This window comes from Amblyomma maculatum, chromosome 5 (assembly GCF_055883805.1).
Source record: "Amblyomma maculatum isolate TAMU_Amacu chromosome 5, ASM5588380v1, whole genome shotgun sequence".
In the NCBI taxonomy this organism is placed as follows: domain Eukaryota; kingdom Metazoa; phylum Arthropoda; class Arachnida; order Ixodida; family Ixodidae; genus Amblyomma; species Amblyomma maculatum.
The window spans coordinates 133,777,780-133,921,958 of NC_139348.1; the positions used below are offsets into that span (position 1 = coordinate 133,777,780).

At 47.3% G+C, this 144,179-nt stretch overlaps 3 protein-coding genes and 1 non-coding gene across 7 annotated transcripts in view; 3 read left to right on the forward strand and 1 right to left on the reverse strand.

The window, feature by feature from the left end:
• Positions 1-30,110: 30,110 nt before the first annotated feature.
• Positions 30,111-60,260, reverse strand: LOC146189614 (putative sodium-coupled neutral amino acid transporter 12). Of its 3 annotated transcripts, XM_084604374.1 has the most exons (13): positions 60,046-60,260; positions 55,834-55,955; positions 54,084-54,222; positions 50,224-50,361; positions 49,326-49,398; positions 46,301-46,368; positions 46,190-46,220; positions 44,846-44,945; positions 42,267-42,396; positions 39,383-39,476; positions 35,810-36,102; positions 34,806-35,069; positions 30,112-33,755 (listed from the first exon to the last, which is right to left on the reverse strand). In XM_084604374.1, the coding sequence occupies exons 1-13, from the start codon at positions 60,088-60,090 to the stop codon at positions 33,447-33,449; spliced, it is 1,806 nt and encodes a 601-aa protein (XP_084460500.1). In that variant the 5' UTR covers positions 60,091-60,260; the 3' UTR covers positions 30,112-33,446. The 3 variants fall into 3 exon arrangements, with proteins under 3 accessions (XP_084460502.1, XP_084460500.1, XP_084460501.1); XM_084604375.1 differs by lacking the exon at positions 50,224-50,361 and having other exon boundaries at positions 30,114-33,755; positions 60,046-60,258; XM_084604376.1 differs by lacking the exons at positions 55,834-55,955; positions 60,046-60,260 and having other exon boundaries at positions 30,111-33,755; positions 50,222-50,361; positions 54,084-54,220.
• Positions 60,261-60,445: 185 nt separating this feature from the next.
• Positions 60,446-88,132, forward strand: Arpc1 (Actin-related protein 2/3 complex, subunit 1A). 2 transcript variants are annotated; one of them, XM_084604378.1, is made up of 10 exons: positions 60,482-60,605; positions 60,679-60,924; positions 62,665-62,749; positions 65,272-65,553; positions 68,625-68,802; positions 70,340-70,449; positions 71,353-71,531; positions 73,516-73,616; positions 78,466-78,646; positions 84,879-88,132. In XM_084604378.1, the coding sequence occupies exons 3-10, from the start codon at positions 62,686-62,688 to the stop codon at positions 84,915-84,917; spliced, it is 1,134 nt and encodes a 377-aa protein (XP_084460504.1). In that variant the 5' UTR covers positions 60,482-60,605; positions 60,679-60,924; positions 62,665-62,685; the 3' UTR covers positions 84,918-88,132. The 2 variants fall into 2 exon arrangements, with proteins under 2 accessions (XP_084460503.1, XP_084460504.1); XM_084604377.1 differs by lacking the exon at positions 60,679-60,924 and having other exon boundaries at positions 60,446-60,605.
• A 15,771-nt stretch (positions 88,133-103,903) lies between these two features.
• On the forward strand, positions 103,904-103,995 carry TRNAI-UAU (transfer RNA isoleucine (anticodon UAU)). Its single transcript is given in 2 exon segments — positions 103,904-103,941; positions 103,960-103,995. It is a non-coding gene; the product is annotated as a tRNA-Ile (tRNA).
• Positions 103,996-114,570: 10,575 nt separating this feature from the next.
• The window catches only part of LOC146189617 (RNA binding protein fox-1 homolog 2-like), a 384,063-nt gene continuing 354,454 nt past the window's right edge, over positions 114,571-144,179 (forward strand). The window contains exons 1-2 of the mRNA XM_084604382.1: positions 114,571-114,704; positions 115,580-116,016. Coding sequence (XP_084460508.1) covers positions 115,876-116,016 — 141 coding nt within the window. The 5' untranslated portion in view covers positions 114,571-114,704; positions 115,580-115,875. The remainder of the gene's footprint in view (positions 114,705-115,579; positions 116,017-144,179) is intronic.

Consider the following 144,179-nt stretch of genomic DNA (forward strand, 5'->3'; position numbering starts at 1 on the left):
TGGGGTGGGGGGTGGATTCTGATGTCGTTTGGATGTTTGGCGTGTCTGGCGTCGGGCTTTTTCTCCCACAGAAGCATGCGAGTTGTTATCCCGTTTCTTATGACGTGTGTCTCGTGGCTGCTAGAGTGGTGCCGTACCACAAAAGGCGTCTTTTTCTGCCCTTTTGGCCCTTGCCGCCTTTTCGGGCCTTGAAGGTCGAGGATTGTGCCGTGGAACGGAGGAGGCTGCGGGCGAAAGAAGAAATCTTTGTTCATCGGCGCGGCGTGTCGTCTGCTTGGCAGCCAGGGCAGACGACGAGCAGTGTCAGTGAATAAGCTGCACGCCAACAGCCAGCATATTGTTAATTTGCCTAGCCGCGATGTCAGTTGTTCACGAACGCCACGATATCGCGTAGCCGTGCAGTTGGGCTCCCCATGCTAGTTTCACAAACGGCTGCACAGCAGCATCACGTGCTCGGCAACTGTGAAGACGGGAGGGGCGTCTTCTCGCGCGACGCATGCGTCATCGCACAACGTCTTGTGCGCGGATTAATGCATATATGCAACTCGCCATGACTCACGCGGAAGTCTGAAGAAAGTGCGACTCCTGCGCGCGTTGCCACCGCGTTTGAAGTTTGGATCAAGGATGTCGGGGGTTCTTGTGGTGCTCTTTCAAATCGCAGCAGCATCCAATCGGAACGCACCGTGAGGGACAAACCCCTACTGTCCCGGCTTCGTGCCAATACGTTTGTTTTGGTGCCTCAGCGAAAGAGCGCCGGAAGTCGATTAACAATTCGTACTCGTGGGCGCCGAGCCGCGCCTATGACACACGCATAAAAAAAAAAAAAAAAAAAAAAAAAAAAGCGGGAACCGTGTTATACCGAGGCGCTGCGCCTATCAACCTGGAAGGGATCATTCAGGACGAGAAACGGCTGCCTTAAAGACATGCTACTCTAAGTTAACAGTAGTAGTAAGCGTTTATTTTATCAGATATTCAAAGGGAAGGAAAAGGTGTTTGCCAGCCCCGGTATCTGATATCTGAAGCACCTGAACTGGGGCGGCGGAAATAAAGGGATAGTGAGGAAGTGGTAGACGAAGTCAAAGAGTTGAGCGATAGGGAGAAAGGACAGGGTAGGTAAAAATAAAAATAAATATACACAGTATGGCACAATTGCATGCACTTTCGGTAAAATGGCGATATTACGGGTGAGAAACGATCTGTAACATTTTTAGCTGACGAGAGCACTTTAGCCGGTGCATCTTTGTCCTTGCTGCAGGTGGCAAAGCGTAAACTGTGACGAGTACGGTACGCTGTGTGAGATTGCCTCAATGTCGGGCGTGAGAGCAAACGCCACTCACTGCATGTATTTGCATCCCTTCTTCGTGCACGCGCGGAATAGATTGGTGAGTTAACGTGACAGTGGAGCTGACATTTGCCGCTGCTGCCATGAGATGACGAATGAGAAGAATTAGCGCCTGCTCTGGAGGATTCGGACTGCGAACGGCCGGGTACGGAAGAATGTAACGCTCCCGTCTCGCATGATTTGCATGGGAACTATTATAGGATCATGTGGCGGGACCCGCTCCGCCTAAGTGTTTACGATGTGAGTGAGCAGAGCTCTGCGATACACCTGGCTTCTCCGATATGAATTTTCCCGCGCAAAGCTACGCGAGGGATAGGTGTGCCCCTAATCGACTGGGGATTTATAGGGGCACCGTAGTGAAGGGCAAATTCAAATTGACCTGTATCGATATGGTTATCACGTTATAGAGAACAAGCTACTGCATCTGAAAACGATGCCCTTAGCTTAAGCTACAAAACGCAAAAAGAAAACGTAATGTAGTTAGTAGTGAAACACTTCATTCTAGAGTAGAAATCAACTGCTATAGCCGCTTTTGCAGGCGAATTAAACGCGACGTTGTTTTTTTCTGAGGGATCGCCAGGGCTAGGCTGCATTGGCATTCAATTTCAAACCGAGTACGTTTCGGTCGTCGACGTCACGAGTTTGGATCGCAGCTGTCGCTGCGGCTCAGTGACCTTGACATTCGGCTACAGATTCCCAAGGTCGCAAGTTCGATCCCGGTCGTAGAATGCTAAATTCAAGAACGCGTGTGTGCTATGCGATGTCAGCGCACAGTCAAGAACCCCGGGTAGTTTAAAATAATCTCGAGTGTCGCTGCGGGATGTTAAAACCCAGCAATCCATAAAGTTTGAATCGAGGGGCGAGGAGAAAAAGAAAGTGTTCCGTCTTTAATTTTTGTTTTTTCACCAACAGCGTTCGCTACCGAGCAAACATCAACAATGTTGTAATGGCCCATAGACTGGAACGATCTAGAATAGCTGCTTCTAATAACAACTTTACTTTTGTATACTGCCTGCGTCACCTTTGTCTATATATCTAGAGCACTCGATGTCACTTGGTGTCAATTTTCAGACAGCTCTGCACAAGCGTGACGCGGACTATGGCTGCATGACAGCACATGAACTTCAGAAGGGGGCATAGTCGAGCTGTTATTTCTTCAGCTTTCTCTCCTAGCACAGAGAAACAAATTAGAGATGTTCAGTGTAGCCTATGCTAATCTCTAGTATATATTTTTCGTTCACGTAAGGTTATTAATTAGCAAAACTTAAATAGCCATTTTAATTTTTGGCAATTGAGAAAAAAAGTGTCAGTGCAGAAGTTGCAGGTCTTCTCGAGAAACGGCTAGCTAAGTTGTTTCCGTCAAATTAACGTTTACGTAAAGTGATATTTTTACCAGCCGAAAACGACGCCTGGCGCTATGAAAAAAATTCCTCATGATTGCGGTGCCACATTAAACCCTGGAGACGCGTCCGAGATAACAAAATCCGCTTTTCTGGGTCGTGCTCTCTACGATGAAGCTATTTGTACACACTTGGCGAATTATTTAAAATAACAGCTGGTCACGTGACGATATTTTTCGAGGCCTATAAATAGGGTGGCGAAAGTTGCAGCGTGGTGAAAACAACGTAGCTACCCGCTTTTTCGAGGAGATCTACAACTTTTGTCTCGACACTTTTTCTCTCAAGGCAATAATTAAATAATACCTTATTAGTTCTTACTGACTAATTAACTTTCTTGAATGAAAAAATAAATACTGCAGATTACCATAGGCGACTCTGAACAGCTCTGAACTGGTTTCACTGGGTTGGGGCCCAGCGCATTTTTAAAAACCTTGGTCCAAGTTGGTTGGGACACCCGGTATATACATATTTGCACGGCGACCGATAGATGTCAGGAAGTGCAAATATGTACACCTTCCTCCGCATTTTCAATTTCTTTCCCAATCAGACGCTATGAATAGCTTGTTCTTGAGTCTCCCTCGGCAACAATATAGCATTTTCTGAAAGTTCTCCAGTGCGCCTTTCGGCTTCAGGGACATCGTTTGTCAACCGCTGTGCTGTGCTGGATTGGTTGTTCCTTCCAAAACAGTATATTCTGCGTTATTCCTTTTTTTTTTTTTTTTTCCCATTCGCTCGGATTGGCTGTGAGGATATATGTACTGATGACAGTGCAGAGTCGAACGAGCCAGCATATACTGCCTCGTAGGGTTTCGGCTTCAGGTCAATTAATAAAGGTCAGAGTTAAATAATCGCTCATTTTCACTTTGCAACATGTTGTTTGGTGACGCATATAAATACACACTAAATGATTGAGCCATTCGCGAGAAGCTTGTAGAAAACAAAAAATAAACGAGGCAGGAGGCTGCATTGCAAGAGACAAATCGAATGCAAATTAATGCTTTCCTTTGTTCATTTGTGGAAAAAAGTTAGCTGTCTGCTGTGTGGAAATGATAGCGATTTGTATTGGCTCCATCCTAAATTTGTTACTACGCACAATGAAGTGGGCTGTATAAGAGGAAAAAAAAAAAATATCTGAGCAAGTGGCTCTTGTCACTGAGACGGTTGTTTATGGAGGACTAGTAGTCCAGTCGGTTTGCATTCACTGGACTAGTGGTCGAGATTGTTGCGCTATTTGTGCGGTGCAAATGGGGCTACCAGAAAAAAAAATAAAAAAGGCGCACAAATAAGAGGCGTAAACGTGCTGCTTATATCTGTCGTTATTCTGTCTTGTCGGTTGCTCCTCTTGAATATGTACCCGCATTCCCACCAAAGTTCTCTCGTAATGGCGTTGGCGCAGTAGCGGCCGGGGTTGTTGAAAGGATGTGTCGCTGTCGATAAACCATGAGCATTAACGGGAAATAAAGAAGGGTATATCTACCTCGATCATCACTCGTTCTCCGCAGGGAGGAGGACGCGAGTGGAGACGGTTTGACTTTTGGCCGTGTTTTAATGAACCCACTCGTGGCCGATAAGAAAACGCATTGCCGGAAAACGAGAAGATGGCAGTGTCTTTCACGAACCCCTTATGCAGAACGTCAAGCTCAGACAACGTGTATTTAGAATCCACTTTCCTCTACGGCGTGTTACTCCTTGAACCTAACGAGCAATTGCACTATAGTTCGTTCACTTTTCCTTCTTCGGAGATATTTCGCATTCATCGAAGCGACGAGATTACTCGACGAAATGCCTCGCATTTGCTCTACAACCATTGCGCATACACACGAGGAAAAGGCTTCGTCCAGCGAGGTGGCGTTTAATGCCATAAATCCGCAAGGCCAGCACAGCCACGTACTTACCTCCACGGCCAAGGCGATGCCCGGACTTTGGCCGACCGCCTCGGGGCTGTTTTGAGCTGACGCAGGCGTAGCGTTTTCTTCACTTGATATTAGCGTGAACTTGTAAAAGGAGCTAAAACGCAGTAGCACCTTAATGAAAAACCAAAAGTTCTACGTGGCAATAACTTCATAAAATCTCATCAAATTGGATAGACTCTCATACGGTTCACATCGTTATCATAAAATATCGTACATAATTTATCATAATATACAAGAAGCTATGAGACCTTATGCAATTATATGCGACTTGTATGTAATTTCTTATGTGAATTGAGTGAGATTGTGTGAGAAATTGTGAGGTTATTGCCTCATACAATTTTTTCAGTAGGGAGTGTCGGCCATCGTCTGTCGCAGAGGCTGGAAAAGGTGCTCGAAGACTGGATAGATGTGAATGTCGTCCTTTGCCTTCATTTGCCCTGTCCCTGTCGCGCTGTTTTTGTGTATGAGCCGAACTTACGATCCCAGCAGCATGCTTTACTGCACCAAAGCAATAACGCCAGATTTGTAGAACCAGCGCCGCGCCAGACAGCACCGCACCAGGCACAACTGTTCGCACCAGTAAACCGTTCGTGCTGCATGTGAGCCCATTGGAGGCTGTGGGTGCCCTGCAGACACCGAAGCAGGGCAGGTTGGATGGAGTGTTGTGTGGACCGCCAAATTATAAAGTTAAAGCTCAGCTACTTTGGTCATCTGATGAGAAGAGAGGAGTTGCTGGAGAAAGATTTGATGTCTGGAAAGGTTGAGGGTCGCCGGAGAAGGGGTAGGCAGCGAGCGCGATGGTTAGATGGCATCCTCGAGGCGCTGCAGATGAAGTTATGTGATGTTAGGAAGATAGTGAGAGACCGGAAAGCGTGGCGTGATATGGTTCATAGGGTCACGAAGAGTCGAGCACGACTGAACGACTGAACTGAACTGAAGGGCTATAGCCAAGAATTAGAGAGAGAGAGAGAGAGAGAGAGAGAGAGAGAGAGAGAGAGAGAGAGAGAGACTGAATGAACTATATCATCGTCACTTTTGCATACGCGCTCTTCGTCTTGACGTATTTGTGCTTAGAAGCCAAAGATGTAGGTGGCGCGTCAAGCACTCAGCGTACATCTGCATGCAGATTGCGTGCACAACTAAGCTTGCACAACTAAGCTTGCGTGCACAACTAAGAGACAAGATGGAACAAATGCCTGTATCACGCCTTCTTCATTAATCCTCTATATGTTAAAACAGCCAAACCCGGAACGTTCGATCAGCTCAGTTATTGATTTTACCATTAAATGAAGAAACTCTACTGACATTGAAGTCACTAGAACTGGGTTTCAGTCACTTTAAGTGACATTAAAGCCTCTCAAACTTTGCTTTAGGTGACATCAGTGCGGATCGCGCTCTGGCTGCCACATTCGCTGTCGGTTACTTCAGCTGACCGACCACGTGAGCCGCGGTCGTCACGCGTTACGTTAACTATACCGACAACGCAGACAGCAAAGCCGCTCACGCCTGAAGTCAGCCGCTAACAGCTTGCGCTTTAAAAGCGTTGCTAATCGCTCACACGAACACCGGGTACAGTGATTTATATGGGTGCTTCGAGCCATAATTGCAAGGAAACAGTAACTGTGCAGCGCATTTTCACGCACGGTCGATCGACCTCGTACATTCTGCGGCGCCCTGTTACGCCCTGGCTCCCCAGCACTGCATGCAGGAAGCCACAGCTGTAAAATGTATGCGCCTTGTTGCTGGAAGTGATTCGTTTCAAACACCGCACTTGCTGAAGAAGAAAAAAAAAACATGGAAGGAAAACGGGGAATTCGGGATTCTTTGTCTCGCCGCGGCGGTGAAGATGCCCGACTATTGTGCCGGAGTACCCGGGTTCGATCCTGATCGCCGGCGGCTGCGCTTCAATGCAGGCGAAGCGTGTCCTCTGCGATTTCAGTGCATGTAAAAGATCCCCAGATGGTCGAAATTACTCCGTAGCCCTCCACTACGGCTCCCCTTTCTCTCTTTCCACTTTCACTCCCACCTTCCTCCCTTCCCTTACTTACAGCGCGGGTCAGTCGGACGTTCGTGTGAAATCCCTGTGAACCTATTATTATTATTATTATTATTATTACTATTATTATTATTATTATTATTATTATTATTATTATTATTATTATTCGGGATTATCGTTGTCCTCACTTCGTGTTCCTGTTTCTGCTTATTCTTTCAAAGATATTGTTTTACTATATCAATCTGGCCACGGCATTTATCCCCGCCCGTGTAAAGTCCTCTCAAAGGCGGAGGAGCGGCTTCTGCTCTGCCTTTATACAAATACTTTGCTGTGCCCGGCAGCTCTCCAACACTTCGACCATTCTTTCTCGGGCAGCTGTCCGCACTGTGCGAAGAAGTCTTCGGGCATTTACCACATGGTGTGGGCCTGCCCCTCCAACCCTGCTATCCCCCCTCATCCCAACCCCACCCGGGAGGGCTGGGAGGCGACCCTGCTCGGATGCTCTGACCTACAGGCCCAAAAGGCCTTGGTTGAGCGCGCCCTCGGGCAGCGGCCGACGCCACTGGAGTTCCCGTACTAGGGACCCCACCTAGTGCTTGTGAGGACTGGCCTCCCTGTGAGTGCTCTTTTGAGCCATTAAATGTTTTTCACCATCACCACCACTTATGCACGCGCACACGTGCACACTTTGTCGCAAAAAAAAAAAAAAAAAAAAAAAACAGCGATAAGCTATAGCTATAGGGGTTCAGCACAATCACGACTGTTCAAGTCGTCGTTTCTTCCGCAGGCTGAGAGAGAGAAAGAGAAGGGCGAAGGGCAGGAATGAAAAACAAAACAAACAAACAAACAAAAAAACAGCGAAGACCTGGAAGAACGTGATCGGAAGATGGTCGTTGCGAAAGGGCCGAGTAGGTGTGCGACCTGAAACGGAAAACATAAAATGTGTTCGCCCCGCTTCGCGAAGGGCGAGCGGAAATAACAAAAACTCGCTGAGATCGGTCGCGGAGGTCGCAAGGAAAACCATGCTGGTTGCTCAACCGACTCGCATATATCACTTACCTCTTTTTTTTTTAAGGGCTCGAAGTAACTTATGGGCTTGGCATATTCGCAGCAGCAGTGAAAAAGTGGAACGCGCAGACAGGAGAAAAATTTGCATACGTACGCGCGAAACGCTGTGTGCAAATGGTGCAAAAATGCGTGCATTCCAGCCGATTGCCCTAAGCGATGTGTATTCTGTCGACGCTATGAATTCCTTGTTCCTCTGCTTCATTCTCATAGATATATCTTCCTTACGCGGCCACGTGTCTACAACGCCAGAAAAAAATTTCGCCCGTGACGATCACCAGACCACTATTCAAAACTCCGGAAAAATTTGTCTAGCAACACCGCACTACATAAATCAAAATGGCTGTCCTATCTAGGGCTGTGGGGCTCAATGTGTAACGGTACTTTTGCTCGGTGCTGTACTTCGATCTCTGTAAGGTGTACTGTGGAACTCACGATGCTTTATCGAAGAACCATTTGGGCGCATTACACCGGCCTATTACATATAAGCAGTCGCCTCATTGTCCGAGCGATGAGCGCCTAAATATTTTTCCCGAAGGTCATAAACATCGATCGCTTTGCAAAGAAGAAAAGCAAGGGCGCAGCTAAGAGAGGGCTTACTGCAGCATGTACGCACAAGAAAAACCATTGTGAAAAGAAAAGAAAAAAAAAAAACGCAAGAACGACCGCAGACGAGTTGTTTGAGTGCCTATTCCGCTTTAGTGGTGTTGCGCAATTTGGAGTTCACACTCATCTGCACCACCGCGGTGGCTAAGTGGTTTAGTGCACTCGACTACTGAACCCAGGGATGTTGTATCGGCGTCTTTTAGTCAGAGTCTCTTTTAGACCCCGCAAACCAAACCAAACCAAACACTTTCATCTGCACGGTCCGCAATGTTTCGCGGTTGCATTCAGTCGTCTGTGTCGTCGTTAGCGGCCGCGAGTAATATAGAACAGTGAAACAAGGCAGATTAGATCACTACGTGTAACCTATGTGGTTAGTGCATCCGCGACATCTGCACTGTCTCCGAGCTCTGTTTATACAAGCGTGGGCCAGACGATATATCGATCTGCAGGCAGTTTGCGACGCAGACGATCTTTATTAAGACCTGGGCCTGCACGCTTCAGTCTTTCTTCTTTTTGTTGCTCTTGTTGTTGCTATTCGGACACATTTGCTTCACGGCTCCTAATAACGGCCGCTCTGAAAGAAAGGAAACGAGCGATCAAACATTTGCCCCTTTTGTAATGCGAATTTTAACGACAGGTGTAGCAGTGCCAAATCCAGTGGCAGTCATGTTTGGTAAGTATGGGTGCGCGCCGTAAGGGTACCTGCTGCAGATAGATGTTTATTGAACGAAAAGGTCGAGAGGCCGGCTAATAAGTTGAACATCTGGCCTGCTATTCTGCAGAAGTAAGGGGAAAATGAGAAGCAAGAGGGTCATGATGGGTGACGATATGATGAGAGGAGGTATGGCATAAATATGCAGGCACGGTATACTTTTCTCACAAGCGCGAGTCCAGTCCCGTGTCACTCAATAAATTAAATGCAAGTATTTGCGCGTCAAAGACACGTTTAAACACGGTCTATGGATCAAGCGTGCATGATGGCGCGGAGTTCCATGCGGAACAGAAATTGACTATGTCCGGTATAGTCTTCGAGACGGATGTTCCAGGTGTATGGGGCCAGTTACGATCGCGCTCTCGAAGTTCATACAGTTCAGAGTTCACAAAGTTCTTTCTAGCTAATCAGTGTGTTGTATTTCACCTGGTTTGCGATGCCCGAAATAGAAGCCTACGTGTGGCCTTAGCAGCTGTGTGTGCAGGGGCGAGCGAGCTCCGCACTTTTGGCCTCGCACCGCAAAAGCGCGTTGTAATCTGCAGTGATCCAACGTGCGTCACTGCGAAAATAAGAGCCAAGCAACTGCAAAGAATACTCAGGATCATCACCCGCACGGGAAGCTGCTGCAGGAAATGAGTGAGCGTGAAAAAAGCAAGTTCACGTCAGCTGATGTCTTTTAGTTTATAATTACTCACCTTAGTCTAAGCCGACGCTGCTTGAAGACAGAGAAAATTTACACATTGTCGGGACTTCGGACTTTTTTTTATGTGTTTATAAGAACGTGACGCCAGTGCGTTTATCTGCATGGCCGAGCAACGCAAAAATATAGTGACCTCAGATAAGTGCAAGTCTTGAGACCCTTCAAGCAGATTCATGTTTTCAGGCCTGCACTAAGGTAATGAAGCCACGGGCGTCAGCATTTGTGCAGAATTGTTAACTGCGGACACTTTACCTGCCGTATTTTGATGGTGACGTGGCCAGCTCTGAATGGTCGAAGTTGTGTGACGTCACGAGAGTCATGACGTCGCGATGGTCGAGTTAGCATGCAGGCGCTGCGAGTCGAACCCTCCGGGACTCTTGGGTCCAGAGTGAGACAAGTTGAAGACCTCTTTCCCCAGAAAATATGGCGTCGGCTTTGTGAGCGAAAAATCGAGACCATGGCTCTGGCAGGTTGTAATAGGCAGGTGCTAATAACTGATATAAGGTTGTATGACGTCACGCGACCCCATGATATGACCTATACTTGGAAGGAGCTGTCCAGTCGGGCCTCTCGTTTTAGACGGGAATTTGAGATCAGCCACCCTCAGGACCATTCTTCTTACATATGCTATACCTCTCGGCCATGCAGGCACGCTCGAACGGCTTGGTTGAGCGGGTAGTCTTTCTGCTAAAGAGTTGTGTATGGTATCTTAGAGGAATAAATTAAGGGATTAATTTAATTAGGCGGCTAGCAAAGTGCATGTATACACGAACAAGGACCTGCATGGAAAGATGGCAAACTGAAGCCACTAACCCTGTCGCATCACACCTTTAAGGCGAGGCTTAAGTGTTCCTCCTCCCCCGATTTATCGTTAGTCTATTATAGGTTAGGAACCGGTTTACTTGCAAGAATATTATCATAGCAAGCAGAAGCAGGTATAAGGAGCGTCATGAAAGACGTTCATTGCTGAATTCATCATCATCATCATCAGCCTGATTATACCCACTGCAGGGCGAAGGCCTCTCCCATATTTCTCCACTTAACCCGGCTCTGTGCTAGCTGCATCCACTTGACCCCTGCGAACTTCTTAATCTCATCCGGCCACCTAACTTTCTGCCGCCCCCTGCTACGCTTTCCTTCCCTTGGAATCCAGTTTGTTACCCTCAACGACCATCGGTTATCCTCTCTTCGCACTACATGTCCTGCCCATTGCTGAATTAGTTCACCGAATTTCACTTCTGATACATCCGCTGTCAAAATAACCTCGCGACCGCTGTAACGCCTTTTAAAGAGAAAATTACTGCGATAGTGCAACGCAAACTGGCTAGTATATATCGTCTGTCCGAAGTATACGCAGAGCAGTGATCCGCACAGCAGCTCAGGGGCATGTGCCAGCTGCTCTGAAAAAGAGGCGCCATCTTCAATGCTCGGCGAGTTCAAGCATAAGACGAAGACTAAAGGCTATATGTGGCACTTGGCCGTGGATTGAAAACAAGGTCGTTGAAAAGGTAGCAAGAAATATTCAGGTGGAAATAAAATCGGCCATCATAATTTCGCGGACAATATATCCGCGCGTCTCGGAGCCGAGCAGACGACTTGCCCGCACGGAGGTCGTCTGCGTTGGCGGCAAGGCGCGTGTGTACAGCAGACGACACACAAAGATCGGGGAGTACACAACACCCTCCAACGCAAAGCAAACGTTCGGATAATAACGGCAAATACAAAGCGTGAGTCGGATTCATCGCACCGCCGCCTTCTACACCTATATAATGCGGTCTGCCATGGCGGTCGCTTATGCGGAGCAACGGGCAGCGGCGCGTTCTAGAACAATGCTAGCTCCTGTGAGCCTTGGTCTGGAGCGGCCAGCAGCCCTTGAATGGAAATGGGTTACGACTATATTTAGTGCGCCTCCCCTCACCCCTCCCACATTCGCTCGCAGCGTCACACCGTGTTTAGCATCACGCGTCCGACGCAGTGCCAACATCGTCTGCAAGCATGCACGCCTTCTTGGGGAGCTGGTTAAGCGTGAGAGGAAACGGTATAATGTACGAATAAGAAAAAAACTGCCGAGATTTCGCTGGAGACAGCGTGGATGAATTTGTGCAACTTGCACGTGCACAAAGGCGATGTAAACAGCCGGTTCTTTCTTTCTTTTTTTTTTTTTTTAAGTGTTGGGGGAGTGTGTGGACCATTGTTTCGAAGTGTATGGTTTGGCTTTACCTCCATTAAGGTTTAACGACCCTTAATCTCGTAATCAGCCCTGTGCTGCCCGCAATTTCAAACCTGTCTGCCGCTCTCTTAAGGGTAGGTTAACCAGTAAATGAATAGGAGATTGCAGGGTGAGCTAGCCCCTATTCGTTTTCCTGAATAAAAGAAAAAAACAATGCTTGTGTATGTTTATACCGAACCAAGCGTAGATCTAGGTCAAGAGCTGGTTGGGGTGAATCAAATATTATAATAAATCATGGGAGGCGAAAAAAAAGTATGACCGCTTGTGGATGCTTTGAGATGGAATAGAAAACAAAGGGTTTGCAAGCCCTTTACGTGGTTAGCTCAGTTGCGGATAGTTAACATTGTCACAGAGCGTGATTATCTGTTTTCGAGCAGAACATACGGAGTCAGTACTCATGTTTAGTAGGCCCATAAATGACGTACAACTCTATAATAAATGTTCAATCGATCGTCATGTACTCTCGCATTTTTATTCTTAATTCCACAGCAGATAGGGTTTTTTTTTTTTTTTTCAGCTGGGACACCAATCTGGTGTCCACCCGTTACAAAGGGACTAGCTAACACTATCATCATCATCACCATCATCATCGCATAAGGAACAGTGTCAGTTTATAGCCTGAACAGTAAGCTCAGAATTTTGTACTGAAATACAGTGAAAAGTGACGACCGTTAAATATTTCGACAATTTTATAACTGCTATTAAGTTAGCCTTGTCATAGTCCTATTGAATGACTCTGTCTTTACGAAGCTGGCACTTTATGCTATAGTTGGTGTAACACAGGTAGGAGATTACCATCGCGGCAGAGACAATACGGACGAACGCTGATTTTCTGGACCTTTATTTGTTAGAGCAAGCGACGGAAACGGGAAGGGCTACAAAATATGTGACTACATGTGTTGCGAGAAAAAAGCAACAGCAAAAAGGCAACAAAACAAACATTAACTGCAGCGCAGTTGAAACCCCCACACGAGTGTATCCTCCTCATAAGGCCTGCCACTGTCTCTCTCTCCCTGTCCTGTAGGTACCGCGCTGTAAATCGACGCTAATGTCCATTGTGCACCTTTCAGGAATGAACAAATAAATGGAATACATGAATAAGTAAAGAACATACTTAGTTAAGGCTATACTGGCGCGCAGCTTTACCATCACTGTGACAGCATATGGCTGCTTCAACTCAAGGTATTCCCCCTCTCCTTCAATCGAATCCCCTAGACGCTTTCCCTTCCTTTGTTTGCTATGCTGTTTATTTGCCGGTGACCATGGTAGAGTGCATTATGCGGCACATATATATATATAAAAAAAAAAAGTGATGCCATCCACATCGGCATCCTTGAACGATGGCTGCAGCGCTTGAAAAGAGCTTTGTTTTACTCAATAATGATAGACTACAATCAGGGGCACCATTTTGCTTTTCTTTCTTCTGCTCTTTTGCGCGGCACATGTGTAGCTGGGCGCTTCAGATACACTGTCATCTCGTGCTCGGTAGCAAGGCATGCTTGCTGCCCATCGATGAATGTAGGTCATGCGTCAGGCTCCGGTGTGAAGAGGGGCAGGGACGTGCAAAGGTCGTGTCCTTTCGACCTTCGCGGGTATACGTTATGTAGAGTCTGGCCTGATGCGAATATGGGCGCGTACCAACACTTCCCACAACACAAACGCTACTGCCAGTGTGTGTGTGTGTGGGGGGGGGGGGGGGGATTGGAGTTGCGGAGGGGGTTGTCGGGAAATATCAGGCGGGTACCCTGCTAAATCCAGTCCCAGCTTCCTCATCATACTCCTTCCTCACACCGCCTCCCCTCTCCATTACACGAAGAAACAGATTCACTCCATCATACAAATAAAAAAAAAAAATCCCGCACATCCTTTTGGTACAGACGTACGTTCAATCTTCTGCTACGTCTGCTTCTGAACATGAGCAGGCAGACACTGCACACACAGTGCAACTGCTGCTGCTGCCTGAGAGAGAAGCGGGCTTCCTTTCCCCGGCGTGACACAAGGCGTCTCCCTTGTGACTCGATGCTGCTATGGAGGTCTGCGGAGACAACACCCTAGCTAGATACACGGTGGAAGGTATCATTAGCGGCACTGGATGCCTCGCTCTTGTGTTGACTCCGACTGGGCACAGACCACCTCTGCTTCGTTCCACTCTTGGCTTGCTCACTCAAAGCATCCCCCCTCCGCTCCCCCCTCTTTGCTCCTTGATTCATTTTCCTCTCTTTCAAACTTTATGACGCTTGGACTTTTTCCTTTTCCTGTATTTTACTTATCTCCTACGAACCCCTTCCTTCTTTATTTCTTGCTTCCGCCGTCTCCTTGCCACAACTGTTGACGGTGAGAGGTCGTTGAGGTCGTCACATGCAGACAGTGCCCACCATTATTCTCTGCACGTTACCTCACCTGCCGAGCCGCTTGCGTGCCCCATTTACTTTAGTTTTCTTCGTTTCGTGCTTAGCGTATACACTGCCTCCAAAGAAGCGCACTTAATTCTTCTTGCGGTGACGCGTACGTCACTGGGGATACCGCCAGTATGTCTTTGCGTCGTTTGCGGACCTCGTCACGGTTACCGCAAAGTCGCGCCTACATATAAGTAAATGATACGTAAACGGCGAGCCATTTGCGGGTGGCTATCAAAAAGACTTATTTGCGGACTTGGCTTATGGTTAGAGGCGGTTAAGAGTTGTGTTGTCAACATTTCTAGAACCAATGAAGTCGCGCATACTTTGCTTCAGGTACCCTCCATTTCCAGGTATGCGTTTCCCGTGTAATGCTGCAAAACTGAGATGTACCTGTTATTGCCCTGAGTCTGCTCGTAGTTCTTCACAGTAAAGTTAGTACAGATAACGTGCCGAAAACATTATGTAGAATTTTGCTGTGTCCCCAGTCATGTTGGGATTAGGGGTAATGAGAGAGCGGACACATGCGCTGCACAAACCAAATTCATGAATATAAAGCATGAGAGCATACCCCACAGGGATTGCATAAAGTTGGTACGCAATAAACTAAGAGCTAGGTGGCAAGCTGCTTGGGCAAATGAAGCAAACAAGCTGCATTCTGTAAAACCCTTTTTAGTGAAATGGAAATCGTGCCGACACCAAGAACGTTTTATTGAAGTTATTTTATGTCGACTACGCATACGACGCACGCACATCGTCCATAGCTTCTTGTTAACAAAAAAAGACAAACCTATGTGTGAAATGTGCGGCGATGAGCTCACAGTCAATCATTTTAATTTCATGCCCGCGACTCGAGGATCATGGGAAAATATTTTACTGTATTTTATAATGAACACATTCCATCTCACCCTGCACTGCTTTTAGGCGAACAAGCATTCGTCCACTTTTCTCCTGTTTGTGCATTTCTTAAGCATGTTCTAAATCAATTTTGAATGTCGTAACTCTATGCATTTCTCATAACAAATCATCCAGCCAATTGTCTTTGGCGCATCATAGCCGTAGTTGCCTTTGCGTCATAAAACCCCATATAACTAACTATGTTTCCAGCTTCTTCCTTTTCTTATTAGTTGTCTATTATATCAGTCTGCTGCACAGAAACTATATCAGTGCAAAGTCAGAAAACAGGCACAAAAACCAAGCAAACAAATTTACACGTACTTGTCTTGGAACACGTTCAGAGCACGCGGGATACACAATGCAGACTACTTCGATTACAGGAGTTACCAAGTCTGCGAGAGACGCGAAAAGCCATATCGTAACGGCCCTTATCACGTGTGCACGTTTTCACGCTGGAGTGCGTATTTATTCAGTAAATGCAAAAGCTTAGACAAACTTCTAATATTTTTAGCAGCTTCTATGTTCATTCATATAGCCTGTTTTAACTTCTTCATTTCTCTTATCAGTGGAGAATTTGAATTTAAAATTGCATGTCATTTGCTCGCATTCAGAAGCCACATCAGGTGAACACGTACCATCATAAAAGCGTACATAAGCCTGTAATGCGCAAGACAGTACGCAACCTCAAATCTGGAAGCATTATCCGAGTTGTTCCGAAAAGCAGGAGCGAGAATGCGTCATTGAGGGCCAAGAATGCGTTTTCTCACAGCTTGCTGCTGCGTTGAAGTAAAATGAAAAGAAACGGCTTGTGGCGATCGCAGAGTACGCAGGCTTCAAAGAGTCGAGCGCACGTACTACACAGCTCGGCGATATACTATAACGGCGACGCGTGATTAGCCGCACTCCCCGAGTCGGCCGCCATTTTTAGAAACCTCATATACGCTCCGGGAGCACGCATATACTGTGCTTGCTTGCGGCAGGAAATATCTCACGGCCAACTCGCTAACTCTGCAGGAAAAAAAAAAAAAAAATGTCTATGTCTTTCGTTATTTTGCCTTTTTGAGAGGGTGTGAAAGTCATGCGTGTTTTGTTTGCTCTCTTCTTTTTGTTGTTGCAGGAATCCGGAGAGAAGTGCCAGAAAAGTGCGGGCTCCCACACGGACGCCTCACATCGCCGCAGCACGCCTTCTGCACGCGTGCTGCAGCAGACGATATCTTATGCGGGCGCGCTTTTACGCGCGTCGTCTGCTGCTGCTGCTGCTGCTCTTTTTCTTGCAGGCTACGCGTCGTCTGCTCACGCTTCAAGGCAGCGCAGGAGCGTTCTGCCTGCTTGACCCGCTGGTCCACATAAAACCGACAAGGCACGCCGCCGCCGCCGCCCTGAACACGTGCTTATATAAGGCCGAAATTCGCGGGACTTGCGCTATTCTTTGCGTCTTTATTTTGTAGTATAGTCGTGACAAAAAAAGAGAAAGACGGCAATAATTTGGCGCTTTCTCTCTCTCTCTCTTTTTGCCACTATTTCGCGCTAGGGTACGTGCGATCTAAAAAGCAAAACAGCTCGGCGTTGCCGGCATGGCTAATGCATGGCAGATTTCGCGATAAACAGGGTGAAGTTGAGATAAAGAATAGCTCTTTCGAGATTAGTTCACATATGACGGACTGAGTTTTCTCTTACGTGCGCTAACACCGCTATTTCTACTACTTTCAAAGAGGTACGCGACTACCGTACGTACGGTATCAGTGCCGTTGCCTTCGGGACAGTTTACGCGAATAGCTGGAAAACTGCAAGGCTTGAAACAAACTAAATAAGTTATATACCGCATATACTCGACTAAGAGCAGCTGCGCCCATATATGGACCGCTCGCTCTCATCTTGAAAGTCAAGACTCTGGAATCAAAAATCTGGAAGACCAACTGCGTTTCGCGTGTGTACGAATTTCCTGGTGTGGCACGTTCAACGCGAAGCTGGCAGATCATGACAGTTGGCTGCTACTATAATCATTATCATCCAGCATGCACCTGCGTGTGTGTGTGCGTGTACTAGTGAAGCACACTTCAGAAGCCCGTACTCGGAAGTGGATGGCGGCAGCTGAACACGAGGCTAAAAACAGTATTGCTAAAGCTCGTCTGCTTGTGGATTTTAATCGTGACGTGCGCAGTTTCTCCGGTTATTGTATTCAAATTTAGAGGGATTTCGATGCAGTGGAAGGAACAGCTGACGAACCAACGTTTATTGGGCCCCGAAATAAATCGGTGGTGCACGCAGCCACCAGACGAAGTGGTTCTCTAGTTGCGGGACCCATATGTCCACAGTAGCTCCTGGCCCCTCCCTGTCCGTCAGTGCGAGTTGAATCGAAACGGCGGGGCTGGATAACAAGGTCTCCCATCGTTCAAGGGGTTGGGGATTGGGGGTATTGGCGGGAAGGGGAGGGGGGTCAAGTTCTGTACCCTGCGGAACTCGATATGCTCTGTCCTTTTTTGCAAAAGAGAAAAGGGCACCCTGCCGCAAGTTTTGGCAGAATGCACAAAACTCGCCCCCCCCCCCTCCTCCCCTTCCCGCCAATACCCCCAATCGCCAACCCCTTGAACGATGGATGGAACAGAAGATTACTTACGTGGGCAGCGAGGAGACAGGGCCGAGCCTGGCCGAGCAGCAGGGGTGACAGCGATAGCTACGGAGAAACCTAATGATAGAGAGTTTCAGCTTTCCGCGATCCGCTACCGTGATCCGCCACCGTGCGTTCCACTGCGCATGCCCAGATCCCTTAACGCCGATAGATGGCGCCAAATACTGGATGTCGGCACATAGACCTGCCGCGTCGGGACCAATCAGCTTGTGCGCTCCGCCCACGCACGGTAGCGGGTCACGGTGGCGGATCGCGGATCACGGTAAGCTAAATCTCTCTGATATCTGCAACTACAAGAGTTTGACATAACGTCAGACTGTATGATATCAAATACCGTCTCGGCGATGTAATTTAGGAAGTGACCTAAAAAGTGCCGCTTTCTTGTAGCGGCCGCGCTCTAACAAAAGTGCAAAAAAGAAAGTGCTGCCTTTAGGCGAGTATACGGCATATTTTCCGCAGGTGTCGCTTCGTACCAACGTATGAGCTGTCTTCAAAACTGCTCGCATTCTGAAATTCTCAGAATTTCTCAGGGCCTCAGGGCCTCGTTTTACGATTCTTTTCATGATTATCGTATGTTGCTTTGTCACATAGGAATTGTGCGAGCCTTGGTAACTGCCGACTTTCGCTCATATTTTAGCTGGCTACCTTGATCACGCCCATGAAACCCTTATCGAAAAGTCAGTGGTAAGTACTTTGCCATTTGCAGTTCTTCACATCGAGAAGTACCGGTGACCATGCATCTTCAAGAGCCAACGCCATTAGCTGTCATCTGCAGCGAAAGTTTTGAAAGTTCCAGGATGAGCTGAGCAGAACAGAGAATAAATGCGCACCCGAGCATTGAGCCCGACCTCGGTGTCTATCGTGTTCCTTCCTCACATTCTGACCCCGCCCCAGCGGTGCAGTCGTTATGACGCTAGGCTGCTGTACCCAAGGATGCGGGATCGAATCTCGGCGCCAGAAGTCGCTTTTCGATGGAGGCGAAAAGCAAGCAGCCCGTGTGCTGTGCGATGTCAGTGCACGTTAAAGAACCTCAGGTGGTCGAAATTTCCGGAATCCTCCACTACGGCGTCTCTCATAGCCTGAGTCGCTTTCGGACGTTAAACCCCATAAACCAAATCAAACCAAACCTTTTCTGACATTCTGCTTTCCCATCTTTCTTGCCGTCTCATAAACACAGTCATGACAATTCTAGTAGTTTTTGTGTCTCCAGAGATTTACAGATTCGGGAATACGTTATCTCAGAACGATTCAAATATATTACAGAAATCTTGCACTCGGCAAGAGCAAGGTCCATTTCTTTATGCGCGCGGTTTGCGCAAGTTTTTAGCTTCAAAAAGATTAGTGAGGAGTGTGCTTCCAGCCGTTAATATTTCAGGGATAGATATATACTCAGGATAAACGAAACTTATCCTGAACTGTTTTAATTAGCTGGCCATTTTCGCTGAAAAGGAAACCTTTGCAAATTTAAAGAGGTCCGAAAATTATATCGGGAACTTCAAGGACGTACCGGCAATAATTTTTCAGATGTAGGCTCATTTTGCGGCGTAGTCATTTTATAGTGCTAGTGAACGTCATAAAACAGGTGAGGTGGTTAAATACTCTTATTACAGGCGGACACTTGGTTGCAGTTAGATATGCGGCTGAACGTTAGCAATAGGTATACTATCAGTTTATTAGACTATCGGAAACGGTTATCAAATTTTGTCCGTTTCTCGCGCTGAGCACGAAGGACATCCACCGTGGACATCATTCAATGCATCACGTGACCTCGTCGTCGCTGCGTCGGGAAGTACAGCGCCGAGACTGTCACGAGGAATGCGTAGGTATGGCTATCTCTAGTGGTAAGCTACAATTATCTAATGGCAACGCAGCGCCTGTTTGTAGCAGTTAATAGTTTACCAGAATTTCGTTCACCAGCTCACTATGACGCACCTGTTTTCTAACTTCCACCAACACTCGCATTACTTTGATCAAAAAGCTATTTCACCTCAAAGGCATATTTTTAAACACTACCTTGAAATGAGTGATATGCTGACGTGGATTCCAGAGACTAGACCGCCATTCGCTTTCAAACGAATATTTTGTTCCTCTCTAAATACTACATTTTCATTGAAGTGCTATAGTAGGAGTGGGATAAAATACAAATAAGATATCCAGCGCCAAGTGCACGTGACAATGATAAAATACAAATACAAAAAATACACAATGCCTCGTCATGTATGCAACGACGCAACTGCATACACGAAATCTGAAAAGAGTAATTAATGAATGTTCCCATGCAATGAGTTCCAACTCTAGATAGTACGCATAAGTTCTATTTGAAAGCGTCCTACGGGCAAAAAAAAAAAAAAAATTATTTTGAAAATAGTGACTTTTTTTTTTTTTTTGTAGCTCCGAGCTGCAGATGTCGAAAACGAACGAGGACAAAATATTCATAGCAATTTACTTAGATCCAATATGATTCACTTGATCTTTTTACTCTTTTGACGTTATGAATGGCAATTTTTCTCACCAATCAGCTCATCATTTGCTTGCTGTTGTCAGACAGGAAGGAGGCTATGGCATTCGGAAGTACCTTGCTCTAAGGTCACAGATAACCTAACATCATCCATAATGCCGCCGGCGAGGTCCTCTCTCCCTCCAGCTTGAATATGCCAAGAGTTATTCGTTTCAGGCCAACTTTCTGCGGCTCTGCTGCCAAGGCTGGCCAGGAGAGGGGCGGCAGACGGGCCTTTGGCACCGTGTTGTGTCACTGCGCCAAATAGTTCGGCCAGCAAACGATGAGAGGGACCGATATTTTTTGGCCAGTTACTGTGTACAAAGAATTCTTAACGCTTACCTGCCGTGCCTTGACCATCTCTTTCTCTCCAACCGCCGTGTATGGGAGCGACTGGTGAGATCGTTTAAATGTTAAACGCGACGGAGGGGTTGGTTTCTCTATAGCAAATAGCTTTTTCTGCATCTTTGATGGGAAAAAGGTTTATATCCTAATCCTTTCCCGACCACCCTTGGCTGCGAAACCACAGATGCTTTATTAAAAACTTAAAAACTAAAACTGGCTAGGAGCGTCCACATGATGTCCCGATAAGAGTCGTTGTTTATCACCGCAGTCATTTGGCAATAGGTTAGAGCAGGGTACGGCCATTGTTCCTCAGTGCACGAAATGACTTGTGAATAGGGACTGCACAGCAAGGCCACGAGAGCGCCGGTGTTACACCTGCTATCCCGACAAGTTTCAGCGTCGCGGAGATCTCCACAACATTGCGTACATGCCTGTCGAGCGGTGCTCCTCTATCTTACCACTTTCCCTCCTCTTTGGCCCAATCAGCTTCTGCCTTTCTATTCTGCATTAGCCTTCATTGAAGTGGCCCAGGGGGATTTCCTCACGAATAATAATTTGTGAAGCTTGGGCAGGAGGGTGTTCAATTTTAAGAGGGGAGAGGATTCTTCAGGACAGAGGAGAAACAGTAGTCATTTTTGGCAGTCATCGGTGTAAAATAGGAATGTTACACTTTCAGGGGATGCCTTCAGAGGAGCAAGGGAGGAACTTTAAATCGGTCATCGAAAAGTTCGATAATTACCGCGCCGTTTCTTTCCTTCAAAGTCTTGACCGAGAGCCAGGACATCCGGTTTCGACCCCGGCCGCGGCGGTCGCGTTTTGGTGAGGGCGAAATACAATGCGTCCGTGTATACTGTGCGGTGTCAGTGCACGTTAAAAGAGCTTAGCTGGTCGAATTTATCCGAAGCCCTCCACTAAGGTGTCCCTTATAGCCTGAGTTACTTTAGAATGTTGACCCCCATTAACCAAAACCAAACCATCTCATCTTTTTAACGGGAGTGCTCCCACGTCGACAGAGACCGCCCGTCGGCGTAGGCGCCATTATTAAGCATGGTAGTCTAGAAAAATAACAAACATGCCTCTCGCAGTTGGTATGTAACATGGCCAGTCACTGATAGGTCGGAGGTGAAACAGCGCCCCGGCGCTTGTTTCTCTCTCGCTCATTGTTATAGCTGCCAGGCGTGTATTGGTCGGCGGGTTGTGCGACGTCAATTAGATGGCATGGCCTAGATGGAAGGAGCTTTCATCTAGGGTAGCTCCTTTCATATGAGAGCTGGGAATCGAACACACGAGACCCTTGCACACCCCTCCCCCCCTTTCCCACTCCATCTCTACATCCTTGCGAAGCATCGCCGCACGAGAAAATCACGGGTATGCAAATGTCCTAGGCAGGTGGCAAAAGTGTCCACACTCACTACAAGGGCATGATGACCCCATCGATATCGAAACCTTCCTTTGAAAGAAATGTCGCGACGGTTACAGAAGATCGCATGGAGTTACCTAAAACAAAATTTCCACCGCCGCACTATATAAGTGAATGACTCCAAAATATCTGTCATTTCTTTACGTATAGAGACAACATAATCATGTAACATGCTGTATACAAAAGCAACCTTCTCGTGTATATGCTGCACGCACCTCATCAGTCGCCTGTCTTTTTATTCTTTTTTTTGTTTAGTAGGGGATCGGTGGAAACGTCGATCTGTTCCTGCAGCAGTGCTTCGAAAAAGCTTTCTCGTTCAGCGCGCGATCGCGCGTGACGTAAGCGCCCCCTGCGGAGCCCGCGCGCGGGGCTAAGCGGGCTAAGTGGGACAGCGGCACAGCACAGCCGGTACACACGCGCGGCCCGTGCCAATGTTTGCCTGAGCCAGTTGGTTTATTTTTGCAACACGTCGAATAACTTGGTGCTATTTCGCGGTGCTCCCGCCGAGATGTGATCCTCGGATCGGTATGCGCGCGCTCGGAAGACCCTCGTGAGAAACGGCGCATTGTCGTGTATGAGGACTGTTTTTCATGCTTAACGCGAGCATGCCAGATGTTCTTCTCATTGGTGCTTCGGATACTCATTCCTCGGAACCTCGAGCGTCCTGAGTTTACCAGGGCAAGAAAGAAAAACGAACGAAATAATTAACTGCTAGTTAAAGTGGTGGTATGCGGGATTTAACATCACGGAGCTCCTTGAAGAGCGATGACGTCACAGGTCGTGACGTCATTCATCCAACGTCACGAAGTGCTTCCTAAGAAAGAAAACCACACTTGCTAAAAAAAAAAAAAAAGTGGCCGAGCAGGCCTTATGAGACCACCTCATACTTTACAGTGGACAGCAACCATATATGTTATATTGCGACAACACCTAGTTGAAATTAGGACATAAATTAGCATTACCAAGTAGTTCTACTATTTAGCATCATTGAGTAGCACTATACTTCTCAGCCTTGTACCGCACTGTACTAGTAATTAGCTGTAATAATTAGCCATTATAATTAAGACTATTAACAGTAACGCATAATATCCACAAGGCAGTGCTATATCGCACCAAACGATAGACATACTTTGCATGATCGGAATTTCATTTCGTGGCCTCGGGTCTTGCACTCGTACGGTGTAAACAATTCGGCCAGTGCGGTGCGGCAAGAAAAGTGCCAACAAAAGACTGCATGCGATTAGACAGTAGGAATAAAGAGGTCATGACGTCATCGGAAAAGAGCAAATGAAATTATACTTCGCCACAAAATAGATTAAACGGGAACGTATACGGCAAGTAATTATGCGCATATGGGACTCAGTTTCAAATAAAATCCAGACGCTGCTATCAAAACAGATTGCAAAACTTCAGCTTTCACAAAATAATGATTTCGATTTTTTTACGGCAGTCTCCAAAACAAGGTTGCAATAATCTGGCGGCTGTCAGCCTGGGTATGCGCAGACTCCGATAGAATGCAGCTGTGGGGCAACGAAGGCACGTCTCTAATCCTTTACGACGGCCGTCACGTGTTCCGAAGGCCAAGCTCATGACGCACAATACTAGGCCATAGTTTTACTCTAGTGAGCAGCACTTGCTTTTTCAGATCAATTGTCTTGTCACCGCTATACGTAGTCTGTTCACCGCTTGGTTTTCCTTCGATAAACGTCACGAAGCAGGGGGTTTCAAACGTGCGGCCGTCGGGCCATTGGCGTGCGCGGCACGGTTTTGGGAAATCGAAAAGCGCGCAGTTAAGACATATATACCTACACACAAACCATATACGTAGCCATCACAAGTCTTGTTGAGCCTCGTCGTGCAGTACGCCGCGTTTGATACTATAGTTTCCAAAACGATGTCGAGAGGATTTCAGCTCCTGTCACGACAGCTCGAGTCACCACCGCCAATCGAGTCCGGCCTTGCCGATTGGGTATACATTGCACTAGTTCGAACACCACTCATATCTGGAACAAATATGAGGTCCCGAGTTGGAGTCTTCGCGGGACATTACTGTTACAACAGTGACGGCATTAGCATGGAAACATGTATAGCAAAAACAGGTATAATAGGACACAACAGCAGTTGCTAACTATGGGCAGTGGTATGCGGCGTGTCTATTACTCCGCTGAACAGTAAACAGAATTTAATATTTGACAATAACAAACAAGCCATGGTGGCACCGAAATTCCCGCGTTGTTAATTCGGTCTGATGATTAACTTTTTTATGCATGCAGGTAACCAGAAAAATCCCCCAAAACAGACTACTTTCTGTCGCGGAGGAATTGTGTGTCGGTTACTGAAGACTTGAGTTGTATTGTACTAGTATGCCGGACGCCGACTGCAAACGCGCTTTAGCCAAACGATGATATGGATCTGCCCTTGCCACTGCATGTGCGAAGACTGCGTCCGGTAATCCGGCATTTGTTTACGGTACAGCACGACCCCCGCTACGCTAAACTTAAAACCGCGTGCGCACATCACAATATGCAGCGGCACAGTGTGGTAGCCGTATGCTCAATATAGCTCACGTGACCGGTCGTCATGAGTGCGTTCGCTACTGAGTCTCTGTGTTCGAATGCCACCTTCCAGAATTTAAATACGAGCGATTCTGGTGGGAAAACAGCCTCGATTCGAATTAGCCAAAAATACAAAGTAACAAATTTCCGCCGCAAGCAACGTGCGTATTCATAAACCAGTTACAATCACACTCGTTGTACAGTCATCTAAGATAATGAGTGAATTCGGCCCGTTCATTAAAGACAAACGCATATATTTATATTTGCCTGGTTATATTTCCACAATTTGGTTTATATTTGCACTATAATGGTTACATGCATCGCAAAGCACGCACGTCCTCCCCTCATACTTCCAGGCATTGCCTACAGGACTGCGCAAAATTTTGTTTTTCAACAAACCCGCATGCCGCATACTTCTTTCCATGATATATACGTATACATCGGTACGCTCTGTGACACATATTGTCTTTCCACCGGCCATTGCATGCCCCGCACACGCAGGCAGCATTCCCGGTTCCATAGCGATGTACTTCGCGTGCTCAAAAGCAGCTGTCACGGCTCGTCAGCGCGGTCCGTCGGCGACCCGCGTCATGACAAAAAGAATTTTGTCATGACGCGGGTCGCCGACTCCGGGTGAGGTGAAGCGGCGCACACTGTCATGTCTTTTTCCAGACAACTGCCTTCCAGAAGTACCGTTAAATGGAAGAACGAGGCGCAGTTCGAAAATAAATACGGCCGAATCAATGAAGAAAATGATAAAAAGTTGCGGTTATTGTGCCTGCGGTGTTACATTTCCGGGATCAATAACCAAACGCACTGATATGCATGCAGTCATACATGCAGGCAATGTCGTACTGTTCATTTTTGACTTTGTGCAAAGCGCCTAGTATAATGGGCTCGTGCAACGACACGTATAAAGAATCTGCCAAATGGCACAGAGACCGTGCGTGAACGAAGTATAGGTATAGTCAGGGTATACGGATGTATCATTTGCCAATATGTTTCCAGTCGAATTTTGCTCTACTCGTTATCAAGTGTTTCAATTGCAAGATCAATGTCTTTTGCATTATACTTTGTGAGGATGGCGCAATGACCATTATAATGGAACATCCTATTGGAATAGGAACGCGGGCGTCTACGACGAGCTGAAGTAACTTTACGACCAGCCACCGAGGACAGCCCTGGAAGAGGCAGCCCCGAGTCCGCGAAGGTGAACAGCGCCCTTGGGACGTGGTTGATTTCCGACAAGGGACGCGAATTCTGTGGCACTCCTCGAAGCTGGCCGCTAGGTCATTCGGTTCTTCTGCAGGATCACCATCCTAAGTTGGTACTTCCAGAGCAAGTGTTTGATAGCAGCATGCGGCCACTGTGTTGTAAGCAGCGCAGCTGCATTGTTTGTACGGGAGGTGAATCAGCCAGTTTTCTTCTCAAGCGGTAATCGTTGTTCCAATTGAGGGCTCGCCAGTGCAAGGTTACGTGATAAACACGTGCTCCGAAACTAAATGTGTTCCGCCTGACCTAGGTAAATTCGCCTTTGCCAGTTGTAAAGGCGCAGTGCACACAGGTATAGAACACAGATATAATTTATAGAGCCGGATACATGGGAAGCTCTAGAAGCTATAGGGGGCGCTCTTTGCGCAATGCCTTCCTTGAACATTTATTGTAAAAAAAAAAAAAAACAAAAAAAAAAAAACAAAAAAAAAAAACATACCATTACAGGCATTCATTGAAAAATCTAGCCAAGGGAAAGCGGTTCCCTGACTTGGATATTGAGTTCGCCTAAGCGACAACAAATAAATGCCATGCTTCGCAAGAGATGGGGGTGAAGCACCGAATGCGCCCATGTGCCATGCAATGTCGACACATGCACACTCCGGAGCTCTCGACTACGACACATCGTTCTTTCTCCGCACCATATGGCACAAGACGCTCAACCTCATCCGGGCAGGTACTGACTGGCGTTGCTCGGCAACTCACGACCGTCGATCCCTGCTGACTTCTCGATGCTGCACGGAGCGCGCTGTTACAACCTGTACGCGGGCCAGAGTAGACGGTTGGAATATTCGGGAGGCACTCCGCGTTACCATCGGCTGCTGAAACATACGCGAACCGAGGAGCTATGCCGCCGCGTGAAGTGGCCCTCGATCCGTCATACAAGAGAAGCCGCGCATGCCAGCCATGAAGCTCGCCCCCAACACCCCCAACAAGAAAGGCAACCACATGATCACAAGGGTAAGACATATCGCTGCGGCTACCGATATATATATCTCCCATGCAGCCTATATGCGGATGCGGTACCAGGACTACATCAAAGGCAGACTTGCGCGGGCGCCCTCCCGCCCGGACTGCAGTCTCGATGAGAGGCCCACTGCATCCCATGGACTTCCTCTGGTAGTGCCGCGCCCACGCAGGACCAAAGGACCCCCACCTTGACCGTGCTTAGGTGCCGACGTGTACGAGACCTGCCACCGTGTGGATCGCCGGAATGTACAAACTAGAGGCTGGTGCTAAAGGCTTCTGGTTTTCGGCAAGAAAACGGGCCTTTTGCGCCGCCTCTGACACATCTTTTCCCATCCTTTCTCTTCAGACTTTATTAGGGGCCACCCAATCTAGATAAACATAGTCACTCATCTTTTTTCTCTCTCTTGAATGAAGGGAAGCATGGTACCTTACTCCTATATTACTCAGAGCGTGGTTGAGGCGCCGGCCAATACTATATGAGAGAAGGTTACTATGCCTTTCATTTCCTCAAAGCCAACTCGACTCGAAGTCATGGAGAGAGCCCAAAGGGTTGCCGCCGGCATAGACTGACGGTCACCTAGCAAGGTCTACAAGCCCGCCATCCACTAAGCGCCGTTAATAGTTTTTTCCAGTCCAATCCAATTCATAAAGAGGCTGCAGAATTAAGTGGTCAAGGCGATCTCATTTTAGCAACCATAGGCATATATACTATACGCACTGCACACGGCATTTGTCCGCAGCCATGAGCGCCCTTTCCTCGCAACGGCGACGACAATGACACAGTTGCAATTAGCCTTCGGGTCAATGTCGTTCCCTGTCCGCGAGCGAGCCCAGCCAAGCAGCGTAAACACATATGGCCTCCTTCGTTAAAACGGCTGACAGAGCTACAGGCGAGTGAGATGTTTCACAGGTGCGTCACGAAGAGTACGCGGACACCGCATAAACCCAGTGAGCGCAGCTGCAAATATCGAAAATTGCGCTTTAAGTCCCAAAATTAGCAGTGCACCGCGAGTCGAAGATAGGAACGGTACGAAATCATGATATGATAATGCTGTTTTCGCGGACATCAAACGTGCTAGAAGACGCGGAGATAAACGCTATTAACAGCACAGGAAAAAGACAGGCCCCCTATACCATAACGTTAACAGTCTTGCTTTCTGTGCCGTACTGCACAGTGCACGGAACTGGTGATATCTGCTAGGCAGTCAGCGCGAGTGCCCTCTGACGTAGCGGCACGACGGTAGCGCCAAGCCGCTCCCCTAGCGGCGGAATTCTGTGCCATTTATCGGGTACGACACAGCCGTCGCTGAGCTTCGATTGTGGACGTGTGTGCACGTCCCTTCGCGGGTGTAAGCAAATGCCTAATATCTGCACCGCACAAACTGCACGCAGATTACATTAATCGGTGGGTGGTTTTCTTTAAAGCACAAGGGGCCTGTTGAAGCTTACTGTCGGCGTTGTTGGTGTGAACCCCACTCTGTGCTTAGCGTAGTGCGATAGCGTGTCATGACATGTGTGTTTACACTCAGGGGCACGGTAGTTAAATAGACCAAAAATTGATTTTCTGAATTCGTTAACATTGTCTTGTCCAATATTTAGGTTGTCTTTCTGCCGTCGTCTCCACGTGATAAAAGCATGGTATCATGTTCGAGATGAAACCAAGTACTTAATTGATTCAAACACAGGCTCCGATCCATTGAGCGCTAGGTGACTTGTAGTTGCGAGTATCGGCCATTTTGGCTGTGGCGGTTATGTCTGCATTTTCGTTCTTGCTCTTTTCTACCTTACTAGAGCTTTGCTTTGAGTGGTGTTTATGTGATCAGGGACTGATATTCTATCGATGCACGCCCACTTCATTTTTCTCTTGTGTCCCTTTAAAAATGGCACTGACGAGCGCCTGTTTACACGTTTTCCTTCTTTTTTCTTGCATATATATTTTATCACATAAAAAATGTCTGTGCGTCATATGTATTTAGTTCCCAACATGTTTTCTAGTACAAACCAATTTTTCCAGTTTTCCAATAGCATTGTACAGCATTGAAACCAAGTTGTTGCCATGTGGCTTCGATCTGTTCCCTGCGTGTTGTCAATTTGCCTATTAATGTGACTAATCTTTGCACGAATGGTTACGCTGTAGATGAGGAAAGTTCTTTGCCAAACACTTTACGAGTGAAGATATGAGCGAAAAACCAACTCAAGAACTGTCGCAGCCCCAGGGGAGCATCATCGTAATGTGGGTACAACTGTAGTCTCTATAAGGGCAATCATGAAACATATTTCTAAAACAGCTTCTAAACTGCTGTTCTAAAAGTAAAAACTTCGAAATTACTGCAGTAATCCGTATTAGAGAAATGCAAAAGCAACCTTATCACTTATTTTTTACCATTATTGTCTTTATCATTAACTTCTCTATAACTGATTTTCTTAATTTCACTAATTTTCTTATTATAGTTCCTTAGTACTATGTTCCTTATCACTAATCCATTACCACTATTCATATTGCCACTACTTGTGTTTCCATTTACATTATTTGCCTCGTCACAACCACTACCAGCAACAAATTTTGACTTCAGTTTTTGCGAACATAATTTGGCCTCAGGTTTTGGCGACAGCCTATTAATGCTTTCGCATTAATAAAGCAAGCGTTTCCAGATTCGTGGATGCAATGCAGTTCGGGGAAGCATTTCATTGATTAGACGTAGACAAACAATGAATCATACAACTGGAACGACACCATAAAAATTGTCTCCTGTGGTACTTACAAAAGGCAGACACTAAACGTTGTTTTGAAAATATTTCGCCTCACTCCAGGCGTATTTGGCAAAAACTGTAATAGCAGCAGGCTTACTGGGCAGTTACTCCTCTCTGCATAATACAATAACAAGAAAGTTGTACAGCTCTGTGGATCCATAACAGGTTCTCAGCTTGATTGTTTTCTATCTATACTGTCCACTTTGGAGGACTGTAGCACTTTTAACAAAACAAGGAAGCATGAAGCGGTAAGCCTTGCTAATTTTGAGGAAGGATATTTACTCAGGACCGTGACAGAATCATTTCAGCAGTCTCATGACATGTTCCTCCAACAACTGAACCCAAATTAGAAATGGTAAAAGTGGCGAACTAGTGCATGCAGTTGGAACCCCGGTCTCGTGCCATACTGAAGAAGAGACACAAAAGACAAGCTTTACTTCAAAAATACAACAATTTATTACCCACTCACCCTCAAAAATAAAAGAAACTCTGCAAATTGTATAATTAAAGACATAAATGAATGTAATCGCATTCACTCGGAACTGTCTGAATTCATGGGTAAGAAAGTAGTAAAGGTGTGTGTGGGGGGGGGGGGGGGGGTTGTGGCCTAGGAAATTCTGCACAGGCTTGTTCCCTTCAGTACGGTTCACGGTAGAGTGAAAAAGCGATTCATAAAAAACTTGTAAAAATTACGCCAACTGAACATAGCCCAATGCAATCAACAAGCCTAAGCGGGGAAAAAAACCGGCAAATGTGGTGCACGTCCAGTACTGTAAAAGTACCAACGCTCATCTCACGACTAGACTGGATTTCACCACTGTAAAAGAGTCCGTGCAATTAAAATTAACCTCAAAGTTTTCAGTGGTAAAGAAAACCACTAACGTCCTGTTTCACCAGAACTATGAGAATTCGTACATGTCAGCATTTCACCTGTAAAAAAATACAGTGAGCAAGTTATGAAGCATTATTCACAGACAACTGCTCACACGCACCTGCTCGGTAAGTAACAGTCCTTTGTACACTAGGGGCATGTTCCACACATTTCACTCAATGGTATTCTCATTATAAACACCATTCACATGCACAGGAAACTGACAACGCACACTGGTGGAGAACAAATCTGAAAATTCAGGCAGTTCATGTTGAACATTCAGAGCATTGGTAGGTGTGCACTGTTCAATCAGGCAGGTGCAGACCGCTGCCAAAGGCTGGCATACCTGTTGGACTTGCACAAACTATTAGGGAAGTGATTTCACATTATGTGCAAAAAGAAAAGGTTGCACAAGGATGTGATTTCTCAAAGATATCGAAAAAAGAAAAAGAACTGCGAGTGGTCCCCACATTACAGTCATGACGTGAACTGCTAACCATGCGTGCCTTGCTTACGTGCTATGACATAAAGGAGGTCTATTTTGTGGCATATCTTGTATGATGACAATGCAGAAAGGCAGTTTGATTCCCACTTTTCCAAGTCCTTACAAGTACAGTAAAATTCATGCTGCCTGTTTGTGCGACACTGTTGGCCTGACAAGGTAGAGAGAACTCAAGTTCACTAGAAAAAATATACAGCCAAAAAATAGCTTCCTAGTGGTAGACTGTTAGCTGCGGAATGCCAAATATTCGAAGAAAAGCTTAGCACACAAACATTGTTAAAAATGCCGACATTACCCGCAATTAAAAAATTTCCAACACATCTGGCAAGTGAAGAATAGAATAAATGTAAAAGAAAAAGAAGGATGGCCTAGACAAGCCACCCAGAAAAGCGATAAAATTCATCGCATATCCATTATATTGCTTAACTGTGCTGGAACCAGCAGCACCACAAATACAGGGTAGGAACAAGAATATTTTTCACATTCCATAGTAGATACTGAACAGGGAACAAAAGTTAAAGAACTAATCAGTTCAGAAAGCCTACACTTAACCACTTCAATTAACTCCAAGCCCCAACAATTCTTAAAACATGGCCGCACAATGTAGATGCATAATCGTCTTGCATATAAACCATAAAAGCGAGCAATTCAGTAGAATGCAAGACACTAAACCAGCATTAGGAGTATGCATAATGGTGCACGGAGCTTTGTACAGTCCTACAGTAATTTTGAAGGAACATTCTCTTTGTGCCCTGAAAAAGTATTGGTGTGCGCTGTTTGCCAAAGACTAGGTGCGCCAAATTCACGTACAGCGAAGTACAAGAGTGAATGCAGCTTTCGAGGTTTTAAGTAACCACTGCTCGTTTCCTCAGGTCACACATTATGCAGTTTGCAAAATTAAAGTTGTATTCTTCTCGTTCTTATTGAAGAAGCACTGAACAGATTTAATTTGAACATTTCTTGTGACAGCATTTGTCACTAGAGTTAACCCCCTTTCTAAGAATTTCACACAACTATCCTCGATACCACATCCATGTGCTATAGCAATTGTAATACTGTCGTAAATGTGTTCAACGAGAAATAAAGCTCAAGGAAGGAACAATGTAGCTCTTGTTTCAGTTTATGGAAGACTCAGTCGCCGGGCCACCTGTACAATGATTGCAGAAAGGAATGCTTTGGCCTACCACCTTAAGCAAGAATGTAGGTGCAACGAAAAATTTTGGGTGGTTCATATGCACATCCGCGTGGAACAAGCCACATCCCTAGAATATGTACCGACTGCTATACAAGCAGTGCAGGCATACTTTGACATGTTCCTTCAGATTTACCAGTTTGTTGCGACACCCTGTTGTGCCATGTTCTTTATATTATGCGAGAATGAGGCTTAGTGCAATCGCCAACACAACTCCAGTGTTAAGTGCAGAGACTGGCACAGCAAAAGCATGTGCATACACACTAAAGAACACTCCCCGCAACACCGCTTGTAAAATTTCCAAGCACCCTACTTTGAACTCTGCAGACATGCTCAGAGGCAGAAATGTTCACTATTATGTAGTGGGCAGTAGTGTCCGACTGGGCCATTGTTGGGTCAAGGGTGGGCCAAGGGTAGGCCACTGCAGCAGCCTTGAGGTATATAGTTGAGTTCAGCATGCATCATGCAGCAACGCAAGCACAATAAAGCCCCACCAGGAACTGGGTATGCAGGGACAGGCCAGAGGTAGCAAAGCTTGTTACGCAAGTTGACACTGCGCAACAGATTCAGAAAAACAAGGATCAACAGAGCCCGAGCCCAGAGACAGTACCTGGTGCAATGCAGAGAATGGAAGTGCTGGAGGCTTGCTGCGGAGTTGAGGATAACGCAGCACCACTTGAAACATGACAACTCGGGAGGAACAATGCTTAGCAGTACTGCACAAACAATGCAGGCTGCTTGGCTGAACTGGCTATACAAGCTGCCACTCGAACACCCTCTCGACATTTTGCCGTGCTGGCCACATCTTCAATAGATGTCACACTGTAGAAAGCAAAAGCCAGGGCATGGATTCAAAGAATGAGTGGATGTCTTGTCATTGCTGCTCCTCCACTGGCGGATGCTGTGCACCACTTGTGAAAGCTTGGCAGTGCTGCTGGTACATGGCAGGAAACTGTGGTACCACTGGTGCTTCTGTTGAAGTTGCACGGAGTACTGCTGAACCAGGCTTGAGGAATTGCAAGCACCAGTCGAAATGTTCCCATACTTTAGCAACCAGTGGCACAGTATGCTAAACACAGCCCCCCAAAGCCACCAAAGATGGTACTTCATTCGTCCATCTGGCTGCAGGTAAACCACCATCTTGTTGCGTCGAGGCACCGGTTACATTGGCCAAGTGCTTTCTGCACTACGCCCGCATAACAATGTGGTTCACAGTGACCAGCAGCACGCATGCCACTGCCCACACTAGCACAAAGATAAGCCAGGCACCATGGCGGAATGGAGAAGCGTGCTGGTTCCTGACGCCGAGTCCCAGTGCCTCCAGCACCTGCTTGCGAGCAAAGTGTACGAGTGCAACCGGTATGATGTACTGGATGAAGGCACCGGCATAGGAGCCAGTGATGCCCACCAGGAACTCCAAACTCTCTGTGGCCAGAGCGACCGCAATGGGCGGTAGCAGTGCCAGCAGAGGGAAGAAGAAGCGCTCGACCAGCAGCTGCGTGTAAATGGAAAGGAGCACCAGTGAAATGAAATGGCGACACATAGCAAAACCCTTTTCCTTGTGCCAAGCAGTTTGCAAGTTTACTCGTGAAGGTTATGTATACTAAGAAAACGGCGACCCATGCGAGGGCAAAGGTGCAATGTTGCTGCCGGTCGCCAGGTCAGGAATTTTCTGTTACAACAAAAGGTATGGCTGCTGGCCCCATAACAAAAGGAGTTCGTGGTTGGTGATAAAAGCGGGTAATTGCTGGGAAAAAGAAAAAATGGAGGAGGAGGAGAACAAAGAGAGAGAAAGAGAGAGATTAAGAGAGACAGATAAATAAGTATAGATAGAGAGAGGTGGCCAGAACTTTGCTCAGTTTGCTTGCAAGAGCGGCCAGTGGTGAAGATACTGGCAATATTAACCCATTGCTCACACCACACAAGGGTACCTCCATACAAATGCAACTAGGTCCAGAGCAGTTATGAAGGGTTCTCATGGAATCGAGCTGGGACAACGTCTGTTTCAATGCCGCATATCATGGCACAAAGAGATAGGGACCTCCTGTTCCATATTGGTCACTGACTTCCTTGCACTTGCAAAAAAAATAAAAATAAATAAATAGATAAATAAATAAATAAATAAATAAATGCTTGCCTTCATTATTTCGGTAGTCTTTCTTTTGCCTGACCATCCTTAGACCGTGGGGCCACAAAAATTCCAGAGGATGCGGTACAGAAGTTTTTCTGTGCTCTGTCGTATCATTTTATGCAGTCGCGAAGTTCGGGATGGTATTTTTTGCCAATAGCAAAAGTCACTGTTTATATTTTCTAGGAGCTGAGCAATGACTCTGGGATGGGCAATAACTTGGAACACTACGGTATGTCGGAACAAAGGTAAATGCAACCCCTTCCCACTTGAGAGATGCGATCATACGCTTTGTGCAATTGGTGCACAAGAGAAAAACAGTGATACTAGTGCGCTTATATGAAACGCAAAATGTGAGGAAAGATAACAGAAAAAAAGAACCAAATGTGTGTACCAGGACACTGACTGCGACCTCACCTGTTGGCAACTCTGAGGTGGTACGCCACCCTGCGTGGTGCTGCTGCTGCTGCCATTGGATGATGTGAGGCTGCGGGGTCGCGACCCATGCTGGCTTGAGGACGATGGAGAGTCCTCGCGGAGGAAGAGGGAGCGGAGGTTGTTGCGAAGCGTGATGGCGATGATGGGGAAGTTTGTGCTGAGCGTGAACACCGGAAAAAGTGACAGGAAGTACTGCAGCACTGGGATGTGCGGGATAATGGAGCTGCTTGTGCCACTGTTGGGCTGCAGGGAAGAAGACAGGGAAGTACAGCTAGCGACAGGACCACTGGGAATTACTTGGCCACAAAGTTAAGACACATGCAACCAGTAACATGGCAACAGTAATTATATAGCAAAAGATAACATGCAGAAGACTTTTTAGCCTCCACTGAGGCAAAGGGTCTAAAAGCAATAGCATGGTGGCAGCAGCACAAAAAGACAGACCTAGCTGACACGATTGATCAACAGTTCCAACATTTACATATTCGTTTGGGTGTAACACTGGTTTGTTTAGGTTTAAGGTTTAACGTCCCAAAGCATCATTGACCATGAGGAAAAACATAAAGGACTCTAGAAATGTCAACCACCTGGAGTTTTTTTAAAATGCGCCAACATCGCAGAGCACATGTGTGCCAGCAAAATGTGGCCGCCGAGGCCAGGATCAAACCCACACCATAGGGGGTTAGTAGTAGAGCATCCTAACCAGTAAGCCACCACAGTGGGGCAGGTGTGTGTAAAAACATGTAGTTAAGGAAACATTGGGTGTACAAGCTCACTGCTGTTCAGTCCTTTGGCTCCCATGATTTTCCATGCTGCTACCCCCACAGAATGTTTTACCAGCCACTCCGACTCACTGTTCTGATTTCTCAGAGAAACCTCCCCTTTTATCAATAACTCCCTTTATGCCTTGAGGCAAAAACAACGTCCGTCTGTGGAGTCTGTCCGTGAGCAAGTAGAAGGTGAGAACGCGAGCGACGACTGACCTGGAAGTTGAGGGTGTACATGTCGTTCAGCTCCGGGAAGGTGAAGATGCCCGTGAAACTGAGCAGGGTATAGAACCCCAGGATGATGAGGTAGTCAGCGCCCAGCAGGGGAAACAGGTGTCGCTTCTCCCGCCATGGGGTCACCAGCGAGGGCAGCGAGTGGTGGCACATGAAGGAGTAGACGCACACCCCGAACAGGCTGGGCAGCCCCATGGGCACGGCCATGGCCGGGTGACCCTGGCCCTTGCCCTGACCCAGGGCCAGCGCACACAGCGAGATCATCGACAGGAACGCTGCGGTTATTGCGCAACAAGCAGAGAGAGGCACACAATGGCATTCCTTGGCACTTTGAAACACTGCAGTAGAGTCCGGTAAAGGCGGCATATTCTGAACCAGTTTAAAACAGAGCACCTACAACAAAGGATGATCTACCTAAAAAAATGGCATTTTGACTATAAAGGCACACCAGTGAAATGGCGCAGCACTTCAAACAGATGGAAGTGTTGTGTTATGCCGAGGACAAATTTTACGTACAGCTAAAATACGCCCAACAACTTGACAAAACAGAAAATAAAATGAGACTGCTGAATTCATAGCTCAACACTGGTGCTTTTGCAGATTACAAGTGCCCCCCCCCCCCCCCCCGCAACATACATCACACAAGCATCATACAAGCATCATACAAGGTAGGGAGTAACAGAGGATTCAGTAGACAGTCAGGGAGCTGGAAAGTCACAGAGCTGGTAGTGTTAGCAGCTGGTAGACAGCATACTTTGGAGTAGAGCACTGTGTGTGCATACTTACAAAAATACAGCTGTGTCAAGATGGATAAGAAGGAAGAAAAAAAAAAAGCAAACATGCCGCAGTCAGCCACTCACTTCAGTAGCAAGCAGTCCTTGACACAAGGAACATAGATACAATTTATTCTGAATGCTGCTTCCTCTAGCAGCCCTCGAAAGCAGCTCCCACTATAAGAGACCCTTGCTTCTTATCTTATTCCTTCTGTTGGCTGAGCAAGGCAAATCGTCCAGGGCCTCCAAATTAGTGCCGTTTGCAAGCTGTCACATGAGGAAATAAGTGACATCTGCTGCAGAAAGATGTTGCTTCGAAAGAGAGCTCAATTCATTAGCTTCACCCTACTGGGATGCTTTACTCATTTAATGTGCACAGCCTCAGTTGTGTAGATCCAGAAATGAGAGCAAATTGAAGCAAGGACCCTGGCGAGTTAAAGGAATTTGATGTGCTGCTAAACTAACAGTCTTTATTAAGGGTGTGCGAATATTGAAATTTTACAACATGAATGGAATACGAATATGGGGGAAAAAAAAAAACGGAAATTCAAAAATAGCAAACACGCATTTACAAATATAATTGAACCAGAACAGAACAGAAGTGCATATCCTACGAAAATTCAATACAGATCTATACACAATTCTACATGTATATTATACAGGAAAGACACGCATGCAACCAGCTGGAGCTGTCGTATTGCTAATTAATGCAGTAAACTTGTTAAATCAAGGTCCAGAAAAAATGTCCCAATTAACTTAAAGGGACACTGAAGACAATTTTTATGTTAGCAGAACCTGATAGTATGATACTTTGTTACATTGCTGTCACTTGTCTGGCAGCAAAATATTATTTTATTGAAGAGATATTGCGATAAGAAGTTGAGCAGTTTTTTTCCCCGCCGGTTTAATTCAAACAGTTCAACCCAACAACGTAGTCGGATAAAATGAAGTTGTCCATGATGTAATACAATACAGACTGTGATTGCTGGCCCGCGGCGAGCAGTGGGGTCTAGCAGCAGCTGAAATGAAAGCTACTGCCGGCCTTTGAGTCGTGCCACTGTCAACACTGATCAGCGCGCACGGAGGCACAAAGCAGTGCGCAGTGGTCTAGCATAAAGTGGACTGCGGTAAAGTTAACGAAAATATGTCGCAGGTGCGTGGCAAAACATGATCTTCTGAAGAGTACTTAGCCATTTCAGCTGCATGCTGGAATATCACCGAAACTAAAAACAAGGCAACTTGTGGCGCCTTCAAGTATGTTTCTCCTTGCCTTGTCCCACTTAGGTTGCCTTTTCGCCGTAGTCTCCATGCGATAAAAATATGTTATTATGTTGGAGACAAAATCTACCACTCGATTCAAACATTCAGCGTAATTAAAATTTCTTAGCCTCCGAGATTTATTGCTCGTCATGTGACTCGCAGACTTACTAGAACTTTGTCTTCAGTAAAAGTGGCGTCTTTGCGATCAGGAACTGGTATTTTATCAATGCAAGCGCACTTCACTTTTCTGTTCAGTGTCCCTGCTCTGTTCAGATCAAATGATCGCATGCGCCTGGAAAAAAGTGCCAGAAACCGTTTGCATCACAGTAATTTTATCTGATGAACACCTGTACGATAAATGCCTGCGTTTGAAATGAAACCGAAGAAAATCTTTTTTTTTTAGTGGTTTCGCCAAGCTTTGCGCTGTCGGGAACGCCCTCTTCATAAAAGGGGACATCCCTTTTCACTAAAACGGCCCCGTCAAGCTTTGAGGGTGCTTTACTGTGTAGCCCACGCAGTCTAGCTTTGCACTGAAGCACGCAGCGCGGGGGGAAACATGGTGAAGAAAATTTTTGGTGTATTTGGTAATTTCCGAATATCAGTCTTTTTGAATACGAATATGTATCAAATATCAAACATGTTCGATTCATATTCAAAATTTGCAATATTCGCACATCCCTAGTCTTTAAGTTTACGATTATACTCAGATGTAAATCATTGCATTACTAAGGCGAAAACCTTTAATGCCTCATACTGTTAGCAAAAGAGTGTGCGTTTCAGGTGCATACCTTATATGGGCATATGCCAATCACCATTGAATCGATACTTAATCAATAGCAATCGGATGATATCGGAACATTATTTAAGACATTTTCAAGATAGGAACCCATGCATTTGGAGGTCATCGTAACTATCAATAACCAGCACTTACTAGTTAAGGGGTGTTTAACACTAACCAAACAGTAACTAGTACTCAGAAAGTGCAAGTCATGGTTAACTATCATTAACCAAGAGTAATGGTTAGACGTTTCGAGACGTCCATAACTGCCACACGGTGAAGTCATCAGCCGTGACGTCATGATGTTACACCTGGCCATGTTTAATAACCGAAAGTGATAATGACGTCATGACTGGTGATGATGCCACCAGGACATTCACGTATATACGAAGCTGACCCCGCCAGGCGTTCGATCCAGGCATCCGTGCGGCGCCTTTCATTTGGCTCTTCCTCGAACGCGGCACCACATAGCATATATAGAAATAGATGCAGTACAGCAGGCATCAGCGGCGTTTAAAATTGGTTGACAGCAAAGAAAACGCGCAGCATCTGCCACAACTCCAGTCAATAACAAACGGTCTCACAGTCAATGCCTAAGCAGCGCGGCGGGAAGGCTTCCGCTTTGACGCAGTTTAGCGAGCCAAAATGCCCCCTCAATGCTTTTGTGGTTACTCATGTGCAAATAAATGCAGGTTGCATTTCACACTTTTTACTCGATTGAAGGAGGGACCAGCAGGGACTTACCAATCCACCGCATCAGGGTTGTGAATATCTGCAAGTACTTTGTCTTCTGCACATTGAAGAAGGTGAACGGACCGACGAGACACAGGAATCCCAACTGAAGAAAGCAAAGAAAAGCCAAACTGTACACACGATTGACGCGGAAGGATATGCTTTGCCACCATAATCTACCATGGGCAGAGCAGCCAACGCCACCTATAGTTTCTGACCATGCGAGTGGGTGGAGTGATCCAGTCTAAAAATCACTGTCCCTTTACGCTGCTCCGGTCCCTCAATCGGATCCAGCTATCGCAGTGTGAGATGCCAACACATTTCTTCACTCTCCCTCTTAGTACTCCCCCTCTACTGCTTCATTCCTTCCTTTCAAAAGTGCAGAATTTCCCCCTCCCTTAGCCACCTACCAACCAAGGCTTGAGACAAATGGATGGACAGATGTTTGCAACATGGGAGATCCCATGTTAATGCATTAAAAATAAATAAAGAGGACAAAGATTCAGTGGGCAGACATTTTTCTGTGACCTCTTTCAGCTGAGACCACAATCGGATCAATAGATGTTAGTCATATCGAGCGGATTCGATATAAAGCATTGCAGGCTCCCAATGTGTTTCCAGGTTGCTACAGATGTACTAAGCTTCTCTCATGCCTTTTCTCCAGTTTGCCACTAAGGGGTAGGTGGTTGCTACTTCTCCCAGCATTTGCAAATTGGGAGCATCTCCCTATGCTCCCAATTTGGAAACATGGGGAGACAAAATTATAAAAAGAAAATTACAGAGACAGGATGCAGCAGAAAAACAACGCAGTGATTTGTACTTCGGCTGTTTTTCTTATCATCTCGCACTAACAAGTTTTTAAATTCTAAACTATCGTTAGGTTGAATGGGTGCCAGATTTGTGCAAAGTAATTAGCTGACAAGCACTGTTCATGCATTTTAGTTTACTACCGATGTACAAGCGACCACAAAGAGAACAAAAACACAGTTTGTAACATGGCCAGGGTGTCTACCAAGTTGATGCTTTCAAATCCCTCGCGTTTTCCATGTTTTCCCCGAGTGCATTTGTAAAATTCCCTCAGTGACAGTACTTTGTTTTATGCTGAAACGGGCTCTGCAGTACTATGTTAAAAAATAAAAAAGAAACAATATAATCTGTTTTGAATTGTAAAGAGTAGCGTTTACTTCATTTAAAAGCAAAACACAAAGCGGACATTATTAAATCACAACAAATCGACTATCTTCAAAAAAGTGCTATAACCAACTGCAAATCAAATCTAACATTTTCAAATATAGTAGTTGACTAATTTTTCGGACGCGCAATATTTGAGACTTCATTCAGGAACTGTAATGCGCCCCATAAGAACGTGTACGTTTTCAAAACCGACATTCGGACTCTACAGTGTCCAAAAGTTCGAATTTCTGGACCAAATTTGGCGCCAGCAATACTGTGGAGATCATTTTTTTTGGCTGAAGTTTCATTTTTGCAATATGACACAGACGCAAGCGGAGATCATTGTCACAAACAACCGGTTTTGCACGGACTTGAAAACTAGGCGAAGTAGCCACTCTGACGGACTAGCTTGGCTCTTTATTCATCGTTGCCATTTGAGGTAGTAAATGAAACATGGGCACTGTCCGCCGTGGCTCACTCCGACGCAGCCGTCGCCGCACGTGGGAAAAAATAGGGAGGGGGAGTGCATTCACAAAGGCTATTATTCTACTCTCGTTTTTTTTATCGCAGTTTCATCTCGCAGTATTTGCTGCCCTCATTACCCATGGAAACTGAACGTTATTCACATAGCGCGAGTATTCATTCGCAGCATGAGCACGACCTGTAGTTGTGTCACAGTATGTCGTGAAATGGCATGGACGTTATGAAAAAATGACTGGCCAAGGTATTCTAAGTGGAGTGTCATAATGGTTACAGCTTAGCACTGACGCGATCCACTTCTGTGGGGCCCCACTGCGCACGCGGTGACTGACTTGAGCGCGTGTTGCATGCTTCCCAGTGGCGCACACACCTGCCGCGTCAGTCCCAATCAGTGCGCGCACAGTCAGCCGCGCCCGCCGCATCGAATTCCGCTAATGTGTGCGCATAGACGGCACTCAGAAGCTGATCACAGTAGCAAGTCGCACTATGTCATAACTCCTTTTTATCGACATACATACGAAACATGGAAAGCGGCAAAGTTCGCGATTTGTGAAGCGCAATTTTTTTTGCAGAAAAATGCTTCTTTTTGTAAAGTTCACGCCACCCAAAGCTGCGCCACCTGCATTGCATGCGTGCACCACCGGCGGCAGAAATGAACGCTTCCATCAAGGAAGAGTTCATTTAGGACTTTCATTGCTCCCATTGGAAATTGGAAGCATTGCAAATTCTCTCAACAGTCAACTGAAAAAAAAAAAAAGGGGAGGCTCGTTGAACAGCCCACGTACGATCCGTAGGAAGTGTATGCTCTGCCACTGGCCAGAGCACCGGGGAAGTGTCCGCTTTCAATACGCTTCATTGCCGACGCCGTAGCACTTTCTGCTGCCTTGCTGGGATGGTACACTTGACAGCATAACGCGGGAGGCCAGCTGTCGCTGAGAAGAGGACGTGTAACGCCGTATTGTACAACCCATGCAATGCCAGCCAGTTTTATCAAGAGTTTAGTTCCCTCTATATAGAGCTGCAACTAATTTTCCCTGATATAAGCACAAATTCCCGGAGTTTTTTCGCGAGTTTTTCCAGATTATCCAAATTCACGGTTTTCCCAGTTGGTAGACGCCCCGCATGAGTGTACACATCATGTCAGGGGTTGATAAACAAGTGAGTACATTCAGTTGCCTCTCAAGGCTTGCGCCAACACTGACTATGCGACAAAAGCGGGAGGCAAAGAAAAGAGGCGACGTACCAGAAATATCCTATAGGCGCTGCCGCGACTGATGGTAGAGTTCAGCCAGCATGGCATGTCGTTGGAGAGCGTTGCATTGGAGCTATTGGTAGGAACGGTGGAATTATCAACTGGCATCATTGGCACCTGGCTGTAAGGTGGGCACAAAGAAAAACAATTTAGTGGTGCCAAATTTCGTTACCTGCGGTCACCATTCACAGGCACAAGGTAGCTAAATGTTCCCAAGACACTGGGTATGCTTTTGAGCAGTATCGTGGGGCTGCTACAACAACAACAACAATAATAATAATAATAATAATAATAATATATGGTTCATAGAGAAGGAAAGGCACAGTATCTGTCACACTTGTTCTGTGGACACATGAACCGCGCCATAAGGGAAGGGAGGAAGGTAGGAGTGAAAGTGGAAAGGAAAAAAAAAAGAAGCCACAGTGGAGGGCTCTAGAGTAATTTCGGTCACCTGGGGATCTTTAATATGGACGCCACTTCCTTTCGCCTTCATCGAAATGCAGCCGGCGGCGGTCGGGATTGAACCCGGATACTCCGGCACAGTAGTCTGGCGTCTTACCACTGCACCACCGACAGAGTGATTGTGAACCCAAAGTTCACAATCTCTGTAGACCGGCATCTAAGTGCCATGGTACACCACTGAATGACACACCATGTGACCATGGAGCTTCTGGCCAAACCTACACGCACTAACCCAGTACTCTCAGTACAGCGATTAAAGTACAGTATCCAAAGGCATCGTTTATCTGGCACTTGGAGCAGACTTTTGGACACGAGACCAGATTTGAGTTTTGAACTTCTTCAGACGTTTATTTAGAATAACGCTAGCTGCAACAGAGAAGTTGGACAGGACTGGAGAAAAAGTAAAAAGAAAAAAAAAAAATACAGGTGTACGGTCATTCGGATATGTGGGGAAGAATCAGTACCATTACAAGCCAAGCAATTAGAGCTATGGCACACAAAATATACAAACCAAAATTACATAAACACTGACAAAGAGAGTACAGTTTATTAAGGAGCGTCCAATCCACAGTACTGTGCGAGGAAAGAATATTTGAACACATCGTTTTTACCATGAAAAGAAAGAAGTGTATGGGAACGGTGGCTTCTTTTGGCACAACCAGATACGCCAGATGAGAAACTTACATATACTGCGAGCTGTTTAAATTTGAATGATCCTTGGCTATTTTAAATGTGAGGCGGAAAAAATTCTAATATGTTCGGAAATGCGCTTCTGCCCTGCTCTTGAAACGAGCTCTAACAGATGTTACCGCACATTGTGAGAGTCGTGCGCGAACTTGCACCTGAGCATCACACTTATTCTTGTTCAAGTTGTTCTGAACATCACGCGCAGAGTTCCAGCTACGGCCTCGAATAAAGACGTTTTTTCGAGCAGTGGCTCACAGTGATTGGTGGAGGTGCTTATTATCAAAAGTGAAACCAACAGCCTTACTCTGCACCCTTTTTATGTTATGAAGGTTTAAATTAGAGAATGGTCATCACACGATGCTAGTACAATCAAGGATAGGCTGAAAGATTTCCATGCTAGTAGTTTCATGCCACTTGAATCTTGCAATCGCAATGTTGGAAGCAATGGAAATACAATGGCTCAAGTGAAGGATTTCACATATGCGCAGGCCAAGGCACTTATACTTAGAAATGTGCCAAATTTTAATTCGAAGTGCAGTCTAACATGAGGTGCTTCTTTTTGTTTGTCACAGAAATTACAACACCTCTCTGGTAGCTAACTGCCATCTTCTATGTGTTGCAGTATTGCATCAAAATAACCAGTTCTATATAGAGTTTTATCCAATCCAATCTGGAATCCACCAAGGAGTAGAGTATGCAATCAGTGTAAAGCCGAATTTTCACATTACGTTTGCTTCGCCACCAACTCATTATGTTCATCATTAGCCTGGAAGGCAGCTTAAAATACCTCCATCTCAGCACGAGCTGCCGGAAATGAAAGCACCGTTTCCAATAATGACAGCATATTCTTTTTCGTAAAAGAACCTGCCATCATGAAGTTCCCATTGTACCTAGTTGCAGATAGGAAAAGAAGATGCTGATCCCTGAAGAGTTTCTTGTTTCGTCGAACTACTAGTCGAAACTTTGCCTCCAATTCACTTGCCGAGCCCATCTTTTGCGAGTTGTTGCAGGCAATTGTAACAAACTGAAACATGGGGTCCTCAGAAAACGTATAAACAGTTTATTGTATCCAAAGCCCAGGATAATGAGCACTACTGAACCAGGCAAAGAGAATGACGCTCATTTAGCAAAAAGCAGGAACGAAAAGCCTCGTCTAAGACAGGTGGCTCCGAAGCCTCTGCAGCCCTTGCCACCAGTTTTAAGCATACTCTTCACGCGCTACTGCTCAGCCGCGCCAATTAATTTTTGTTCGCAGAGTCATTCTGTGCCACAGATATGAAATACTCCAACATTCTGCTGAACATAAAGCTACACCTTGCATTCACGTGATGTTACAGTTGGCACAATTTATTTGCAGCACAAGCAATGTCTGCAATGTTGTTTGTTGTCCCAGGGGAAAAAAAAGAAAGCCATTTCCTCACCATGCAACATCGCGAATAGACTTTGCAACAGCTGCCCCATATATGGCCAGGTCCCCGTAGAGGTACACAGCTATGCAGACGTAGAACAGATTCACACCCACTGCAGAAAAAAAAATGGAAGAGGGGGCAAATGCATAAAAGAAGAAATAAAACAGGATGTTTTTTTAAATATGGCAATGCCAAGTTAACACACTCCTAGAAGTATACAAATAGGAATGTGTGGCTATCCGAATATTCAAATAGCTTGTGAAACACATTTCCTATTAAATTCCCACTGCCGTTTAACTATTAGAACCTCCTCACTTAACCAGCTAGCAATGATTACATTCAACAAGCTCCCTGTAAGCATCAAGTCAGACTGAATGGAGCTGTTATATACAGAATATCAAACAAGGCATTATTAACAGTAACAAACTTTGATACAACCCAATTTCCCCTCTGTTATGAAACAAATGGTGGGACTTAAATTATGCCAATGATAGGTGCAAAAATCTGTTTGCAATATCACTGTCTTTTTTTCATAGGGAGAAAAGTGTGTTTTTAGGATGGCTGAAGTGATTAGAAATATTTTATTTAATTTTAAAATGTTAGACTCAGTTCCCAAGCGCTCTCGTTGTTGCAACGATTGGGCAAATACTTGCTTTTCTGCTCGTTTGAAGTGTCAGGAAAGCAAAGGAGGCGACTCAGATTCCAAAACTCTGTACGCATTCATTTACCTGTGGTTACCAGTCATCTGCTGTGACCACAACCGAATTTGTTATGACACTTCGTTAACTTTTGTTATTGGTACTTGCTGCGCAACCAAGAATTTGGTATTCTCACACCTTCAATATAAACCTCACTGTTCCAGAGTTAATGGAATAAACAGGAATGGAATGGTAAAATCTCGTGGAACTATCCGCACAAGTGCCAAGTGATGAGACAAAACTGACAAGCGACAAGTACTATGTTTAGGTTTAAGCTTAGGCTAACGGGGTTCAACATCCCAAAGCGACTCAGGGTATGAGAGACACCGTAGTGCAGGGATTTGGATATATCGGCCCCCTGGGGTTGACATGCACCAAAATCACACAGCCTTGCTTTACGGCTCCACTGGAAAGCGGCCATCGACGTGGGATCTGATCCCACATTCTTGGGCACAGCAGTGGACCACTCTAACCATTAAGCCATCACGGCTGGATAAGTACTACGTACCGTGGCCAAAATTTGAATTCAAGAATTGCTGCTGGTTTGCTTGGAGCAGGAATCAGGTTAACAATTACAAATAATACTCGCATTACGTTCCAGTAAATATGCTAGACTGACACTGTAAAGGTTGCCTTTTTAATTGTTTGCAATGCTTACATTTGTTGAAAAAGAGCGACGCCATCTTGCCCTGCATAAAGTAAAAAGGAAATCAGTTTGCAGCCATGTGATGCCAAAAATAGAAAAGAAGTGATGCAACGAGAAGCCTACCAGCTCAAAGCGTTCAGTGATGGCAAAGTAGTTGACATGTGATGACTCCGCCATCCTCTCTGCTGCATCTGGAAGAATCCAAAAGGAAAACAGTTGAGAAAATATCCAGGGAATTTTCGGGGCAGAAAGGGGGGCCTATTCACGTGGACAATGGGGGCTCTCCACTGAAAGGCCAACCACGACAGAATACAGTCAAACCCGAATATAACGAACTCGGATAGACCGAATTATGTTTTATATCGAATACTCGAATTTCCGCTAGCATTATGCATATAAAATGTATTTTTTATAACGAACTACACATCGGATATAGCGAACTCAGCGCGCGCGATCGGTCGCCAAACGCCCGCCAACGAGCGGGCCTTTGTGCCGGCTCCGAGTTCTCTCCGGGCAGCCCACGCTGCCGGGCCGCAATACTTCTAGCGCATGCCGTTGTCAGATGGGAGGGGGATTGGCGACGGCTCCGTTCCCCAAGGTCTCGCACAGCGCATACGTCATCATGCGCCCGCTAGGGTGCTTCTGCTGCTTCTGCGCCGATGCCACGCTTCCGTAAAACGCAGGAGGGGCTCTCTACAGCAGCTTCCACGAGGGACCCTCCTGTACGCATGCGCGGCCGTCGCCCGGAGTAGCGTGAGTAGCCTTTAAAATCCGCGCCATCGGCCAGCCTCTCTTTGCAGCGCTCCTATTCGGCAGCTGCCTACCATGTGATCAAAGACGTTCGAGCAGCTCCGGACCTATTGCGCTTCGAGAAAGAAGCAACACCGGCCAGAACTGGATTCAAGTTTGGGCGAAGGGAAGGCAGCCTCCGAACAACAAACGCGTCAGTGGCGAACTTTCCTGCATCCTCGGAGCTTTCTTTGTTCGCGTTTGCAAGTCGTGCTGCTGCTATCCTCACGATTCCGGACGTGCCTACGTTGCTGCTGGCTTGCATTCTGGGGCTACATCCTGCAAGATGACGACGAAGCAGCGGCGTGCCCTACCGCTTTCCGACAAGCTGGAGATAATTCGCCGCGTTGGCCGCGGCGAAAAAAAGTCTGACGTTGCCGCGCATTTCAAGATTCCGCGGAGCACGTTAAGCACCATTTTGAAAAACCAGTCGGCCATCAGAGGCAATGCACAGGAACGACCAAATGGTGACGGCTTTCGCCACCGCAAGCCGGCTTACGACCAAGTAGAGAAAGCGCTGTACCAATGGTTCTTGAACGTTCGCGCGCGAAATCTGCCGGTCTCTGGCCCCATGCTACAACAGAAGGCAAAAGATTTTGCCTTCGTCCTGGACGTCGAGGGGTTTACAGCGGGCAGTGGTTGGCTCCAACGATTTAAAGACCGCTACTCCATCACCGGGAAGGTGGTTGCAGGTGAAAGCCAAGCAGCGGACGCTGAGAGTGCTGAAAAGTGGGTGCAAGACATGTGGCGTGCTGTCACGGAGAGATACGAACCGTGCAATATTTTTAACACCGACGAGACTGCCTTGTTTTGGCAACTGCTGCCGAGCAGAACCTTGGCGCTAAAGAATGAGAAGTGCCATGGCGGCAAATTAAATAAGGCCCGAGTCACCGTTCTTCTCACGACAAATATGGACGGTTCATCAAAGCTGCGGCCGCTTGTCATAGGCAAGTTCAAGTCTCCTATGTGCCTGCGAGGATGCACTTCACTCCCAGTCACATACAACTCAAATTCTAAGGCCTGGATGACCAGAACATTGTTCGAAGCGTGGCTGCGTGGCTGGGACGAGGAACTTGCAATGAGCGGGCGAAAGATTTGCCTCCTCCTCGATAACTGTTCTGCGCACCACTGCGGCGTCACGCTCAAGAACATCGAGCTTTGTTTCCTGCCACCGAACGCAACAGCGGTTTTGCAGCCCCTCGATCAGGGGATCATCCGGCTTTCAAGCTGGGCTACAGGAAACGCGTCATTGAGCGGCTGTTGGTGAAATTGCGGGTTAACGACGAGCTCAAGATTAATTTGCTGGCCGCAATAGAAATGATTAACCGTGCCTGGCAAGATGTGACGCGATCCACAATCCGCAACTGCTTCCACCATGCAGGACTATGTCGAGAGGATGCAGAAGCTGCTAGTGAAGCGCGCACTGTGCAAGATGACAGCGATGTTGCCACGCTGTGGGAAGAACTCGCTGATGTTCCGGACGCTGTGCCCGAAGAAGTTGCCCTGGAGGATTTTCTTACTGTTGACGACAACGTAGCCGTGACAGCGAGCCCGTTGGACTCGGAAATTGTTGCCGACATGCTGGCATCTGGTGCGAACGAGGAGACCGAGGAGCCGCTGCCGGAGGACGATCGCCCTCGCCCGACGTTGCACGAAGCCCTCGCTGCTACCGATCTGCTGCGCCGATACTGCTCCGGAATACAGGGAAGCGGACTGGAGTTTGTGGAAATGATGTCGCGTGTGGAAAGTGCGATTCTCGCTGATGGAGTTAAATGCAGTGTTCAGGCGAAGATCACTGCCTACTGCAAATAAGTGAGCATTTATCTGCAATAAATTTCTTTTGTAGATTCATGGTGAGCGGCACGGTTTTTCTTTACTTAGTCGTTTTCGCTGCGCTGTCTGGACATCGTGTATAACGAATTTGGTACTGAAGTTCGTTATAAACGGGTTTGGTTATAGCGAAATACTTTATATAGCGAACAAATTGCGTTGAATTACGCAGTTCGTTATAACCGGGTTTGACTGTACTTGATCGAACGGACCAAACAGCACCACAAAAGGAAACTAGCTTGCAGTAAGGTGCACTGGGCTGATTTGCTGCAGACATCATCCAGTTCCTTCGCTTACATTTCTATAAGCCTTAGGTGCAAATGACAAATGCAGTAACAAAACAAGTAACAAAGTATATATTTTTTTTATCTTGCAAACTGTTGGGTGAAGAGCACCAAGCACTGCACTGCATCACGGGCACTTGCTTGACAGCTGTGCATTCTTCAATGTCATGCACAAATAACCGGTTGTGTTATCCAATAAGGGGATATTCCCCTTAGGAAAATGAAACTGGCAATAACGACTTAACTGCTCAAGAGAAGGGGCACCCTCTCATCTTCATCCACACACTTGGATATGATGTCATCTGTCTTGAGCTCATTCTGAGGAAAGAAGAAGAAGAGAGCAAAGAACTGAGGCACTCTAACGAGCTACGCAAGCCAATTAATCTCGACAGTTCTGGACACACTAAGCTAGACTGCATTCATTACCCACTGCCTGCAACACAATGCAAGTATAAAAATTGAGGCTGTTGCTCAGACACTAATTTGGGCTTCTTTCACCCCTTTCCCTAGACATTAATGGCCAAGAAAAATGCTACAGATGGGCTCTAAACTACCACGGAAAGAAACACCTGGCCTTGTTAGCTGCAGCCAATTTCACTCCGGTGCTATTAATAGCCAGCTAATCAGAAGTTACACGAGCTCGTCTTATGCTTGCAAATCACAAGGCTCATCACTTCATCTAACCCTCTCCTTCTCCCACTACTTTTCCTGTTCGCTTAAAAACCACTCCATCAGGCCATCAGCTGCCAGCTCTTGCACACTGCTGCAACATCATTTTTATCCCTATTTTTAACTTCAGATGCAATATTCATTTGGTTCGCAAACAATGCTTCCCCGATAAAAGAAACACCGCTATACCTGCCATTCCACCAATACAGACAAAATGAACAGGGAGAAAAAGGAGTAGAGTCTTGAGCAACAGAACCCCGGACAGTCCAGGCACAGACAGCAAGGAGACAACGAATCTGAGCACAGGACATGGGTCCACAGGGAGAGATACGTCAACGTCACAGAGCGTAATATACCACCGTGGCTGGTGCCACCCCGTCAGCAGGCTCCCAAGGAGAGAGGGGGAGAGGGACTGCCAGTCCGCCACCGGGTGTGTCTTTGAGTAGATAGTAGTCATGCGCCCGCTACTCACACAGTTACCCGCTCTATCTGAATGGCCAGATAGTTTCGCTTTGACCGTTTGCTGGCCTTGAGGGCCGCCGAGCGACCTACAAGCTGCACAGTAGGCCATGCGTTGCACTTGAGGCACTTAGCACACCCCGAGGCACAGTACTGAAAAGAGGGCGCGCACAATTCGCAGCACAAGGCGCATCATTAGCAGGGCTCTAGCAACAACCACCAATTTACTATTCCATAGAAATGCTAAAGAAAGAGGAGGCTCTAATTCATGTGCGCTGCTGATTGTAAAAAGGCTGTCATCGTTTAACTTATACGGCTGAAATGTGTCTCATTTGAAAATGTTCTAAGAACCAGGACACCTAGAACTTCTTGGTGCATTCTTTTTCTAAAATGTTTCCAGAGGTCACGCATTTAAAACTTGTTTTTAGACCTCATTCAGCAGTGAGAGCAAAAAATAGAATGGTTTGCTGCAAATTAATGAGGTTAGAAGTGAACTCTACTGGCACTGATTCCCACCAGCTGACCAGAATTACAAAACTGCACAAGGATTAACCCTGCGCACCCCTTCAGATAGCAAAAAGTAAAAAAAAAAAAAAAAAATGACTACAGTGACATATACTGATGAATCCTTTTGCAGCCAAGTGATAGGGGCAGGCGAATGCAACAAGGCCTTCCTTTTTTTTTTTTTTCACCTTGTGCCTTTATTAAAAAGCTGAGGGGGTTCCTTTGAGGTGCAGTGTATAGTCAAACCCATTTACAATAATACCGGTTAAAAAGACTACTTCGGATATAATAGTGGACTACCGAGGCACCGTCAGCTGTTCCATGTTTCTTTGTAAAACAAACTGCTCATAAAAATGCTTTCATAGCAATTATCAGTTATAACAATAGCACCTGCCATTTCGAGGCCAACCTTAAAACAGACAAAAACACTGACTAGTTATGTTGAAATTTATGGCGCAAAAGTGGCTAAGGCTGTGATGCGCCGAACACAAGGTTAAGAAAAAAACAAAAACACGGACTCTATGTACGCATTAGTCAAACCCCCCTTACAATGCTAAAATAGCATGCATAAGCAAATTGGTGGGGCCAACGGATGGGTCATCCCTGTGCCATGAAAGTTAAAACTTCACTGACCCCGCCCGCAAGATGGAGTGTCGAACAAAATTAAGATTTCACGGACGAGGAAATCACTTCACAGCTGTCACCTGCACCGACAGCTACAGGAACCCATGTAAAGGATGCGGTACAAACGACAGAGTTCCTTCTCAACTTTTTTGGCTAAAGGTCCTCCAAGTGCAGGTGTTAGGCACTGTGCCGGGAGACGTTAATGAAATATGCCATGACCGAATCAAAGCTGACTAATGTACAGATTTTTTTCCTCCAAAGAAATCGACATTGTAAGCTACTGTTCTGTCAATAAATGCTCTAAAGCTTTTTTCATCCCTTTGTTTTTGGCATAAATCGGTTATAACAACAGCAGTGGCGCGAGAGGAGCCCTCACCCTAGGCCAGCCATTAAATCATCTTTCACCCCGTCGCCATGTTGTGCTGTCTTCTCACTTGTCACCACGCAACATTTTGATTGGAGGTGCGGTGTACGTCATCGTCAGCGGTGTACATCACCTTGGAGCGCTGACACCATGTGTACGCTGTACCCATCGGCCGAGAGCCCGTGGATATTGCCACGCAGCTCCGCCCCAGCCCTTCCTATCCAGATGTGACCAGTCGCAACTACTGCCGCCCCACCCCAAGCCTGGATCTGAAGACAAGTTGCAAGACCATTTGAAGAGAGCCAATACCAGACCAAGGACCCAAAAGACACGAACACTCAACCCCTGCCCAAGCCACACAACCCGACCTCGAACCATCGGCCCCGTGGATGCTTTGGTGGCAGATAATTGAAAATCTCCAGAAGAGACGGATCACTGAAGCATCAGTCATCGTGGTGGCAAGCAAATCATTCTCTTCTATCTTTCCTTCGACATACTACACGTCGTCGACTTGAAAGAACTGATCGGGACGACCGCTCGGTGGTCCCAAGAAATGTTGCGAAGAAGAATGGCAGTGGCGCAAGTGGGTTTCGATGTCTGCAGTCCTTGGTATCCTTAACACTTTCCCCTCTTTCACATAATCCCAATGTGGCCTCAAGCCCTCTCTGAAAAATGAAAGTAACTCTTCTTTCTTGCAACTGCACACACCTTGAAGGTGACTTGTCAACAAACAAGAAAACAAAATCTTTAGCAAAGGCATCCTGTCATTTAAACCATAGTCTTATCCAAGTGCCACTCACATTTAAGTAGTTATGTGCACCTACATGTCCGTGCGTTGTAATTCAGGCAAAAAGAGGTGCGATATACGCATTTCAAAGGCGTGCTTTGAGTGCTTTGCTTTAGGCGGCATTACGCTCTTCCCATCAAAACAGGCATTCCTACATTAGAAAAGTATTGGTACCATCCATGATGTCACAATGTGCCCTCCATCTGGTAATGTGCACAGCAGAGAAGCCAGAAAGCCACTGCGATCCTAATTGATCATTACATTCGTTAATTGATCACGAAGACCTTCACATGTTTTGCCTGGGAGTTCTACACTTTCAGCCTATTTAAGCCTGTTGCATTCTAAAACATAACGCTAACCAGTAAGCCACCGCAGGGCACAAAGAGCGCACAAAGAAAAAACTCTGCAAGTGTATGCACCAAAAAAGTGCAGTTGAGCAAAGTAAGAAAGTTCTTCCAATAAGTTCTCATTCCAAATGTGTGTCAAATAACGTTCATATTCCAAACATTAATCGGTGCTGCGTCAGTGCTATAACCCTTTCCACCAAACAACTGCCACGTATGCGGGTACTCTGCAAACTAATTACGGCTGCAAGGCCTTGGTAGCCTTGGTCTGTAGTACTTACAAAAGATTACCTGCAGCAAGCAAAACTAAGAGAGAGTGACAAGAATACGCTGACCAGCCTCAAAAAGCATGAAAGCGCTTGCATCGTGCTTGCAGCATGCATACGCAAAAATGCGCACACAGACACACACTTATTCACAACCTCACACACACACACACCAGGGAATGATCCCAGCTGTGGTAATCCCGATGTCATGATCCCCATCTGTTGGGATCCGAAATGAAAAAAAAAAAAAACACACGAGATATACCTTCTGCCAGCCACCTAAGCAGTGGGCGCCAACATGTATATACGCATCTCCCTGGAGGGGAAATATGCAGTGTCCATGATGATGGCGATGATGTGTACGATGTACTATAGTGCACAATGTGGGGTGCAACTATCTAGGTGTGGTAGGAGCTCAGTTCATGAAGCAGAGCGAGCCCAGCGGTGCTGGAAATTGATGCAGTGAGCCACCCATCCAAAGAGAAAAGCACACTGAATGCTAGTGAAGTTTTGCACTACGCGTGGAGGCACCATGATTTACTACTGCAAAGCAGAAACCTTATACCCTGGACAAACTTCAAGTTAATGAGCAGGACAGTGCATTTACTTGTTCACGGCTGCATGTGCATACAGAGATGTTTCATGCAACGTTTGGTTTGGCTTGCGAGGTTTAACACCCCAAAGCGAATCAGGTTACGAGAAATGCCGTAGTGGAGGGTGCCGGACACTTCAACCGCCTGGGGTTCTTTAACATGCACTGACACCGCACAGCACACGGGCGCCTTGGTTTCATGCAATGTGGGCAACAAACTACCCCTTTTGATGTTAATGACCACAGCATTAGATTATCCTCGAGCAGTTCACTCATTTGCGCGTAAATTTTGGTCCATTTAGTAGGGAAGGTGCTAAAACGTCGAGCCTGCAGGAGCTTTCAGCTGGGCGGGACTGAAAAGTTGCGGTGCAGGCAGGATGTAGGGGATACCCACCACCATGTCTTCCTGCTTGGCCTGAGTGATGGTGCTCTCTTCTTCGTCGACCACTCGCTTGTAGTGCTGTAGGGTCTTCCAGTGGACAAGCGCGTTGGCTGACGCCATGGCCTCAATTACAAATGTTGTCGTCAGGTAGCTAGAAAGAAAACAAAGAAATGCAAGCCAGTGAGCAATCATTAGGGAGAAAAAAAAAGACAAAGCCTTGCCCCTAAATGTTCTTTTAAATATACTGCAAAGAAAAAAAGAAAGGGCAAAGCTATATGACTGCTCTATTATTAACATGCAGCTTGACAACTGCCACACGTCCCGTGCAAAGCAAAGGCCCCGCCGCTGGTGCTGAAGTTGAAAGTAAACCCGGGAGCGGAGCCGGCCGCATTGTTTGCTAGCCGTGTGTTTCTATACAGTCACGTCATAAATTCTCTTTCCCGCGGCATTTGCATCGTTTCATAAACAGCATCTGCTGCCAATGCACTCTGAAACAAACCAAGGGCCGGTTCCAGTAATAGTTTTTCCTTCAAGAAATGTTCGAATGCTATAAAAAAAATTTTAAAAACGCGCTGGAGATTGAATTCACTAGTCCCAGCTTGGCAATCAATACGAGCGAGAGCATACTGTTTGAGTTCACTTCGCGTAACAAGCTACTTGCCATATCCGTCTTATCTCGATATGAAAGCACTTCAAGGAATATCAGAGCGTCATCATGAATTATCTGACAATCGCTACCATTCACGTTTGAGTACAGGGAAAAAATTTTTGCTTAATTTTTGAAGCCATTAATAGGTCCTGAATGCAAAGTAAAGACGGATATGATGAGCGTCAAGTACGAGAGTTAATGTCTTAAACACTGTGCTTCAAGCGCATGGTACATGCATTTAATGGCCTATAAGTGGTAATTGTTAAGAGCTGCATCTCTATACATTTTTTACTCGCATAAGCATTGCGAAGCGAAGGTTGCAAGCACTCGCTTTATCGTGTTTCACCCATTTCTGACTGTATAAGCTATGAAATGTGTCGCCACCACGATCCGATCCACCGTTACAACTAAGCCCATGGGGGATGCTTTAAACATGGGGGTGCTTATTTAAGCATCACCTATTAAGATCAGAATGCGATTGCGCGTGTGTGTGTCTTGCATCATGGAAGTCTTAGGTTCGACTTCCACCCACATTCAAAGTTGACTCAGTTTTCATTTCCATCAATTATCTTCCTTAAGTCAAGGAACTTTAAGAAATTAGCGTTAACCTGATCATTAGAGACAAAAAGGAAATAGTAAGGGATTGGTGTGCAATTTGAATGTATCAAAGACTAAAATAGTTAATTAAGTCAGTCCATTAGGGTGACTTCAATGATGTGACGTCACACAACCGGAAGTAGAGACAAAAAAAGGGCATAGGAAGGGATTGACGCGCAACGAAAGTTACACACACACAAAGAAAAGAGAAAACTAAAATTCAAAAATAGCAAAAAGGAAAAACCATACAAAAAAAAAAAGCATCCATGCTTTCGCATTACTCGAATGCAGATTCAGCAGTGCTCTTTAATGTTTTTTACTAGATGTAGCACCAAGTGCTTCAGCAAACTTCTAGGAACATGGTCAAAAAGGCTACAAGAAAATGGGGCTTCAGGCAAACAGCACTAAGAGGAAGTGAGACAGTCCTCTCCACCTGAGTGCTATTTGGCAAGTCACTCCATTCAAAGAATGATGTTGGGAGGAGAAAGCAGCCAGAGTGGCAAGACGGTGGCCCACCTCATGAAGGCGAGCACAATAATGATGATGAGACTGAGCAGCCAGCCTGCGTCCTTGAATGCTGCGGGCATTGTGAGAGCCCCTGTGCCCACTATCAGGTTGAATATGTACACCAGACCCACCTGTAGAACAAAGAAGAAAAGCCTGAAATGAAGTTTATTGAAACACAATTTTCTCAACAATAAATTACTGTTTGCTGCATCATCAAGATCAACACATTAAGAATAAAAAAGTACAGGATGAATTTTAATAAGGGAGAAGTAAGTGGTTGAGCAACCGTCACTGAGGCGAAGTACAACTAAAGAAAAAAAAAGGGGAGGGGGAGGGGATGGGAAATGGGGAAGTGACGAGCAGGTTGGTCAGCTTCTTTATTTCTGGGTTCCGGCGACATTTTGCTACTTCACGGACGAGGCAGACAATCCTTAGCTGCACGTCCAAGGCCTCACTGCACAGTGCCACCTCCCACTACTTGTATGCGCATTCTGCAAGAGGTAAGCTCCATGGTTTTCTTACTGGAATTCTCCGTAGAACTCTTATCTTGGGCAACACGATGGATAAAGTTTGATTTAGAAATTAGAACCCAATAAGTATGCCCCATCTCAGTGGCTCAGCACAACTAAGGAGGCAGAGGCCAGCTGCTTCTATGGGATCGGAATTCAGAATTCAGTCCTGGAGAGGCAGTCACCGTGCACCCATCTCCTCCCAGCTCTATCTTCAAGGAAGGTGAAGGGTGCAAGTTTAGTCCGGATCAGATGTGCAGCTTTTGGTTTGCTGTGTTGCAACCTGCTCTGCACTGCTTATGATCGACACGCTGTAAAAACTATCGTGTGGAGCCTGTGCTCTGCAGTGCAAAATACTAGTGTTCACTTCAAAGTGCACAAATTATTCTCTCTTTATTCAAAATGCAACCAACGCACTGACAAAGCTAGTCAGCAACCCAATTAGTCATGGCTAGAAGGTTGACTATGTGGCTGCACTGAGTCACGACCAGATACGATTCAGAACTTGAAACAGTTTAAACTCATTAAAGTGATGCGTGCCTTGCAGATTACAAACTAACCAAATGACTTGGTGGATGATCAGAGCCTTTTAGAATAATAAAGTTCAGGTGCTGATGAGTTATGGAACATGTCAATTTAGGTATGTGCATTCCACATGTACAGACAATTCCCCAGATAGCCTGCCCTGAGCACTGCACGCTATAAAGCAGCAAAAGGCATCTTTTTAACAGTGCAGGTGACAAATTATTACAGGCTTAAATAACAAGTGTCTGACAAGCTTGTATTACCACGAAGGACACAGCGCTGATGGCCCGCAACGACGCACTTGTCAGCAGAGGAACATTGGTTGAAAACATGCGGAAGGCCACCGTTCCGTACAGAGCAATGACCACTTGTACGATACATGGTGAAAATAGTGAACTGTCATTGCTGCAACTTTGGCTTTGTCTTAATTCCTACAAAACCTGAGTCTGCTGAAAGGAGCATCTTCAGACCCCACCTTACTAGTCCAGATTCATTTACAACATTGAGATCCTAGGTATTGCAGAAGGGCCTATTAGCACCAGATAAGGGGGGTCGGGATGCACAAACAATGGTGCTTGCACAATGCAAGGCACTTCACTCAGCAACGGAGATTACATGTTGCTGGCGAAGAGTCAGACAGGCACGTCGCAGGCAAGCACATATTTGCAACAGGAAGCAACAGCTCTACGTAACTGCTGTATGACAAATAACCCCTGGGAAGGAATACAGAAAGAAAAGATGTAGCAGCCTAGCAACCAATGCTTTGTTCCACAGATAAACAACATAAAAAAAAGCTGGAAAAAAAGGGAGGAGAGGGGGGGGGGGGGGGGGTGATATTCAAAGCCAAACAAACATACCAAGACAAGATGGCTCTATCTTAGTTTCAGTAGCCATATGGCATCCTCTAACAAACAATGATATGTCAGTTAATGAACTTTATTTTCTTGGCAAGTGTCAAAACTGCAGTTACTGCAGCCAGGATATAAAACCTTACTGCAATGGCGCCAATATGGCAGCTACCGAGCAGGAAAACAAGAATATTTATCCCAAGCAGAAGAACTCGCCTGTGCAATCGAAGCTCTTAGAGACTATTACTTGTTATATGAACAGCTGCGGCCATACTAATACAGAGCATGCTTCTGCGATTCAACTTTTCCCATACTGTACCTATCCAAGGTGTAAAGGCATTTTACACATGTTATAAAATGGTACTGGTTCACTTACATATGGGCCGAAAACCTTCCACAATAGAATGTAGGGGCCAAGCAAGAAAATTTCAAACACCGAAGTGTGATACGTATCCTTTTGGAAATACCTGTCGTGCATGTTTGGAAATACCTGTCGAAATGTGTCGTGCATGAGAAAAACAGGGCCAAGCAAAGGAATACAAATGATGCGAAGGGTGCACAACTACGGTGTCCATTGTGTTCCTTCATGTCTTCATTTTTTTCTACACAAGGTATGTGGAATCAAGAATGAAAGAGCCACGCCAGACCAAAGTAATGATCTCCCATCTGCATGTCCTTGAGTTGTTAACATCTGAAGATATGTGGAACAAAATACCAGCACCTAACCTGCAGCGAATGCTACTTTGCCACTTTCTGACACTAAGCAGTGCACAGCAAGGAAATGCAGGCCATTCTGCCAAAACTATAGGTACCACACATTCCTGAACCATCTGGTGTGAACCTACTTGGCAGCACACATCTTAGTAATATCAACTCTCCTTTGTGCAATGTGATTGACACGGTACAAATGAGACGCAGAAAGGGCACGTAATAATGTAGAGCAGTACCTCGGAAAAAGTGGCTGTTACGCAAGATGGTTTGATATGCCATGAGGTAAAAAGGAGCACACACAAACGTAGGAGGACAAAAAAAAAAAAAATGTGCAAGTCTGGAGCGGAGTCAAATCTTTTTTTGTGTAGTGTGTTTCGATCCGATATGACACGTACACCATATGTAAAAATGGATTACGATGTGCAATTTGGCAGAACTCAATAAATAATTCCCAATCGAATTCATTTGCCGCTATAGTTTAAATCGCTAGACAGTGCTCGAGACGCCACAAGTAGGTATGATATCGCATGAAGCACAAAAACAGGTTCTTGGTATTGGTGAGTTGCTGGCAGTAATTTGACGTACGCCGTATTTCTGGGCGAGAATGATGCTGCACCGTTTTAATTAAATCAAACTCCTTAAGAAAACTGCTCCTGAAGCCTGACTAGAGAAAGTGAACAAAGTACTGTACGGCAGAGTGTGTAAGCTCAGAGCAAATAAATGCCTGCCAATATTAAATGCATGCACTCTTTCCAAGGGGACACCGACAACAATCTTCTGCTCTTGATACAAACAGATTCTATGATGGTGTGAACTTCCGGACTTATTCTATGGACTATACTGTAGGTTTTCACAGCATACGGTGCAATTCCAAACTCTGTGTCAAGGCCCCTAATTAACGCAACGTGTGCAGATAACTGGTCTCTTCTGCTCTTGGTACAAACAGATTCTATGATGGTGTGAACTTCCGGACTTATTCTATGGACTATACTGTAGCTTTCCACAGCATACGGTGCAATTCCAAACTCTGTGTCAAGGCCCCTAATTAACGCAACGTGTGCAGATAACTGGTCACTTAACAAAATTATTCATAACGCTCGGCATCCATGCTTCGAGAAACAAATCGCAAAAGAATTATTGGCAGCAAGACGCGCTTCATTAAAAGCCTTTTATTGATTAGCTGAGGGGCGGAATATATGTGCGCTGCAGCTTCGTTGAGAAACCGGCTACAAAACAGCAGACGGAAGGCCCGTTTGCAGGGTCGTTTGGAACGTACTCGGGACAATAACATGCAGCTGCTGCGGCCGCCAGCTGCTTAGCCAAATCCAGCTCAGCAGCTATGAAAAAAAAAATAAGAAAACGAAAATGCCACCATAGGCATTCAAAACAAGCTGTAAAGGTTCGCATATAACACGTCATGTTCACTCAACTCGCTTTTGCACACCAACCATGACGCAGAAGCCGAAACGTGTTTCTTGCTTTAGAAAGTTCGTCGGACTGGTTCTATGGGACTGAGACTAGCACGCAAGCATTACGACGTAACAAGCACGCTAGTCAATATAAGGATATCAGCTCACAAACAGAAATCTGTGCATGGGGACACTGAATTATAACGAAGAGTGGCTCACCAATGGTGAAATGCTGTCCGATGCGTCCAATCCATCGCCTGCCATATTGCTCGACTGCTGTGCGTTCACTGCTTGAAGCTTTGAAGTATTTTAGTTACTGAAGTGAGTATTATAACTATAAATACGAGAACTAAGAAGACTGCGCGTTGTCAGCATCTCCAACCATAACCACAACCCCCCACAGCCCACACACCAGCTGAGCTGAGCACGCTGGCGACGGCAGCACCTCTATCAGCCTCTATATAATCTAAACTGTAATTTGTCAGCGCCTCCATCTGTTATTAAATTTACTATAAATTCCTTATTATCTTTATTTTTAAATTTATAAGACCAGTAAATTATTTAGAGAGCTGATAGTGGTAAAAATGTCACGAGCATTGTTTGTATCCGTTCCGGTATCCGCCGGCACAGCCAACATTGGCCAACATGAGCCAAAATCACAAAATACGAAGCGATTTCACTTATCGCGGAGGCCGAGAGGACGTGCTTCTCGGTCGGCAAATTCGGTGAATTTTCTGTAACTTCGGCGTCGGTGTTCATGCATAGACTGTAACAGAAAGGTAAGAAGTGCCTGCACTCTTTTGCTGTTCGAACAGCAGTGGCGTGTCTACGAAAGCGCCGTTTCAATCCCAGTTGTCGGCACCGATGACGGGTTACTCCCCCGCAAAGCCGCTAGGCCTAGAGTGTGCCGACGAAGGATGTGCTACCGTTCCGGTGATACGGCACGCAATCTTTGTACTGGGCGCGGCTTCGCTTATGCATCGAGCGGTACTGTGCGTCTGCATCCTCCTCTAGTTGCTTCTTCCTTCAGCTCCTGTTATCGCCTGGGTGGTGGTGTTTCTTCGTCGTGTGGTGTAACGCAACAGGTTCTTGGCACCGGTGAGTCGCTGGCAGTAATTTGACGTAGTACGCCGTATCTCAGGGCGAGAATGTTGCTGCACTCATAGAAACCGTGAGATTACATAGCAGGTGGGCCAGCAGGCTGCCTCTTAATTTTTGGGTGTGCGAGCCAGTTTCCTGTTTCGTGTCCTAAAGGCGAATAGTCGGCATGAGCGCTAGGAACTCGAGCACGGGTCGACTGTCTTCGTAATGCTACGTCGTGCTAAAAGCGCTTTCAATGGATTTTCTTGACTTGAAAGTCTCTGATCATGCCCTCAGTTGTCCGGTAGCCTAGGAAATATGAGTCTTTTGGATCTAGTCGCTTTCATGTTCAATGCTTACGTTTGGCGGTGATTCAGCACGGGCATGCAGTTTACGATCTGTCCATGACGTAACTCCGGAACCCGAATGTTTAGATTGTTTCGGATTTCGACGCAGCAAAGATTCAAAAGTAAACGGTGATAAACGACGCCGACAACGACCACCGCATTTTTTCGTGTGCAGTCTCTCCCTTCCCGTTGGGTTTTTGCTTTGTGCTCCAATTGCGGGTTTAACGAGCCGTGCGGCGCAGGCCGGAAGGGGCGACGCGAGTGGGCGTGCGAACGGCGTTGATTTTACCCGGCGCTGTTGTAAGGCAGTTTATGAATTCCGCGTGTTTGTATTTTTGTTGTTTTTTTCGTTTGCTTCCCCCACCGAGTTGCCCGGAGTGCCTTAACACCGCTGTAGTACCGTGCGGCTACACATGAGTGCCATTAAATCCGAAGGATGTTTGTTTCTACCGATCTGAGGCTTGTCATTGCACTGTGCTGTGCAGCGTATCTCGTTTGAGTATGCTGTCTTGTGAAAGCATTCGCGAAGGTCTCCGCGTCACCTCATTAGACGTTTACGTAAAGTGCGCATGCGTGACATGCCTTGGTGTTTACAGCCATTTGAAGCAGACGAGCCCGAACGCGGTAGCGCAAGATCAGAATCCGTAATACACATCTATCAAAGGTCGGGGTTTGCGCGGTGCATGTTTTTTAAGGCTGCTTAGTTGCGCAGTTTTCATTTGACCCACGATTAACCCGCATAATTTCCTGTGTTTGCTTGCAACAGGCCTGAAACGATTGTGTGCGGCCGCTGACACCGACCGGCGTGAAGTTTCGAAATCGGGGCGCAAGCAGGCGCGCCGTCTCGCAAGTCGCGGCTGTTTGTTTGCGCTGGACAGCCTTGTCTAAAAAGTGGTGCGTCACTCATTAGTATAAGGCTGAGCCACGCGCGGGGCCATCGATGCATGGCGTTCATGGGCCACACCTGACTAGGTGTCAGCGACACTACTGCCGGCGACTGAATAGGGGCGACGTCAGACGAGGCTCGCTGGTTGTAAGCCTCGCTTTGCACGGCTGACACGCGTTGCACGTCTTGACAGTCATAGTTAACGGGTTTCTAGCTTGTCAGGAAACACTTATTAGGTGATCCACTGCAGTTAGATGTGCTTGTGTTGAAACTTTACCGCTGTTTTCAATCTCAGTAGTTTGGTGCTTCTGCACATGGGTTTTTAATTGCTGTTATGATCGTGCTAACATATAAGGCTGTTATTGTGCAGCCTGAAACTGGACTGTAATATGAATCGTATGCACGTGAAGGAAGTGCCTCTGGTACCCTGTTTGTTTGCACAAAGACTGACTTGTGCTGTTGCACTGACCGGATGCGCTCTTTTTTGTTGCCCTTTTACAAGCCCTGCATCTGTTTGCCTCGCAGTGACAGCTCCGTAGCAGTACCATGGACATACACACTTTTGGGGTGCAACCAATTACTTGCCATGCCTGGAACAAGGATCGCACAGGTAGGCATATACCTCGCAAAGATTGCATGAAGATCATACGGAGTAAACTAAGAACAAAATGGCAGACTTTGTGGGAAAATGAGGTGAACAGTAAACTACACCTCATTAAGCCTGTAGCTGGAGAATGGAAGTCATGCAGTCATCAAGAGCACTTTGTCGACTTGATCCTGTGTCGTCTCCGCATTGGACACACATACCTCACGCACAACTTTTTATTCCTGCAGCTAGAAAAGCCTACATTTGAAGCATGTGGAGATGAGCTCACAATCAATCGCCTTTTGGTATCATGCACAAAGCTCGAGGAAATAAGCAAAACAAATTTATAGCTCTTTGCAATGAACACATCCCACTCCACCCAAACCTTCTCCTCAGAGAAAATGCCCTTATCAAATTTTCTTGTGTTCTGAATTTTTTCAAAGAAATCGACATTCTAAACAAACTGCGACATAACTGTAAACAATGGTCTTTCTAACACAACACACGCTCAACCCTGTGTTGGCCACATGATGACCTTAGTTGCCTATGCACCGTAAAACCCAATACAATACAGTGCAATACAGGTAGGCACGGTGAGGTTCCTCAGTGTGTCCTTTTGTGCACTTCGACTCAGTGCTGCATGTGTAGGCGCTGCACAAGACGTTCCTTCCAGGCGTTTGCAATCAAGGGCACTTAATAGCCTTAGAACGCCTTTTGACAACTTGGCATTGAAGATAACTCCTAAAATTTTTCTTCTGACTAAAAACTGGTGTTACCTCTCCTTGACTGCATAATGTATTCGACCTATACTGGACTTTGCACAGCTAATATCTGTGTACTGGTGACAATTTGAGAGGTAATCTTTTTTTGTGTTTGACTGCTCTAAAGCCATGCTTATAATTCTTGTAGTGAAATTTGTGGCCTGTTGGAATCAAAAGCTTTTTCAAAATGTAAAAATACTAAGATTATTTAAATTTTCTGTTCAACATTTTCTGCTTTGTTTGGTTTTCGTTACCGCCCGTCCTGTAGATATTGCTATGAATCTATATTAGGCCCAGCTATGATAATGTTTTACTGGCACAAATTTGGTAGTATGATGTTTACAGCTTGTTCAGTGACCTTTGAGAAGATCGGCAGCACTAAAATTGATCTACCATTATAGTTTAGGTCATTTCTCCCACCACTTTAGAAATTTTTAGTTTATCTGGAAACACTCCGGTACTTAAGATCAGGTTGTGTATATGTGTTTGGCTGGGCAATGCATTGCATTTTATAGGTTGTGCTTATGTGTTGGCTCTGTATGCACTGATGTTTGTTAATTTTCTGATTAAAGTGCTGATTTCAAATGCATTACAGTTGGAAGCATGAGCACTGAGCTCATTGGTACTGGCTGGTATAAATTGTTACTTGTGTGAGGTGTGCAAGCCCCTTATTAAAGTGTCACCAAGCAATGCCCCTATGTAAAGTGCACCATTTATTTAGAGAAACTATCCCTTTCATTTTTGGACATTAGGTTGTTTAAAAGTTTTTAGGGTTGCTGCAGACATCAGAAAGCTATTGGTCATAGTCCCAACTTAATTTTAGAGCCTAGCTTGTTGCCAGTTAATTTGAACTCAGCCAGACAATCTGTATTTTTCACCCTATAAAAGAGGCAAACAGTTCATCTCAGCTTTATTCTTTATTGACGGTCTCCATTGATTCATGGTAATGCTTTTTAAATTAAACTTTAGGGGATGCCTGCTTGTAAAAATTGTTGATTTATTTTAATGCATTGGTCATGCGCTGTTGTGGGGTTGGGTCAGAACATCTAATGAGTGCACATGCCCCGCCGGGGTGGCGCAGTGGTTACGGCGCTCGACTACTGTTCCCAAGGATGCGGGATCGAATTTTGGCCTCGGCTGCCGCTTTTCGATGGAGGCGAAAAGCAAGGTGCCCATGTGCTGTGTGATGCCAGTGCATGTTAAAGAACCCCAGGTGGTCGAAATTTCCGGAGTCCTCCGCTACGGCGTCTCTCATAGCCTGTCGCTTTGGGACGTTAAACCCCACAAATCAATCAATCATCAATGAGTGCACATGTTTTGGGATGACTGCGTGGTGTGGAGTGTGGTTCAAAGAACATGAACATTGATACGTAGCAGCTAATTTCAGGTGTTAGTATGTACTCCTGCTCGGTGTGAAAGCATGCAGAAAAAAAGTGCATTGTTAAAGGCATAGGTTCAACAGTGCATTTCAGGCACTTTCAGTTTGTGATCAGATTGTTTAACGATAAAGTGGGAAGACAAAATGTAGACATGTTTGACTTTTTTTCCTGTTTGACTAGAGTAAATTAGAAAAAAAAAAGTTATCTTGCAATTAATTGATGGTGTGCTGACAAACCAGTGCTTGCTTACTAGTATGAAAGTAATAAACTTGGAAAGGCTAGAATGTGTAAATTCTAGTGTATGGTGTGGAACAGTCTGTGCAGAACACATGGGTTTTGCGTGAGCCATGAACGAATCTCTCCGCTTTTTTTTTTTTTTTTTTTTTTCTTCCTTTCTGTTGCTCAGAGGTGGCGCTGAGCCCCAACAACGCGGACGTGCAGCTGTACAAGCGGGAGCCCGGTGGGGGCTGGTCCCCAGGGCAGACGCTGAGCCGGCACGACCTGAGGGTGACCAGCGTCGACTGGGCGCCGCGGAGCAACCGTATTGTGACATGTGCCGCAGACCGCAATGCCTATGTCTGGACCCTGGGTTCAGATGAGCCCGGCGCCAAGGCCACAGTGTGGACGCCCACCCTGGTGCTTCTGCGGATCAACCGGGCTGCAACCTGCGTCCGGTGGTCTCCGCAGGGTTAGTGACCCTGCCCCCTGCCCCTTCTAGTGAGAGGTTACCCGCAGAAACCATTTCTCGAATTCGTATGAGACCATGGGTTGCACATCAGTGAACAAATGATGGCTCTAGATGACAATCAGTCGCAACACTTAGCACTGTCTGGCAACACTGTGTGGCAGCACACTGGCTGCTGCATCAACATCTAGAGTCCTAAAATGCACGGATTGTGCTCGTATTTGCTCTGCCTCAGCAGTACAGTGTCATTTCGTTGGATGCTTTTGGTCATTTTTGTGAGTACTACAGTCGACGACCGATTTTTCGGACACTCAATTTTTCGGACATGCTTGATTATTCGGACTTCTTCCCGGCCCCAGGACATACCTTATAAAGTCAGTGTATTATGCTGCTTAAAATTTTAGACACTCTAAGGAGGGCTATTCGATTTTTCGGACATTCTAAGCGTCAGCCGACCAACTGCCACACCTTTTGAGCGGTGTCGCTGCCATCTTGTTTTACTTTTTCCTTCGATAGCCTCGAAACCGGTGCCATCCTTGCGTGCCGCTCCTCAGCTAAACACGCTGGATCGAGGCTATATTTGCCTAGCAGCTTCTGTTACTGGTAATGCCGAAAGTTGGGCGAGTTGGTTAACGTTCATGATGGAAAATAGCGCGGAAAAGTATACGAAGGACGGGAGGAAGACACGGACAAGCGCTAACTCGTAACTTGGGACGTCGCTGCTCGCCACCGGAGTGATGTTTTTTCTTTTAGCGTGATCGCTTCGACTGGGCCTGTTCCGTGTGTTTGCCGTGCATCTCTCGTATGTTGCCGAGCGTAGTGAGTAGGCCTAGCCGTGGTCATGCTGATGCGAGAACTACATTCTGTCGCTACTGTGGCTCGCATTTAATTGAATCGGCTTCAATTTTTTTTGTGCAACGCGGCAGCAAGAAGGCACTCAACAGAGTCGGTGTTGTGATTCAGTGGTTGGTGGTTGTGGTGTGCCTCGACAGTGGGAAAACCTACTCTGTCGATTTGCTTGGAGCACTTAGTACCCTCGCCGATGCGTGGAAGTCTGTAGCACCCACAACGCTGCGCAAATGCTTCCGCCACGCGGGATTTGTGCTAAATGACGAGTCGGCTGCCTTGGACGAGGAGAGCGTCGTCGAGCAGCTGTCAGGCAGTAAGCAGTTCATTCACGACCTTCGCACTGCTGTTGTTGAAATTCCATCAGTCGTCTCGTTTTCAGAGTTTAGAGACGTGGACCACCAGTTGGAACTGTGCGCTGGGCTCGTAGATGCAGAAATTATTCGCCAAGTGCTTGTGGAGTCTGACGACGATGACTCACCTGCAGCAGCGCAGCCGACGCAAGCTGAGCTGATGCAAGCAAAATTCAGGTGGACCTGTTAGCACGGAAGCGGAGCGTGGTGCAGAAAAGTATTCATGACTTTTTCCGGCCTCAAAGAGAATAATAGGCAATAAATTGAGCTTTTTTGGTGCACATTTGTTTTTTCGGACATTTTCGTGGTCCGTTGAGAGTCCGAAATATCGGTCGTCGACTGTATTTGTACACTGAGGAAATTCTTGCATGTGCTGGATTTTCTATTCCCTCTTAGCTTTTCTTCAGTGCCTTTTGGTAAATATTTGTGGAATCCTGTAAGATTGATGAAAGCTGGGTTTTTTTTTTTGTGGACACACAGACAGCAGGAGTCTGCACTTGTAGCCTTTATTTTGGGGGCAAAAGATGGTTTGTCATAAGTCATGACTAATATTAACAACTTTTGGTGAGACCAGCTTCCTTCACTTGGCTACACTGATTCAGATAGTCTTTGTGGTGCTGAAAAAAAGTGTTTGGCATTCAGATATCCCGCCCGTTCCTTTAAACTGCTAGCACTTTTTTTTTTTTTTTTTCGAAAGTTGCAGGTCTGGATGCCAGGTTTTTGGCTCTATCTCTCACTGCTTAGAATAGACACTGTAAAACTTTGTTAATTTGAAACCATTTAGGTATGTGAAGTGTATTCAGATCACCGTAAAAAACAGCATGTAATACGAGGTTTCTATACCGATTTTATCATGTTAAATTTCCGCCTCACATTATATGCTGATAAGTACAAATTTTATTCGAAATTTTCAGTTCTGGTCTCGTTATTATTCAATGCTATTAACATCGGGCTTCCAGCTAGAGGAAATGCTGTCTAGGTGGCGTTGGCTGACTCGTTTTGATGCTTTCGATGCCATTTCACTGTGAAGACCTCGTGGCCACGGTGCTCGTGACAGACGCTACTGGAACCAGGCAGAGCACTCCATGCGAAATTTCGAGACTAGAAACATTATTGAATGTTTTGCAAGGTCTGTCATGGTCGCCTCCAGCAAGGCCCAACAGCTGGAGCACAAACACTTCACCAGCATTCTTAAGGAGCTCGTTGGCCGCGCTTCCAGAACGAAGAGCTTGCGTTTTGGAATAGTCTTCTTCAAGGAACCGCGTGTCCGAAAAGAGGCCATATGTGACGCACAGTTCATACTACGGCACCCCGCCGAGACATTCCCTCACAACCAAGCATGCCAAAATACAAACTTCAATGTGCCGAACCTTACAACCCACTATTCATCCAAAACTACTAGAGGCTTCAAAGATAGGTCTGTTCTACTTATAGGTCGATGCCCCAACTTTGAGTAGTTGTTACTTCTTTTTTTTTTCTTTTTTAAGGAACGGCAGATTTTTGAGCAGTGGTGCTTGAAGTAATCATTGATGCTAGTAACCCAACCTTCAAAACATGGCATACCACACGGAAATCGTGCAGACCGGCGTTGCGTGCAGTTAGCCTGTCGCGGGCACGAAACAAGAATGGTAGTGTCGCTGAGCACACTGATGCTGCTAGGGGTGAGGGGTGCTTTGACGCCAGCATCCTTGCAGGATGTGGCTCAGGCTTTCGCATTTTTGCACTGGAGACTCTGCAGTGCTCTCGGAATTTATTGCTGTATTGACAGCATATTTGAGGAAGAAGTTTGGAAATTGAGCTTGTTCAGGATTTCTGCTAAAAATGGGTGGTGTGCAGCCAGCTGGTTTCCCCTCACCTCCTCTTTTATCTCTTCAGAGAACAAGTTTGCCGTGGGCTCGGGTGCCAAGGTGGTGTCGGTGTGCTACTTTGAGGAGGACCACAACTGGTGGGTGAGCAAGCACATCAAGAAGCCCATCAAATCAACGGCCACCTCGGTGGACTGGCACCCCAATAACTGCCTGCTTGCCTGCGGATCCACAGACTTCCGCACCAGGTATGTTAATATGCATGCTTCTCGATGGTCCCCCAGCAATCATTTGGTTAGCCTGCGAAAACGAGGCACATGTAGTAAAATGAGAGGTATGCCACAAAGTGCAGTGCACATAATGTTCAATAGGATAGTTAAGCGGGCGAGTTGGTGATACATCATCCAAAAAAAACAGCGCGAACAAACGGGGACGACAGGAAGAAACAACAAAGGTTTTGGTGTTTTATTGTTTCTGTACCTTATATAAATGTGTTTTCTGCGATTAAACTTTAGTTGAGAGTCAGCGCTTGTTCCTGTTGTTTCCTCCTATCGTCCCCGTTTGTTCGCGCTGTTTTTTTTGATGAAGCACATAATGTGCCATCACGTGCTTACTTATCTTGGCTCTCCCCTCAGTTATGCAATGGCTTTCCTCACTCTGGGGAGTAGCCCATAGAGCTCTGTAATATTCCCTACAGGGAAAGCTGATGGCGCAGCACTTCATTCACTATGGGTGCTTTAAAGCGATAACTAAAAAAAAATTGCTCTAGAAAGTATGCTTGTTAAATTATGAAAAAAAAAAATAATAAAAATGGTTTCTAAGGTGTGCTATATTTATGCAGAACGAAAAGGATGCCATCTCTTATCTTCGAAGAGCTTTATGCATGTTCGCATTTGTGTGTTTTTCTGCTCATTTATTGCAACTTTCAGGCATAATAATAATTGGTTCACAGGAAGGGAAAGGCGCAGTATCTGTCGCACCTGCTCTGTGAACCATAAGGGAAGGGATGAAGGTGGGAGTGAAAGTGGAAAGAGAGAAATAGGAGCCGTAGTGGAGGGCTATGGAGTAATTTCGACCACCTGGGGATCTTTAACGTGCGCTGACATCGCACAGCACACGGACGCCACTTCGTTTCGTCTCCATCGAAACACAGCCGCCGTGGTTGGGTTCGAACCCGGGAACTCCGGCACAGTAGTCGGCCGTGTTACCACTGCACCACCATGGCAGGGCGCATACATTTGATTTCGGGACATTTATTGAGTGTAAAGATATTTTATTCTTTTTTTTTTTTTTGAAAAAGTTATTAGTTTGGCAGTCATACCTTGTCTTACTGGCACTCTAACAGCTGACAAAGTGCTCCTTAAGGAACTAGCATAGAGTGGTACCTTTCTCTGGTTATTTTAAAATCTTGTGGAGCAAGTGGCCTAACAGAAGACAAGCAGGCTAACATGTTTCTGATGTGTACCTGGTGGAGTTGGTTTTGCTTTACTGCCACCTTTGTCGGGATGGAACAGGGATCACTGAACTGGGATTACTGCTGATCCTGCGTGGACTAAGTAGGCCCTGCATGTTATTTACTGTAAAGGCAACTTAAAATACTCGGTCTAAGTTAAAAAAGAAAGACTGGGCAAATGGGCTATTGTTACATGGTCTTGGGAAAAAGCTCTCGAATCAGGGGCAAGTTTGTCTGTTTCTGCAGGAAATTTGGCAGCGTGCTTTAAGCAGCTTGTTATGGTGCTATCCCCGTTGATGCTCTGAATCTCTGGCGGGTTGTGCCTTTTGCAGGGTGTTTTCGGCCTACATCAAGGAGGTTGACAGTGCACCCGAGCCAACGCCCTGGGGAGACAAGGGCGCTTCCTTCGGAACCCTGGTGGCCGAATTGTCTGCCAGTGGGAGTGAGTGGCCCTACTTACTCCTTTCTCCACTGCTCTTTAGTGGCAACGTGGTAGATGTAATCGGGTGCCAAAAATGCTGGCATTAGAGTCACTGACTGGACAAGTCAAGGTATGAGCGCGACAGTAAAAATGAAACCATAGGGATGGGGGTAGAAAATTAACAGTAATCCGTGATGTATTAGAAAAGTGAGTGAGAAAAGTAAGTATTGGAAAAAGAAAAAAAAAAAAAACTGTACGGGTGCTTCACTCTGCTGCAACGAGGATGAGAAGTTTGAGCTCAGTGGCACTGCATTGGAAGGTTTGTTGTGCTGTATTGTTTCTTGCACTTTAATTTGCTTTCATATGACACTGAGGGCACAGAAGATAGCACCGCGTTCGTGCAACGCTATCGCTTTCTTATCTGCTCCCCCCCCTTCCTACTTGTGCTAATTTGAGCAAAGGTATGACTCCAAGGCTTGGGTGGAATTGCAAATGTGGTATGGTAACGCAAACTCTGATAATTTGTATACTACATAATGGGACGATTGGAGCGGGAAGGTGTGTTTTTCGGGCCACGTTTTTTCAATACATAGATTAGTGTTTATTGTTCAATAAATGGTAGCAAAATTACAAGGCAGCTGCCTTCAAGCCGTAGCATTATTGATAGATGATCTTGCCAAGACAGCGACATAGCTATTTTTTGTCAAAGTAAGTTTTACTACAGAGGACTGTGGCTGTTTTCCTGTGAGCACCCAGCTTTTTAATGGCTCACGGTACTTGAGAACATGTTTGAAATGAAAGTTTGTTGAGGCCCTTTGGTGTTTTTCGCATTATCCCGGGACCTGATTGAAGTGGCCCTTTTCGGGTCTGGGTCATAGAAACGGCAGAGGTCTCAACTTGTCATGTTGTCTCTCTCATGTGCAGTCGGCTGGGTGCACTCGGTGTGTTTCTCGGGCGACGGCACGCGGCTCGCCTGGGTTGGCCATGACTCGAGCGTCTGTGTGGCGGACGCTCAGCGAGGGCAGGCCATTGTGTGTGTCCGCACCCCGTACTTGCCCTTCCTCTCCTGCCTCTGGGTCTCCCCCACCCGGCTGCTGGTTGCTGTGAGTGTCCACTGCGCCATTTCAAAGCGTTAAGGGCAGGGAAGAGGAAGCAAGAAGTAGCTGGACTGTTAACTGCCTCAAATCTGTGGCGTCTTCTGCGTCCGCCGGCAAGAACAAGTGCCAGCCACTGGCACTTTTATGCACCATCTGTGTGGTGCGGCATAGTCACTAGAAATTTTTGCAAAGCTTGGGTGCCTCGATAAGCAGTTTAGTTCAGTTTAGAGAGTTTAATGTCTCCGGGCCGCACAAGCCATTGCCCCATTGTGGCCCAGTATTGTAATATGTTGGCAATGTACTGGTCCTATGTTGGCCCGAATACTGCCCACACAGTCCCAATATTGGATTGATGGTTTGTGCTGCCTGCGTCCCAAAGTGACTCAGGCTATGAGGGACACCACAGTGCAGAGCTGTGGATGATTCTTAAAATTGCACTGACATCGCACAGTGCACGGCTGCCTTGCTTTTTGCCTCCATTGAAAAACGGCTACCATGGACAGGATTTGATCCCGCGTCTGAGTTCAGCAGTCGAACGCCATAGCCAGTGAACCGCCATGGCGGAGTAAGATAGACTAGAAAAGCTTTTAGTAGTGATTGTTGACCTCGGAAAGCCAGCTCCACTTGTGTGGAATGGGGTGTGTTCAGCACCACAAATGGCTTTTGATAAATCTCGTGCCACACGGACATATTAACTAACTGTTAATCAGTTTCTATTTTAGCCGAATACATGCCACATTCAATTAGAGGGCGCTTGGTTACTGAGCTGGATCACCCGGGTTCAAACCCGGCCGCATTGTCAGCATTCCTGTGAAGGCTAGACCGAAAGAGGCACCCTCATGTGGTGAGATCTCAGTGCGCGCTAAAGATCCCTAGGTGGTAATGCTCCTCGCAGCCTGAGCCACTTTTGGATGTTAAATCCCGCATGCTGCCACATTCTGCTGAATTTTGATGCAGAGCTCAGGAGTCACGAAAAACATCATCAGTATATGTACACTCACTGATCTGACAGAAGCCATGTGCTTTGGGAAATGTATTTGTGGAGATATATTTTGCAGCGGATGCAAAGTATTGTGCTACACACTGTGCTTACTGTCTGTACGGCGTGACTGCAATCATGGCATTAATTATTTGAGGGAACGCATGCTGTTCACAGGTGTAGTCGTGATTCATCATTCATAATGTATCATAATGTTGTAATAACGTAATTTTTTGCTTTATGCCAACATCAGGAACATTTTATCGAAGTAAGTTTATGTCTACGCATAGGACACAGACACATCACCCATGGCTTCTTTCTTGCTAACAAAAAAAAAAACAAATCCACGTGTGATGTGCAGTGATGCGCTCACATTTGATCGCATTTTATTCTCATGTCCACGACTTGAGAAACTTGGGAAAAGATATTTCACTGTCTTTTATAATGAACGCATCCCATTTCACCCTGCATTGTTTCAGGCAAACAAGCATTCGTCAATTTTTCCCTTGATTGTACGTTTCTTAAGAAGGCCAGTGTGTTGTAAATGTGATATGAGTATCGTAACTCTAATATCTTTTTTTTTTTTTTTTTAATTTGTCCTTTTAGCAAAAGCCTAATGGCCAGCCTGAAATTGATGCCCATTTTGTGGTGCAAAATAAAGTTCTGCAACCTGTCTGCTACCGCTGGGGATAAGAGGTTGCGGACTTTAGAGCAAAATCTCATTAACTCGGCCGTCAAGAGACCGGAAGAAGTCTTCGAATTATCTTAAAGTTCAAATTATTGAATGTCCCTCGGAAACTGCCAAAACTGCATCGTAGTAACTTTTATTTAATCAGTGCCTGGCACGCGCTGACAACTTGTTGGGGTTCTGTGAGATACAAGTGAGAACCCCTGATGTAAGCATCAAGTCAGTCTGTCATATTAGGTTGCCAGCTGTCAGTATGTCAGACTGCTGTCATTTCCAGGGCTACGTTGCCAGCTGTCAGTATGTCAGACTGCTGTCATTTCCAGGGCTACGACTGCACCCCAATGGTGTACGAGTACAGCAATGGCCAGCTCAGCTTTGTTGACAAGATGGACAAATCACAGCGCAAGGAGATGGACGGTGTCAGGTGAGCGGACCTTTACTTCGAGCTAGTTGGTATTCGTTCATCGACTTAGCGGTGCACTAATGTAGTACTTAATGAATTGGAATTAAATGAATGAGAGGTTGCGACAGCATAACGTCTCACAAGTCGTGAATGGCAACCTGTCAGTGCACTGCTGAAGGCATAAATCTGAAACCCTGTTTAAGAGAACATCTACTATTCTGCTGAGATCAAAAAATGGGTCACACGTGAGATAAGAGAGGCTTTCTCAGTGGTGTCGATAGAAAGTGAAGGTGGTTACGTGAGCGATCCTTCATTTGCTGCTTCTGTCGGAACAGAAAGGGAGAGTGGTGTGACGACTGTCATATATGCTTTTGAATGCGTTTTCACTTTCAGTTTTGTTTTTCTTTTCTTGGCTTTTTTTGTCACTCCCATTGATGTTGGGGAAGATGAAGTGTAGTTGCTCATTTACGCTTGTGTCTTGTGCTCTAAGCCAGGTGAGCAGGCTTCACCCAAGTTGGTTCTTCTCTCTGGTTCCTTAAATGGCACAGCATGAAAGGAGCATGCTGGAGGTCTGCTGTCCTTCAGTATAAAGTCCATAAGCATTCTGGCAGGTTGAACAGGGGGGGGGCATCATACTGATCGGGGTGCACTGCATCGTTATTGAAAGCATTGCAAGCAGCCAGTTGTGGACGAGGATGTTCTTATGTCTGTGATCTGGGTGCACACCAGTGGCATTGGGGCAATTTTTTTTTTTTCTTCAGCATTGGCACTGTGGCTCATTCAGTGAGCAACCCTAAGAGGACTTGCTCACACGACTGCCCTCATTTGAGGAGCTACTATGCTTAGCAAGTGTTTCTCAGGGGGCCTCTGAGTTGCATTACTCATTATGTGCTTCGATTTTTTCATGGCGCACCTGTTTTGATGTGATAGCATTAGAAGCGTTAATTGGGGGGGTATCATAAATCTTTGTGATTGCTGTGAAATGATGTCACCAAACTGAAAGTGACAACTGTAGGTAGCGGTTTACCTTTTCTGCTTTTATACTGGCTCAAGAAAACACGAACCACCAGCCCAGAGAGGTGCCTGGCTTTGTGCGGGCTGATGTATATTGAGTTCACAAACATGAAAGAATGATGCAACCGGGGTATCAAGGCATCAGCGGCCGTTAGTGCTCTCATATTGCCCGCGCACGATGCAGTTGGGTGTCCCTGTCGACTGTTTTTCTTTTTTTGCGCCTCTGTACTCTGCCCCCGTGACTGGGGATGTGTCTCCTCCTCTGTTTGTGCACAGTGGTGATAGTTGGCTAGCCGCTGGGAGCAGCAGCCAGCACAGTATCGCAGGTGGCGGCGACGACCCCGAAGTTATCAGCCCAGCTGCGTATGTGAGCAACCTCCTGTGTGTGTGGGAATGAGATGAGGCTACTGGCCCCACCCCAGTAACACCTACTTTCTCAGCCTGATGAGTAGCGTAGGCTAACCCTTTGCACCCCCGTTGCTTGTGCATTGTGGCGCACACGTGTGGCGTGGTGGCTGGTGTATGGAACTGACAGGCATGGTGTTTTTTATCAGAGCAACCCAGCTTACTGGCTGGTGTTTCCGGTGTGCGTGTGGTATGGAGGACAGTTACCTGGTAATATTGGTGACAAGCTGTACTGTTTGGGGGCATTCGGGCTCATTTTGTTCTACAAGGCTTTGGCTCATTACCCACTTTAAGATTGACAGCATTGATGAATAGCGGATGACATGGCTTCATTTTGTCGTTCACCCGTCGTCCGAAGAGCGCCACCTGTGTGCAGTTCGTTGGGGGTAGCTGTTCTGGGCTATCACTATTTGCACCTTGTAGTACATTGTACCTTCCCCTATGCTGCCTTTGCTGTTCCTCCAGCATGTGGATCCAGCTGTTAGCTATAAATAGGTGTCTTATTGAACTGTACCAAAGTGCAAACAAATCAACAGGGCACCAGTACACATTTTAAGGTGAAAGCCTTTAATGGCTCATGCTGTCGTGGACAAAGTGTGTCCCGCTTTTGGGGCGTTCCGATTGGCTGAGGCAGGATGCGTCCCTACCATCTGCAATGCCACATTGAGCACTCTCTAAGGAATGCAACGTGGCAGGAGCGATGGTGTACCTTCCAAACACACTTGCCGGAAAAAGTGTGATAGATACTGCGCCTTTCCTTTCCTGTAAAACAATTACAATTAAGGCAAAAGCCTTTAATGGCTCATACTGTCGTGGACGAAGTGTGTCCCGCTTTTGCGGCGGCTGTCACGTGGCGTTCCTTGGCGCGTGTTCAAGTGTGGGATTGCAGATGACAGGAACGCTAAACAAGATGAGACTTCTCAGGCTTTTGCCTTTCACTACTTTAGTCTCTAAAGTCCCTCGTAATGTTTTTTTTGTCCCTGTGCTTGCTTTTGGGGTGCAGTCATTGTGATTCATAGAGTTTGCATGTGGAGTTGCAGCTAGTGCATATTGGCCAGCTTGTTATCCTTTGTTGAGTTTTCCCCTTTGTCTTTCAGTACTGTGGTGGCGCTGACTTTCGTCAAAAATTGTGAAAATGATGGCAGCACAGAGTATGCGTAGTGCACTGAATAGCTGGTGATTAGCACATTAGACTGCCGAGATATTTAGCCTGCAAGTATTACATATGAGAAGAGATCTTGAGTACTGTGAGTGGAAAGACACTGGTTATTTGTAGCAACTACCATTGTAGTAAACTGTTCACTTGATAGTCCACACTTTGGTATCTTCCCTTCACTGCTGCCTATCATCATTGGTGCTAGTTTAACGAGGTGGCTGTACAAAGAAAAAACATGGACTTAGCCTGAGGCTCACAAGCAATTCTGCTCGTGGGATTGTGCACAGTGCGGCTTCGAGTGCTGTCGCTCTAGCTGACAGCGGCCTCTGTGGCCTCGCAATGCCTTTTGCCACTACTCGAAAGGCAGATGCCATCCGCTGGCTCTGCTGTGAGCATCTTTGTCTCATTGCAACGCGTATACACAGTATAAATATGCTTCATGGTTACGAGCATCTTACACTAACTAGAGGGAAAGCTGAGGGCGCTGCACTTCAGCCACCATGGGCGTGCTAAGAATCGTGGGCCGGTGCCCTACTTGATGCAGGACAGTCGGTTTTTCTCGGGTTCACGGAGGGGCGTTACTATGATGTTTTTTCATTATCATCTCAAGGTGCATACATAGACCACAAAAGCTATAGTAGCGAAGGCGCAAACGTAGACGTCGCCAATAAATAGTATGTTTCCCGAAATGCCACTTCCAAAATGTTTTTTTCTTTTCAAAGTGTGCCTATTAAGTGCATCAGTTTTGGCCAAAAGTTGTAGTTCTGCACTCGGTAGCTCTCCGGCCCATGATGCTTTGAGCGCCCATGGTGGCTGAACTGGTCGTCAGGAAACTCAATGTAAACTCCCATAGATGGCAGCACAGCTTTCCCTCTAGGTAAGAGTAAGAAACTCTATGGTTACGAGAGAAACTACACGAAGTTATTGAGTTTTTTCACACACTGCAGAGCAACTCGTATGCACTCGGCAATATAGCGACACTTATATATCGTCTTTGGTGCGTTGTGTGCTGTCGTGAAGTGTGCTCGGAAATGTCGAGGAAACTTCAAGAGTGCATGAGCAGCAGTCACACTCGACGTATTTCATCCATCACGTGCATTGCTCATCAAAAGGCGCACTGTTGTCGGTTATCGATTGTTTATTCACTAACTACGCAGTAAGTATGATCGCAGGCAACCCTTGTAATTGCCTCTGCTGTCGTAGTTACGGCGTCTGTGTTGGTGAACTGCTTCCAGGGATTTGCAAGTGGAAAGAAATGGGGCATTTTTCACGCAACTATAGTCTGCCTGCCACCTTCCGGCTGTAGCTGTCCCGAGGGAATGCGCACATTATCTTGACGAACATGTATCGGTTGATATTTTTCTCTGGGAAAATCCTGTCTTGCATGGCACTGTTTTGCATACTGCATGCATATATTTTTTTTTTCTGGTTATAAAAGGGTTGTTGGTAAAAACACATTTTCTATGTGATGTTGACCTATTAGTCTAAATCGACTCACCGTTTTCCTTCAGCAACCCTTTAAAAAACACCAGGCGGTTGAAATAACCCAGAGCCCACCATTGTGGCACCCATCATACCATGGATGTTTGTGTGCGCCACCTTCCACTCTTGCCTACGGCAGGTGTCTTTTATTATCTGTACACCCTGCTGGCTATTTCTGGGGGTCGTAACGCATTTACATTACAAATTAGTTGGAAAAGCATACTTTGTTTGTGTAGTTTTCATCTTAAGGTGGGTTTGCCAAGAATTTTCTTTTCATTGGAATAGGCCATTATGGTAACACCATTAAAATTGCCCCAGTTTCCATAATTTGCATGTCAAGTTTCACTTCAAGCCCCTTTCTTTATTTGCACGGGTATCCTCTTCCTTCCACATCTTTATTCCACACAAAAGCACCTGTGATTTCAAGTTGTGCGTGCATTGTTGCGTTTAAAAGAAAGACTCGGGCTGAGCGAAGGCGCGTGCGAGTTTACGTACAGACGAACTGGGCTCGCAGTGGGTCAGGCAAGGTTCGATCTAGAAACATGCAGGACACGACACGACAGAAATGAAGGGATGGAACGAGTGTCATCCCTCACTTCATCGGTGCCTGTACTTCTTGCTCCTGTACATTTCCTGATTATGCGCCGACAAAACCAGCTGCGGGTACTACTCTAGGTTCCTTCCTCTCCACCATGCAAACATGGGTTGTGCGCACACGATTCCTATCTGCCCCTGCACAGCTTAAAAGCTCTTGTTGTTTAGTGACATCCAGTTTTTCGTCTCATTGATTGTTTTTGCTGTTGTGGTGTGTAGTGCCATGCGCAAGTTTCTCAACATGGACAAGCATGCGATGGAGAGCCGAGGTGACACGCTGCTGGACACGGCGCACCAGAACGCCATCTCCCTGGTCAGCCTGGTGCAGGGAGAGCGGGACAATGCCTCTCGCGTCTGCACCCAGGGCATGGACGGACGGCTCATCCTGTGGGACCTCAAGGTGGGCCTTATATGTCATCGAGTGATCACCGAACCGTTAATGTGACGGGCTGCTTTCAGTGAAAACGGAGCAATTTACCGGTGATCAAGGAATGGATATTGCACGGCGGCTGACTCTCGCAATTGTTCTGGAGACTGGATTCAGAGTTTTGACCAAGCCTCCCGACTGTAGGAGTAACACCGATTAATTTCCTCTGAAAGAAAAAATGCTGCAAACTATAGTCACTAGCACCTATACTTGTAATCTGGCAGTAGCCAAATAGATTGCAGGTACTACAGCCCGCGTTATATGCAGCCAAAGCCTGATATAATGAAGATATCCTGATTCCCTCTCGTACACTCATAGGGTCCAATGCATGGACTAACTAAAAAAAAAAAAAAAATGAAATCAATTTCATGATCTGTCCTGGTTTAACGAACTGTTTTTGGGAAATGAAGTTGGAAAGTTAATTTTTCTTCTGTTTTGTAGAAGGAAAAAAACAAAAATCATTGAATGCGAGTGAACGGTAACATTGCGAAGCACCTTTGTCCCGCTTTTACTAAACTGCACCTTGCAAGGGTAGATTTTTGTATTGAATTGAATTCTCCCGTTGGCGAGTGAATTGATGGATGCCCTTTATCTGCTGCGGCAGTTTGCTGAAACATGCGAGGGGACGAAAGACATGTTGGACGCGCTTCAAACTTAAATGGAATAATTGCTGGTATTGATTACACAGTGCACGTAAGCAAATATCATTGACTTCTTTGTTGAGAGAGTTAAATTGTTGTCCCCTGGGGCTCTTCTTGTTGAGGTAGGGATTTTTGCTGTTTCTTTTCATACAGGCTGATAGTATCGGTTGTTCCCGTGCACCGTAATTTCAGCGCAACTACGCTTTGCAAATATTATCACGATCCAACTGTAGCTTTCTAGATGCCGCTACATCATATTATCGAACATATCAAATTAAGTGACCGAGAAATGCCTAACTCAATAAAAGGAAGTTCCCAGTTTAATGAAATGATTTGTGGCTCACTTCAACATTGCTAAATCTAGTTTTAACTGTACTACCTTCCTCTTGGACTGCTGTTTATTTCTTACCACAAACATAACATAATATGAACAAAAAAATAAAATTAGTTACAGTAATAATGCGAACACTTTATTGTCGGTAATATTGACGACATATTAACATGAGGCATTTCATTCCATTCATGAACAGTGTGGGTGAGGAATGATAATTTGAACAGATTGGTTTGATACGTAACAAAATTGATCTGACATGCCAAAAAATTTTGTTGCTGAAGCGCTTTTGCAACTAACAACGCTTTCAGAAAAGTCAGGGTCACGAAGGGGAAGGACAATGATGCACACAGAATAGAGGAACTGAATATTATGCAATGCTAATAGACATACATACCGTATAAACGCGTGTAAGGGCCGCACCCGTGTATGGGCCGCACCCTGTTTTTCTGAAGGAAATATTTAAAAAAAAAAATATCCTTGTAAGGGCCGCACCCAAACTTTCCACGACCCACGCGGGAATAGCCCTCGCAATGCATGCGCACAGGAGCTTTCACGTGCTGCCTACAGATGACGCCCGAGGCCGCGGGTCATCATCATCGTCAACTTTTTCTCCCTCGCGACCACTATCCATATCGGCATCAGTATCACCAGCTCCATTTTATTGTGGCTGTCAAGGGCACGCGAGTTGTAGCGTGGCAGTTTGTTCTAGTTGTGGCTTTCGTGCGCTGTCTGCTTTTGTTCATGAACTTGCGCCCAGCGTAGCAACTTCAGCACGATGGGCAAGTACCTGAATAGCTACACAGCCGGCTTTAAACTGAAAGTAGTGGAGTTTGCTCTTGAACACGGCAAGCGTGCGGCGGGCAGAAAATTTGACGTGGACGAGAAGTGCGTCCGACGATGGTGCCTACAAAAAGATGCACTGAAGAACTCAAGTTGCAAAAAGCGCGCCTTCCGAGGCAAACCGTGCAAGTTTCCGGGACTGGAGAACGAGCTGCTCTGCTACGCCATGGAAGTGCGGAACAACGGCTACGCGTTAACCACGGACATGTTGCGGGTGAAAGCGCAAGCCTTGGCGCGTGCGAAAGGCATACCGCGCGACGACTTCAAAGCTAGTGCAGGCTGGATGCGAAGATTTTTAAAGAGGAAGGGCCTGTCCCTTCGGCGAAGGACCACGCTGTGCCAGCGGCTGCCGCAGGACTATACTGACAAGGTGCTCAGCTTTCAAAAATATGTAATCGGTCTGCGCCACGAGCACAACTACATATTGTCACAGATAGCGAACGCCGATCAGACCCCCGTGTGGTACGACTCTCCCGAGAACTGCACAGTTGACGTGAAAGGGACGAAGAGTGTCGTCGTGCGGACAACCGGCGCGGAGCGCCAACGGTGCACAGTTATGCTGTGCGTCACCGCGGACGGGCGAAAGCTGCCCCCTTATGTTGTGTTAAAAAGGAAAAGGGTTCCTAAAGACGCTTTCCCCAAGGGAGTAGTAGTTCGAGCCCAAGAAAAGGGCTGGATGGACGATGAGCTTGTGCTCGACTGGGTTAAAAGCGTATGGCAAAATCGCCCAGGCGCCATGTTGGCCAAACGGTCGCTCCTGGTCTTGGACAGCTTCCGCGGTCACTTGACGGATAGGGTTAAAGAACGCCTGCGCAGTATCGGCACAGACATGGCCGTGATTCCGGGTGGCCTCACCGGAATGCTGCAACCGCTGGATGTGAGCATTAATCGCCCTTTTAAGGTAGAATTCCGAAGACAGTACAGAGAGTGGATGGCAAGCGACGATCACGAAGAGACGCCGACCGGACGACTCAAAAGGGCACCGCTCGCAACTGTGCTTGGGTGGATTGTGTCCGCATGGAACTCAGTGTCTGCGGACATTGTATCCCGCAGTTTTAAGGTGACCGGAATATCCAACAGTTTAGATGGGACTGAAGACGATTTCTTGTGGAATGACCATGCATCAGAGCACAGCAACAGCTCGGAGTCGGAAGACTCCACGAGTGAAGATTGAGCCTAGAATAAATGCCGTACTGCTCGTTCCCTGATTGGTGTGTTTTTAGTAGAAAAAAAAAAATTTTTTTTCGTATATTCCGTGCAAGGGCCGCACCCCGAAAATTGGCCCTCGAGTCTGGAAAAAAAAGTGCGGCCCTTACACGCGTTTATACGGTATATACAAGTAACAACGACTTCACAGCTACAGAGACTGAACGTCACCTACTGTTCAGCTACGCAAGCTGGCGGGCTACGTATTACTTGAGATCACCGCTCCTTCTTTACGATTTCTTGAAGTGCCAGGGCCTGCCTACTTCCTGAAACGAAGCCTGACCAAGAACAGTCTTCTACAATGCAACTCTGTATCAAAGTTCCAGAAATCAGTGAAGCACTGAGCGAGGGACAGTAGCCCCCGCGTGTCACAGGAAGTTTCGCTCCCCCCCTCATTGTTCTAGATTTTGAAGTGAAAGCTTCACTACACTAGGTAAAAGTGGTCATTGCGCAAGCCTCAGTTTAGCCATCAAGTGACCTTGACAGATACTGCGGCTTTCCTTTCTTGTAAACCAATTTACAAATTTGTTTTGATTTTCAAGTGAACTGTGACCTAATTAAGTGTGGGTGTCCACAATTCCGTGGTGTCCACCCAAAAATATACTGCACTTTCCTTCCCCCAAACCTAACTTAAACACAAAGGCAGCCCTGTGTTGTGCTGTGCGATGTCAGCACACGTTAAAGGCCCCCGGGTGGCCTAAATGTGGAAAATGTGATAAGGGAGCCTTCAAATCTGACAGATACTGCGGCTTTCTTTCCTTATAAACTAATTTAAAGCTTACAAAAGAAAAAAGCATGACCTTCACCTGGTAAGGTGCATATGTCCACCATTTCCTACTGTACATCCAAAAGTATAAGGTGCCTTCCTTTCCCCAAAAGTTAACTTAATGAAATATTTTTTGTTTTTTTTTAAGGCGGATTGAAAAGGCAGTGTTTCAGAAGCTATCGCTTCAACGCTCACAGTATTCCCTCTGTCACTGGGTTCAAGCTATGCTTAAACCCCCACAATTTTGTCGTTAAGCCCCATCTGTCCACGCATTAACCCGTTAAAGTTGCAGACAAAGGGGGTGGCCAGGACCATGTGCTGGGATGCAGGAGTGGACGGCCGTGGCATCCCACCTATTCCAGAACCTTCTGTTCTTTTTATGCCCCGCACTAACCAAAGCAGCCTTACAGTCTTAAACTGGGAGATAGCGGGTCGACATAGGTCAGTACCCCACCCGTGTTCCTCATGGTCGCTTTAATCTTTTACCGTGCCATTCAGCGGCAGCGGTATTGCCAACCACAAGCTGTTTCCCGCTGCAAAATGAGACGGTGTCAGCTGCTCTTTTCTTTGTGGGTTCTCTGGGGCTAGGATACACCTCCATGCACTGCGAACTCCAGTTGTCAAATCATTTTCACAGGTTTAAATAGGGCGGCACGAAGAGATGTGGGCTAGACTGCTTGTTCTTCAGCAATGAATTGACCTTCCAGTGCTGAAGGTACACCAGACCAGGCTTACAGGGATGCAAGCAACTACATTCAAATCTCGATATAACGAATCCCGCGGGACCGCGAAAAATCATTCGTTATTTTGAAATATCGTTGTAATGAAAAATCTGCGATTATAAGCCAGTGGTCAAACCTAGGTATGAAAATGACGTACCTTGGCAGTAGGCACGTGTGTAGACAAGCAAAACCTCAAGTGAAAAGGTTGCACCAACTCCAAAGCTGATTTATTTGAAGAAATCCATTATTTTCTTCTGCCGCGTGCAGCAAACACGACTGCGCACTACATTACACCACTACAGCACACACACCTTCCGCTTTCCGGAACACCTCATCGCGTGCGTGATTGCACCGAGCAATGAAAGTACGGACTTTGTCCATGTGCAAAAAAAAAAAAAAACGGACTTTTTTATGACGCCATTTTCAATGCTCCCTGAGCTTTGAAAATCTTGTCTCGGTCTTTTATAATCGCGGCAGTCGATGGGGCAATGCTAGCTGTCTGTAGAGGCCGAAACGCTTTTTCCCTGCGTCGATTTCTTGCAGTGAAAGCAGCTGCGTTCACATCTTCTTGGCACTTCGCTGGCTAATATCATCGCCAACCTCGCACAAACTTCGCAATAAGATAATCAGCGGCAAAAAAAAAAAACCGTCCCGCATGCGCGAACGCACGAACGACCGAGTTGCGTACGGCACACAACACAGGAATAAAAAAAATGCAGGCAGCTAGGCCTGCTGGCTACTGCGTAATAAATCATAGCTTCATGGTGGCGCTAGGAGCTGGTCCTAGATGTCCTGATGATGACAGCTACAGCCCACGGACCATACACACAGAAACGGCGGTTTCTGTTTCATTTCACGTGAGAGTTGCAAGCTGCAGTGCTGTTAATTTTAGCCAAATTCGTAATACTGATGTTCCAAAATTATAGAACAAGAAATAAAATACGTTCGTTATTCTGAAATATACGCTATTTTGAAATTCGTAATTCTGAAATAACTTTACATTGAAAACATGGCAAATCTGCCGGGGATTCTTAAAAAATTCGTTAATTTGAAAAGTTCGTTAATGTGATGTTCATAGTAACGAGATTTCACTGTACACTGTTAAATCTTTGCCATTTGAAGGTGTGCCAAGAACACAAATTGCTGCCCATACAATTTCTTTGCATCATATATGTCGGCTAAGTTCTTTGTTTACTTTTTTATGGCTGTGCCCTTACATAGCTCATGGGCAACGTTTGGATGTTAAGCCGAAATTATTCCATGCCTTACAAATGTCGCTGATTATTTCCATCACACATAATTGCAGGACACATCTGTTTGCTGTTGCCAAACACATGTATGCACGCACACACACACACACAACTTAATTGAAACATGCCTTGTGTTGGGCAGGGAACTGGTTACACAGACAGCTTTGAAGGGCACCTTTCCCATTCTGGGATGTTGAGGGCGGGGCAAAACACTAAGGTGGCAGATATTTTTGCCATCCTTGGTGAGCAGCAGCACGAATTAGTGCTTGCACCATTGTTTGCACTTCTGCATATAGAGGGCGCAACGTGGTGTGACATTGGGTGCCTCAGTGGATCAGCGCCGGTGCACGGCACATAGTGCATTCAGCCCGCTTTCATTGAAACTCAAGTCTAAACTCTGCTTTGCCTCTTTCTCTCCCTCCCTCCCTCTCTGCCTGACCGAGCAGACGCTGCAGTCCTCCATGGCAGGCATGCGTATTGTCTGACCTCCGTCGGTCATCCTAGCCGACCGGGAACGCGGCCGATGCAAGCCACTGGCTTCTTTGTTCAACGTTGGCAAGGGACAAAAAGTGTGCGCGTAACCAACACTGAAAGAACAGAAGACGGTTGGCGACCACTCCCCACTGGTCCGTGTGATGTTCGGGCAGTGTCCTCCAAGTGGACGACTCAACGAGACAAATCAAGCTGAGCCGAGCAACTGCTCTCGCCAGTTGCTGCTGCCCAACACTCTAGCACCAAGGAAGGAGGGCGCTCTGTTGTTGTTGAAATCTTTTATCTTTAAAGTCGAGAACTGGATGTCTGATGGTGGACGTGTCTTCCCGACAGATCATTTGTCTCGGTGACTGTCGTCTGCAAGTCTTCTGGTTTTTCTTTCTTTTTCGCTGGCCTTGAGTATTTTCACTACTAGATTTTTTCAGTGCGTACTAATCAAGTTTATTTTATAATCCTTTTTTTCCCCATGCTCACGAACAGATAATTTATTGGACCTCTGGTGCGAAGCGCATTGCATTACAACAGTTCCGCATGGACTCTGCTCACAATTTTAACTTTCTGCTTTGTGAGCAGAAAGGCAGGAAATGGAGTGTCTGCATTTCGCACGCGCTTGTTTCACACGAGTTTTTAGGCATATAATGCCGTCACTTCTGATTGTCGCGTTCATGATGTTTCAACGAAAAAAAGTGCAGGGATACTGCCCCAGAATGCATCATGTTCAAAGGGGAAAGTACAGGGCTGTTATAAACTGAAGGGAATGATGTATGGATATGCTTTGCTTTAGAGCAGTCTTGATTGAGTATATACCTTTACAACAATTTGTTTAAACAATCTGCAGATGCAATTTGTAGATAGTCTGTCTATTGATGATTTTTTAGGTGAATGCTTTATCAAGGTGAGGTTTTCTTCGGCATGAAACATGGATGCTTCAAGGTCACTGTATGTGCGTGAAATAGGTGCTGGCATTGTTCAACGCATTTCTTCCACATTCAGCACTCGGTGACAGAAAAAGGTTGTGTGAGCATTCCCTGACACCAGCAGCATTTGTTTATTGTCATTACTGATGCCCAACTTGGCTTATGGCTATGGGCATCGAGAACGTCTCTTCATTTATGGGGGGCATTGAGTTGTTAATGACGATAATTATTGTTATGGGGGTGAATCGTATGTGCTTTTTATAACAGAGTTAATACACATCCTTGCTGTGAAAAAGTTAAATATTGATTATGATATGAGCACCACTTTCTTTCTTAATCATTTGTGTAATCGGAAAAATTTATTGTGTGCTGCTGCTTCTAAAGTTGCACACACATGTGCAGATGTTGAGCTCTTCAAGACTGTGCTGCTTCAATCTACTGAAGACTGGTACGGTTTGCTGCCAGTGTGGTGATGTATTGTCCCCTGTTCTGTTCGAAACGGTGCCGTTATGGTGTTTTTCATTCGGTGGCAGTGATTATTTCGGACATGTGGCTGCCAGTACAGAGATAGATGTGGCACGAAGTTTCATTCATGCCGAGATAGTCTGCAAATTGGTGTTTTAAGATTGGATATTGTGGGTATGGCAGGTGGTAGCCGACATAGCCGAGCACTGATGCTCCAGTTAATTGAGTGCATTGCTAGGATCCTCCACCAAATGTATAGAATATGATCAATTCAGAGCAGCGGTTGTACTGCATCGACCTGGCCTGTCTTCGCAGTGGCATGTTGATGCTCAATGTTGGGGGAAGAAGCACTTTTTAACATGGATGTGAATTGCGCTATCGTGTTGCACACTGGCACTAGTGTTCTTAGAAATTCACTTGTGCAGAACCCATTTTCGGCGTAGAAGCCGACATGCGTAGACTTGCACAAGTTCGTCGCATCTTGCAATCTGTGAAGTGTCAAATGGCACCTTTTTCTTTAGCAAATTGCCAAATTGACTGCATTTGGCTAAGTGTTTGTGACTTATATTTGCTGTTTTAGAAAATATGAGGAGCCAGCCTGTTTTTCTTTTTTAAACCTTTTTTGTCACATTTTGAATAGCACTAATTAAGTTGGTTGTATAGCATAGCTATGTTTCGATAGCACAGGGCATGTTGCTGATCTCTCCTGCTCATTAGAAAGGTTCGACCAGTGGTACAGTGTCAATCAAACATAGCGGGAACGCGGCTCTACATGGCTGTGCATTAGCGGAGCACTATTGCACCCAAGCCGGAACCAAACTGATGCAAAGTGGCACGCGACACGAAGCACCACATCGAGGTACCTCATCTCGTGCGCCACGGCACATTGATTCGTGACCGGGATAGATGCAGTGGTGCACCATCGGTGTCCGGCCACACGGAGCCGTGTTTCCACTAAGTGTGATTGACACTCTACACTGCTACCTGATGGCCATTCTGAAGGTGGCGACCGTGGTTTCTGCGTCTTTCTGCTGGTTCATGCAGTGTAAGAGGAGTATGCATGAATTTGACCAAGAGTGAAACAATTGTGCAATGTGTAGCAGTTGGCGTTAGCTGAGTGGTTCAAATGTAGCGTTTCCTCGCTATGCATTGCTTGCTGCTCTTGTACATAGAGGCTAAAGGCAGATAGACCTCTCCAGATGCTTTCTAAAGCCTTTTTTTCTTTTTCAACAGGTGGTTATATAAGATACAGGTTAGGACTAGCTTACTTGATAATTATAGGCATTCCAAATGCAGGCTCTCCACACATGCTATGAACTGGAATTGTGAGCTGTAAAAGGGGGAGGCTTGTGAAATGAAACATGCGGCCCATCCCTAAAGAAATTCAAATCATGTTGTTCCAACAGCATATGTCCTTGCAAAGCGGCATATTTGGGCAAGGTACAGTTTGAGTGAAACGATGCTGGAACAGAAGCGTGAATGAGTGAACATTTTACTTTTTGTAAATTTATGATGCTTAGCATGTTGCTGAGGCAGACAGTGATTTGTGGTTTCGAGGAGCTTTTTAATGTTGTGTAGCGCATTTAGTGTCGCTCATGCTTGGCGCTTGCGCCTCGAGACATCCGGCTGTAATAAAGGCCCAATTGCTTATTTATTCTATCCGGTGGCTTGCCTCTGTGATTGCAAAAGGAAAATTAATGCAGGCCTCCATGTGATGTTTGCTATTTAAAGCACCACATTTGAATCATTGCGGTCATGCCTCCAAGCAGGGAGCCCTGGTCTTCAGGTTGTAAGATAATGACAAATAAATGTCACACGCCTTTCTTTCGGTTGTGTTGAATGGAGTGCTACCTTGTCTCCAGCCATTGCATGCTAAAAGCCTTTAAATGTCGATGAGCTTGATGAAATGCAAAGAGTTTGAATATGAACCCATTGAAGACACCAGAGTGCAATTAGACTTTGTAGATGCCTCTTTTGCATGGCTGCCTGAAAATGCAGGAAATTTATGCTGACAGTTTTGTGAGCCAGCCATAAATTTGACTCATTTACCCTTAGATATCTTTTTAGGTACTTGCATAGGACTTGCTGGAACAGGGGTCTGGTAAGGGGCGCTTAACTACCGGAGGCCTCATTTGTTACCTATCCGTGTGGAAAGTTTGGGGGGGGTGTAACAGGTGGTCCAAATTGACAGCTGCTACATCAATTCGTTCCCATTGCATTGGAGAAATATGGGAGAGGCCTTCGCCCTACGGTGGGTATAGTCCGGCTGATGATGATTGAGCTGCTTCTCGGGTTACTCAAAGCCAGCCCTTGACCCGTTGCTGCAGGCTGATAGTTTTGATGGAATAGTGAGGTAGTGGACGAGGACAAAGGTGCCCTGTCATCGCACAGCTCACGGGCGCCTTTTGATGTTCGCCCTCATCGAAACGCGGCCTCCGTGGCCGTACTGTGGTACGCGTCGTCGTACGTAAACCGTACCGTGACGGAAGAAAGTGAGCGAGACTTGCGCGGCATAGCGTGAGCGTAGTCTTATTTTTATTCCGAGTTCACGGCCTTGTTCCAGCGGCAGCTAATTGTCTCAAAGGGGACTCCGGACTCCCTCGTTAGATTGAGAGGAGGACGCAAAATGTGCTGCCATCGCGGAGGGTGAGGAGGCGACGCGGCTGCTGCTGCCGTGAGACGCACATGTGCTCTTCATCATAGCCCGTCGTCGACGTTGACCTTGTGCATCCCCCTGAGCGGTGAGGGCGAAAGGAAAAGCCCTTCGCATCTAGGCGGGTTCCGGCCGCGCAGCAGGCAATCGCGTGCCGAGTGCGTTGCACTGACCGTCTGTTCAGTCCGCGCGTGGTTGCCGGTTTGGCGGCCACGGGACGATATTTCTCCATGTCTCTGTCCGCAAGGAAGAGAACTCCACAAACGGGTGCATTATTTGCGCTTCGTTAACTCGCTGGCAGTGCGATTAACACTTCACTAATGAATGCCGGCCTGCGCGGCCCCCGTTAGTGACTGTGGCGGCGTTTACATGGACCCGACAGGAGCGGGTTGCGTTGAGTTAGCGGGTCGAAAACTGGTTAACTACAGGGTTCATGTAAAAGCTGTCGGGTCAAGTCGAGTCAACTTCCGTTCATGGGGTGGGACCCGACCCGACCTCGCCGCCGAAAGCATGTAAACGCGGTCGGGGCACAGTGGGAGAGGTGAACAGTACCGAAAACGCTAGAGATGCGCGAAAAAAAAAAAAAAAAAGTCGGGTGCCGTCTGCTAGTTCTTCGCCTCGACGCGAGGCTCCTCCGTAGTCGCCGTTTGTGGGGTCAGGTTCATGTGAACCTGGTGAGGTCGATTCCACTAAACTCGATCCCCGCTGTCGGGTCGATGTAAACAGGGCTTGTCACATGCCCAATCCACCACCAAACACCCATTTAACGTGCAATATATGCTGAGTGCTTAAGACATCCATCCAAGAGTTCATTGCGTTATATCGAATATATATTTCCAACAAACCGCCTCTATACAGCATGCAGTGCAAAATTATCACCTGGAAGACATACCAACCATGTCTGCACAATGGGCCCTTGCAGAATCTAGTGGGACCCATGAAATTAAAGGTCCCTTGAAATTTCATTTCGGTGCCTCAAGTGCGGATAGAGGCGTAGGACGCCCCCATTGCCTTTCCGCTCCCCATTCAACGCGAGGGACATTATAAGGCAAAGATTTCTTCATTAATTATATTCCAATACCAGATGCGCCACTGAGGCATCGGAGCCAGAGGACACAAGACACTACAACGACGCCTTCGGCACGCAGCCAGCGCAACGCAGGAAGCAGCATGGCGGCTAATTGCTCTATGTGGCGTGCTTGTTCGTTTGTAAGCCTCGTAGCGGGTTTCTCGTCATGTACCGGTGCGAACAAAAGTAAATGGAGCACAATTCCCTTCTCAAAATTTTCGCGCATTACATGATGGCAACTGGCAGTCGTGGTATGCAGAGGTGGGCATTTGACCTCAAAAACCTCGACCTCACCTCAAACTCAAAAAATATTTGGCGACCTCACTCAACCTCAACCTCATCAATTGAGGTTGAGGTCCCCCAGGCGACCTCACCTCACTTTTCAGGTGACCATTGGCGACCTCACTCAACCTCACCTCAAACTCAAAATGTGAGGTTGAGGTCAGGCGCTCGACCTCAAAAAAAAAAAAAATAATAATCATTAAATTAAACCGTAACTTAAAGCAAATGTACATTTCTCGGTAATGCTGGGGTATATATAGGCTAGCCAGAATTTTGTCGTATGAAGGCTGTATTTTACTCCTTATTTTATACTACAATTAATATCCTGAATAAAAGCAGAGAAACTCTGGACACTACATGTCCAACTCTGCACTAAAGTGGCAATCCTCTCCTCCTCCTCGCCTACCCTTTTGTAGTCGGTTTCAATCTAAGGCCTACATGGGTACCACGTTACTACGCATAGGCCCATAATGCAATACAAAGAGTTTATCCCATCTGACCCACGTAAATAAGATTCGTATTAGAAATAAAACAAGCCAGTTCTTACTATAAACTGAAAAGACAAATGCTGTTGACCCTAGTGACGACGACAACAATGACGATATGCTCTTTTTCTTTTCTTGCCACATAACGCTAAACAGACAAGGACACAGCGAGACACACGGGACGGGCACTTTTTTTTTATCGCCCATCCCGTATGTCTGGCTGTGTCCCTGTCTGTTTAGCGCTATGAGGCAAGAAAACCGACACCAACGCGCCCAAGCTTTCATCCTTGCTCTTTTTCTTAATTCGAAAAAAAAAATTGGTGATTGCCGAGCTTTTTTTTAATACACTGTACATTGTTTTGCGACAGAATACATTAAATTAAGAAAAAATAGGAATACAGTCGTGCCTCGTTAGTATGAACGCTTTGGTGTCCGGCCAAAACTGTCCATAAAGCGAGTCATCCATAATAACGAGTCATGAATAAAAACGAAAAGTATATAATTGAGAAAAAATTTATAATTAATGGCTGCTGTTTTACTTAATTTCGGTATATAAACACCGCCGAGATGTCGATGCTACCCTCTTCTGCAAAAATCCGTCGACGCGAAACGTCATGTCTGTTCTTAAACCATGTCAGCCATCCTCTTGAGTAGCTGCAGTCAGTAACGCCTAGACAGAGCGTAGAATAATATTTCTCAGTAAACATCTCCCTGTTTTACTGAACAAAAATTCCGTAAGTCATCACAGGTAAAACCTATCAAGAAGGAGGAGAAGAAGCACCCATAATGTTGCCGAGGCAGCGAGCCTTCTCTTGAAGCATTTCGTCGCTCACGACAGCACCATTCGCGTGCACTTTCCCGAACCACATTAACAAGACTGACTCCATTTCTTCGAACTGTGCTGGGCGCTGTCGGACTGTGGCTTACGCTGTGATGCCGACGTTGAGCCATTTATCAGAGTCCGGTAGTATATATAGATGGTATACCGTCGACCTGACGAGGCTGAGGCCTATAGTTGAACTTGGGTCCAGTCTTTCACGGCTTGGATTGACTGAGATTGCTTTTGCCGCTTGTATTCACAGATTTCCCGCTTCGCGCCTAAGTTCGGCTCCATTCTTTTGCGTTTAGCTCCCACCATGCCAAATGTCAGACTAAAGTTGAGAGTTACAGGCTCCTGCTTCTTTGCACTCTTTTTCCCTAGTTAACCTTCCCGACTTTCCGTTCTTCTGATTCTCTTTCTTGCCTTGTACTGTTTTTGTAAGGAAGCGAGGGAGTCAAGTTGGCAGGCTACTATACAGAGGGCTATCGAACAGCCCTTTCCTGTGTCGTTTGTATGTGTTCCTATGAAACAAACACTGCAAGCTGAAGTACAGTTTAGAACGACGGCTAGCCGACTACGAAGAACTCAGACCTTGTGAAGGCCGCATCGTTGACTCAAGGCGAAGCCGACATGCGGATCGCTGTGGTGCAAAATGTGGTAGTTCGGCAGCGCAACAGTGACGAAAACCAGGAGCATGAGAAGGAAGGGCGTCCAGGACGGGACGCCCGGTCCTGGTTGCATGGTCGTCGCGTGTCTGTTGTCGCTCTACTTCGTGAGTGTGTCTTAACCCTGACCGAAAAGCGTTAACGGCTTCATGGAACACACTTTGTGTTTTGGGATAGAAAAACTTCAGTTCAGATATGTGGCGCAAACAAAGACAAACACAGGAGAAGATCCACAACACACGCGCACATGATGCACCAACTAGCCTCTCAAGCCGTTATTTTGAAAAACTTCAGTTCCCACCCCCAATTTTGGCGCTTGTCTTTCTTCTTATTGTTTCTTTCTTACGCTTTTACCGGCCTCTCTTCTGTTCTGCAACCACATGTTGCTGTTTTCCCGACTGCGGCCGCTAGTTGCGGCGCTGCCGCTGCACCCAGAAATCTCCCGGTTCCCTCCTTTTGGGGTCTTTCTTATACCCTCTTTACACGGCCGGCTTAACCACGGTTACGCTTAACCGAGGTTACTGAACTTAACCACGGTTAACCGCCAATCGCGGTTAGCTGTGCTTACACAGCTCGCCGCCGTTCTCGGTTACGGCCGCCATTGCCCATAAAGTACAACCGAAGCGACGCGGTGATCTGAGGAACGAAGCCGCATTTACAAACATTTTATTTATAATGTAGTTTCCGGAGTGCCGTCCGGCAAGGCGTCAACAACGCGGTGAAGCCCCGCACGATGGCAGCACCTCATCGACCATCGTAAACACCGCCGCGTTGGCCCCTCCTCCCGCAGACCGTACGCGAACGACACGGCGGTTCGCTAGCGCCGACGTCAGAAACAAAGCGTGCTAAATTTATTGGCACCTGGAATACTGAGCCGAATATCAGAATTAAATCACTCCTGATCAGTGACCAACGGCAAATTGCTAGCAAGACCGATAACCGCGATACTACCAAGTTTCTGTTCAAGACAGCTGCCGCCGGTACATTGCGGCTCACCGTTCTGCTTATACTAGCTCTGCGATTAATGTATCGCCAAAGTTTATCATATCATATCGTTATTTTACGATGTTTCATGAGTGCACCATTTCGACAGCGTTGATCAGTTCCAAAGCACCGAGCGCCGCGGCTTCGAAGAGAAATAATTGAGTCCTATCGACGACTAGGGGGTTACGCACCCCGCCGTAGTTCGCCGCGCTCGATCGCTTCAGTGCCACGGTAAGTGTAACGTACCTCAGCCTGCTCGCAGCATCCCGCACGGCAAGCGTTGCGAATTTGTGCACTTTCACTATAAAGCTAAGACCGCGCATTTTTTGACGTTCCGCGCTCAGCACCAAGCCGCACAAACGATACTGCAAACAGGACGGGGCTTCAGTGCGCAGACGCTTGGCTGTAGGCCGTAACCGCAAAGACGCCGGGCGGCACAGTAGACACCGGATATTCAATACGGGCAAACGAGTACACTGCTGAAGCAGACATGCTCGTACGCTTCGCGCACTCGAATGCCGACGAGCAGCCTCCGTCAACAGACGCCGCCATAACCTCGGTTAACGACGCAAACCGAGGTCGCCAAACTCGGTTTGCGATAACCACGGTTAGGGGTGTAACTGTGGTTTGGTCTGCCGTGTAAACGGGCTAACCACGGTTTCGCGTAACCGCAGTTACGCTAACCGTGGTTAACTCTGCCCGTGTAAAGAGGGTATTAGTTAGCTGACCCTCGGTTTGCTGTGTACGATCCCTGTCATCCACCCTCCTTTTCTCCTCCTCCTCCCCCCCCCCCCCCCCTCTTCCCTCCTAAAACGACGACACGCCCGCTTTGGTTCTTTCCAACTCCACAGGACTCGTTCAGGCATCCGACCGTATCGGCTGTCGCATAGGTTCCCGGCTTGCGCACCCTTCTTTAACTTGCGTTCGGACTCTTCTGCTTTTTTCAAACGATGTCCATATTAACGAGACACAAATACATAGGCCAAATAGGCTGTGTGCATTCATCCCATCTCCATTGTTCAGAGAGCGAGTTTCTATATTAACGAGACATAAATACATTGAAAAATCTTCGCCCATAGAAAAACTGTCCATAATTCGGGAACTCCATATTAACGGATGTCATATTAACGGGGCACAAATTTTCCGTAAAAGCCACTCATGAAACGACTTGTGAAGACTAAATCCCCAACAAAACAAACAAAAGAGGGAAAGACAGCAAAACACCAATTAATCATAAAACTCGGCCAACGCCGCATAAACCTTCAGAAAATTTCGAAGAGGAATGCTGTTTATCTTATGAGGTCCCAACCGGCCAATCCTGGGCGTTAGTTTATAATTCTGTGATCCCGTGGCGTCTTGCAAGAATTGGCGAAATTGCTTCTTCGAACACCACGCTTACATTAAAAAATTACAAGGGTCGGAACTGCTAGGAAAAAGGATAAACGTGAACCACTTTGCTGTCGCGAACATCGGCTCGCCCGTCAAATTTCGCCGGAGCAAAATGTCCTACTCCCACCCGCCTAAACACACACACACACACACACACACACACACACACACACACACACACACACACACACACACACACACACACACACACACACACACACACACACACACACACACACACACACACACACACACACACACACACACACACACACACACACACACACACACACACACACACACACACACACACACACACACACACACACACACACACACACACACACACACACACACACACACACACACACACACACACACACACACACACACACACACACACACACACACACACACACACACACACACACACACACACACGATATAAATACTTGTACGTCCGAACCGAATACTGGATGCCATTTCGCCAACAATTCTGAGACGAGCTTCTTTGTGGTATTCACTTGTTTTCCTTTGAAGAATGAACTAATAAATTGCACGGAGGTGTCTCTGAAGCTGCTTCGCCGCATGCACCGTAGGTGAATCTAGAGAAACCGTTTCCCCGTTACTGTCGTATAGTTACAGCACATAAACGTAAAATAAAGGCAAGAACAACAGAAAGGAGGCGAGCAAGCAGCCCGGAGGGACCGCGCCCCCCGCTGTGCACGCGCTCCTCCCTTCGCCGTCCGTCTGTAGCAGACATGACAATAATTGAATTACAGTAATGAAATTACTGTAATTGAATTACTTTTCTCGGCAATTTTTAATGTAATGAATTTCTTTCTCGGGTTGGTAATTTAGTAATGTAATGAATTACTTTTTGGCAGTAATTTCGCAGCAAAAGTAATTAATTCCTTTCGAAATTACTTTTACTAAAGTGCGCCACTACTCCTTCAATAGTCAACGAAAGAGTGCCGCGAAAGCAAGAACGACGTGCGGCAAGCGAAGCCAGCGTAACGGATCGGCAAAGGGGGACAGATTAAGCATAACAGTGCGTCTGAGACCTCGTGTGTAGCAGGGGCAACCATTCTCCAAGTAGCAGGATACAAGGCGTCAAGGGAATCCCGAAGGGAGAAATGGTGCAAAAAGGCTGGAGCTGAAAACTAGTTGCGAGCGCGGCGCAGCGGCACTCCCTGCTGCGTCGGCTAGTGCACAGTGGTGCCTGGTTACACTCAACACCACGGTGCGAGGGAGGATTGGGGCTGGGGGAGATAGACGGAAGGGTCCATGACGTGAGGCACCGTGGCTTGAGCATTACTGAGCAGTGAGCACATATGTGCCGACGTCGATTCTTGGGACTGCGGAAGCAATAAATAACCTAGCTTCTTCGGGCCCTTCAAATGGCGGAGACAGCTCCGTGCCAGCAAGACGCTGGGTTCGCCGGTCATTTCACGACTGTTCGACCACGTGTTTTTTTTTTTTAATAGCCCGTGCTGTAGGAGAGAGGGAAGGAATAGTTCTCTGGGACAGAATTTGGCGGGAAGACGAAAGAATGTGTGTCCTTCGCGTCCGAAGACCAAGCTTTTGTTTTGTTTATTAGCTTTGATTAGTTTTGCATGGATGGAAACTAGAAAGTAAGTAATTTAATTTCTCAGTAGAAGTAATCATAATGTAATTTCATTACTTTTTAGAGCAGTAATGAGTAATGTAATTTAATTCCTTTTCAAAAGTAATTTTGCCATGCATGGTCTGTAGGCATCTGGTTTTGCTCATGCGGTGAATGCCCAACTGTCACCAATACACACCAAACGGCAATGGCGTATGTGTGCCAGCTCCGCTTTCAGAGACTAGATCGCGCTTTCCAATACTTGCAAAAGAAAAAGAAAAAAAAACTAAATGACCGCGCGGGTAAGTGGAAAGGAGGGTTGGGCTATGGGCCTCTGAAATAGAGCGTAATGTGAGGGAAGAAGCCTGTTCTCTTATCGGCAGTGTACGGCAGTGTACGAAATTAATTGACATACAAGAAAATATATATAAATAAATACCATGTTGACGAAAGTAATAACAAATATCGCACACTAAAAACAGAAGAGAACTGCGCTTCCCAGAGCTTATAGAAGGTTTGAGACATCGACTTAATACGGCATTCCTCAGTGCTAGCATGTAATTGGCTTCACATCCCGTACGTTAAAATTGATTTTTAAAGAAAAATCAAATATCTGAAAAAATTATTCCGACATCTGGCCACAAAAATTTTCATCCGATTGATTTGTCCGTCTCGAGCAGACGGGAGCACAAAACAGACACGTTCAGTTCGCCACATCAATTCGTCCGTCTAGACACCAAAATGTCCAGCCGGAAACCATCTTAATACTTTCTAGCTCATAAAAACATGTAGGAGAACGCTGTTCTCTTTTTGTTTTTGTTTTTTCTGCGCCTGAATAAGAAATTTCAAGAAAAACCTGATATTATGAAGTCAAGAATCCCTTACTCTCCTCCTTCCTCCCGCATTGCTTGATTTCAATAGAATTTGAGAGAGAAATAAAGAGCCTTAGCGGAGCGAAATCATTTTTTTTTTCATTGCGCTTGACTGCATACAAGCCCCATATATTTTTTTTGTCTGTTCTATCTCGGCAAATGATTAACATGCGCATGCGTTTTCCTGTATACCAGTTGCGTCTTATAAGATGTGCCGTCCATTTCATCCCATTGCAGTTGTTCGGGGCCACCTGTGAATCTGTATAAGAAACAAGCAGCACAAAACTAAGAGAGGTTGTTCTGGAAAATACAAGAATATAAATTTACAGGACCGAAATATAGAACGATGACGTACAATTCGAAAGGGAGGACTTCGATAAAATGCCCAGATGGTATTGTGCCGGTTTTTCTGGTTTGTTCATGTTTTTTTTTTATCTGTCAGTATCACGTCCCCTAACAATTTCGCTGCACCATTTTCTGTTAAGTTTCCGTGTAATGTACAGCAAGGTCCTTTATCGAATGTAAGGCAGCAGCCGTTATAGCGCCTGGAAACGGGCATGCACAAGACACAGTTCTGCACCGCGCCGTCTGCGCAAAGACAATTTGCTTCGCTTTTTAGTTTGCTGCTTTTTTTGCGGCCTCCGACAAAAGCATCGCAGGTCAACGTGAGTTATGTGCTTTGCGCGCTCCTGGGTGTTTGAGCCTGCCGCAAGCATCGGCACAAACAAATCAGAGGAAACGGGGGTGGCTGGCGGGGGCATGAGGAGTTCGTAAAGTAAAAAAAAAATATATCTCCTTCCAAGTAGACCAGAGGGAAGCGGCATCGGGCTGCTGATATTACGGTGGAATGCCGAAAGCTGGGCAGGGGCTGCCACATCCGGTCGTCCGATTGGGGGGTAACCAAACACCGAGAGTCGGCGGGCACACCGCGGCAGTACGCTCGAGCTCCGCGTCAAAAGGGGCGCTCTTCGAAGAAAGCCGCGGCAACAGCAAAAAGCCTGGACCTCACAATTTCGACCTCACACAATGACGACCTCACTCAACCTCAAACTCACGCGTGAGGTTGAGGTCCAATTTCGTGACCTCACTCAAAAAATTTCGAGCTGTCACCGACCTCACCTCAACCTCACCTCACTCCGTGAGGTTGAGGTCATTTTGAGGTTGAGGTCGACCTCATGAGGTCGAAACCTCATGAGGTTGCCCACCTCTGGTGGTATGTGCGAACTGGTAGTAGACGCCAGTATACCCTTTCACTACGACAAATATTGTTTTTCTTTTTTATCTCCATTGCAAAAGGCGTGATTTTAATTAAACGGAAAAACGGCTCCATGTCACTAATAATCCAGCTACGCTTCACGCCATTGATCCCGAATCCTTTTCACCTCAGTGCAGATTTGCGGCAAACTTATACCATATAGCATGGCTTGCCAGCGAACAACAGTCTTGACATAAATCAGCCAACGTGGGAGGTCAGGGAGGCGGCCCTGTCCACCTCGGACCTCGAGGAACAACGAGCCCTCGTCGAAAGAGCACGGACGGCGGATTTCACCAACGGTGTCCCGGACTAGGGATCCGATCAGCCTTCCCTTAACCTAAGTCCAATTGCTGCACTCAGTGAACGTTTTCGTCATCATCATCCGTCCGCTCGCGCGAAAAAAAAAAAAAAAAAAAAAAGAAAATCTTCAAATTGCTACCCGAAGCAGAACTCAGTGCCACACTTCTGAGCTGCCGTTAAGGGGTGGTGGTGGTGACAAACATTTATTTATACTTTGCACAAGGAGGTGTTTGGACCGAGGCCCTGTTGGCCCAGGCCCTCACAAATCTATAGGTGGAGCTCCTATGCTCCTATTCCAGAGCCCCAGTGGCGTATAACGCCGCTCGCGCCCTTGCGACCAAGGCCCGCTGGGACTGTAGGTCATGTCAGCTGAGCAACGCCGCCTCCCAAGGCCTCCCTAGAAGGGTGGGTAATGAAGGGTTGGGAACGGTGGGGATTGGATGGACAGGCCCAGACCATGTGGAAAAAGTCCGAGAAGGTCGCTCCATACAGACTGCAGCCCCCATCAAAGTCTGTATTGAAGTGCTTCAAAACTGCCGGGCACAGCAGTGTTTGTAAACATTTTGAGAAGGAGCCTTTCGTCCGTTCTCCGGTATACCTTTACAAGGTTCCGGAAAGCGGCGGTGGCTGTCCTTATAATATGTAGTAAAGGCGGCGTAGCGTTAAAAAATCCACGTCGCATTTCTTCTGAAAAACTTGCGTCACACCGGCGTCGTCTTGAGAAATTCGTGTCATGCGTGGATGTCTGGAACGACAATAATTGAATATAGGAATGCTAGTGTAAATTAAGGTCGGCGCGTCTCTATATAATTGGTTCACAGGAAGGGAAAGGCGCAGTATCTGTCACACTTGCTATGTGGACACCTGAACCGCGCCGTAAGGGAAGGGATGAAGGTGGGAGTGAAAGTGGAAAGAGAAAAAGAGGAGCCGTAGTGGAGGGCTACGGAGTAATTTCGACCACCTGGGGATCTTTAACGTGCGCTGACATCGCACAGCACACGGACGCCACTTCGTTTCGCCTCCATCGAAACGCCTCTCAACAGATTTTTGTTTCATGTAAAAAACAAACAAAAAAGTTCTCGATGTCAGTTAGCCAAGGGTAGAGACTAGAGCCATGGGATTTGAGGTCGCGACGCCGAACTAGCGTTAATCCAGAATGATGCCACTGTTGTATCTGCAGCAGCAATGAATTGTGGAAACCAGGAATGGTGCCGTGGATATTGGTAGCGGGGCAGTGACTCTTTAATGCAGATGCTCATGTACTGAAGTAGTTAACAAAAAAAAAAAAATGAAATTTGGCAAAGCACTGGAGGCACTACGTCCGCAACCTGCCACCATTTATATTCCTCTCTCCTTGGCGCCGTTACTGCCAAAAAGCCTCCCTTGTAACGGCCGTACCCGTTAACAACGATCGCTCGCAGCTCATTGCAACATCCTCGGGTGAAATCGGCGTGTCCGGCGTGCGTCTCATTCCGCCCTCCGTGCAAGCATGACGGAAGAAACTTGCGTGCCCTGAAGCAATGCGTGATTCTTTGGAAATGAGCGCTACGCCACACACGCATACGGAGAGGATGACGCGCAGTGACGCTTCGTGATTACTATAGTAGTCGAGTTCTATACCGAAGAGCTTCGGTCGGCGCGCATCCTGCGATGCCAAGGCTTCGACAATAAACGACCAAACCTGCTGTGACTTCCAAAAGCTGAGCTCGAATAGCTACAGGTGGGAGAGTGACGCCACCGAAGAGTCAGTATAACGTTACTGTTACCATCGTATCGTTTACCCCACAGCACGAGTTTAACAAGGCTAGCATTTCTGGAAAACCGATCTTTGTAGCGGTGACCAACACACGTACTCTTCTTACCGCTCCTCATTGGCCAGCTGCGATAGGCTGTCACTTTGCGGCAGAAAAGATCGCCTAGCTATGCCTACCTTCATTTCTTTGTAGCAACAACCCGGCCGCCGCGGTGGCGCAGTGGCTAAGGTTTTCGACTACTGTACCCAAGGATGCGGGATCGAATCCCGGCCTCGGCGGCCACTTTTCTATGGAGGTGAAAAACAAAGCACCCGTGTGCTGTGCGATGTCAGTGCACGTTAAAGAACCCCAGGTGGTCGAAATTTCCAGAGCCCTCCACTCCGGCGTCTATAGGTCTCATAGTTCGAGTCGCTCTGGGACGTTACACCCCATAAACCAAACCATTATTTGTAGCAATAGTAGTGTTGCAACGGACCTTTTCAGCGGCTGCCTCCCACGCGACCTCCCGATAGTGCACGGCCTCGTCGACCGACGTTGTTTGCCTGTGACAGCAGTACCACCACCGCATGCGTTTACGAAGACCGTTAGTCATCGGCGTAGAGGTCAATGCGCTGCTCCGGCAGCTTTTAGCGTGCGCGTGGGAGATCCCGTGCCTGCAAGCGTGTTGACATCATCGGTGCAGGTATAAGTACACCGACCCTGAGAGCACTCCCAAGACGTGTAATTTGCGCGAACACGTGCCCGCTACTGGCGGCTGTGCCTTATCCCGTTCCGTGCGCTGTCCTTCAGGGATTCCTAAAGGGCTGACCATGACCTTGCATTATGTATAGGTTGCTGTATGGATTTATTACGGGCAATTTGTTCACGGACATTGTTCTGGGGGCGCGTGAAGGCGCAAGAATGCATGGCGAGCAGCATTTCCACGCAGGCCAAATTCAGTTTAGAAAAAAATAAGAAGAAAAAAATGAACAGCCCAGACTTGGCTGCAGCTGTACGAACGCCCTCCCACTATAGCTCCTGCTTCCAAATCATATAATCTGATTACATCCGTTGTGCAAATGTGACTAAGATGAGCAGTGCTGTCATTGGTGGCGATTATGTGACAAATTAGCTACTTTGGAAAGGGCGCTGGGATGCCTAAAAATATCCGTTGGCAGTTTGTTGGAATGGCTACTATTCGGTTTACGTACTGTTTGACTCAGGAGCAAAACGTTTTCACCAAAAGACAAGTACATTTGACTTTCGTAATCAGTATAAAATGTCCAGGTGCTACAACCTGGACTGTTGTAATGACCAAGTGAGCGTTTGTTTCGCATAAAAGCCGGCATTACAAACTGTATGTTGCGTAGCCATATATCCATCCCACTACTGAATGCACGCAAACTAGGACAATGTGGTACATTCTGAGGAGGAAACCCGCAAATGGAATAATTTGTTGCAAGGGAGTAATTAGTCATTTCTATGCACCCAAGGGCAGCCAGCAATACGCTGCAGAAGAAAGCTTATACAGCTTTCGCAATAACATCTCAGTCAAATAAAATTTGTGCTGTTTCCGGGGTTCGAATCCGGGACCAGCGCATCCCCATGGCAGTCGCCTGTAGGTTCAATGTGCGGCGCTGAACGTAAATGTCCATCGCGATAAAACTTTATGATAAAGTTCCCGGACAGTATTAAGCCCGGCAAGACAAAAATAGAAGTCGCGTTCCCACCATTCATTTCCTTCCACCCTTTAAGGAAATTCCGCCCCTTACGTAATACCCCAGAAAATGGTTAATAACAATGCTACATATGCGTTCAGATAATTTTTCTTTTTTCAGCAAATGATACTGCACAGCTGACGTCGATGTTGGGGAAGGCCATTTTTTAGCTGCACGTGAGAGGGAGGAGGCTGAAAGAGTATGCAGTTCGGGCACGTGCACGAAAAACTTGAAGCGTGGCTTGTGGCGGCGACTGATAATGGCAAGGAGTTTGCATTTGTTTGGGTTTTTGATTGTTCGATGTGGTTAGGGCCTGTTGGGGGGCTTTTTGATACGTGTAGTGTTAGTTACTCGGCGGTAGATTACGCATATGTATCAGCAAACTTTCGAATTTGGCAAGATACATGCGTGCAGCGGGAGAAACGAAACGACCTGCTGTTCGAAGCGCTGCTGTTTCCTGTTTTGTACTTTCGGTGCAGCAGTCGCCATAAGTGCGCATGCGCGAAACCAGGTTTCGGGACATATTTTCCCAACGCTCAACTCGAATCCATGTAACGAGGCTGTCCATCCCATAACTAACTTGTAGCATCTAGGTGCACGATAGCCGAATACCTGCATGGCGCCGTCCGCACGCGGCTATGCAGATATGGTTGCAAAGAGGTATGAATGGACGTTGCGCGGAACCAGGTTTCGGGACATATTTTCCCAACGCACAACTCGAATCTATGTAACGAGGCTGTCCATCCCATAACTAACTTGTAGCATCTATAGAAGACCTCTTCAGACAATCACGATAGCCGAATACCTGCATGGCGTCGTCTGCACGCGGCTATGCAGATATGGTTGAAAAGAGGTATAAATGGACGTTGCGCGGAACCAGGTTTCGGGACATATTTTCCCAACGCACAACTCGAATCTATGTAACGAGGCTGTCCATCCCATAACTAACTTGTAGCATCTATAGAAGACCTCTTCAGACAATCACGATAGCCGAATACCTGCATGGCGTCGTCTGAACGCGGCTATGGAGATATGGTTGAAAAGAGGTATAAATGGACGTTGTCTACGCACTAAACCCTCAAAACACATTCGGAAGTTTTAGAACGGCACTTTGCATGACGTTACGCTCTTTGCCACACCGCACATTTGCAAGCGATGATCTTTGATGCTGAGTATATGTGGTGGACCCCTTTTGGTCTTAGACGCTGGAGAGAACCGCCGCATGACGCTTTCTGTCGAGCAGCTAGCGAACAACAGAGGGACTTTAGCTGGGGTAAGATATTTCGCAGTAAGGGCTCCATGGGCGTCGCCATATTGCTTGCTGGACTGTTGCGTCTGGCGAGAGAGATGCCGACACGCCTCCTCTCTGGGCTGTCGCAAAACTCGCAAACAGGTTCCGCTTCCAGCGAGAGTCCAAGAGCCCTCTTTGCAAAGGTCTTACAATTGAGGCAGTGTCCACGCATTTGTTTATGGCTTCGTATAAAAATTAACCAGACAGATTCCACAACAGGGTTTCGCAATAGCTTATCTGGGGCATGAGATGGGCCAGTATCAGATCTGTTTACATTGCCATGCAATCGGGTGCCTTTCGCGCGATGTCACGGACACTGTAAAGGAACGCTGCTTCCTCGGCATTGATAGGGGGAATAGATAAATGCTTCGCATTGTTAAGCGATTCCGTCGCTCGCACATGGCATCCGTGATAAAACAACAGATAAAAAGTTCTATTGTGGATGGCAAGCAGTTCAGAAGCCGCATTTCGCAGTTCCCCAGTGGCGCAATTGGTTAGCGCACGGTACTTATACGACAGTGCTCGTGAGCTATGCCGGGGTTGTGAGTTCGAGCCTCACCTGGGGAATGTTTTTACTTTTTTCTTTTTGTGGTCACTACATGTCGTACATGGAATTCAATCATCATCATCATCAGCTTGATTATACCCACTGCAGGGCGAAGGCCTCTCCCATATTTCTCCACTTAACCTGGTTCTGTGCTAGCTGCATCCTCTAGACCCCTCCGAACTTCTTAACCTTATCCGCCCCTTTCTGCCGCCCCCTGCTACGCTTTCCTTTCCTTGGAATCCAGTTTGTTACCCTCAGCGACCATCGGTTATCCTCTCTTCGCACTACATGTCCTGCCCATGCCCATTTCTTCTTCTTAATTTCCACTAGAATGTCAGTAACTTGAGTTATTTCTCTGACCCACTCTGCACGCCTCCTATCTCTTAATGTTACCCCTACCATTTTTTGTTCTATAACCCTCTGGGTTGTCCTCAACTTAAGTAGAACTCTCTTGGTTAGCCTCCACGTTTCAGCCCCATAGGTGAGTACAAGTAAGATGCAACTGTTGTATACTTTCCTCTTGAGCGATACTGGTAAGCTCCTAGTTATAATCTGCGAGTGCTTACCAAATGCGCTCCATCCCAATCTTATTCTTCTTGTTATTTCCTTTTCATGGTCCGGATCTGCGGTTACTACCTGTCCTAAGTAGACATATTCGCCTACTACTTCCAGTGCTTCGCTACCTAACGTAAACTGCTGTTCCTTCCCGAAGCTGTTGAACATTACCTTATCTTCTGCATATTGATTTTTAAGCCTACTTTTCTACTTTTTTTGTCTAGGTCGTCAATCATTATTTGCAGTTCATCCCCCGAGTTGCTTAGCAGGGCAATGTCATCAGCAAATCGCAAATTACTGAGGTATTCTCCATCTACCCTTATTCCTAACTGCTCCCATTCCAAGTCTCCTTTATAGTAACTTGAAATGCAATTATTTACTTTGGTCATTAGGCAATGTAATGCGCTTGTGGCAGTAATTTCGCAGCAAATGTAATTAAATAATCAAAAAATTTCTAAATGCACCAGGGCTTGAAATGCAATTATTTACTTTGGTCATTAGGCAATGTAATGCGTTTGTGGCAGTAATTTCGCAGCAAATGTAATTAAATAATTAAAAATTTCTAAATGCACCAGGGCTTGAAATGCAATTATTTACTTCGGTCATTAGGCAATGTAATGCGTTTGTGGCAGTAATTTCGCAGCAAATGTAATTAAAAAATTTCTAAATGCACCAGGGCTTTTATGTTGGCAAAATGTGAGTGTCCCGTAGTCATGGTGACAAGCTTGCGACAGTAAAGAGATCGGTGAGCGCAGAAACAATTCAACTAGGCTGTACACCCGGACCGCCGGAGCCCCATGCAGCTGTGTTGTGGGGTTGCCATATGCGCCTACACGAGAGGTAGGCGCACGTGTTGATGATTCGGTTTACTAAGTTTCAACCATCACCCCCAAGAGTTGTTAGTGGGCCTATCAAGCCTCACTCGGCCGTCATGTCCATAGGATTTGTCACTGTATAACGACAAATTACGATGGGTTGCGGGATGACGGGAGTTACACATATGTATCATAGCGAACTCCGCACGCTTGGTTCGTGGCTTAACCCTGGTGAAAAAACCCTATGAGTAACAATAACCTCATACAGAGTTCTCATACTAAACTCGTACAGACCTCCTATAATCTCATATAAATATCACTCAGCATATGAGAAATCTATGAGCTTGTATGAGATTTGTACGAGTTTGGTACGAGAAATCTGTATCAGGTTATTGTGACTCATTCGGTTTTTTCGCTAGGGAAATGGATGACAGAGCAAAATATTGCATTATGCAGCACACACAGCATGATGCCTCTCGTCACCACGTGGCGCGATGGAACAGACAGTAATAAAGCCCATCTGGCAGTTATGCGCATGGCGGGAACACTCCGCCATGAGCCCTGTTTACATGCATGGACCCAACTGCGGGGGTTGAGTTGAGGGGTTGCGCCGACACCACCGGGTTTGCATGAACCTGACCCGGCGAGCGGCGATAGACCCTTTGCAAAACTTCGGAGGTCAGCTTCTCTGCACAGCAAACACCCCTTCACCATGGCGGCCAAACCTGTTTTGGGGGCAGAAGTTGGGTGCAGCGCAGAATACTTCTGTGTCAAGCCTGATGTCATGTATGAACCTGGGGAGCAGAACTTCCTTCGCTTTTGAGAACGCGGAGGAAGCATACGGGCGGGAGAGGCGATATGAATGGCACTTGCGAGGAACTGGCTTCCCCGATGGCCTCTTAATACCATAATTGCAGCAGCAACAACAGGCAGAGGGGTGCAGGAAATGGACGTGGCCATTATTGTCACAATAGACGTCTCCTGCACTGCACCCAACACGATTTTGCGGATACGTTCTGCGGACACGATCTGCGGACACGATCTGCGGACACGGTCTGTGGACAGAAATCTATGAACATAACGAAGTAATGCTGTCGCATTATAAGATGAGGAAGAGAAAGACGCGCGCCGCAACAGCCGTCGTCCGCCACCGCTTCGGTGGTGTAATACCGCAGAAAATGGTTATAACAATGCTACATGCGTTCAGATAATTTTTTTTTTTAGCAAATGATGTGATGCGATAACAACTTTATTTTTCCACCAGATAAGGGGCCCCTAATCCCTGCCCCCGGCACGCAGGCCTAAGGGACGGGAGCCGAGACCTCCGCGATCAGAAGCATGCAGGCCAAGAGGTCTTGGCTCTTCGCGGCTTCTTCCGCCAGGCGGATGGCTTGTTGCTGTGGAGCAGGGACCTCGCTGCGCCGCAGGGCTCATTCCCAGGCTTCTCTACAATTTATGTTTGTTTTAGCCCCTGGAGAGCTAGCACATTCTCAGATTATATGGTCGAGGGTCCCTCTCTCCCCACAGTACTTGCATTTATCGTTTTTTTCTATCATCCATCTGGACATAATATGCCCAGACCGGGTTTTCAAAGTTCCCAGCTTGCAGGCGCCGCCATGCGACTGCCTCCCTGTTGTTTACTGCACAGCTGATGTCAATGTTATAATTGGTTCACAGGAAGGGAAAGGCGCAATATCTGTCACACGTGTGTCTGTGGACACCTTAACCGCGCCGTAAGGGAAGGGAGGAAGGTGGGAGTTAAAGTGGAAAGAAAGAGGAGCTGTAGAGGAGGGCTACGGAGTAATTTCGACCACCTGGGGATCTTTAACGTGCGCTGACATCGTACAGCACACGGACGCCTCTTCGTTTCGCCTCCAATGTTGGGGAAGGCCGTTCTTTAGCGGCATGTGAGAGGGAGGTGCTGAAAGAGTATGCGGTTCAGGAACGTGCACGGGAAACTTTAAGCGTGACTTGTGGTTGTCGTCGTCCACCACCGAAGCGGTGGCGGGTGCAATGACAGCCTACAACAGCTAGAAATTCGGTGGGAAGCTAGCCCCCGCCGCAAGCGGTGGTGACCTACCTGTCCCAGCCCCATCAGGGCCAGGTAGATAGATAGATGGATTTATTGAAAGAAAAAGGCAGAGAGGTTGGCCTGAATAATTCAAGTCTGGCCTGCTACTCTGCACTGGGGAAGGGGAAGGAGAGAAGAAAGAAAGTCATGATGAGTGACGATGTGGGAGAAGGCATATGAAATACATATACAGACACAGTAGCTTGTTTTACAAGCGCGAATCAAGTCCGCTGGCGCACAAAAAACGGCAAAGAGCACGCACTGCCTGGACACCCTTCCCCTTTATGCTTCAGGCGGAAGGGTGGCTGTTCCCTGCCCTACGGGGCTGGGACGGTAGGTCAACGCCGCTTGCGGCGGGGTCTAGCCAGCCACCGAATTTTTTTATGTTGTAGGCCGTCATTGCACCCGCCACTGCTTCGGTGGTGAACGACGGCTGTTGCTGCGGCGCGTGTCTTTCTCTCCCTCTTCTTTTCCTTTCTTCTCTATCTTCTCTTCTGTCTGCACGAGGGAGCGGAGGTGGCTCAGCTACAGAGCCAGTAGCAGGCCCATGCAGTTTCTTTTCTTTCTTCCTACAGCCACAACAACCTCCCTCTGCCCTCATGTCAGCGCACGTTAAAGATCCCCAGGTGGTCGAAATTACTCCGCAGCCTTCCACTACGGCTCCCCTTTCTCTCATTCCACTTTCACTCCCGCCTTCCTCCCTTCCCTTACGGCGCGGTTCGGGTGTCCACAGAGCGACAGATACTGCGTCTTCCTTTCCTGTGAACCAGTTATAATAATAATAATAATTTAAACGGAGAGTCAGATCTGGATTGTGCGACATCACCTTAAACAACCTTGAAGGTCAAAGACAGATACTGCAACTTTTCTTTCTTGTAAACGAGTACAATATACAAAAAATTACAGCGTCTCATGTCTCAAGAGAATGGCGAAGGCCTACACTTCCTCTCTTATCACTTGCCTCTCATCTTTTGCCTTTTATCGGAGTTCGTTGCAGTGCTACACATAATTATAATTGGATTACAGGAAAGGAAAGGCGCAGTATTTGTCGCACTTCCTCTGGCAATTGTGTTTCGACGGTACACCATCGCGCCTGTCACGTGGGGTTCCTTGGTGCGCGTTCAAGTGGGTATTGCACGTCGGTGCAATGATTCATCCCGTGCCGCGCCGAACCACTCCGACAACCGCAACCAACGACAGTGACGTCACGCGTACACGCCAATCAGTAGGCGCACACCTGCGCCTAGCGACAGTGACGTCACGATACGGAGGGCACCAATCAGGAGGTCAGAAAGCTGGGACAGTTTCTGCTAATGTCAGATCACCTTGACAATGAGCCATAAAAGGCTTCCGCCTTAAAATATGTGAACATGATATTGACCTTGCAGGTGTAGGTGTCCACAATTCCGTGGCGTGCACTGAAAAGTATAATAAGGCTCCATGCTAATAATAATAATAATTGGTTCACAGGAAGGGAAAGGCGCAGTATCGGTCACACTTGCTATGTGGACACCTAAACCGCGCTGTAAGGGAAGGGAGAAAGGTGGGAGTGAAAGTGGATAGAGAGAAAGGGGGGCCGTAGTGGAGGGCTACGGGGTAATTTCGACCACCTGGATATCTTTAACGTGCGCTGACATTGCACAGCACACGGACGCCACTTCGTTTCGCCTCCATCGAAACGCAGCCGCCGTGGTCGGGTTCGAACCCGGGAGCTCCGGCAGTGGTCGAGCGTCTTACCACTGCACCACCCGGGCGGGGCACTCCATGCTATCCCCAAAACCTAATTTACGAGCCGTCAGTGTCACGGAGGTGTTCACCTTGAACAACCATGAAGGTCAAGGACAGATACTGCGCCTTTCCTTTCTTATAAACGTATGTACAATATACAAGTAAAATATGAAAACATATCTTTACCTGGTCAGATGTAAGTGTCCACAATCGGTGACGTCAATATCGAGTGCGCAGCCACGCCATTGGAGTACGCCAAGTCCAAACCAAGACGAACTTCTTTACGGATCACCGCAGTCTCTTCCTATTCATAACCAAAGAAAAACAAGAGCTTTACCATGTGTAACCATGCTTCGGTTTGGTTTGGTTTGGTTTGTGGGGTTTAACGTCCCAAAGCGACTCAGGCTATGAGAGACGCCGTAGTGGAGGACTCCGAAAATTTCTACCACCTGGGGTTCTTTTAACGCGCACTGACATCGCACAGCACACGGGCGCCTTGCTTTTCGCCTCCATCAAAAAGCGGCCGCCGAGGGATTCGATCCCGCGTCCTCGGGAGCAGTAGTCGAGCGCCCTAACCACTTGCGCCACCCCGGCGGAGCGCTTCAGTTGTCACTTCACACTAGGTTTAACCGTAGTTAAACCACAGCCAATTTTTTACCGGGGATGTTTTCTTTCTTCCTATAGCCATGCTTAAAATTCAGTGACCTGGCGGGCGATTACACGCGCTTTTTTTTTTAAAGGAAAGGTACAACTCAAACTGATTGATTGATTTATAGGAAGGGAAAGGCGCGGTAACTGTCTCACTTGTTTCCCGTGGACACCTCAACCGCGCCGTAAGGGAAGGGAGGAAGGTGGGAGTGAAAGTGGAAAGAGAGAAAGAGGAGCCGTTGTGGAGGGCTACGGAGTAATTTCGACCATCTGCATTCATACCTTGATGAAGAAAGCAAGGAGGTTTTCAAAAGATATGCTTTCTTACCAGAACTTCGTTTGCGTTTGTTTCTTTTGTATCGCGTAGTATGATTTCAGACCATGCACTAACTAACGGGTGCGGAATCACGACAGTTTTACATATTGTCACGTGGCGACAAGTGAGAAGACGGCACAACATGGCGACAGGGTGAAAGATGTTTTAATAGCTGGCCTAGAGCGAGGGCTTCTATCGCGCCACTGCCACTCTTCGCAACACTTCCAGGGCCACCGAGTGATCGCCCGATCGGTTCTTTGAAGTCGATGATGGCGTAACGTCGAGGAGTGTCGAAGGAAAGATAGAATATTGTAACGAAGTGTTTGTAAGTTTGACTTCCGGGACGGCACGACGGCTCCGTTGCATTGAAAGGGACCAGGCGATTCCGATTGATGGCATAAGTTAACTTAATAAAGATGAGCACAAACATTAATTAAAGCGAGCCAAGTGGTACCAATTAAACAACACTCAGATTAACAACACATCAGTCAGGCATACGCGACATCTTCTGAACTTAAACATGGACAACGTGTTTATGGCCACCAAACAAATAACGCAAGATAAAAAAATGAAGTGTTGGTCCCTCTCAAAAATCACACACGAAATAGGCCAGTAAGAGATTTAATCAGAGCTGGATGCCCCTGCTCACTCTACGGTCTTGAGGCTACGTCTGGACGCCCCTGCGGTGATCCGGTGCTTGAAGTGGGAGATGACGGCCATAGCTGCAGGCAGCGCCGATACACGGCGAGCTTAATATACGCGCCACCAGGACTAGCGAGCCGTATTCGTATTTTCAGGTCCCTCGGGAGACGCGGCTGGGTCGACCGGCTCTAGCGCGTCTCTCGTTCCTTTCTGTTCGACCGTCCATAGCCTCCTTTTTAGGCTATGGACCGTCCTTCTGCTGCTTTCCTTGTCACCTCGGGTCCTTTCTTCCTGTTCCCGGAACCCTCGCCATCCCCGCAACAGCGCACGCGTAGCCGTCGTCCCCGCATTCCAGCGTGTCGTTCAGCGACGCTTCTTCATATCCGGTTTTCGGACAAAAGGCGACACCAGCGGGCAAAATTGTGGAGAGGTCGGTGGTTCCTGGATCCCCGCGCAACCCGTATCCCAAGTTCGGGCACAGGAAGTTTAGCCATCACACTAAATGGCAAGCGCGCGAATGCACAACTAATAAACAGATTCTGTTTGAGAACCGTTCGCAGGTACGAAGAGTGCCTCAGCGCGAATGAACCACTTGCGGAACTTCTCTGCAAACGTTTTCCGACCGAGAGGTCGCGATCGTTCCCAGACGCCACTCTCGAATTATTCGAAGAAACGAGCAAAGGGAAGCTCTCTTTCTAAGTAAACTCAGGAATATGTTTCCGGTTGAAAAGATGACTCAGGGAGATGGTCTGAAAAGTACAATGTTTGAATACCACCTTTTTATATGTGAAATGGAGTTCAAATGGTGTGATGATTGTTCAGCGCCTAGCTCCTCGAGTCTGACTGGGTTCGGCCCATTCGTCGCGCTCCCTCACTGCGACACGTTCGCGACTCGTCATTGGGAATTTCCCGAAATGAGGTGACCGCTTATTTTCATTTCAACAAAGACTGCGAGTGTCCTGAGATCACGAGACTTCTTGATTGGAAAATAAGCCTTGTAGAGGAGCTGGCTTACAGAGTTCCGTAAAGTGCTTCACTTCGCACGTGTTGCCACTGGCCAGCCAGGATCTTTAATGTTCATGATGTCATATATTGTACAGATGTCTAAACTTTCTTATTCTCTCATCATTTATTGACATTTTCGGCGTCGTATCTACATGTGTTGCTCCTTTGTTCGCCAAAGCACTGCCCACGTGACCGGCGCGCGCGTTATTTGTGCCTTCATGTGTTTTCATGCTTTTCCAAATTGTATCTTCAGTCTATGTAATTTTATTTTTCTGTACGCGCTGTACACAATCGTTCTTAAGTTTTCATATCGTAAGCAACAAAGCTTGTAGGGACTGATCAGATTCTTATATTTCCATACTAGTTTGTCTCCTATTGTAACCGAGTTTGCGTTTGTAGCTTTAACCTCTTTTTGGGCAAATGTTTAAAGAATAAATAAAGGAAGAATCCGGTGCATGAGTAGTTAGTCCACCTGCTAGCCCCCTGTAATGTCAAGCTAACAGGCGCAATGGATTGGCCTCCTTTTTAGGAACATTTGCCCCCTCGTTCTTCAGTTTCAGGGACAAAGAACTTAAAAAAAAAAAAAAAGCCCACATTATAATATGTGCAAAACATTAAGTAATTCCGAAAGTTGGGCGAGTTGGTTAACATTCATGATGGAAAATAGCGCGAAAGTACACGAAGGACGGAAGGAAGTAAGACACGGACAAGCGCTTCCGTGTATTACTTCTTACTTCCTTCCGTCGTTCGTGTTCAATTCAGTTCAGTTCAGTCGTTCAGTCGTGTCCGACTCTTCGTGACCCTATGGACCATGTCACGCCACGCTTCCCGGTCTCTCACTATCTTCCTAACATCACATAACTTCATCTGCAGTGCCTCGAGGATGCCATCTAACCATCGCGTTCGCTGCCTACCCCTTCTCCGGCGACCCTCAACCTTTCCCAATATTGTCGACCATAAACCCTGACTGCTCATTGGAAGGTCAAATTCTAAAGTTAAAGCTCAGCTACTTTGGTCATCTGATGAGAAGAGAGGAGTCCTTCGTGTACTTTCGCGCTATTTTCCATCATGAATGTACAAAACATCGGCTAGTTTCCGTGCGGGAGCTTCTGATTTGTGCGAAGGTTAAACTTCACGCTACTTGAGAGTGCATTTTCGGGTACAGATAGGATTTAGCTCGAGTTTCTACAATTCTGGGTGTGAAATAATCTGGTGAAGCTGGCCTGGCGCTCGCGCCTTGCTTAGCCGTCGCCTTTCTCCACGCCTAATTTCTCTTCCGTGTCTCGTTAACGTTACGCTAGGTCTATGAATAGCCCTGTGCCTTCAGATATTTTTTAAATAAGAAGAAGAGGGACGAGTTAATGCCCTCGTCCTAAAAAGAAGGCGGGGGGGGGGGGGGGGGGGATGCGCGGATAACGGCCGCAACTCGAGCCGAACTCTCAAGTAGAGCCATCTGGTCCACCGCCTACTGTCAAGCTGAAGCGAAGCCGGCAGGAAGCCAACATGAGAAAGATGGACACCACTTTCCCTGCTCAGCGGAGAAAAAAAAAAGATATATAATCCTCGTATCGGGCCCAAGGAGGCCTAAGCCGCTTGAGAATCCGCGCAGGGTTTCCACAAGAACGACAGGTCTCGGCGCACGGTAAACAGAGCAGCAGCGCAGCTTCGCGGTGATGGTACAGGAACCGTGTGGTGCTTCGGCCGCGAGCCGCTAGCTGGAAAACACGTGGTTCTCCAGCTAGCAACTACGGGATGAGAGTGGGATCATCTGCTAGGCTGGTGGGACCGACGCCGGAACAGCTAAACATCCTAAAAATGTGAGCGAGGGAGCGAAATACGTACGAGGAAGGGAGGAGAGGATGGTAGGAAGAAGCCCCCCTGCTTTTTTCACCACGTCTCTCTTTCGCGCCCATGCCCAGCCGGCACCATCTCCCTTTCACTCGCTCCGCAAGTCGAGGGAGAGGTGATAAAAACGAGAAAAAAGAAAAAAAGAAGAAGGATCAGAGCGGGTGCATGGGCATACGACATCTTTCCTGCCCCTTGCCATTCATTATGTGACGCCCTCCCTGCCCATCTCGCTCCCTCCCTCAATGTGGCTGGTTCTTTGAACGCCTGCAAGGACCGCGTATAGTTCTCTCCCACGGGTCTGCCCTCACACAACAAGCTGGCAGGAAAGGAGGCACTTTTGCCCCACCAACAGGGCGCGCCCCCCATCCAAAGGCAGAATATGAAAAACACGACTGCCTGGGCTTTCCTCCTCTCCATTTTCTCTTCCTCCCTCCGATGGTTGCCCCCATCCAGTCCCCGGTCGCCGCGCTTGTGAAAAGCGATCGGACCCCGTTTCTACGAAAGGAACGGGGGGAGCACCATTATATTTTGTTTCTCTCGCAAAAGAAAGCTCCTTTCTGCTGCCTATGCTTTCTTGGCGGTGAACATCCCTTCACCTCTTGTCCATTCCTCCCCCTACAACTCCCGCCGCGCGACCTCCTCGCACCGACCGCTTCTCCTCTCGCATGCGAACCCCTGAACGGGCCGTCCCGCTCTGATGCGCCGCGCGCGAAGTGGTGCCTTCTCTGCTTGCTGCGGCTTCCCTGCGAAACGTGTTTGCTTGTGCCACAGTGACTGACTTGTTCCGTGCGCCGGCTGGAGCTGCCATCTTCCTGCGGGGTCTCGGATCTTTCTCTTCGTCACAGCACGCCGCACTGTGTGATTGTTGTGTTAAAGAGTGTTGTGCGATTATTCTGCGTGTGTACAACCGTGCTGCAAACCTGTGAACGTCGAATTCTGCGAGGAAGATCGCGATCGAAGAGAGAGTGCCCCTATTTGCCTGTTGGTGTACCGTCTGCGTGTGTCGGTGTCGTCTGCATGACAGCTGACTGGCAGGATAGTCCGAGATCGGAGAAAGCAACGCACCGGGATTGATCTCGTGCCAAAGTCACAGCGAAGGCAGTGAGTCCACTTTCTTGTTACCGCGCAGCTTTGAAATGCACGTACACAACAGCTTAATTCGTCATCGTGGCAACAAAGAGTCGCGACATCCAAGCGCGTTGGCTCTCAGACAAAGCGCCTGTCTGTCCACGCGGAGAGCGTTGTTCGTCTGCTAAAGAGCCCGAGAAGAAAAATTGCCTTGCAGCGCGTCTGTAGCCGTCAATCGAGGGAGCGACAGGCCTTTGTCGGAGACATTCATGTACCCGTGTCTTTACTCCTCCGTTCGCGAATAAAAAAAAATAGAAAGCAAGATTGGTTTCCCGCGAGACCGACGCGATTCTGTTGTGGGAGGGTCGCGAGCGAAGAGGTTCGGTGCACCACACCGGACGCGCAGAGGGCGCGCCTGTGCACAAAATTGAATGTTCTTTTTCTTTTAGCCGACTGTGCGACGCGTCTGGGTCGGAGAGTAAAAAAGAAAAGAAAAACAAAGAAACCGGTTGTCGTCTGCACGCAAGAAGACGCGCGAGCGCTCCGGGAGAAGCCACCGCGCGGAATTCGTTTCTCCAAGCGTACTGTAAAAAAACGGTCGCAGGCGACTCGCGTGAACCGTGTCTGATACAACTCCTTGAAGCAGCCTTTCTACCAAATCGCGGAGCCCCGAGAGAGGCGACCAGCGCAAAAACGGAAAGAAACGATAGTTCTAGAGCCGATGACACTTCAAAAAAGTTGCCGACAGACGCTTTCGATTTTAGCTCTGAAGTGCTTTGACAGCTTTCGCGTCCTGTGTCTCGCTGATACGAAGTCGATGCGCGTTTGACAAGCTTTTATCGTTTTCTTGTTTTACGCACAAAATTTACCATTACCTCATCCTTAGAACGCTTCCTATTTTCTTTCAGTCACCACAGTTATAACCCCGGGAACAAATATCGCCGTCGAGGAAAAAAGAAAAGAAAAAAAAAACATCAAGTGACCACGTGAGAGGGGCCAAAGGGAACGGGCTCCTTCGAACGAAGCAGCGACGCACGGCGCAGACTCGGAGCACCGACGAGGGGAAGCGCGTCGAAGCTAGGCCTAAAGGCGACGAGCACAACACCGCCGCGCGCTCTCCCTGGCAGCGCGGTTCGACGCGAGAGGCTAGGAGCAGCAGCAGCGAGACAGGCCGAAGCCAGCCACTAACCACGGCGAGCGATTCATGGCGACCACCCGCTTGCTGAACGGAGCACTCGTTCACGACATCGACGGCGTCAAGGAGAAGTCGTCGGCGGGTACCCAGGTTGACGGCGGCTACTACAACGGCGCTGTCTCCTACGAGGCGCTCGGCATCGACCCTAAGGTGAGTGAAGGCCCTTTCACTAAAGCGCTCGGCGAGCTATGCGGCGCGACGTTTGTCCCGCATCTCTGGTCCGCAAGCGCACTCCGAAACAGAAATCGGAATCCGTCGCTGCTCCTTACTTTTTATCAATCGCGCGCTATCACTGACCGCGTCTCCGGGCAACCGTGCGCGCATGCGACAAGCGCGCGGCCGCCGATGACTATTTTTTTCGCGGTGCTATCCGGGGAAGCCCCATTCTGCGACGCCAAGCAAGGCGCGCGCACTCGCTGGCGAATTGAATCGATCCTTCTTTGTCAACGAGACGCGATGCGTCGGTGTGGATTGAGAAAAAAACGCTTTGGCTTTTTTCTCATTGTGTCGATGATCCCCACTCTCGACGACACAGCAGTCATATCCGCATTCGCTAGGTGTTTATATTTTTAGCGCTGGCGGACAGTCGCGCGTCTTCAGCGTTCTTCGTCTGCTATGGAGCGGACGGGCTCGTGGATGACAGGCGCGCGCGTTTACTTGGCATCGGAGCTTAGGCCTAGCTGGCCTGTGTGATTAACCTCTCGGCTTTTGAGAGGCGGTCAAGTTCGCGGGCAGAAACTCCAGACACGCCTTCGTGGTGAAATCGCACTGAGCGTTCGGTCACTCGACGATCGAAAGCTAGAGGGCGGTCGCGTGAGTGTGGCGCGTGACTGAAATCCTCTTTGCGATAGTCGCGCCTCTATGCATTTTTTCACCTTTCTTCTAACGCAAGCGCGAAAGTCTCCTAGGCTAGAATCACTCTCTGATCGCACTTACACGCTGGAGAGCCTCCTTTCTATGTAGTGCAGCGCACGACGTTGATGCACAGTCGTGTGCTTTATATTTTTTTCTTACGTCACGATTTTCTTGTTTCTTCTGGGAAACGAACATCTGCGAAGCGAGAAGCAGACGACATTTGTTTTCTTGCTCTTTTCTTAGGAGCTCGCATCTGTCGCAGTTCGCGAGTCTTTTCTTGCAATACGCTTTCAGATGCCAGAGGCTGTCTCCGTTATATATGCGTGCGCGACAGGCGTGCCTACGGCGATTGCCAGCAGTGGGAAGGAGGGAAAGAAGAGAAGGGCGGAGTACTGGCGCTACGCTCTGTTTTCTCGCCGTAAAAATCGATCGCGGTCTTCGTGGCGGGGCCGGCCGCGGCGTCTGCGCGTTTGTTTTGGGGTGTCAGAATAAGAGGCCCCGACGCGTGCACATCCCCGTTACGTCACCGCAACGCTTCTTTCTGTTTTCTTTTTGTTGTTTTTCGCGAGGCCTACGCGATGGATTCGGTGTACTTAGGCGTGATCGGATTTCTGTCAAGTGGGTTCGAGACTAGAGTCCTTAGTGCGCTCCGCAGTCGTTGTAGCTTGCGCGCTACATATCGCCCAAGTCTGTATATCAAATAGGGTGCTTCACATAATTGAGATCGGCAACTTTAAGGCATGCGTGGTGTATTGATGTTGCCAGCTAGGAACGTCTTGTTTATAATGGGGACATTATGTGCATATTACTGCCGCCTATAGACAGGTCATCGGCTTAGTCATTAATCAGCTGTGCCGTAAAACCGCGTGGTTATTTCGTCAGCGAGCGCTGCTTGACAGGGTTCAAATACAGAACGTGATATAACGAGGCTTTCTAGTCTTCAGCACATGATTTTTAAATCAATAACACCAATTTCAGTGCGGACAATGATTTATTGATCAACACTATTAATGAGCTAGCATTTTTGAATTTCTGCTTTGTAATTTGATGCCCCAGTTTTACTTTCATCTGTGCGAGAAATCCTGCAGGCAGTTGTCCAAAACAGCGCGCTGGATGCCATCAAACTGCAGTATGATGGAGACAATCAATATGTGGACAGACAGTAATTAACTACTGGTTTCATCACACTCGTATATCATAACTGATATCGCAAATTTTTGCGACAGTGACGACTCTGAAACACACCGTTCCCAGGGTTTGTAAGCGACTTACAAACCCTTATTACATTATAACAGTGAGGTTCCGACGTTAGGATTGTGCTCCCGGAAAAAGAAAAATAACTATTCAGTGTTTTTCTTGCCCTTCGAATAAGTAGCGCAGAGGGGGGGGGGGGGGGGGGGCAGAATCACAGTCTCTACCGAGGAGCGTCCGCGCAGCTTGAGGGCTGGCGGGATACCGAGAATACGGGAGAGGTCAAGGGGTCGACCTCTGGTAGTGCAGACGACACGCGGAACCCCTTTCTTCCCGGATAAGATGTAACCCGTGTAGCGTCGGCATTTTCCAGTATCTGCAGCCTCGCTTCAGAAAGCGCTCCCAATGAGAGTGTGGCAGCGGGCGTGAAGAATGAACCCTCATGTTCGTCCGTGTACAGATGTACCCGTCTGTAGCGAGCGACGACGTCTCAGTAGATGGGCCTCGGACGTTGCCTTTCCTCGAAACGGTGTTTACGGATTAACTCTGAGGCTGGGAAAAGATGCACCCGTAGGGAAGCGAGTGATTGCCAAGTTTCTGGGAGAAGGGCAGAATCCTCTGATATTTCGATAGTGGAAAGTGTATACGCTTGTGCAGCATTATTTGAGATGCGTTGCCTTCTTTCCTTTGTCCTTCATTGGCAGTTGTCTACTTTCCCCAATTTGTGATTGGTAATGTTTCCCTTTCCCTAAGGATTTATTGGGTGACTGTTTGTGAATTTTCCCTATTGGTTGTTCCCACCGAGGGCACGGACATAGGGTTTAAAAGAAGATATTTTGGTGGAACCAAGGGCTGGTTTCGTCAGGTTAAACTACGAATCAGTCAATTGTAAATATGTTTCTCCTTGCTTGTATCTTTCTGTTTGATTTATTGATTGTTAATAAATAGTTAACCTTCCCGGAAGTGTCCTCGAGTTACGTGATTGAGCAACATCGAACCTACAAGACGTCAAGCATCCTAAAACCATATTCATCAACATATTTCCCTCTATAAGATCCAGAGGGAAAATCAACTATAACATTATGTTTAATTCTCATCAACAGTCTCGATGATAAAATCCTGGCCTATGGCGAATAATTAAACATGGTTTCAAATAGCCCTCGCTGGATAAGTTGGATTTTTAGCTTTATTTTTTTTAGCAACGCTTGCACTTAGCTTCTGACAACGCACATAATTCGTTACCTGTTAGTGGTTCATCTCGCCACTTGCAAGCGTCTGTGCGGCTGTGTTTTTCGTTGGCATTGGTATACACAGGTTGCTTACATTGTAACATCACCTTTGAAATCTGAACAATGTATGTGCGTCATATCATATGTAAAAACGTCGTCAGAATATACCCATGAGGTCGATACTTCTCTTGTTCTGTCTTGCTTGAGGTGACACACCTTGCGAATGAACGTTAAGTTTATTAAAGCTGCAGTTATCTATTTTGCTAATATCAGGTACCCTTCACTGTTCAATTATTACTACTTCGGTGATTTGTTATGTGCATAGGGTCTCCGAATTTGGCCATTTTGATGTTGTGTTCCGGTCGAAACGCATCAATATCGATCGTTTAATTGCACCCAAGAATAGAAAAATCTTTGGTATTTAAGTAGTACTTTGACTAATGCGCCAAGTAAAAAAAAAATATTATCAAAGTGTAAACCTTTAATCGTCGCGTCTGGAACCCTTGCAAACATTGTCGCATTCACCAATCAAGAACGTGTAAAAAGATGCCCGGTTTATGCCGTCGATGTCGTTATGATGTTTCATTCTCTTCGTTACAGTCGACTTCCCTATAAACTGTTACACTGAATTTCTATGCAGTGCCCCCTTACCGTGCTTCGAAAAGTAAAGTAAAACGTCACTTGAACGAACTGTAATGGTCCCTATGGAAAAGTTCGTTAAACTGAAAGTTCGCTGAACCGAAGTAAGTGCGTGGAAGCTTGTTTATTAGCTGCAAACAAACATCGGGTGTTTAAATCATGCCCCAACCCATTTATTTTTCATTGCGCTCATTATCAAGCAACGAATGCAGTGACCTTTTGCAACATATTTGAACTTATGACTTCAGTGGCCTTGAATTCAGTAGCTGTGTCTAAGCTCTCTTGAGCTTTTTCCGGCTTAACGGTCTGCTGGATAGCAAAGGCCTCCAGTTTCTCCATGCAGATCGTTGCTTCAGGTGGTCGGGGTTAATCAGCATGCTTATATACGCCTTTCTTGGAGCTAAAATGTCTAAGCTCTGGCTATGGCTGTGGGGCCGATGAAGCGTGCAATGCCAGCTATGGATTCGGCTGGCTCTGAGCTTATTTAGATAGTCAGATCAATTAAAAAATAAATGGTGGACACTTTTCGTCACGCGGTAATGAAGGGTGGTTCTCAACGTAAAAATATGCAACAAAAAGTGCGGGTTGTGTGGCCCCCTTCCCTTACGGCGCGGTTCAGGTGTCCACAGAGCAAGTGTGACAGATACTGTGCCTTTCCCTTAAAATGAAACTTGTCGTACTTATACACTGTTCAGACCGGGATTCGAACCCGCTGCAGCGCGAGCACATCAGCTTCGCTAGCAGTTGCTTCGAACCACCCGACCATCGCAGAAAAACACGAAGCACTCACGAAATCGGAGCCCAATTAAGTGCAAGAAAGCATTTTCCTCCGCTCCGATCGCATTCACCGCCTATATATGTTCTTTGTAACCTGCTAGCGCGCATTTTGTCTAGTATGATACAGTGTGCAGCACAAGCACAGGGAGCTGGCATCCATAAAAATCGGCGACTCACGCCGACACCAAGGAATCGTGCGACTAATAAATGTCTCCTCGCTTTCCATTCGTCGCTTTCCGAAAAAAAAAAAAAGATAAAGAAAATTAGTGATGGCGTGTCTCTTCTCTTCCCTTCCCACAGTGCACTTTGCAGTGACGCCAATTCGAGCAGCTTGAAAAAGTCAAGGAAACTCTAACAAGCTCGCAAAGAGAATAAGGGCTAGGTTTAGGAAGTGACCGGTAGTGCCCACGGGGCTATTTGGTTGCAGTGCGCGGTGCGCAGCAGTTCTAGTCATTCACACAGACGTCCACATTTTGATCATTTCGTCGTAAGCAAGCTATAGTCGTGATAAAATGTTCAAGGCTACCTCCACTACGTATTCTCAAAATCGTGAAAGTCTCGCGTTGACCTTATATGTAATGCTTTTCATCAGTCGATGCCTAGCTTTGTATGTGGCCCAGGTTTTGTGTTGAAGCCACGAATGTTTTGTCGAAGCAGGAATTAACAATGACGAACACAGGCTCGCATTCGTGGACACGCCCCTCTGACAGATCCTGCATGGCTTGAGGCTGGCGTGGATGGTGGCATCCGCCTGTGAAGTCGGCCGTTGGGCGACGTGCGTGTGGCCCACCTCTGTGCTCAGCGACACAGCCGGAAGCTGTTCCTTGTTTCCCCCCACGAGGTTACTACGAAATGGGAGAGTGCCCGCTGCTCGGCACTCGGGAAGACATCAGAAATGGGTCTTTTCTTTTCGATCCTCCGCTCGCCCAGTTCTTTTTGATACGGCTCAACGCGGTCATTGCAACCGGGTGATAAGCTCCTCCTCTCGTGTGGCCCGTGTCGGCTGATTCCAAGCGCATCTCACTGTCGTAGATATGTAGCGCCCTCACGACTGGTCGTAAGAATTTTTTTTTCTTTCCTTTAGAGATGAATGACCGTGATATCCATTAACCGTCGCTCCCCTTCAGTATCTCCCTCTAAAGCATCCTGAAGTGGAGCCCATATTGTTCTAGGGTATTTGTAGGCAGAAGCTAGCACGAGCCACTTTTATTTCCCGCAAAAATTAGGACGGTATGGTCTGGGAACGAGGCGTTCTGGTTGGTTTTTATGTATTTTATTATTATTATTATTATTTGCTTTTAAGTTTTACCGCGGTTTTTATTGTTTGTTTGGTTATTTCTGTTATCTTCCGGCTCCTGCCCGCAAGGGACGAAATTTTCTGAACGCGGCCGCCATAGCTTGATGAGTTTAAAGCCCACTGGTTCACAGGTTCTGTCACACGTACTAGGTGTCCTTCCTCCGTGCTCTACACAGCCTGATACTAAAGCTCAGTTTTGCGCGCGCATAGTAGTGCTGGCCACGTCACAGTGACGTGTGCTCTGTTTACACAAAGCGATGACGTTGTAGCTGAACAGCAGTATTGCTGGGCCGACAGGCAGGCGGACAACTGACAATATGCAGCGAGACAGTCGTGTACCTGTGTACCAGCGAAGAATTGTCTGGTTTGTTTGTTTTGTTCATTAGATCACTTCCTTTTATTGCGTAAGCAATACTACGCCAGGTTTCAGCCCGTCGCGTAAACCCGGCCGGTAGCCACGTTTGACCTTTGACCTTTAGAGAAGAAGAAGAGAAAGAAGGAGGAGGAGGAAAAGAAGGTGAAGCAGAGAAGAAGAAGAAAAGGAAATGGATAAGAGGAAGAAAAAGAAAAAGGAAAAGAAGAAGCAGAAGAAGAAAAAGAAAACAGAAAGGGAAACTACGTCGGCTTTACTTAAGCAACCTGCCGGCTTTAACTAAAGCTAAACCCCAGGTAATTTTTTGCAGTGTTCGAACTTGGCAAAGTTTCTGATAGTAACCTTTGTTTCGGCTAGCAGTATGTACTAATTTTGGCTCGTTTACTGTGAAGTGCGCTGAGAACTCGCATAATAATAATAATAATAAATATTCAGTCATAATTAAAAAAAAAAAAAAGTCGACGAGCAAGCTCTAGCTACGGCATGTCGCGTAACGGGTAGGAAAGTAGACCAGTGTGATGTTTGAAATTCTGGGACACCGTTTAATTGTGAGCCAGCCGTGGGATATTGCTAGATACTGTTATGCACGTATTGTTGATAAGGGTCTAAGTTTCCGTCGCGTGGAAAATATTTGCTGGTAAAGTTTATTCATCGCGCTCGACGAGTGGTTGAAATTGCCAGGCGGCAAGTCATCGGCCCAACATTGGTACCACGCTGGTAACTTACTGGCCTACGTTGGGCCGGGGATTACCAACACAGTACCATTATTGAGCCAATGGTTCGTGCTCCTGGGACGAATAAGCTGCGTTTCTGAAAATAATTGAGGGAAACGTGGAATATTGTAAGACACTTTTTATGAACATATTGCTTATAGGCGGTCTATGTTTCAGAAGCGTGGGAAATTCTGTTTCTGAATTTGCACTGCACTGGAAACAAACAAGCCAGACTGCCATTGCAAGCGAATGGGGCGCGTTTTTGAAAATTAAGAGCAAAAAAAAAAAAATACAGGAGCCTGTCGAGGAAAGATCTGCGACTGTATTGTTACACAATATGTGAAAAAAGAAAGTTACCTTAAAAATTTCTTTCCTAGAAAATGTCGAAAATTGCTGGGTATGCATTTAAGATATTTACACCTATTGAAAACGCTGCAAAGGCTAAGCGATAAATAAGCACTCATTTCCGCGTGGGAACGACTGTCAAAGCCAACAGCGCACAGACGATATCTTTCCATATAGTTATACTTCCGTGGTTTCAACTTTTGTCTGGTCGCGCAATGAACCGAATGACTTTTGACAACTATCGAGGCACGCGTACCTAGTGCACGGGAAAAGGATGATTTTCTATCTGGCTTTCCCCTGTCTTCATGTCTATCTCTTTCACGTGAAAAGAATTTAACGCAACCATTTCATCCGTTAATTGTCGGTTTATTTTTTTATGCGCCACTGTATAATGAAGATGCATCTATGCGGTCTGATATTTTGCGGCCTATCCGCCAGTTGCTTCACTCGCGCGTTGCATCAGGGGGCGTCAACAGTAAGGCAACGGGGCTACCGCAGCCGGTCAGTTAATGTTGTACACATTTAATGAACGCGCGCGCGAAGACAGGATGCGGCAAACACGAACGCTGACTAGCAAATAACGACAACATGTAGTACGCGGCAAGGTCGTTCGCCATTGCAAGTGACGGTTGTCTGTACTGCGCGCAGCCTTCTCAGCGACGGAGGAGGACTACCGCGCGTGTGTCGCCCCTCCGAGCGACCGCGGCCGCGTGCTGGGCAACGCCAACTTGCGCAACAACCCCTTCCCTCGCGTCGCTACTCGAGCTTTTGTTCGGTTTCCTTTTTACACCGGCAATTCCGAGAAACCGGCGGCACGAGAGACAATAAAGTCTGCCCGCGGGTCGGACTGGTCGGACACCAGAAGGAAAGGGCGGAGGGATAATTCGCGGATGCGAACGCACAGTCGGCATAGGGCGCTTCGCAAGCGACGAGGCCACGCCTTCCGGTGGAGCCGTCGATCGCCGACTCTCTCCGTGCCTTCTTCCGAGGCGCCAGCACTCTCCATTGTGCACTCTCCTCTCTCCGCGTTCATTTAGACGTCATTGTTCCTCGTCCATTCTCTAAGCGACTTGGCCTCCCTCTCCACTCGTTGTCAGTGCTTCCGTTTGGGACGGTTTTGCAACTCGCCGTCATATCTTTGCGCGTACACAAAGGAGCTTCCTACTTGAGTATATCTACAACCCCTCTCCCTCTTTATTTTTTAAATTTTTGCCTGGCAGGCGGTACAGTACACGTTAGAGTGCTTCCCGTGTGTGCATCACAATGCCGATCAGCTGATCCGTCTTCATTTCACGCACTGAGACATGTGTTTTACTCTCAGCAGGCAAACAGAGCAGCGAATAAGAAAAAGGGCGAATGGAAACAACACAGGCACCGAAGCTGCATCTATCTATCTTTAGTGCTATGCGAGCAACAGTGCAGGGAAGCTGCGCAATCATACTAACAAAACGCGAGGAAGGCCAGACTACACGCAAAGAACCAAGCTTTACGAAGACAGATTCTCCAGAATAGGAAAACGGTGGAGCTTTCCGTTATCGTGTTGAATGATTCATAAACTTGACGCGCGCTATGTTCGAACTTCTAAGCAATGCTGCTTCAGGTAACTTCACTATTCCGTGGCCGTTATCATGTCATACAGGTTAGATATTAATCGCCTTACAGCGACGCAGTTGCAGGTGCCTGCAGCTTCCATAAGCACCGAACTGTTCACCTTATTTGGATATATCAGTACTTTCCATCGATCATCACTTGCCTCTCCCCCGGGGGCACGGGATCCGTGTTTATACGGTATGATGATGTGTAGAGAAATCGAAGGTGCTGTGATTGTCCCATCACTTGAGGCAGCGGAATGTACGTGGGTACAACTGCAGAGCACAACTGCAGTAATTCGAGGCTGCACACAGGCTGCCCTTGCTCCTGCTAGCCTCTGAAGCTTAGCTTTCGAACCAGGGTTCCGCGAGCGGTAAGAGCGAAAAAATCTACATACTGCACAGCAGCAGAGCGCGTATCATCAACGTGTATGCGGTGCCAGAGGAGTTCCTGCTCAATTATTTAATGACAAGGTGTGTATCGCAGCTTCCGGCCGTGAATGAGATTTAGCTTACCGTGATCCGCCACCGTGCTTTCCACTGCGCATGCCCAGATCCCCTTGACGCCGATAGATGGCGCCACATACTTGATGTCGGCACATAGACCTGCCGCGTCGGAACCAATCAGCTTGTGCGCCCCGCTCACGTGCGGTAGAGGGCCACGGTGGCGGATCGCGGATCACGGTAAGCTAATTCTCTCTAATGTCTCTACCTCCGCACTCCGGTATATGGTCTCAGACGAAGCCAACGCAAACGACAGTCGATATTAGTTGCAGGCACTCTTTTTGCCCGTGCTCATTAGTGGTACGTTGAACTTCGCTACAACAAAAATGACGGGTTACGTAAAAAAAGTTCGTTCAAGCGAAAATTTCGTTATGGTGGAATCAGCCAAAAACACTGTCAGATTGGACTACACAGTCGAACAACGTCACTTATTTATGCCATGAGCGCCGTGGAGCGATTTTCATACCAAATGAGCTATCGTGTGATCATCGTGGGCACCGATTAAATTGTGGATCACACCAAATGTGTCCCTCGCGGTAGTGGTGCTATATTATATGGGTTGATGACGGCTTTTGCTCAGGAGAAACGCGGCACTCGTATGAAAAAAACAAAAACACGGCTATTTAGACACAGCGCAGAAAATTTCGGGTGGTGTTCTGACCCCCCCCCCCCCCCCCAGCTTAAGTTACAAAACTTATAGTTAAAGAACAAAAAGAGGCTCGTGCCACACATCTATTGTATATCTCATTGGCTCTTCAGTTGCAGCAACTAGCACAAACACCGTGCCCTCCCCCCGTGAAAGTTCCCGCCATGATTAGCTGTCGCCATCAGAACACCGATGGTCACGTAGAGGTGAACAGCAGCAGTGCCCCTCGGCTAATTCCCTTGTGCCGTGGCGCGAAAGGAGCCCGTCCTTGTCACATTCGACGCGGGGCGCTTCCCCAAGCCAGTCAGGCAGCCGTCTCGAGTGTGTCAACGCCATGACCATCGACGAAGATTTGGCGGGGAGACAGCGGTGACAAACAGGCCGGCGGTCGCCGAACCACCGCGTACTCAGACGTCGGCGGAGGAGACGATCGGCGAGAGACGGCGTGCTCGCTTGGCTTCTCCCCCGACACATTTCATGCGTGTCCGCGCATTCTAACTTCGGTGCAGTGCACGCGAGGAAAGGCTCAGCGAGGTGTTGTCGCTCTGGACATTTTGGCCACAAGGGTTTGTCGCTTGTGCGCATGCGCGTGAGATGTGTGCGATCACGGTCACTAAGCCGGTGTGTCCGTATCGCATCGTGACTGCTGTCGGACGTCCCTCTGCGCATTGTCTGCGAATCGAAAACACCCGTGTCACGCAGGAGCGTACGAGGGAGAAATATGGCGCCCTTAATTTGGCGCGAAATGAGCGGTGCTGCGTGTTCAGGACAGCCCGCGCTTGGATGTTGGGGCGTGTCCGAGTCTGCGGCTGCAGTGAACTTGTGAGTGGCGCTGCCGAGCAATCTATGAGCGACACCGTTGGCATTGCAGGGCTGGTGTCACCAGCACGAATTGAAGCACGCAGCTTCTGCACGGGCCAGCTTACCGCGCCACGTCTTCGGTATTGTGGATAGAGTGTGCGCTGAAGAAGACCGCACAGGCTTGCAGGGCGACAAAAAGCGCTCCTGCTTCTCGAGCAGCGAAATCTCTCGGCTATACTCTGAGAGGCGCCGAAATCAATCAATCAATCAATCAATCAATCAGCAAACACATTGTACACGGACAGCTACAATATGAAAAGAAACACATAATCTGCATTCAATTAATGATGTAATCCGTGACTAAGGATGACGAGTACACTTTTTTCTGTTTTCTAAAGCTTCCCTCCTGGCCTTTATATCATACACAAAGGCCATTACCGAATTCAGTGCTGAAATAAGCACGGAAATGTGACTCTGTGCAAACTCGTGGTGTTCCCCTGTAGAACAGAAGATAATTTTGATGCATCTTGTATGTTCGCAGTTATGCCGTGCTGCAGGGTCATGGGGCGAAAGTGGAGCGTACAGTCGGCCCGAAAGACATTGATGTCAGTGCCGCGAAGTTTTAGCACGAAGAAACCGTGAGAGCAAAGTCTGCATGACGTTCGAAAGGTCCAAATCTCTGAGTGCGATAAATGCAGGTTAACATCCGGAAGAAGACCTCGAAGGCTTTCGCGGTGTGCGATGGCGACATTTGGCATGTTTGGTTTGGTTTGTGGGATTTAACGTCCCAAAGCGACTAAGGCTATGAGAGACGCCGTAGTGGAGGACTCCGGAAATTTCGACCACCTGGGGGTTCTTAACGTGCACATCGCACAGTGCACAGACGTCCTGCTTTTCTCATCTGTCGAATAGCGGCCGGAATTTGATCCTTGCATCCTTGGGCACCGCAATCGAGAGCCTTAACCACTGCACCACCGCGGCAGTAGATGTGGCATATTACGCGATAGCGTACACCGTTTGTTCCGCCGAAAAGCCGCTGCCGCCGCCGTAGATGGCCGTCAGAAAAATGTAGCGTGGACACTTAAGTCTAAGATGCATGGGACAGCGTCAATGGCTCCCGTTTTCCGGTTTCCCTTTCGGTTTCTCGTTCGCACGAGCACGTGTCTTTAAAATAGGGTGGACGCCAAATTTTAACTGCGAGGTGTAAGCTAGATCATTATTTCGAGAAAGGAGAATAAATCGAACACTTCAGTAAGCAGCTAAATAAGTTCATGCTGCACAGAACGCGATAATCCACGTAAGTCTGTTCTGTTAACAGTATACGTATATACCGTACGTACACTTTACCTGCACTTCCCGTTTCGACGCACGGCTTGTCTGAGTCCTTTTTAAACTACAATTAAGAGTAAAAGCGCGTCACAGTGCTGCCTAAACGGTAACACACCCGGCATGCGCGAACTTAACTGTGATGCTAAACTGCTGGTGTTAAAAAGCAAGACGATTAGGATTGCTGTATTTCTCATCGCCAAAGGCAGCGTTGCTAGGTTGCGCTACAGAGCCGATGCGGATGTCCACTTGTAATTGTGGCCACCGTTCAGGCTCCATTTACGGGACGCTTCCGAGCCGAAGTCTACAGTGCCAGGAGCAGCGGGAGTAGAAACAGGAAGTTGGGGCACTGTACCGTTGGGAGCACCCACAAATGACAGACCCGACAAGATGCTTTGGACGCTCAGTTTGAGTACAGCTGAAGCAAAATTTGCGTCACGGAGCCCTGCGAGTGTTGTGCCTTTTCTTGCAGTTTTCGGCGCAACAGTGCGTGTATAGACTAGACATCCCTCTGGGCTGCAGAGCTACGCTCACGGGCGCGCGATGCGATGGGCGCCGGCTCTTCCGGCTGCTTCTCGGAGTTATTTTACTTGGCACGTGCTGGGAGTCACACTAAACGTTTGCCAACCGAAATAAGAAGACCACGTACGTGTTTCCCCTCCGCAGTTCCCCTTGGCGAGTTTGAGTTCATCACAAAGAGAAGCCGATCACTGAAACGAGGAATAAGGCGAGAAGAAATAAACAGGACTGTCGAACCATGCTGGATTATAGGATGGATTGAATGGATGGATAGAATATAGGAGCTTCCCCTTTGAAACGGGGTGGTAGCAGTAGCTATCATGCTCATTTTTCTCCCTATATCTTAATTATTGATTTAGAATGGTCAACTAAACCATCATTCTATTTATTAATTTTTTGTTCCTACATTACTAACATTGTCACTTCTCTGCTTTTAAGCCACCAATCTTCCAGTCGTTTTTTGCTAGTTTCCACCGCCGGTATATTCACCCGGCCACTGTTATCTCTAAACCCCAGAGCTTCAGGAACAGTGATTGCGCCTGCATCAACTTCCGGATGGATACCATTACATTCGAGTATAATAAGGTCAATTGTTTCACTGGAGTTAACACATACAACACATGCGTCATCTCCATTGTTAAATTTCTTTTTGTAGCTGCGTGTTCTAAGGCACCCTGATCTAGCTTCAAAAAGTAGGGCACTGCCTCTTGAGTTATCAAAGAAATCTTCCTTCCTGATCTGCATTTTACACTTTCGGTATAATTCCACACTCTGTTTCTTTTCCATCGAATTTATCCAATTTTTACCTTCTGTGTTTTTCACCTGTTGCTTAATGCTCTTTATTTCTCCGTCCTTGTTACTAGCATACTCACCAGTTAGTTTCCTAGTTCTTTTCCTTCATTGTGAGTCAACGCTTTTTAAGTACAGGTATTTAAATACTTTGAACCGTGAACTTAAATAGTGAACTGTACGCGGGCGCCACCTGACGAATACTTCTGGCGCTGGGGACCGGGACCAGCGAAATCGGTGGCAGGAATTTTTTGCCTATTGATACGTGCTTTCGGGCGCCACGAAATGGACGCTTTGTCAATGCGTCGTGTAGTCTAAGTTAAACAAACACCGCGGTTATAATAATAATTGGTTCACAGGAAGGGAAATGCGCAGTGTCTGTCACACTTGTTTCTGTGGACACCTGAACCGCGCCGTAAGGAAAGGGAGGAAGGTGGGAGTGAAAGTGGAAAGAGAGAAAGAGGAGCCGTAGTGGAGGGCTTCGGAGTAATTTCGACCACCTGGGGATCTTGGAGGAAGGTGGGAGTGAATGTGGAAAGAGAGAAAGAGGAGCCGTAGTGGAGGGCTTCGGAGTTTCGACCACCTGGGGATCTCGGAGGAAGGTGGGAGTGAAATTGGAAAGAGAGAAAGAGGAGGGCTTCGGAGTAATTTCGACCACCTGGAGATCTTGGAGGAAGGTGGGAGTGAAATTGGAAAGAGAGAAAGAGGAGCTAGTGGAGGGCTTCGGAGTAATTTCGACCACCTGGGGATCTTGGAGGAAGGTGGGAGTGAAAGTGGAATGAGAGAAAGGGGCGCCGTAGTGGAGGGCTTCGGAGTAGTTTCGACCACCTGGGGATCTTGGAGGAAGGTGGGAGTGAAAGTGGAAAGAGAGAAAGAGGAGCCGTAGTGGAGGGCTTCGGAGTAATTCCGACTACCTGGGGATCTTTAACTTCGAACCCGACCACGTGCTCCATGTGGCGTCCATGTGCTGTGCGATGTCAGCGCACGTTAAAGATCTCCAGGTGGTCGAAATTACTCCGCAGCCCTCCACTACGGCTCCCCTTTCTCTATTTCCACTTTCACTCCCACCTTCATCCCTTCCCTTACGGCGCGGTTCAGGTGTCCACAGAGCAAGTGTGACAGATACTGCGCCTTTCCCTTCCTGTCAACCAATTATTATTATTATTATTATTATTATTATCTTTAACGTGCGCGCCGCTCACATCGCACAGCGCACGGACGCCTGTTCGTTTCGCCTCCATCGAAACGCAGCCGCCGCGGTCGGGATCGAACCCAGGTACTCGATCCGCACAGTAGTCGGTCGTCTTACCACTGCACCGCCGCGGCGGGGCATTGATTCTTCATTTGCATAGATTGTTAAACCGCCAGACCGCGTCATTCGCTCACAGGTGCACACCTGTCGGGGTGCTCCCTTGCGCGCGCGCTGTATACCTTTGGCGGGATGGCGCGGCCTCCTATGTTTAGCTTGGCCGCCGCCTTCCGAAGGAGAGCGGCATCTTCGATCTTCCTCTTTGCGTCACTGTCGACCTTTGTTCAACCTTCGGCGGCCCGGGATGCGGCGGTGTTTCCCGCCGCGCGCCGAAGCCCCGATCGATCAATCAATGACGCCAATTAAAGATACGTGCGCTTTCGCACAGTCTACGGACCGACCCCGCATGCACGCGCGTTGTGTACAGCACGCTCCATTGTCCTACGGCTTCATCCTCCCTGCTAGTAATAGCGAAGCTCGTCAAATAGTTTTGGTCGCGGTCGAGATGTTGCTGGGAGTTCTCGCTTGCCCGTTCATTACTACCTTTCTAATAATTCCGGTATACTAGAGGGACTGTTATTGACGAAATTTACATTTTCTATCTCCTAAGAGTATGCATATATGTACGTTTGCTTTTCCTGAGGTAAAGGAGCTTTGGCTTGTATGTAGTGTGGTATGTGCATGTGCCCCAGTCTTGCGTGCAAAGGTGCATCCGTAGGCTCCCAGAGATGCTTCGCTGGAGCAGCGCCTGGATTAATTTCAATGATCCCATCGAAATGCGGCCGCCGTGGCCGGGGTTCGACCCGGCGTCCTTGGGCTGAGCAATCGAACGAACAGTGAGCCACGGCGCGTCGGGCTGCGTTCTGTATTTTGCTGCTCATCGTAATGTTATACGGAATAAACCTGAGTGGCGTAGCACTCCCTACGTCAGAGGTTTAGAGAGCGCAAATGACCGAGCTGTAGTTGTGCAGTTTATTAATGCGAAATCGGGAAACTCAGTGGCGTCACCAGTAACTCAGTGGCGTCACCAGTACTTATTATAATGATTGTCAAACGGTAATAATTATTAATAACTAATTATAGTGCGCATTAATGGAATGGTGAAAGGCCTCACTAAATAATGACGAGGCTCGTTAATGACAATCATAAAGGCCTTTAGGTGAAGGCCTTCAGAATGATATAGGAAGAAGGTTATTAATGATAGTGATACAGATCTTTAGTTTTGAAGACCTTCAGATGATAGAGGACCTTACTAAGTAATGATGAGCGCCCCTTTAGGTTGAATACACTAAAGACCTTCGACGAAAATGCCGTCGAATGGCCTATAGGGAGCTTGCATAAAGCGATGCATGCTGGGTAATCCGTCATGATGATGTCGCTGGCAGCAGACGACGCAGCACGTCACTTACGCTAGCCTCGTCTAAATGGTCGCGTAGTGCGCGCAGATGTGATCAGACAGGTCGACTGCGGGTTCTTCACAATTCCAAAAATACGTATACGCACGAGTGCATGGAAGGCAAAGGATCCCTCTAGCGTTGCCGACGCGAATGGCTCGCACGGGCCAACACACGGAGATCGACGCCCAATCCGGGAAAGTATCAAACTACTCGCCAGAACTAGAAGTCATGAATGTTGGCGATGCCGGCGATGTCGACGGGCGGCCAGAGTGAACAGGTCCGCGCCTCACTGCTTTGCCTTTCTTCATAGCGCGCCCGATTTTTCGGACACAGCGTCGACGCGTACGTTCCTCACCGATATCTTGCAAGATCTTGCACGCACGTAAGGACAGCGCACGAAAAGCCGCTAGTTTGCTCGGTGGACCGTCGAAAATGACAAGGCACTCAGCTCCATTCAGCCTGGCTGCGCTTCCCGCAGTCTGCTGCCAGCGACACCATCATGGCGGATTACCCAGCATGCATCGCTTCATGCAAGCTCCCTATAGGATGAATGCGTTCGCATTCACAGCACGTAAATAATCTTTCTTGCCCTTTGTAACTTCTTGCGAGCACAGATTTGGTTCTGCGACGCTTGGGCTGAGCACAGCCATTTAAACTAAGCTGTTTTAGTTCGAGTCGAGTCAGCACCCTCTTTAAGTATTGAGAGGGTGTTGGTCGAATCTACTCATGTAACAGCGGCCGAAAAGACTACGTTGCTGAGCTCTGCTGTTAGTTACGCTCGCGGGCCCTGTCGGCAGTTGCTCACTGCGCATTTCCTTGCAGATAGGCGCGGTCAAGTCTGTCGATGAGCAGAACCGAGGCAGTAAACCATTACAGACAGGGAAGACCATCCGTGGGGCGTGCATTTCCGTATGCCATCGCAATCTGGAGCGTGGCGCAACGTGCCGCCCAATACCGTCCGCATTTCGGAGATGAACTCGAGCAAAGCACAGGCGGTAGCCGCAGCTGCGCGATCAGGGAACCGCTACGCGCTTCACGCGATTAACATCGGGGCCGCCGACAGACGTCAGCTGACGGAGTGATACAAGCGCGGTGCGGGGCGGGGGCAACAGGGATGACGGGCGAAGAAAAAGATGAACCAACTGTGAGGAAAGAAGTGAACCCAGTCGGTCAGGCGACGCACGCTCGCCCAAGGACGAGGCGATGCGTGAAAGCGTACGGGCGGGGTCATGCGCCCATCATGTGCCCGCTGCTGCTGCTTCGGTCGGACGGAGCTAAAACATGCGGACAGGAATCTTCACTGGCACGAAAAATGCAAGGTGGAGATAAAGAAGTGCGACGTGTATGATGTAGGGGTGTAGAGTCCAGACCACTTCAGGAAGGAAGGGGCACGCGGGTGGCTTTTGCCCCGCTCCGATGCTTCGATTCGACTAATCTGCGCGACACACCTCTGCGGCTGCTCTACTTTTTTTGTTTTCCGGTCTGCTTGTGCATGTGCGCGCGAAAACGATTAGAGCTGGCGCACTGTGGCGTCAGTGAAATGCTTCGTTGGGCTTATGCGTCTGCGGGGTCTGCATTTCCTCCCAGCGCTGCTGTGAAATTCTCCGTTCGCGATGGCTTGTGCTCATCGTTTAGGAGAGCGGTCGTATTTACCCACGGTTCTAAAAATCTTAAGGTAAGGAAATTTGAGTCGTTTAATATGCTGGCAACTGCATGAGCTTCGCATGTTTTGAAGTGAGAATCTGGATCCGTCGCTAACCGTAAGTTATCCGCATTTTTAGTGGTGACAATCCAATTCCATTCCAGGTGTTGGGCAACATACCCTTCTTCTGATACTCCCTTCTTACTCCCTTATACGGCTGTTTGTGTTCCACTATCAACAGCTGGCGACACTTCAGAGTAGATGCTACTCCCTTATATAATTATCTGTGTTTGCGTTCCGCCATCTATAGCTGGCGACACTTCACCTACTGCAATTTAGTGAGAGATTTGTGGGCAGGGGAATACGTTAGACATTGTTCCCGGTAGTGCAGAGTGATCGCGGCAAGAATGTCGAAACAAGTACCTAGACATGCGCCAGTTTCACCGAAGAGCGCCCGCAAGCGGCCATTTTTTCCGTCACTGACGCCTGGTAGGAAGTCGATTCACCGCAAGAGCACGTGGACGAGAGGGACCGGCGATGAGCATTAAAACTTTATTGCATCCAAAGAGGGGCTCTAACCTGAAAGACATCAGAAGTCGGAGACAAAGGTGACAAAGTGATATGCGCGCAGCCGTTGTTGTGACCGGGACGACTCCCTTGGCTTTCAACAAGGGAGTCGCCATGACGGGAAGGAGGGTGGTGGTGGTGGTGGTGAAAAACATTTATTAGATAATACCGCGATGCGCACGGACAAGACGCCGCGGCGAGGAAAAGAGGGAGCAAGAAGAATTATGTTTCCGGTGGCCGAGCGGGGATGACCGCCCGCTGGGCTGCGCGTTCTCCGCGGTCCCTTTGAAGTCTTCGGCGGGACCGCTCTGTTTCCTGTGAACTGCTCTGTGCCTGTGTCGGCGTTACGGTGACAGTTCGCCGAAAGACAAACGGCGACTACGTCGGACCTTTGGAAGCAGCCGTGCCTATGCGTTTTGTACTTCTTTGTTACTCTATTTCACACTCTCTCTCTAAACGGGCTACGCGCCCTCATTATTGTACAGTTGGCTAGAGCAGTCTCTCTCCAGAAATAAACGGAGATGGTCGAGCATTGAGTCTCTTCCTCGAGGCCCCGGGCAGCGAACGGAAGGCCTAGCTCCTCGCAACTTCGATCCCGAACCACTGCTCGGGCACAACATCGTGCGCACCCGTCTCAGTGTCACTGTTGCCACCAAGACGCCCCACACAGCTAACCCCGCCGACGCGTATCCAGGCCGAAGGAACGGATCAAGAGGCCGCGGCCATATGCGCGGTCTCATCACCGTCAAGGCTGGCCTTTGTGAGCGCGTAAGCACGCACGCACAGCTTGTATTCGCATATTTGAGTGTTTCCGCGCTGCGAACCTATAAGCCTGACGTGCATCATTAATCCGGTTTAAATTATTAATGGTTCAGCCGTGCTTGTAAGGGGGGTGGTCGAGCTTCACTTATGCTCTCCTCTGGCGCACCCGATGATAATTAAGGCAAAATAACTAAGCGAAAGATGAAAAATTTGAATTGAAGCCGCCAAACAAAAGCGAAGATTGTTTTAAATCATGCATGAAGCTGCAATGTTTCTATTGCCGGGCTTGTAGCACGGTATCATTTCGCTTCAAGCTGCAATGTTTCTATTGCCGGGCTTGTAGCACGGTATCATTTCGCTTCACATTTTTAGCCTCAATCTGCTAGTCAGTTTGGAGGCTAGTTTGTTATAGGGATTCGAACCGACGAAATATGTATCGCTAATTGTATGCCGTTAATTGGGAAAGAAATGTACACCGAGAAACAGACAATGCGCCTTTCCTCTCCTCAAAAACCAGTTTTCATTTCAGGTAAGGCACGCTTTGCCAAACTCCGTGCAAGTCTCTCAATACCAAACTTCCAAGCAACACGTGCTGCCAAACAGTGTTTTCGCGCGTCTTTATCGGTTTAAACGGATTTGAAGCCCTGCTATCTTCATTTATTTTTCTTTTCTTGGGTTGGGGTATCCTGCTTGCAATACTAGCGCTTGTCCCTGGTTTCCGTCGTACGCGGGGACATCATTCCAGCGGATTTCATAGGGAATTTCTTCCTCGAAGAAACAGCAGCAATCGCAGGGGCCTTGCAGTCGATGTAATCGTTTCGATGCCACGCGGTCGCCCTCAGCCCTCGTCGTGTGGCGTAGTTTTCAGAGAAGCAAGCTGATAACGTGATTACAGATGTCCTCCTCGATAGAGTCAAGTGCGGTTCGCAGAGCGACGTTGCCGTCCGCGCGCACGCTCGGTCGCGCCCCGCTGGCCATCAATCTTTTCCTCGCGCCTAGCGTTGCGGGCCGCTTCCGCCCTTCTCCCGTCTCCGAGATCACATCCCGTTCACCGTTGCGTGAAGACGACGACGTCGTCCGCGTTCCTCTCGCTTTACTTTCGTGGCGCTCCTCCTCAGCCTGGCGCCAAGCTCGCTCGCGCCCGTACATGCAAAGCGACCAGCGGATACCCGATGCTGCTTCACTCTGGCGTAGCGTATACAACCTTCCCGACTGAAGGCTGCTGGGGGGAAAGAGAGAGGGGGGTGCGCAAAGTGGGCTATACGCTCTGCCCCTCATCAGGTTGCGCCGTCAGGACGCCCAAGGATGCTGCCAGCTTGTACGATGGCGTCGTTTTAACGCAAATACTGTGTTGCGACGTTAATATAATCGTAAATAATTATGTGCTTAATCGTAAATAATGCGTTAAGCTTAGTGATAAATATAAAACGACTCGTCCGGGAGAGGGCAAGTGGCCCTTTAACACCAGGAGGTGATGATGAAATCATCATCATCAGCCTGACTATACCCACTGCAGGGCGAAGGCCTCTCCCATATTTCTCCACTTAACCCGGTTCTGTGCTAGCTGCATCCACTTGACCCCTGCGAACTTCTTAACCTCATCCGCCCACCTAACTTTCTGCCGCCCCCTACTACGCTTTCCTTCCCTTGGAATCCACTTTGTTATCCTCTCTTCGCATTACATGTCCTGCCCATGTCCATTTCTTCTTCTTATTTTCCACTAGAATGTCAGTAACTTGAGTTATTTCTCTGACCCACTCTGCACGCTTCCTATCTCTTAATGTTACCCCTACCATTTTTCGTTCCATAGCCCTCTGGGTTGTCATCAACTTATGATGATGAAATATTGAGGAACAAACATGTGGCCACGCGCACAGTTGTGGGCTCGCGGTATGTGGCTCTGCACAGGGATGGATTTATGGGTGTCCCTTGGAGGAGGTGATTGGGGATAGCGGTCCTATTTGTGTAATGCTACCGTGATTCTCCTAGCCCCCTAACAACAAAAAAGGAAAAGTGGGAGTTTTTTAACGTACTTAAGCCGAGTAGACGTGCGAATTTATGGGTTTAGCTTTGTCGGCTTGCGGTGTTGTTTTTGTTTAGAAGTTGGTGAATGAATCTTCAATGCACAGCTCCGTAGCTGGACACGCGGCTGCCACGATAGCTACGATGTTCCGTACTCTCCTCCCACGATGAATTCCCGAGTTTCAATCCGCTTTATTCCGACGGCTTTTCTTTTGTTTTGATATTGCTTTGCCTCTCGGATATACAAGCGTTAGACGATTTAGCTATAGGCTGTGAACCTCCAGATTAGTTCGCATAATTGAGGCGGTTTCGCATGGCTTAATTCTCCACAGAAAACACCTCCCTTGTGTTGTGTGTTTGTTTATTTGTTTGGAGGAGGGGGGAGGGGGGGAGGGGGAGGAGTGATTTGCCATCGGCTGTGCTGTGGCGGCCTGCCAACACTCTGCGTATAACGCCCGAGTGTTGTGCAAGTAAATCATAATATTTCGAAGTCCCTTATAGCCGACGTAAAGCTCTGGAACGATATAAGCACCACACAACTCAGCACAGCACATAAAGCACGACGTAGCATAACGCCCAGCACGCCCTCTAAGGGTTTGACCCGCATTTATGACCGCCGCAACAAGCATTGTAAAGGGAGTCTTTATTTCTGCATTTGTTGTTACCTTGTGGTACGTATGCTTCGCGCTCACCTCGTATATCTGGTATATCGGCTGAAGGTATTCTCATGTTCACCATCTCGACTACACAAAGCTGACGATCCGAGTGAATGTTCTCTCTACGAGCCTTTTACGTAAGGGGGACCTTTATGAGCACCGTAATCTTTCATCCGGTAGGTAATAAATTATGCAACGCGCACGCGTCGTGAGCCACTCCTTTCGTAGCCGCGTCTGCTTTAGAAGCCGTATTCTTGAAGTTGGAGATCTTTAGCATGGCTATCATGGTCCGTTATGGCGATCCGCTTCCGGGAGGTCCCAGCTGCATCTCCGCAGTGGCAGGCTTGAATCCTTTTGCGGCACTCCACGCATGCGCAGATGGCGCCTCGGGGAGCCGGTTCGCGATAGCGGGATTTAGCATAGCTCGATCCACTTCCTGCCCGAGAAAGCAGACACCAGGCATTTTGAAGAATAGGAAGAAGCAACCCGTACCGGGTCTCATCTTTTCTTATTCTTGAATTTGGCGAAGGACTGTTTTCTCATGTCGTTCAACAAGGGCGAAATCCTCCCCAGACTACATCGTGTACGCTTGAGCAACAAATTGAGTCAATGCGGCGACAATTTGTTTAACTGGCACGAGAGGAGGCGGCGTGCTATTAAAATAGAGCAGCCAACGGAGAGACAGTGGAGTACAGTCGACGGGAAAGGAAGCAGACCCAGAGGAACGCGGTAGCAGACGACGAGACCTCCTCGCAGAATAGACGAGACACACAGGAAGCGGCCAATCGCCACTAATGGCTCGAGGTCGAGTGACGCAGGCGGCGCTGTGGAGCCACCCGCGTTGCCCCGCTCGTCGTCTGCAGAAGGCGTCCGCGCAGACGACTCGTCTTGTTTTGTTTCGCTTTGCGCGGCGTCCGCTCACCCCCCATGGGGGTGTCGTCGCGGCCTGCCTCGAACAGACAATGCTGCCACCATCAGCGAGCGGCTTCGCTGGTGCAGATGGATCTGCATTTTAATCATCTATACTAAGCGTACAACAACTACAAAACGGGGCAGACACAGAGGCCACGAGTGTGGCTGTTTATTGGCACAAATGACGGGTGACAATTCGCAGGCGAGCAGCAATTCGAGTACGAGCCGACCGGGCGGCTCTTTGATCGCACCACTTGCGGCTCAGCCCTCACGCTACGCCTTGTGTCGCAAAAACCGTGCAGCCCTGGCTCGCAAATGGCTGCGAGCCGCGTGTAAGCTTACCGCAAACCCTTCGCGTTCGATTTTTTTTTTTTTTTTTTTATCCACGTTAGCGATTGAGGTCTGAATAATTCCGAGGATATCACGTGTTGGAGAGGCTCTGACCCTTTGGGGTTCACACGAAAAAAAAGCCGTATACTGGCTATTTATTGCAACCATTACACGTTCTTGACTAAAGATAAAGCGCACAGGAAGACACACTGAAGAGAAAACACAGAACACGCGCTTCTTGTTGTTGTTGTTGTCCAAATAACTTATGGCACATACCCACAGAGGGGGATCGGCCAAGAATTGGGTAGCAAAGAAAATTTTTGAACTATACTTGCATATAAAAAAAAAAGTGATTTGAGGGGTAGAGGAGATGAAACAAAACGGGAAATAAGTGAAATATAAGACGAAAAGTGATAACGCACGCGGGAGATTGACACTGCAATTGTAGAACAATTAAGTGATGTTTAAATATTTAGCAAGGCAAACGATTTGATTGCAGTAAAAAATTTTGCATGGCGGTGAAAACAGACCTGTGACTGTGCCCAAGGATGGTGGCGCCAAATGATAACAATGTCGGGCTGCTTAAACTGAGGCCAAGCTGTTGCAATGGCCTTTCTGTCTTCTTCTCTTGAGTGTGTCTTCCTGTGCGCTTTATCTTTAGCCAAGTTGCAATGCACCATCTAGCCCATCGTCAAGTTTTGTTAAATTACACGTTCTGGCACTGTAGACGGCGCTGCCCTGGAAATATCGACCTGGACATTATATTCCGAGGCTAAGGGGGTGGGATCAGAAATGTGGCAAAGCATCACACTGAGCAGTCGATGTACACATCCGAGTGTTCTCTACAGCCGTTACAGTCGTTTTTGAGAACTATCACGGATATATTGTCTCTCGCTGCCTTGAAAAGCGGATGGTTCCGAACGCCGTTTCATTCATTCTTCCCAGGTATTAGGTTATATCTACAGTTCAGACTGTATTACCATTTTTATTTGTCCTCTCAGACAAACGAAGAAACAAGAAAATAAAAATGGGTCCAGACCAGCAGAAGCGTTATTGGGCTTGAAGGTAATCAAAAAGAAAGAAAATGAGCAAAATGTAAAAAAAAAAAAAGAAATTTGAAAGGGAAATTGATGAAGGAAAAAGAAAGTCCGACTCTGAGACTGCATTACCTTACCTGGTCGATCACGGCAGTGCAAAGAGTAGATTTCACCGACCCAAGGCATGAATGTTGGGCCAAACAACCCGCGACGCGTAAGACCCGTGACGGGAGAAAATTAAAAAATTAGGGGGGCGCTTTGCTTCGCCTTGAAAGTTAACGCGACAGCACATTTAGCACCGCCTTCTAATTCCGCGAAGTAAAAAAAAAAAAAAAAAAAAAAAAAAACTAATTTCTGGTTTTAATGAGTAAGGTTCTTTTTAAATTATTATTACTGCAACATCATGCCGATACGCGTCACAACGCGTGCCCCTCTAACATGCTTAGTACCAAAAACCATGGTACCACGGTCTATGCAATAAAGAAAGAAAAAAAAAACTGTGTGGCCTAGGTGTTGCGTGCTTGCCTTCATGGAAGCAGAGGGCGTCGATTCGAACTCTAGTGGCGACTGATTTATTCTACCGAATTACTTTTATTTTCCGAAATATCCTATTTAAAGGAACCCCCTTGCCTATTTTGCTTTCATTTAGACACTCCTCGAATGAGCCCTAGTTAGCTTCGTTTGAGTGTAGTGTGTTCGAAATTTTCTCTCGAGGTCACGTGATTGTGTCGTCATGACCCTGTCGACCAATCAGAGTCGTTTCCTAGCGCCGTCTACGGCGGCGGCAGCAACTTTTTGGCGGGACGAACTGTACACGCTTACCGCGTAATATGCACATCAAATAAATCTACACTACACGAGGTTCTCCGATCCTCGTCTTGCTGGAGGCCATGCTGGTACGATAGTGGCGTCATTTCAGCCTAGCGAGTCAAGGGCGTAAAAAGAGTCACGCAGATGAAGTATCTGACGACTGATCGAACAAGACCGGACACAGGCAGTACGAGCTTGCGAGCACGTTGCTACTTAGACGTTGCTCTGTGAGCGCTACGCAGCGGGCGCAAAAAAAAGAAGAGCGCAAGAATTAAAGAGTGGCATATGTCTCTCGCAATAGACGGGCGGTTCGCAGTAATGAGCCGAGTGGCGAACCAGTGACGCGGTCAAGAGCAATTGGACACGCGATCGTTGGGAGCGGCGGCAGCGAAGGCCAATCCCCACTAGTCCGAAAATCAGCAGCGACGTGTCGACCGCGAACCAAAAAGAAGACACGCACTAATCGATGAGCGCTAAGTCCAGCACGAATGACGAGAACGAAGCGAGGAGAAGCGAGAAGTCGAGGGAAATCCAACTTGCTGTAGCCGAGCGGCAAGACTTTGGCGATACTCCGGGACTTCCCGTTAGAGGGAAAAAGAGGCGAGATGGGAAATGGGTAAGGATAAAAGAGCGGCAAATACCCGGAGCTGCACTGCGCGACCGGCTATATTCGGGAGCGTGCTTCTGGACTTTCTTCCAAGCGGAGGAAATGTAAAAAATAAAAAAAAAAGAAAAAAAAACGAAAGGAGGGAAGGAAACGCTATAGGGGGAAGAAGTTGGTAAATACACCGAGAACTATACGTCGTGGACCAGCGGGCCGTATTCTGGGCGGCATGTCCGGAGATTGGAACTGTGCCCGCGTCTCTGGAGCGGCTAATCTAATCGCGCACTGCAGGACGGCACACGCACCCTACCGCCAATTCGATCTGGCTAGGGAGGAAAGGGGAGAAAAGGAGCGAACGAGGATGAAGAGAAAGTTGCGACGATCACTTCCTCGAGGAGCGGCCCTCTGCTTCGGTCGCGTGCGTTTGCCAGCTGCTTCCATTCATCTGCTGTTCCCTGGCACACCCTGGCAACGCGAGAAGGGCGCATTGGGAAATTGGGGAGCCTTTTCTGATGCTTATTCGGCTTCGGTTTTTACCAACTTTGAGCCGCACTTTCGTCTTAGCTCTTTTCCGCCATATGGGGAAGAAAGGAAACTGCAGTGTCCCGAGTTTACAGCAGTGCTGGGTACAAGGGGAGCATACGGATACATGTTTCTCAACTTCCCTGAAGGGAATCAATAAGTTTTGCGTGTGGGAAGGTGAAGTTAAGCAGCTTCGGCAGCTTTGTTTAGGATGCGGATGGATGCGTAGCGTGTGCAAAACGCACGAGGACGCAGTGAAACGCGAGCGACCGCTCTCTCTCTCTCTATCTCTCTCTCTCTCTCAGAACGCAGTAGTAGAAGACGAAGACAGTGGCTTGTGGTATTTCACAAACACGGGGTTTGCCTGTCTTCGGTGGTCGTTGTCTCGTAAATTTATTGTAAAGGTAGACGTCCTGAACGGAGAAGAAATATTTGAACAGCAAAGCGCACTTTTTTGTTGCTGTACCCAAGCATAGATGCGCAAGTCCTGAACGGAGAAGAAAGATTTGAACAGCAAAGCGCACTTTTTTGTTGCTGTACCCAAGCATAGATGCGCCAATCTATGCTTGGGTACAGCAACAAAAAAGTGCGCTTTGCTGTTCAAATCTTTCTTCTCCGTTCAGGACGTCTACCTTTACAATAAATTTACCGTTCGCTGTAATAATCGTACGAGAAGATAGTTTTGTCTTAAATTGTGCAGTTTTCTTTCAAACGAAAAAGTGAAATACACGACACTGCAGTCTTTGCAGATGGATTGTGTAGCATGACGGACATTATATCCGTGGTTTTATCTATATAACGATACTTTATGAACTATTCGAGATGATGCTTCGTGTCGTGTCGTAAATAACTTTATACCAGTTTGCTGCCAGCTTGGTTCAATCGTGCTCCGCATATGCGCAAGCACGCGGAGCCGTGTTCCCGTTGAGTGTGATTGAGCCTGTACTCTCCGCACCACTCAGCGTTTCTCGTCTCGGCGATTGTTGCTGTATAGTATGTGTAGTTTAGCTCACTTCAAGTGATAGGGCTGGATCTGCATGGCGGAGAGGTGGTGCAGGCAATCAGCGGCCTCTTCGCCACGCAAAACTGGGGTACAGAGGGACGATAAGGTGTGGAAAGGGAGGCAACAAAGGAATAGTTCGCATACGCCCACGCTGTCCGCAGCTTGGTTCCACGGAAACGGCTCGACGGCCTCGCGAATATATTTAGCTCTTCATCAGTCCGTGCGTCGCTCTTTCTATATATGTGCACATTTTGTCTATTCTCTTTGTATCGATGCGTTGAGAGTTTTTGCCCATTTATGGTGGCGGCCTCCCTGCGTTGTCGGCGGATGGCGGGCACAAGCGTAGCTATGACGGGTCTCCTTTCTGTGCTTCTGCAGTGTGGGCCGTGACAGTGCCCGTCGCGGAAGTTAATAACGGGGCCTCCTCCCTATTATTGACAGGAAAGAGGGGAATAGCGAGGCCCAAGTCAGGGTGATCTCCGGCAGACGCTTTCAGAGTGAACCGGATGATGGCATACACGCTGCTGGATTATTCTGTGCAGCTTTTCAGAGCGAAACCGCGAACAGTATCGGCGAACGAAAATTGGCACGTGTGATAGTGCTTTCGGACACAGAGGCCTTTTCTAGGTTCAATTTCAAAATATTTCTCTCTCTATGGGGACCAGCACAATCCTTGTATTCCAAAATGACGCCTTCCGACCGGGCATTTGAAGTCCCCACCCTGCGTAGTGTATAGGGCGACTCAAAGTACACGCCATGAAACTGGAGTAATGCAGCGCCGCCAAGTTTCATCCACGTAATTCGACCAGCTTCTACCTTTGACTGTGCTGCACGGTACTGTGAGGCAATATGAGCATCATGCCTTCGCTATGTCATGGCAACGGGCCCAGAACCGCGCGGTTCTTTCTCCCTTCTTCCCGTTTGCTCCTCACCATCCCCGATGCCCGGTCACGGACCTTTGCGCTACGCTGCGCGTGACGCCCTGCTCTTCAATAATCTGCCCGGGTTGGTTGCCGTTTCGCGCGGCGTGTAGTCTGTGGCGTTCGTTGGAAGATGCACTTTGCGCTGTGCACGCGTTACGTAACGACGAACGGCAGTCCACGGACAAAGCTCGTCGTCGTACGCGGATTGACGACTGCAAAGCTCGGCACCAACGCTACCCACCAGGACGAGGGCTCTTCCTCTCGCCATCGGTCTGCATGCCGCC

Bases quoted from the DNA above. Each gene is read 5' to 3' on its own strand.
- LOC146189614 (XM_084604374.1), bottom strand. From the start codon at position 60,090: ATGGCAGGCGATGGATTGGACGCATCGGACAGCATTTCACCATTG. The intron at 49,399-50,223 runs GTGTGAGTAGCG...TTCTTTCCTCAG, and splicing joins TTCAGATAGAGCGGGTAACT to AATGAGCTCAAGACAGATGA. The intron at 33,756-34,805 runs GTGAGGTCGCAG...ATTTACACGCAG, and splicing joins CACCTCAGAGTTGCCAACAG to CTGCTGGTCGAGCGCTTCTT.
- Arpc1 (XM_084604377.1), top strand. From the start codon at position 62,686: ATGGACATACACACTTTTGGGGTGCAACCAATTACTTGCCATGCCTGG. The intron at 70,450-71,352 runs GTGAGTGGCCCT...TCTCATGTGCAG, and splicing joins CGAATTGTCTGCCAGTGGGA to TCGGCTGGGTGCACTCGGTG. The intron at 73,617-78,465 runs GTGAGCGGACCT...TGTGGTGTGTAG, and splicing joins AAGGAGATGGACGGTGTCAG to TGCCATGCGCAAGTTTCTCA.